This window comes from Panthera uncia, chromosome C2, assembly GCF_023721935.1.
Source record: "Panthera uncia isolate 11264 chromosome C2, Puncia_PCG_1.0, whole genome shotgun sequence".
NCBI lineage: Eukaryota > Metazoa > Chordata > Mammalia > Carnivora > Felidae > Panthera > Panthera uncia.
The window spans coordinates 73,010,009-73,154,187 of record NC_064810.1 but is presented as its reverse complement, the minus strand read 5'-3'; the positions used below and the strand labels follow the sequence as shown (position 1 = coordinate 73,154,187).

General features: G+C 46.5%; 2 long non-coding RNA genes across 2 annotated transcripts; both read right to left on the bottom strand.

Moving 5' to 3' along the window:
• Positions 1–57,513: 57,513 nt before the first annotated feature.
• LOC125921075 (uncharacterized) lies at positions 57,514–109,285 on the bottom strand. Its single transcript, XR_007457294.1, has 3 exons — positions 104,581–109,285; positions 104,074–104,148; positions 57,514–57,671 (listed from the first exon to the last, which is right to left on the bottom strand). It is a non-coding gene; the product is annotated as an uncharacterized LOC125921075 (long non-coding RNA).
• A 4,037-nt stretch (positions 109,286–113,322) lies between these two features.
• LOC125921074 (uncharacterized) lies at positions 113,323–127,431 on the bottom strand. Its single transcript, XR_007457293.1, has 3 exons — positions 123,039–127,431; positions 116,230–116,286; positions 113,323–115,205 (listed from the first exon to the last, which is right to left on the bottom strand). It is a non-coding gene; the product is annotated as an uncharacterized LOC125921074 (long non-coding RNA).
• Between the last annotated feature and the right edge of the window lie 16,748 nt (positions 127,432–144,179).

The following is a 144,179-nucleotide window of genomic DNA, read 5'->3' as shown; positions in this document are numbered from 1 at the left end:
ACCGTGAGTCACCCAGGGACTCTGCAGCCGCCTGGGCTGCAGGCCCACAACAGGACCTTTGTGCTGAGCTCCAGGAGGATGAGAAGGACAGGCTGCAAGGAGGCACACGTTTCAAGGCGCTGAGTAATGCTCGGGACAGGGGAGGACCCTCAGCTGGAAGCAGACCGACTTCCGGGCTCCCACCTCTCTCCAAAGGCACGGGTGGGGAGATATCTGTCACACCCCCGTGAGGGTGCATCCTGGTTTGTGGAAGTCTGTCTTCTTCACAGTGGTGTGAGGGGTTTGAGGCCCGGAGCATATCTGTTTAGCTCCCCAGGCCTACCATAGCCCCTAACACAGCCTTGAGTTTTTGCGATGGATGGATGGATGGATGGACAAATGAATGGAATCATTCATCCACACAAATATGTGTGAGGAGCTGTCCCAATGCCCTCATTTCACAAATGGGGAAATGGAAGCCCAGAGTTGGGAATGGACAGAAGCCATGTCCCACAGTGGATAAGTGAGCCCTAGAACGTGGGCACCATGCTGCCGGGCCTGCTTTCCTCCACTGGGTAGGGAACACCTGGAGGGGCATGACTGATGTATGGGCAGAGGTCAGGGTGAGAACCCAAAGCATGGATAAGACAGCCACAGAGGACAAGGTCAGGTGGTAGGAACTACCTGCGGGGTGAGAGAGAGAAACCAGAGAAATAGGAGGCAGGGTTCCAGGCCTTAAGGTGACCACAATGTCTTGGCCTAGGAAGTTCATAGGGCTTATACAATATGGGGAAAGAATCAGCATTTGTCTAGCACCTAGTGTATATCAGGCATGGTTATTTAATCTTTACACAGCCCTGAGGAAGGCATCATTATGGATGAAGAAGATGACCGGGGCCTCGTCTCTCTGGGACAGTCGTTGCCAGCTCCATGAAGATCTCAGGAGTGGCGGTCACCTGGTGGGCCCCTGTGTGACAGGACCGAGTTCTCAACCCGGCAGACCTAGCTATTCCGTAATGTCTGTGGCCTCGGAAGTGGTCGGCGTTTCAGGACTAACTCGCATCAAACTCACACTCCGAGTCCGACATGTTACAAAGAGACTAGGGTGCAACGATCTGAGCTTTTCTCCCTGTGAGAAGGTGAGCACCAGGAGGCAAGCAGGTTGCCTGGGGACACGGAAGCAGACCACAGGCTTAGAGCCCAAGCCCGGGAGCTCTGATCACCGAAGGCCCTTGTGTCCACGGTGGGGTGGCCAGCCACGGGCTGCACACCTGAACTCCTGAGGCTACGTGTGCCCTGGCCAATGTGTATAGATGTGGCCTCCCTCTGTGGCCTTTTCTTCCTTAACCACCATGCCAGCCACACTGGCCACACTCCTTACATACAACAATCTTCTTTCAGCAGATTTCACAATCCACCGAAACAACAGACTGGTGGAAAAGTTCAGACCAGCAGAAACAGCCACACTCTGGAGACCACACCCTGGATGCCCTGCTGAGATTCAGAGCGTCCACAAGTCTTTGGCCTCCTCTCGACAGACGGTGGCATAGGGCAGATGCTGTCCACACGTGGCAAGAATCATTCCCTTCCCCTGGCCTTTTCCAAATCCTTAACAAAAGCTAATTTTAATTGAAGGACGAGGGCACTGGACTCCCACCCTCTCCAAACTTCCTTAACTACCCAGTTTAAAGAGGAGGAGTTTAGAAGACGTTCAGTAACTTGCCCAAAGTCACAGAGCTGAGCATTGATGGCGTAAAGATTCAGACCCACTGTGTTAGGTACTCTTCCCCTTAAGACTATTAACCAGAAGGCTTGCTAGGCACCAGGCACATGTGCTCAGAACTTCACACGTTTCTTCACATAATCGTCACGGCAACACAAGGAGACTGCTCTTGTCTTCGTTTTATAGGTGAGGGTTGAAGGGCAGAGCGGTGAAGAAACGTGCCAGAGCCACAGGGTCACACAGCTACTAGATTCAAGAGCTGGGTTTCAAACCAGTCTGTCTACCTCTCCACCCAAGCCCTTGGCCACCCCACTCCACAGCAGAGCAAAGCCCAATTTCTGCAATAAGTCAGCCCCACGGTACCCCCCAGGTGCCGCCCTGGGGAGAAGCAGTCTGCCCTCTGAGTGAGGAGGAAAGGGAGCAGCAGACCGGTCCTGGGCTTACCAAAGTCCAGGGTCACACCCTCCACATTGTCAGTCTAGGGATTAGGCTTGTATCAGTTTCCCAGAGAGAAACAGGTTCGGGCGGCCTGACTTCGGATGACTCAACCCCCAGGGGTCTGAGCCAAACCCAACTAATTTGATTCACCTGTAAGATACCCGGGCCAGGAGGTTGTGGTCCAAAACCCTGGCTGTGCAGTGAGACGCAGCTGAGTCCGAAACTCTGTCCACCACATCTGAGCCCTGAGACTTTGGACATGTTACTCACCGCCTTTGAATCCTAGTTTCGGCCTCAGAAAATGGGGGAAATAATGCCAACCTTGCCCAAGGACCACAGCTTAAGCGGATGTTGTGTGTGAAATGCTCAGCATGGTGATTGACAGTAGGAGCTCAATAAGCGGTAATGCTTCTGATTTTCATTATTATTGTTTGAACACTGGGCTTGGCCTCCTGATAACCCCCACCCCCACTCAGTGGGAAGGTCACATTGTGGGAAACAGATCTGAGCCCAGAAGGTTGTTAGGTGAGCCCAAGTAAGAAGGTGGGGCCTGAGCTCTCAGCCCAATAGAGGGACGAGGTGCTCCCACCCTCTCCTCCCAGCGATAGGGCATTTCTGTTTGAACAGCCACCCAGTGCTGGTTTGTACTCGGAGCCCCCTCTACTCCCAGAGTTGCTCCTCATAACAGAGTCTTCTGTCTGGGTACTTCCTACCCACTGAAAAACAGCCTGATGCCACCTCATCTTCACAGCCCCTGGTCAACTCTTGTCCCCCCTCCAAGGCCCTGGCCAAATACACTTCCCAGCCTTCCCCCACTCCACCCTGCCAGGCAGAGGGAGAGCAGTCACATGCTGATCATGCCACACGCACAGTCCAGGCCCCGGGACCTAACAGTGGAGGGCACAGAGGCGGCTCTTCCCTCTCTGGAGCTTGCGGTCTAGTGGGACAATAATCAAAGCGAAGAAATAAACCAAATCATTCCAGCTTCTGGTAATTACTAAGAGGGAAATAGCCGGTGCGATTGATAGACACTAACTCTGTGGGCGACGGGGTGGTCAGGAAAGGGCTTTCTGGAGAGCTGTCATTTACCCTGAAGCTGGAAGGATGAGATGAAGCAAGCTTTGCCAAAAGCTAGGAACAGAGGGTTCCCGGCATAAGGAACAGTTCTTCCCTCCCAAGGAAGGAAAGAATTTGGTGTGTTTCTCAATGATCAGAAAATCAGGCTGGAGCAGATGGAAGGGGTGGGAGGAGGCATGGCAATCAGATACGGGCAGAGTCCTGACTCCTGTGTGCCTCCAGCCGGATGTGCGAGAGCGGCAGTAAGGCTTGCTATTTATTGAGCAGCTAGTATGTGCCAGGCAGTGTGTGGGCACTTTCCATACACTCTCTCACTGAATCTTCATTCTCCCTGCCGCCCCTCCCAGGACACGACATCCCTACTCGTGCTCTCACCCACGTCTTGCTGTACCGTCAGTATTTCTCTGCGGCTGTTTCCCTGCCCACTCTCCCAGCCTCCCCCCTCCCACCCCCCTGCCGCCCACCACTAGACTGCAAGCTCTTCTGTAAGCCAGCTCGGGACCCCAGCACACAGCACTGGAACAGGGCGCTCCCGTGTCTGTGGGGTTTTCAGCATAACTTGGCCAGTTGCGGTTTAAGGGGTCAGGAGCAGACATTGACGCGTTTCAGATGAAAGCCTATGATGATTTAAGAACACCTCAGCTGCCTCAGTAGCACGCTCAGCTCAGAGGTATTATTCAGGTCAGCTAGTTCCAGAATGCTTTACATAAGGGGCGGGTCTCACCTGCCTGCCCCCTGAGGGAGTGGGATGGTCTAGATAGGTCACGTGGACCATGCAGAGGGCGGCAACGAGTCTGTACCATTCAACTCATCATCACTGAGCCCCTGCTATGGCTAGTCCCTGTCGCAGATGCTCTGTTGGACATAAAAATGAGTGCAAGGTCCTGTGCCTCTAGTCACTACACTGCAGGGCTGACTGTGCGCAACACCTTCACGGAAGGACAAGCAGCACGGTCATGGGGAGGTGACCAACACAGCCAGGGCCGGATCACAGAGCGCCTCGAATGCCAGGACTTCTGCATGTAAGTAATGGAAGAGGAGGGAACCCAAAATGCAGCTTTCATTTTTAGTCTTTTTTGAAAGCAGGAAGTTGTAAATAGTTGTCTTAGAAGGGCCATTCTGGGAGAAAGTGAAGAAAACACCCAACAAAAGGGCTTGGAACAATGAGCAAGAATTGTGTCAAGAGGGAGGCACGTGTGGGGCACGGAGAAGTTCACTTCAGCCCTGGTGTGAGCAAGCCCCGGGGCTGCGAGAGAGGGAGGCATCTGAGCGAGGTGCTGAGGTACAGGTGGCAGGGGCGAGGGAGGGGTGTGGGGGGACGGGGGCCAGACTGTTGCTGCGGAGATGTCTGTCCGTTTCCCCAGACTCCAGAAACACCAGACAACTGAGATGTCACGAGGAATGGAAAAATACTGGCCTTGAGTTAGGATCCGGCTCCAATCCCATCTTTGGCACAGATTAGCTGTGCAACTTGGAGCAAGTATTTCGTTCTCTGAGCCTCTTTTATCAACTAAACAATGGGGATGCCAACCCACAAATCTTGGATTGCAAGAGAGAAAAAAGATGAGTGAAGACACTTTTTCTGGAATCTGAGAAGCCAGGACCCTTCTCCAGGTGGTCCGTCCGTTGGTCAGTTTACCGAACAGACACTTCTACCTGGAAAATCAGTCACGTGCTTTTCTGTCTGACTTGGAGGCAATTTTGGAATAGAACAGCCAACTGTATGACTGCCACCCTCACACTGAGCGGGGAGGACAGACAAGCATAAGGACCCAGAGGATAGAGACTACACCTCAGGAAGACAGAGAGAGAGAAGCTCCCCAGGGATAATTATTTCCTCTCCATCCACAGGTGTACAGAAGTCCACAGAAGATACCAGAAGTCCACAGAAACCATGAGCCTGGGCTCCCACAACACGAGCTGCTGGTTTATTTTGGGAAGTGACACCAAGAAACAGGAGTGAGAAGCTGGGGAGAGTAACCAGGGAAGGGGAGGAGCCAATGCCAGGGTCAGGTACTGGCTTGGTGGGTCTAGTGGAAAACCTGCAGTGGAAACCAGGGACCCCTAATGAGCTCCGAAGGAAGGGTACGTACTTCACCACTGGCTCTCACTGATCACAAAATGCCCCCTGGGTGGTTAACTCCCTCCGGCTTCCAGGGTTCCACAAATGTCAGAAGGGCAAAACAGCTTTTCTCAGGCACTCCACATGGGGGTGGCAAGAGGAGCCCTGGGCAGGAAGTGAGAAAAACAAGGTGCTGGAAGCAGTTGTAGCTGGAGGCCAAGGTCTGGCTGGAATGAAAGTTGGGCTGAGGGGCGCCTGGGTGGCTCAATCGGTTGAGCTTCTGACTCTTGATTTGGGCTCAGGTGATGATCTCACGGTTCATGAGTTCAAGCCTGCATCTCTCCCTCTCCCTCTCCCTCTCTCTCTCTCTCTCTCTCCCCTCTCCCTAAATAAATAAATAAATAACTTAAAAAAAAAAAAAAAAAAAAGATGCGCTGAAAGGTGTTCCATTCATCAAGTTAGAGAAGTCAACTCTTAGCAAACAATGGTGGACCCGCCCAGTCAAACCTGGACTCCCAACTCAGAGATGGGGAACTGGTCTAGTTTTATGTCTAATATTTTTAGAAGATTCTGGAAAGATAATTTAGAAGAAAAGGAAGGAAGGAACTAACGAATGAACGAACAAATGAACAAAGGAAGGAAAATCGCCAGAATTTCAGGCAGATGTAAATTTGTCATCTTCTTCCTTTGTAAAGAAACAAAAGAGGGGTGCCTGGGTGGCTCACTTGGTTGAGCTTCCGACTTCGGCTCAGGTCATGATCTTGCGGCTTGTGAGTTCGAGCCCCGCGTCGGGCTCTGTGCTGACAGCTCAGAGCCTGTGGCCTGCCTCAGATTCTGTGTCTCCCTCTCACTCTGCCTTAACCCACTTGCATTCTGTCTCTCTCTCAAAAATAAATAAACATTAAAAAAATTTTTTAAACAAAGTAAACAGAGTTTTCTTTTTGTATATTTAACTGCGGACTAATTCATGCCTATAATAAAATATTCAAGCACTTAAAACAGAATATACAAAAGTATGTTTTTCTCCCATCCCACATCTCAGTCTCTCACCCCAGGGGCAATTACTGTTAAAAGTTTCTTATGCATTCTTCCAGAAATATTTTATGCATAAGTGCGCATATCTGTATTTCCTGTTAAAAATCACAATTTAAAACACACGCACTGTGGACCTTGCTGTTTTCATTTTCTTCTACTTCAAGGGTGGCTTCCTATGAACATATGTAAATCTAGCTCATTTAAAAAAATTCTTCTGTAATTCTCCGTTAGAAAGCCTTTCATAATTTTTTGAACTGGTCTTCTTTTGATGGACAGGTAGTGGGCTATTATTATTATTATTATTTGTTTTTCTCATGGTTACGATGACCTGCTGAATATTCGGTGTGTGTCCTTCTCTGTCCACACCTGTCAGAATATTTGAAGGATACATTTTTACAAGTGAAATTAAAAAAAAAAAAAACACATTTAAACTTTTAGTAGAGATCACCAAGTTGTTCTTGAAGGGTTCTTGCAGATTTATACTCCTATCCCAGAGAGGAGACAGTCTGTTCCTGTCTCCACGTTCTCAATGCTTTGTGACATTTATACATCCAGTAGGTAGAAAAAGGAATCTCCTTGTTATTTTAATTTGCATCTGTTTAATTATGAGTGACAGTCAACGTTTTATCCAGTACTTATAAGCCATTTTTTTTCTCTCTCTCTGGCACCGTTTAAGAGCCAAAATAATGAACATATGCATGTTCTGTGTAGAAGCTATGCCTGAATGAATCACAATTAATCTAAAACCACTGGATCTGCAACAGACATGGTGCCAGATGTGGGATGACAACGGGGGGGGGGGGGGGGGGGGTGGACAAAGACGACACAGCCCCTGCCCACAGTACTTACAGCCCTGGTGAAAGGCATCCAAATAACCCAGCAATTGAAATAATGTGCTTAGTGTCACAAGGGGAACTAGAAAGTGCCACCCAGCAGAGGTGAGTCATCTGACCTGCACCTTTCGGAGGAATGAGGGGGATTTAAAAGTTAAAAAGACAAAGGGCAGCAGGACAGCAAGTGTGAAGGCCCAGGTGACAGCCGCTTTAGATGAAAGAAATTCCGAACAGGTGAAAATGGGGGGTGGGGCTGGGGGAAGAAGAACGACCAAGAACCAGCTCAGCTTGCCAGGGACTGAGGAGAAACACAGACTTCCTGTGCTACCTGCAAGGAAGTCCCTGGCTAATCCACACAGGTCGTGCACCCTAGGGGACTGAGGCCATGTTACAAGGGCTGCTTATTAACTGGGTTAAGGGTTCTGAATTTTACCTTCAGGGCAATAGTGAACAATCAGAGTTTTCCACAGGGAGGTGATACGTTCACATTTACTTGGCCCAAGGTTCTAGTGTTGTAGAGTCTGTATATAATTTGAAGGGGGTGAGTGGGGGCGGTGTGGCAAGGCTGGACCAGGCCATACAAGCTGGGGGACGGTTCTCAGTATTACCTGTAAGACAGGGTGGTGGTGCCTCACACCGGATCGAATCAGAATATTGACGGGGGAGGCAGAGCTGTGATGGACTTGAGGATTTAGGAAGTAAGATCAGCAGGATTTAGCAGCTGATATGCTGAGGGCCTTGGGCAGCGGTGCTCATGTTTTCTGGGCCCGGCAGGGGGCTGTAAGAGCAGCAGTCTGGGGGGGCCTAGGGAGGAGGCCAGGGGCCTGAGAGACATCCACGTGGTCACCTGCAGGAGGCAGTCTACTATCTGAATCTGCAGTTCAGGACAGAAGGTCAGGATGGAGATGAAATTTGCGACCATGTAATCTTAAAAACGCTAACTAAAGTAGGGCCCCTGGGTGGCTCAATCGGGTCCGACTTCAGCTCAGGTCATGATCTCACGGTTCGTGGGTTCGAGCCCTGCATTGGGCTCTGTACTGACAGCTCAGAGCCTAGAGCCTGCTTCCGATTCTGTGTCTCCCTCTCTCTCTGCCCCTCCTCTGCTCTCCCTCGCTCAGTCTCTTTCTCTTTCTCTCTCTCTCAAAATAAACATTAAAAACAAACAAAAAAAATTTTATATATCTATATTATAGGTAATATGTGTGTATATATATATATATATATATATATAAAACGTGCTGTGTTTTTTGTGAGAGGGGGAGAGCCACACTTAGGGCCACAGATCTGCAGGGACCAGTGAGCCCAAATAAGCTGATGGGGGCCCGGGGAGGGAGGCAGTCCTCTCACCACAGCTACCGGTTTGGTCCTGCTCTATCCCCACTGAGGCCAGAACATGGCTGACTTTGAGGAGTTCACGCATGTACTTTTCACTGCCTCCTAAGGAAGGCCTGGGACGTACCAGGAAGGCCTGCCCATCAGAGAAAGTCATTGCCCTCTTTCCTGTTAGGAAGAGCAAGATCCGATCCTTCAAACATGCACAGCACGGTAGCCGTTCACAGTGGCTGTCTATACAGCATTACCTTGTTGGGGACAAAGATACTTCGAAGAACCTGATCACCTGCTAATCACCTTACGTTCTGCGAGGCTCAGGAGGCAAAGAAGAGTGAGACTCCCAGCCACCCTCGAGGGCCCTACACAAACACCTTCCTCACTGTGCCAGGCCAGACACCCATGCCAGGCCTCAGTGAGGATGCCTGCCCTGGGTTGCCCTCCTACACAGACACCCTTCCCCTTCCACTTGGGCACCAACACCAAGCACTGGGACACCCTTTGCATAGACACCTCAGGTTCTGACACCTACATGAGGCCACCCTTGTATACAGAACTCCCCTCACTTCACTTAGGGTCCAAGCCTCTGTGCCAGGATGGCCCCCCTCAAGAGACCCCCCGCCTCGTGGCAGAAGCCTAACACCCCACACCGGGCCTCCCTTCTGCAAGGATACCTTCCTCACCACACTTGGGCTCTGACACACATGGGGCCACCCTCCCCTGTGGACACCCTCCCCACCCCACACGGGCCCCAGCCTCACAGTGACCTGCCACCCCCTGTGTGAACCTCCTCCTCCATCTTGCTCTGGGCCACCGGGGCCCCTCCCCATTTGGCTGCAGACGCCTACCTTACTCCATCTCACCTAATGGCTTCTGGACAGAATTTTCTGAAAAGGAAGGGAAAAGGAGTCCCAAATCCCCCAGGATTACTGAATTCGCCAGTTCAGCGAGGTCTTTGCTGGGTCCCACAGGGGCTCTGCTGCCTCCTATCTCATTTCTGTGCCATTTTTGGTGGCCTGGAGCTCTTCGAGGGCCGAAGCCTGGTGGGCCCTATTGGAAAATGCTCGCTGCTCACTGCTCTGTGTCCTCACTCTGTGCCCAGAGGTTCCAAACAGTGCTGCTTTGGCTCCGTGTTTTAGTTTGGAGTCCAACACTTTGGCGGGGAGTTCCTCGAGTGGCCCTGCTTGTGCCGTCCTCCCCCATCGAAGCTGGCGACAAATACCATGATGCAGGTACGACCTCTCCCCTCTTCCAGCTTAGAATTTATACCACCAGACCAAGCTGGCAAGGCCCTGATCCCTATCCTCTTAAAATAAGTAACCTCCCATGAGGCTCCTTAGGCCCTGGCAAGAACAGACTTGTTGCCCATTGCCACACACTCTAGACATTTCTAAACTCCAGCCATGGGCACAGCGTGGGCTCACACTGGACCCACTTTAATTATCTGAACATTCTGTTCTTAGACTGTGTCCCTCTGCCCTCAATGTGCTCCGTGGACAGTGGGTCCTTGTTTCGTGACGCAGCCATCGACTAAAACTCTTGCAACGTTGAGGGTTGAGGAGCTGGAAAGTCTCGTGGCCGAGACAGACAAGGGCCCAGCTGCTAAAATTCAAGTCCCACATGCAACCCCAAGGATAGCCTGGAGCTCGTTTCCCTCCCACTTACCTTAGCCTGTAGCCAGCCTGGAGGAAGTCAGAAGCTGTTTTTTCATTTTATGATGAGATAAGGAAGAGAGACAGGTTTGTCAGACTGTGGCTATGTCTGCAGGGAAGGCTGGGAGACCCCACTGCTGAAATGTACAAATGGGACCAGACTGAGTTTTGGAGAAGCTGCCTTTGGCCTGGATAACCCAACCATGCCTTGCTTTTCACCTTCTTTTTAAATTCCTGGATTCCATCGCAGAGAGGGCTGTTTGTAGAAGAAAAGAGGTGACAAGAGAAGGCGCTCTCCCAGTTTACGTGAGGGCAGAGAAGTGCCTGCTGCGGAGGAAGGAGGCGAGGTCCTTGCCGACACAGATGGTGTTGGAGAGCGTGGCCCAGCCTCATCCTAGCTCGTGGGCAGCGCCCCCCACCCCCACCCCGGGGAGGATTTACCCTGCTCAGGGACAGTCCTGCTCTCAGTCCCACCAGTGCCCTTCAGTCCCCCGAGTGACACTGCCACACCAGACACTACAGTCCTGGCCCAAGGAGTATAAGGAAGTGGGGAGAAGGAGGGGAGCCTCTGTTCTGGGGCATCCATCTGTGGGATTCTGCAAAGTGTGGGCCACCTTAGGCAGTAGTGGCCGGTAGGGCGAAGGACACAAACACATTCCATTGTGTTGCCCGAGTGCCGTCCTGCCTCCTACCACATCATCACCTAAGCCCGCACAGCACCAGCCCATAGAACTGTCTGCAGGGACGGACTTGTCCTCCGTGCGTGCTGTGCGGTAGGGTGGCCATTTAGCTGTCTGTGACAACTGAGCATTTGAATGGTGGCCACTGCGGCCCGGTGGAGTGAATTTCCATTTGAATTTAATTCTAATTAATTGATACTCACATTCACGTAGCCAACGTGCGGCTAACGGCTATGGTACTAGATAGTGAGCCCTGGACCATGCCCTGCTCTGCTGGGTGCCAGCATCTCACGCAGGCTTCGCTAGTGGCAGCCTGAATCCCTTGGGGGGCGCCCAAAGGGCAGTTTGTGGAGGAGTGGAGAACACCTCTCGCCTGTACCATGCTCTGTTACAGGGGTACCAGATAGTGCTGCTTCTGCCTCTTTGAAAACTTGGCTCTTTGTGTTTCATTACACCTCCTGACCTTCCTCTGGGGCTGTGTGTCCTGCAGGGTCTGGGATTGGGATGCAGTTTCCAGAGACCTGTGACTGGAGCTTCATTACTAGCTAGACCGCTTAACCCCGATCCTCTTTGCTCAGCAGACAAACCCCCTCCTCCTGCCCCAGGAGCCCCTCAGCTCCCTGCTACCACCCTGGCATTAACCGGCTTCTTCCTTCAGGAAGCACAAACTCCTGAGAAGACACAGAAATTGTCAGCTCGGCGGAAGTAGAAATAAAACCACTGAACAGATAAGGACAGCAATGGAGAAAGCAATTTCCTCTGGAGCCGTGGTCCTCAAAGTATAGTCGGCAAAGCAGCCCCATCAGCGTAGGCTGGAAACGTGGAAATACAAATCCTCGGTGCCCAGACAGTTGAATCAGAAATTCCAGGGGTGGAGCCTGGCAGTCTGTGTGTTAACAAGCCCTGGGGCACTCCAAAGCCCTCTCCAGTGTGAGAACTGCAGGGCTGTGGGTGGGGGCAGAGGGAATAGGGCTGACTTCTCGGAAGACTCTGGAAGAGCTTGCCCTGGGGCCTGCAGGGAGGGACAGGGTGGCATGCCGAGACCCAGGACCCACGCCGCATCCCGCAACCAGTGTCCAAGCCCAGCAGACCTTCTCATGTATGTTAATCACCTTGAAACCAGCATTTTAGATGATGTTAGATTGTTTAGGCTACAAGGCAAAGGATTCTTTAGAGTTAAAGAACTCTGCTCTCTGTTTTTAAAAATATTCTTGGGGCACCCAGGTGGCTCAGTCGGTTAAGTGTCCGACTTCGGCTCTGATCATGATCTCATGGTTCGTGGGTTCAAGCTCTGAGTCAGGCTCTGTGCTCACAGCTCAGAGCCTGGAGCCTGCTTCGGATTCTGTGTCTCTGATCTTTGTCTGCCCCTCCCCCGCTCACACTCTGTCTCTGTCTCTCTCTCTCTCAAGAATAAACATTAAAAAATACTTAAAAATATTCTTGGTTGGTCTTGATTTTGTGTTCTAAATTTAACTAAGGATCATCTTTAATACTAAGTCTTGAAAGCTTACAAAATTTACCTGACACACTCATCCAACCTCTTGTACTTTGACTCCTTCGAAGACAACACGTAGCTTTTAACACAAAACTTCTACTCAAAGATGGATAGCTGAGACACCACTTATTTAAAAACTCTCTCGTCTTGGACATTTATCACCCTATCAATGTTATTTCCCCTGTAGTTCATCTCCCTACCCTTTTCTTCTGAACCTCCACATATTTGCTGGCTTTGAACAAGGACACCAGGTAACCAACTTTTAAAAATTGTACACAGTTAAGGGTAAAGCGCTAAGCAAGAGACTTTCTGCCTTATGCACGCTTTCACACATGGACACTACTCTGAAATTTCACGGTTTAGTGGAAAAAAGCACAGGTTTATGGTCAGACAAATTAAGGTTCAATCGTAGCTCTACCTCTTACTAGCTTGCCATTAAACCCTAAGTCTGCCTTTCCCGGGCTATAACATGGAACTAAGGATGTGTTGCGGGGGGGCAGGGGGGAGGGGTTGAGTGAAATAATCATGTGTGAAGTAGCTGGCACTTAATAAACACTTACTATTTGTTCTACCTTCCTCTCCTTCTTTGTCGGAATGCAAAGCTCTCAGGATCTGAACCAGACTGACCTGAATCCAGCACAACCATTTATGGGGGGCGTGACCCTGGGTAAATTATTGAACTTCTCATGTCAGTTTCCTCATCCTTAGGAGGGAGGTGGTAAAGATAAGACCTCTCTCATAGAGTTGTGAGGATTACAAGTCTTGATACACCCTAAGTTCATGGAAGAGTGCCTGGAATACAGTGAGCACTCAACAGAGGGTAGCTGGTGCTACTATTTCTCACAGTTCCCAACTCTTGTGAACAAGTGACATTGTCAGAGGGGTGACCTACAGATAAGCCAGCCTTTCAGGGCAGCCGTCAGCTTCTGAGCACCGCATAACTGTTTCCATGAAATAAAGACTCATGTTCCTTCCAGAACATTCTTATCATTCCTTGATTTTTTTTTTTTCCGTTTTGTTCTGATGGGCTTTGATAGTTTGCTGGATCTATATCACATGACAGTCATTTTTGTTACCAAGTCTTCTAAATGGTTTGGAGAAAATATTTTTTTTAGGGAAAAGGAACCAGATCGGCCAACTGCTTGATTCTCTCACTTCGTTCCCTAAAAGATTCAGGATGACAAAGCCCAAGAGTCTAATTTTATGCTCATCCAGTATTTTCTTTTTAGATTTTTATCTAAAAAAAACAAAACTAATGGAGTCAAGTCACCGAACTAAATAAACCCAGCATTAGTTGAGTGGTTTTGTAGGTATCGATATTGTTCTTCTGAAGGAAATCCTGCTTTTACATTGCAGCATGGGCTATTTTGAGAGAAAATTGTAAGGGCATTGAACAGTTCCTGCCTACTATCTCTTCTCTACTACCCTACTTCTAGGATAGAAGTACTGTCCTACTTCTCTTACCTGAGGTTGAAATCCAAGAAGTTCTCCACGGAAGTGAATATTCTCCAATAATAAGATTGTGTTCCCAGGAAGGAAAAGAATTTCAACCCCTCATGTCAGAATTCTAGAGCCTCTTGTCTCTTGTTCTATTACTTAATCCTAACCTTATCTTTTTTCCCTCTACCAAAGCAAGTCCCCTAACTGTGGCCCGCTCGTCTCTCACCTCTTCCTGGGGTGAAGATGGTCACACTTCCAGATTCTTCCACTCCCTGCAAGACCGTTCTCAGGACAAACCCACCTGCCCAAAGCTGCTCAACACCACCTGATGGTCTTAGACTTATTCATAATACCCATACAATATCTTACTGATTTTTTCTAAATAGAATTCTCTGTTGGTGGTTCTCAACTCTGCCTGCGCATTGCTAAATGCACACACCAGGCTCCACCACCACATCAGTTGAGCCAGATTCTCCAAGGGTAAGGTCCAAGCATCAGTGTTTTTCAAAGCTTCCAAAGTTCAGCAGGGCCTGAGACTCACTCCTCCAAATGGATGAAGCCTCAGTGAGCCCTACTGGCTTAGAACTGGAAGTAGAATCCATGTCATTTGACTCCCTACCCTGAGGTGTAATTGACATGGGATAAATTGCATATATTTAAAGCATACAATTTGATGAGTTGGGACATATGTACGCACATGTGAAACCTTCTCCGGAATAAAGGTTATGAACACATCCATTGCTTCCACGAGTATCCATGTTCCCCTTTGTAGTCATTGCCTCCCCCTTCACCTCACCCCAGAGTCTCTGGGCAATCACTGACCCTGCTTTCTGTCACCATAGATTAGTTTGCATGTCCCAGCATTTTATATGAATGAAATCGTACAGTAGGTACTCTTTTTCTGGCTCCTTTACTCAGCATGATTATTTGAGGTTCATCCATGTTGTTAACGGGTATCAATAGTTCATGTTTTAAATTTCTATATATTATCCCGTTGTATACCTATGCCACAATTTTTTTACCTAATCATCCTGTTGATGGAAATCTGAGTTGTTTCCGGTTCTTGGCTGTTACAAATAGAGCTGCTATAAACATTCTTGTGCAAGTGTCTGTCTGAATGTGTACGTCCATTTCTCTTAGCTGGCAATGGGAATAACTGGGATCAAATGAAAGGTGTTGAATTTTTAAAAATAAGCTGCCAAACTACTTGTTTTTTATTTTTAAAATTTTTTTTTTCAACGTTTTTTATTTATTTTTGGGACAGAGAGAGACAGAGCATGAACGGGGGAGGGGCAGAGAGAGAGGGAGACACAGAATCAGAAACAGGCTCCAGGCTCCGAGCCATCAGTCCAGAGCCTTACGCGGAGCTCGAACTCACGGACCGCGAGATCGTGACCTGGCTGAAGTCGGACGCTTAACCGACTGCGCCACCCAGGCGCCCCAAACTACTTGTTTTTTAAAGCAAACTACCTTTTCCAAAATAGTTCCACCATTTTGCATTCCCACCAGCAGTATCGAGCATTCTAATTAATTGCTTCCCATCCTTGCCAATACTTGGTTTGGCCAATCTTTTTCATTCCAGCCGCCCTAGTGGAAGGAAGGCTCAGGGTATTTCACTATGATTTCATTTTGCATTTCTCCGACAACTAGTGATGTTGAGCATTTTCTCCGTGTGCTTACTTGACATCCATTTATTTTCTTTGGCAAAATATCTATTCAAATCTTTTGTCCATTTTTCATTGTCTTCTTATTGAGTTTATAAGAGTTCTTTACATATTCTGAATATAAGTCCTTAATCAGATATACATACTGTAAAAATATTCTTCCAGTCTGCAGCTTGCATTTGTGATTCTGTATTAGTGGCTTTTTTGAATAGCCAAAGTTTTGATTTTGATGAGATCCAAGCTATTATTTGTTTGTTTAATTTTTATGGTTCATGCTTTTTTGTATCATATTTAAAAAATCTTTGCCAAGTCTAAGATAGCTAAGATTTTCTTCTGTGTTTTCTTCTAAAAGTTTTGTAGCTTTACCTGTTACGTTTAGGTCTATGATTTAGCAGAAGTGAAAAAGCCGAGACTTGTGCGTTTGAGTGACTTGGCTAAGGTGACATGGTGAGTCGTACCCCAAACTGGCCCATGTCACATGACTTCTTGTCCTGAGTACTTACTTTGTATCTAGTTTTGGACTTAGTGATAGAATTGAGTTTATCATATTTTTTTTAAGTTTATTTATTTATTTTGAGAGAGAGAAAGTGTTAGTGGGGCAGGGGCAGAGAGAGAGAGACAGACAGACAGAGAGACAGAGAGAGACAGAGAGGGAGGGAGAGATAAACCCAAGCAGATCCTGAACTATCAGTACAGAGCCTGATGCTGGGCTCTAACCCATGAACTGTGAGATCATGATTTGAGCTGAAGTCGGATGCTTAACCGACCAAGACACCCAAACACCCCTGAGTTTATCATATTCTTAATTCATAGGTGCACCATCACCAGCAGTCCAAGACAAGGCTCCTAATTTTAATTAGATTCTTATTATTTTTATAGCATTGGCTATATTATCTTATAATCTATATTATCTCTTATATATCTATTTCTTATATTATATTATCTTATTATCACTGAGCCCAAGCTCATAATTTTACATTTTGCTTCATCATACTAGGGCTCAGTCTCTAAATTCATTTCCAAGACATCTTTGCCAATTGGATTCCTGGCAGGTTCTGCCAATGAGACACACTGGTTGGAGATAAGAAGGCAGGAGGAACAAAAGAGCTCCCTTCCAGTCTGGTCAGCCCCTCCTCCACCCCCACCCCACCCCACCCCCATCAGCAAAGGAGAACCACAGCTCTGGCTCCAGCTGCCCTCTGCACTCCCGACACTAGCCATCAGCAGGAGCTCTGCCCCTACTTCAGCGTTCTGAGCACTATACCCGCATGCCAGCCATGGGGTTCCTTCCTGTGAACTCTTGGGTCTAGTAACACCATCTCTTCCCTTTTGTTCTACCCGTCTTAGACGTAATAGGTTTTCTCGGCAGTTACGACATCTTGGGGCTTCCTGTCTCACTGGCCTTCCAATTCCTCTTGTGATCAGTCCCCTGTATTAAATCCTCTCCGTTTAAAATACCTAAAGTGGCTCCTGTTTTCGTGACTGGACATGATTGATACATCATCTCTACTTCTTGCTGCTACTTAGCCACCTCACCCAGGGTGCTTGGTATGTATCTTTGGACGTGAATGAACCCTTGTAAAATACAGAGTTGTTTTTCTGTTGTGATTTTAATTTATATGAAGGCTATTGTGCTATATATCTCATTCTGTTTCTTTTCTCTCACCCAAAACCATTTTGCTAAGACCGATTCATGTTGGTGTTTAACTTACAGTTCACTATTTCTAATTATTGCGTAATATTCCTTAGTGTGCACCCACCTCATTTCATTTATCTATTCCCCTGGAGATGGTTTCTGAGATCATGCCCAACCCCCTGCTGCTGCGTACAACTTGGACTTGTGTGAGCGTTTCTATGGCATTTAGCCCTGGGGTGAATGAGTTGGCCCTACATCACATGCTTTCTTCGGTTAAGGACATACTGTCCACAAAGGCCATTGTCATGGCTGTACATGTAATGCTGGTGAGTGCTTATTTCCTCCCAGCGTCACCAGTATTTACGACCTGATACTCTAGTTTTTGCAAATTGAGGGAGCATAAATACGATTTTGTGATTTTACTTTACATTTCTTTACCAGTGAGGCTGGGCATCTCTTTGTGTCCTTGTTAATCTTAAATTTTCCCTTGTGTGACTTGCCTATGCACAGCCTTTGGCCATTTTCCCACTGGATTCCCTATATTTTCCTTGCCGGTCTTCAGGAGTTACTTGTCTAGTCTATTTACTTACACGAACTTCAGGCATTGCAAATACATTCTCTTCACCTGCTGCCCATCTTTAATCTTTGTCTCCTGTATCCTTTGTTGAACACAAAATATTAATACTTTTGTAGCCAATCCATCAGTATTTTGCCCTAAGGTTTGTGCTTTTGTTTTCTTTTTTAAGAGTCCTTCTCCATCCCAAGTTCTCAAAAATATTAACTTTTCTTCTATAGCTTCTTTTATAGCTTTATATTTTACCTTTCCCATGTACGTCTTTAATCCACCTGAAATTCACCTTTTACGTAGTATAAGGTAAGGGATACTAACTTTATTTTCCTTCAAAGAGTGGCCCATATTCTCAATCCCATTGGATCTACAGATAAAATGGCCTTCTTCTTTATGATAGAATTAAATCTCTACAATAAACCACCCAAATTCATGATTTATCTCAATATTTTAAGTGAGGTGTGACCAAAGTAGAACCATAAAAATAGGAAAAGGAGATGACCGTGCGGTTCCAGATTCCAGCCCCAGCTTGTTCCTTCCATCCCATACAACCCCCGTCATCTCTCATTACCCTCCACTGAGGCTCTTGACTCTTGCCAAACATACCTCTGGTTGTCCCCTCAGGGCTCCTCCCTCCTGAAAACCTGCCTTCACACATGCCACCCCTGTGGAATGCCCATGCCAGACAACTTCCTTCTTCCCCTTGCCACACTCATCCTTCTGAAGACTACTCATGGGAATCTCTCCAGACCAAACCTTTCAATGCTTCATTAACACTGAAATCTGCACTTGGCCCTAAACATCTTGGGCTCATTAAGCTCAGGGTGTGTGTGTGTGTGTGTGTGCACGCGCATGCACGTGCATGTGCGTGTGGTCATAAATATCTCCTGCTTTTCATACTTTACAAAATTCTTTCACATGCTCGTTCATGAATCCTATACAGTAGGCAGAGCAGGAAATGTTTTTCCCATTTACAGATGAGGAAACTGAGGCTCAGAGAGATTAACTCTCTTAAAATTTAGGGCATTTACTTAAGCCATGCTTGCTGTAGAAATAAGGAATGGCTGGGACCCAGATACCAGCTCTTCTGGTTCTAAGTCCAGTAATCACCCAATTAACACACCCTTTCTTAGCATGGGCACAGAATCTATCTCTACAGTTAGATGGATTGGGGTTTGAATTTCCAGAAAGACCTTGTCTCATCTGGTTCCAATGAACTGCAGGCACAGAGGCTATTTTGCTTGGAGCCTGGTCTTAACTCCTGCCCTTTTGCTTGGGGCACTTACACTCTGCCTAGCCACAAAGCAGGGCCTCTCTTATACTCTACTCTTTTCATCCTTGTCATAGCATTGATCACAATTACAATCCAATTACTCCTGTGCCACTGTATTTAACACCTGCCTCCCCACAAATTCTATGTCTTGCTCAGAACTGTATTCTCAGTGCCAAGTTTTGTATTCAAACAAATATCTGTTGAATGTATGAATGAATGGGTGAATGAATGTTTCCTGTGCCTTCTCAGCCACTGCCAGGGCTCCTGTGCTGAGTGAACCAAACACCCGAATTAGCAATGCTGATACCCACCCGACTTCAAGCTCTCCTACCACCCAAGACCCTTATTACAATATACCCCTTCCAGGTGGGCACCTGTATTTGCCATACACCTTCAGGCTCAGCAAAAGTCCAGCCCAGGACCAATACTACAACCAAGACATTTCTCGCAGCCCAGGTTCTGCCTGATCCCAGCCTGCTCTCTCTTGCTGGTCCTCCCTCCCCCAACTCCACATCCCAGTATACCCCGTGTTCTGAGGCCTCCCAAACCAGAATCCTTTGTGGCTCCTTCTAGAACCCAGCCTCATGGTCTGCACAAAACAGACTCTCAATAGAGGACGACAAATAATGAGTTCTTTATTCATCTTGGCAGTCCGATTTCTAATCTGTCTCATAGATATGAATGGAAAACACAACTGATTGGTAAGTAGGAAAAAATGCTTCCTACTTCCAGTAATGTGCCTACCCCCACCGATGTTCAGAAATGTCAGCCATCAGAGAACAACACACCAGTGGTAAACAGTATCTCTTGAATGATTACTCTGGAAAGAAATGTGGCACCAAGCACCCCATAGGATGTGAGCCTGGTCAAGAGAACTCCTGGAATATTCTTCCAGAGCACCCAGGTCCTGCCCAGGTGAACTTTCTATTAGGGAAACCAGGGGCACCTGGGTGGCTCAGTTGGTGAAGCATCTGACTTCAGCTCAGGTCATGATCTCGCGGTTTGTGAGTTCAAGGCCCGCATCGGGCTCTGTGCTGCCAGCTCAGAGCCTGGAGCCTGCTTCGAATTCTGTGTCTCTGTCTCTCTCTGCCCCTCCCCTCTTCGTGCTCTGTCTCTCTCTGTCTCTGAATAATAAATAAACGTTAAAAAAACATTTAAAAAAAAAATACAGGGAAACCAAATACTGAGACCCTGAGACAGGTACTGGAAGACACACACACTCATACCACACACTCACATGTGCACACACATACTCACATGTACACACATACAGAATTAATGCAGAATGGCAAACTGGTCTGAGACGTACGATTTGGAGTCACACGGAACGGAGTTCAAATTCTGCGCCTAACATTTTCTAAGTAGTTTATCTAAGGTAAATTACTTTTCTGACTTTGTTTCCTCATCTATACACTGGGAGAATACTACTCACCTAAGGTTGTTGCAAGGATTCAATGAGATAGATAAGGCTCTAGGAATGCAGTACGAGGCATTATGGCTGTTATGAGCATCAGAGCTGGCTTTTGAACATTTCAAAGCTGAGCACGTAGATGTCGGGATGATGCAGCATAGAGATGACAGGGAAGGGACCTAGGGAAAGGTAAACTCAGAGCTAGGTTTGGGGAAATGGGAGGAGATCGGCTTGGAAGAGAGACGTGAAGAGGGTGTTGGAGGTGGGAATGGGGGCCCATGAAGACATAGTGAGGAGCGGGTTCAGCCACAGGGCCCAGCTCTTGCTGTGGTCACTGCTGAATAGTCCCAGGGGGCACTCTTGCATTGCTTCCGGCTCTTACGCAATTCCTTACTTGAAAAAAAAAAAAATAACAAAAGTCCTTTCCACTCAAGTAGCCTTGGATATCTTGCCCAGCTGCCTGTGAGGCTCTGTGGGGGGTGCCAGGCTGACTCATGAAGACACCCTGCCTTTGAACACACCCTCCAATCCAGCCATCATCTCATCCTGCTTAAGGCTCAATGACACAAAGCTCGATAGTGAGGTCAGTGAGTGGCAGATATCTCTAAAGTTCACAAGGAAAGGCGGTTCTCATCTTGTCTCTTCATTTTAATCAACTAGAGCAAATCTTTCTGGGTCCCAAAGTCGTGCTTGCTTGGGGAAAATATAGTATTTAAAGATTTGCTCTTCCAAATGTGGTCCATAGATCAGCAGTGTCAGCATCATCTGGGAGCTTGTTTGAAATTCTGATTCCAGGGTCCCACTCTAGATCTACTGAATAAGAATCTTGGGGTGGGGAGTTGTTTCTAAGACTTGGTGTTTTTTTCTTGTTTGTTTATTTATTTATTTATTTTGAGAGAGAGACACAGACAGAGTGTGAGTGGGGGAGGGGAAGAGACAGAGGGAGACACAGAATCTGAAGCAGGCTCCAGTCTCTGAGCTGTCAGCACAGAGCCCAATGCAGGGCTGGAATCCACGAACTGCAAGATCATGACCTGAGCCAAAGTCAGATGCTTAACCAACTGAGCCACCCAGGAGCCCCTAGATTAGGTGTTTTCAACAAACTCTCCAGGTGATTGTTATTCACACAGAGTTTAAGAAGCACGGATTCAGGCACAGTTTAGACACATCAGCCTCTCTTGAGCTCACTTGCATCACCTATAGCTACTCGTCCCCATGGGATTAGGAGAAAGTCTACTTCTATTCAAGGGAACGGGAAGTTCACTCTTAAACACAGTTGCCAAATCCTTCGTTCCAAAAGATAGAAGGTTTTTGGAGAATTCCACGTGGATCAGGCAAGAATCATCATAATATAAATTGGGCTTTAGAAATGTAGATATTTGGACTGACCTACTATCTCAGAATTCTCTAACTGAAAGCCAGAGAAATGCAATCTCACTATCTCAAACACAAAAAAAGTTAGTAGAAGACACAGGACTCCTTATAGAATCAGAATCAGAAGAATCAGTCTAGAATGGCCAAGCAAGACTAAGGCAGGCCCTAGGTAGCAGAAGGTAATGGACTGTCTGGATAGAGAGTTGCTGCAAGGATTAAGTGACTTCAGTGGCTTTCTTGAGCTGCCATCTGTCCTTCCAAGAGGCAAATTCCCAAGAAAGACTCTGATTGGTCAGGGCACAGTCGCACGCCAAGCCCTGGCTAGTGGAAGGCAGGGCGCCTGAACTGATGACTCCAACACTGCATACGATGGGTGCTGGATGGTTCCTCAAAGCTCAGTCAGGTCCAGCTCCCAGACACGAGTGGATGAAGCAGACAGGCAAAACAATGGATGCGTCCTGCCTCCCCAGGCAGGCTGGGTTTGACTGGACACCAGCAGGAGCCATCCAGATGTGTAAACCTTTATCAGAGAGATGAAAGAAAATGTGAAGCTTTTCTCAGGGAGTCTGGGGGAGTTCAAAAGCTAGGAAAACAAAGTGAGACAACAGCATGACTAGGTGTAGTTGTGAAGGCCAAAGAGAATGACCCTAGGTGATGGCTTCAAGAAGCCCAGCTCCTGGAAGCTGCAGAAACAGATGCACTGCACACTCCTGAGACAGAAGGAGGGAGGCACAAGTTCAAAGAGGTGTCTGCGGGTGCCTGGCACAGAGAGTGCCTGAGTCCCTGCCAGAGACCCTGCCGGGAGAGCAGGCCTCTCCAACACACGCCTGTAATCTGAGCATCCAGTAAGAGAGGACATCATTCCCCGCCCCCCCCCCCAACCAAATAAGGGTGTGGTAGTTCTGGGGTGGGGTGGACAGGAGCAGGGAAGGAGGCCTGTGGGCTACCTTTGGGCTATAGGTGTGTGCAACGTGAGAGCAAGGACCCAAAAGAGGCAACCTTACTTATCAGAATGTTCTAAAGACAACCCCCCACACTACCAGTGTGTAAGAGCTTACAGACCTTGATGTTTTAAATTTTTTTTAAGTTTATTTATTTGGAGAGAGAGAGAGAGAGAGAGAGAGAGCGCACACGTGGGGAAGGGACGTGACAGAAGGAGAGACAGAATCCCAAGCAGGCTCTGCACCATCAGCTCAGAGCCTAATGCAGGGCTCAAACTCACAAAGTGTGAGATCACCACCTGAGCCAAGATCAAGAATTGGATGCTTAACAGACTGCACCACCCAGGTGCCCCCAGACCTTGATATTTTTTAAAGAGAAATGTTGACAATATCCACTTCTATCATAAGATAAAAGGCAATCACAGCTATCGAAACCCAATTAAAGGCACTAGAAAAATATGTAAAATGTGGAAACATTGCTAGTATTTAATGAGCATCTACTCTGTAAACGCCTAACGTTATCTCATTTAATCCACAAAAACAACCTTAAGATCTCTGTTTTACAAATACGATTTTAGGTGACTTGTACATGGTTACGCAGATAATACGCGGCAAAGCCAATGTTTGAGTCAGGTATGTTTAACTACAAAGCCTATACCAAATATTACATTAGCAAAGTCTTTCTTATTATTCCATTTACTTGCAAATTGAATCATAAAAGCTTCTACAACACACCATCAGAAATAAAGCTTTATGACACTAACTGTATATATATCCTTGTACAAATAAATACAGGAGGAAAAACCTGTATTTCTCTGTGGTACTTAATTTTTATACATAGTACTTAAGGTACATGGTAGGCATTTTACATATAGTTGTTTAATGCCTAAGTATCCATAGACATATGTACGGTAGAGATAAGAAAATGAATATGGTTCTTTTATATTCTTTTCTTTTTAGCCAGCCAAATCTAAAGAGAATCCATCAAAAATTATACACCTAAAATACACTTGGCTCACAATGGCATCGAACACCATAAAAATCTGTGACTTCTCCAAGAGAAATCATGAACTGTTTCAATACCAAACAAGGCAGGGCCAATGGCTTTGTGTTTATTACAAAACTACCCCAGAGAAGTAAAGTGAGGATGGTCTGTGAAAACCAACCAACTGGCCCAGGCTGATTTAAATAGTGAGGCCAAAGCCCTGAAATTCACCTACTGTGACTATTTATTTCCTGAGGCCACCACACCCTGTCACAAAGTCAATGCCAGCCAACACTTGAGGTTCTGAAGTCATTCCAAGGGATGTGGGGTGTGGGGGGAGGGGGGAAGGGTGTGCAACCCAGAGCAACAACAGACACAAGGCTTTGGAAAGTCCTTTCGGGATGGGGTGGAAGGTTATTAATAACAGTTTTCCTCCAGCAGGGCCTTCATTTGGCAAAGAATTGAGGTAGTCCCTCTCTGAAGTCTTCAAGAACACTGTGACCCACAGCCCCAAGGCCTGCAGCCTAAGTTCTAGGCAAAATGTGCTCTCCGGAGTGTGTGCTCCCCTCTTGGCCGGGCCACGAAGGATCCCCCAACAACCATCACAGCGTCAGATGGCGTTTTTGAGTATTTTCTACCACACTAGAATGCTGATGTTCCAGGTGATATTTGGAAGCTGACAAGTCCCAGCCTCAGCCCATGTCCCCTACCCCCACCCCCTTCGCCCACACAGATTCGCTCCCTAGTGGTATTTCCGAGTGTCCCTCCCCACCCCCAAGCCATTTAGAAACCAGTCTTTGCACGTGACTTCATCTCCCTGCTTATGCCAGAGCTTAGCACTGGCCTTTATATCTGGCTGCTGGTGAATAAGTACCTAGGAAAATGCTAAATAAAACAAATTCTGAGAATAGCTGCATAGGCGAATTTTGCGTACCTAATTTAGGGACTCTTGCGGGCTTATGCCTTGAGGTGCAGATAAACATCTGTTTTCTACTGCCCACCACAGATTAGAAGCGTAGAAGCAAAGGGTCTGGCACATAGTAGGTTCAATAAATATTCACTGAATGAATGAATAAATTAACTGAAAGGAAGGCTCTAATAAGCATTTCAGCAGTCCTCAAATCAAGAGGAAAAGTCAACAGTGAGATCGTGGGCGAACTCCATTTCACGCTGAAATTCACCACAAATCCACCACCCATAAGCTGCATGAATAGATACAAACCTTCTATGTATCACTCCAGTGTTATTATACTATCTTATCAGAAAATCAGTTAGAAAACTTAACTTTTAAAACTATCGAATATTTTCAAAGAAGAGGCCCCATTCATGGGAAACTTTGGAATAGAACTTAACTATAAACAAATGTACTTTAATTCTGTCCTTCTAGATTGCCAAGGTCAGACTACTTTCTAAGGTCTGGCTTTTCTTTAGTGAGGAAGATGTGCAAATCAGGAATTAAAAGAGAAAGTCGGACCTCCTTGTCTGGAAGCACGGCCTCTCTGATTTTTAATAGGCCTCTTTTCCATTTGGTTTGAAATAAAGTGGCCCCAATTATTTTAGAATCCTTTAAAGGAAAAGATATCCATAAATTAAGCTCCAGACCTCTCCTTATTTCCCAGAGAAATTAAATTCTTACCTTAAATGACTTAAATCGCCTTGCGCACAACCAGACAAAACTGCCTTCTGCATGGTTACAAAAGACGGGCACAGCGGCACGGAATTTTGGAGCTAAAAAGATAAATAGAAATAGATATAAACACACACCCCACTAGCAAAATTCAATAGTAAGATCAAAGCCAAACTTTCTCCTTCACAGAGCTCCTGTTAAGATTTTTTTTCTCCTCCTCTACACCATAATCTGAGTCTCGGATACTTTCGTTCCTATTCAGTCTCAAGATCAAACAATTCACACACATCTGCTGGGGTAGGGTTTTTTTTTTTTTTTTTTTTTTTTTAAGGCATTCAATAATTGACGGGGGTGAGGGGAGAAGAGGAGTTTGAACATCGACATAAAGGCAACAGCAAAATACACTATCACACTCCTTCTGCCCATGGAAATGAGGGGCCCCGTGGGCAAAGAGTGCATGGGAGGGTATAAACGTCTGTACAAGGTAATACCCACATGCCCCAAAGAGAATTCTCTCAAAATACTCGCCCTACCATTTAAAATTACCTTTCATTTTGAGATAGAAAATATCATTTTATTTCATCTCTTTCCAGATGGAGTCCTGCCCTGGCCTGTTTTGAGCGCAGTGAGGTCAGAGGCTAGGCCTTGGGAAGCCTGCAAGCTTGTGCAGGCGCGAGGTATGTACATACATCCAAGTGGAGCAGAATATGGCCACGAGTCAACAGGGATCCTTTGTGAAAGTGAAGGGCAAGAAATGCTGGATGATGACTAGGGAGTAGAGGAGGCTTCGTGGAGGAGGTGGCTTTCAAACAGGGCTTTGGAAGATGCACAGGGTTTCCCTAAAGAAGCAGATGGGGAATGTCCCAGGCAGAGGGGCTGGTAGGATCAAAGTGGTGCTGGTAAAAATACACGCATGTCCAGGGGGCAGGGGAACTGGTGTGCTGTGGCTGGGACTGGGGAAGGCCACGGAGGCCACTGAAAATTCTGGAGGCAGGACAGAGGGTCAAGGATACCATATATGACAATGTAGTTTTATTTGTATTTGTTCCTCATTTCATCTTTCCTCCCTATCCCCACCCACACCCAAATATTACCCTTTTGTCCTTCAAATGACAAGATTCAGGTCCTCGGTTACAAATGATGCAACTTAAGAAGAGCATTGCCAGTGATGAGATATCAAAATAACCTGTGCAGAGGGCGCCTGGGTGGCTCAGTCAGTTAAGTGTCCGACTCTCGATCTCAGCTCAGGTCTTGATCTCAGGGTTGAGAGTTCAAGCCCCACATCGGGCTCCATGTTGGGCATGAAGCGTACTTCAAAAATCAATCAATAAGGGCACCTGGGAGGCTCAGTCGGTTGAGCGTCCGACTTCGGCTCAGATCGTGATCTCACGGTTCATGGTTCAAGCCCCTCGTCGGGCTCTGTGCTGACAGCTCAGAGCCTGGAGCCTGCTTCAGATTCTACGTCTCCCTCTCTCTCTCTGCCCCTCCCCCACTCACGCTCTATCTCTCTCTCAAAAATAAATAAACATGAAAAAAAACTTTTTAAATCAATCGATAAAAAATAACCTGCATGGTACCAAACCTAAACGAAGCCCGAGAGGCAAGACTTCATAGTCTGCTCCTCTACTACTTTCTCTGTAACACAGTTTCTACCCCCAAAGCCATGAGCCAAAGCCATGACCTCTACAGTCCTGGTTTCTCAGCCCTGCTTACAGCCCACAGTATTAGTCAAGTTCAATAAGGTTAGCTGTTGAAACAACCCCCAAATCTCTGTGGCTTAATACAATAAAAGTTTATTTCCTGCTCAGGCAAAGTACAATGCAGGTGAGCAGCTCTCCTGAGTGACTCTGCATCGGCCTTAGGGACTCAGGCTGCTTCTCTCTTGCCACTAAACTTTAAGGAGAACTTCGGCAAATCACTTCCCTTCTGTGGAGTTCAATTCATTTTACAAGATGGTGCTAAAAGTTCTTGCCCACCTGCCTTATAGGACTAGTGCGAGATTGTCAAATGCTCACTAAACAATAAAGATAATTATAAAGAAATTCACACTGATTAAATTCTTACTATACAAAGACACCGTGCTGTGTGTGAGAAGCATTATTTCATTTAATCCTCGTAATGACATTGTCACAAAAGTCCTACCACTATTATTAGAACGCTAAGTGGGTTGGTCTTTGCATTCATACAACATAATCGTAAAAGAATATTCTTTGAACATATCAAGCGTGCTCCCACGCCGGCACCTTGCACTTGCTAACCCCTCTTTCAGGAATGCTCTGACCCAGGTATGAGCATGGCTTATGCTCTCCCTTCACTCAGGTCTGTAGCTTTCAGTCATCTTATCAGAGAGGATCCAAGTATTCAAAGTATCACTCCTGTCCCATCATCCTTTTTTAGCCTCTCTCCCCATTTGATTGTTCTTTGTAGAATTTAAACCCCCTGACATCTGGGAAGTTTATGGTAGTATTTACTACCAGCCTCCCCCAACCAGACTGTAAACCCCATGATAGCATGGATTTTGCTTGAAGCATTCACTGCAGTATCTCCAGTGCCTGAAATAGGGCTCAACACATAGTAGGTGCTCAGTAAATACTTGTTGAGGCGATGTGAGCCAATCCTCATTTTGTGCTACAAATTAATGTGAGAAAATGGTCCTTTGTTACTTGACTTTTCTTCTTCTGCCAAGGAGCTCAATCAAAATACAGCCACAGTATTTAAAGAACTCTGAGTCTAAAACATTGACCCCCTTCAGGCTTAGGGGAAAGCAATCTACCAGCTTCGACCTGTCAGCTCTCTCCTGGTGAAAGATTAGAGGGAGAGCACGCCCTCTTCCAGCCGAGTCCCAGGCATCTGGGTCGCCTGTGCAAGCCTTAATCAAGTTATCATATCTAGCCCCTGTCTCCTGGATCCCGTCACTTCTGAATGAGAAAAAATTTGCAGACAAATTTCTAGCAGCAGGAAATTGGTGCTCTCCTGCAAGGCTGCCTCAAAGGCACCTGCAGCATCAGCAGATGCCCTCCCGCTCCTGCTGGGAGGCGGCTTCGAGCCTCTGGTTTCCGGCCTGGGGGGTTCTCTGCCCATTTACTTCCCATCTACCTGCCCCTTGGAAACACTGCTCTGGTACCAGTACATCTCTGGGCCGGGACCAGATGGGACTGAAGCCCACATCAAAGCCAGTGATGGCTCTTTAATGCATTTTCCTGAGTTGCTCTGGTCAAAGGAGAGGGTTCTGCCCAGAAATCAAGAAGGCCTACCACCACCAGCAAAACCTGCCCTCTTCATTGTTCCCATGCTGAGGGGCATTTGATTAAGTACCAGGAAAGTTCACTTTTACTTACAAAAAAAAAACCAAAACAAAACAAAACTCTGCTCTTCTAGGAAGGAAGGAAGGGTGGTGCTGGCCTCTGGACTTTATTTATATGTGCCCAGCCATTTTCACTTTTTAGTGAAAACTGCAAGAAAGAAACAAAAACACGCTTTCCCCCTTCATCAGAAAGGAGGTTTTTTTTTTTTTTTTCCCTACGAGAGAGAGAGAGAGAGAGAGTTTTGCTGGAGAAAAAGAGCCAGAGGATAAAGATATTGGCGGAGCTTAATGCCATAAATCTGATTAATTTACCTTGTGACACTCTCCACAAAAAAGTTAAGGGTCAGAGTCTTGCCTGTGAAGTGACCTTTCACCTGCAGCCAAGACGGTCACAATGGGGGCCTGAGCCGCCTTTCACAGCTACCTGCTGCTTCCTACAATGAGATTGGACACAGTTTTCAACATGATGGAGGACACCTCTCGAGCAAGCGGCCTTTGTTCTTTCTGCCTGTGGAGTGGGAGGCACCCAGGTCACCCTCACCTTCCAGCGCTCAAATAGGACCCGACAAGACCTTGTATCTCTGGGACAGAGAGGGAGGAAATCAAAAAAGAGAGCTTTCCCGATGACTCATGGCATGAACATATATTTAATAACTTACAGAATACACAAAGATGAAGAAGTTTGGTCTTTGCCCCGAGGGAGCACAGAGGACTGTGTCACTCTTTGCTGGGGGATACGGTCAAGGCCTCACAGATCGGAGGTACGCAATGCACGTTCACAGGATGAATGATTGAGCGGTCTATGAGAGCACGCTGTGCAACCGAAGACGCTCTAAGAGCCCGAGTCTGGAATCCGCCGACTGAGGAAACTCAGAGAATGATCTCCACATCTGTCTCCTCAGTTATGCCAATACACATAAAGGGAGGGAAAATCAGGTGGCCCTCTGTCTCCTCACACTTGGCGTTAAAACCATCTCAGCCCCGTCAAGATCTCATGAGGCATGAGCTGCAGCCCCCGGGCCGTGCGGAGGCAGCTCCTTCTGGGAACGCGCAGCCCCACAGAGAACACTTACAGAGAGATCTCTGTTCCAGCATGTCGCCACTGGGTGTTACCAGCCACGCTCACAGCTTGATAGTTTTACGTTTCATCTCAGCCTTAGCAGAATGTATTAATAGAGGGGAACATCTGGCAGAATGGCATAACGAAATGGGAACCAGACGCTCAGTCAAGCGCCACTGAGAGCTGTTTATCCGTGGAATTAACCTTTTGTTCAACATTTGTTTTGTGGTGGGGTTGTGCTGTGTTTTTCACTTCACATTTCTCCCAGTCTCTTCCAAAGACACCCAATTTTTGCTGATTCAGCCCTTCACGCGCCTGGCAGAAGGCTGTTTTGAACAGCTGACAGCCGTGGAGTTTTGAAAACCCTCCAGTGGGCAGTGGAATCTGGCTCCCTGTAGATTTATGAAGCCACAGATGGGCCCAGGTGGGCTCCTGTGAGAATCCCAGGCAGGCCCGACTCCATCTGCACACTGAAACTGTGTCTAGACAGCAGGCTAGGCACAACTCACCTTCCAAATTCATTCTGAAACAGCTTAAAGTGTAAAAGGAGTTTATTGCTGCGGAAAGGTCTCCGAGCATGCAGCCAAAACACCAGGAAGAGCTCAGGAAGAAAGAAGGAAAGGAAGGAGGGCAGGAAGGAGGAGGGAAGGAGGGGAGAAGGGAAGAAAGGAAGGCAGGGAGGAAGGGAGGAGGAAAAATCAGAAGGGGAGGGGGAAAGGAAAGAAGGGAAGGGGGGAGAGAGAGGAGCCCTCACCAGAGTGGACACGCCAAATTAGCCCAGAGCACGGGACCCCTCCACGCCTACCTGGCCTCCTGCTGGTATTCGTGATAGAAGGCAGAGCGGCTCTGACCATCAGGCAGCTTCTCCCCCAAGGCTCAGCTCCAAGAAGGAACAACCAAGCCTCACCTGTCAGACTAGAGGCGGCCCCTTAGCGATCATCTAACAGTAGACACAGCCCAAAAGGACGTTGTTGCTGTTTTTGCCTGGGTTCGTGTGGAAGCCCAAGGTGTAATACAGATGGACGCAAACCGGCTCTGAGTGAAGAAGTCGGAGGTGACCAGGAGGCCACTCCCTGACACGCGTCTTCCACCATCCCCACCAACACGCAGGCGACACGTGTGCCTGGGTATCCCCATTTCCTGACTCTACGGAAGAGGGATGGAAGTTTCTACAATGGCAGGAGGAGCAAAAGGAAACGTGCTTGGGGCTGTGGGTCCTCTCCGCCGCGGGCACATATTCCCAGCTGGCGGACACGCACTGCATGCGGCTGACACATTCTAAAACCACCGCTAGTCCCAGATTCAGACAACCAGACCTCATCTGGATGCCATATGTCTGGCATCTTAGAAACTTCATTTTACATTGAGAATATAAACATCATAATAAGGGCAAAACTGAATTCATTCAACGCCTCTTCAATGAAGGATTTATTTGTGATTTATTAATTTTTTTAAGAGGAAAGTAGAGAGGACAACAAAACAAAACAACAGATCACATATTCTCCAAGCAACATATGGCCCGATGCCAGTGTTAGGCCTATCTTAGATAGGATAGCCTTGACGTGTTGAAAGATATATTTCAGTAGAGAAATCAATGAAAGAACTTGATACAATTTGAACAGATGAATAATGTGGGCAAAAGAAGTTCCCTGGCTCTTAGAAAACATTGTTTTGGAAGGTTATCCAGACTTGCAATTTAATACCAGATGTTGGCATCTGGAGAGACCCTGATTTGACATTTTGGCAGGAGAAATGAAGAAAACAGAAATGGCAGTTAAAAAACAAGTTGAAGAAAGGATTGTTGCAACAGCCCAGGGGAACAGTCCTGGAATGCCAGAAAGCCCACGAGGCTCAAGTGATGGCAAGGGCAGCTTGGGCCCAGAAGGTTCCGGAAGAGTCTCTGAGGGTGAGGAAAAGGAAGACTCTTTGGTGGGCTCCATGAGGCAGTCAGGGGTGGGGGAAAGCAGGCCAGAGGGTATGCTTGGTCCCTGTGATGTGGCTGCAGGGCCGAGAGGAAATGGCTTTCCAAACCTGCTATTACAAGAGTGTGGTTGGGCCCAGCCTGACATCTTGGCTCTGGCAGAGAACACGGGAGGCTGGCTGACCCAGCCGTCAGCACAGACGGGAACAGGAAGCCATTCTCCCAAGCTCTGGATTCCAGAAGACACCACTGCAACCTCACTCTGGCAGAGGCCTGGGTGCACCCGTTCTCTTCACAACCCAGATAGGGTATTGATACTGTATGTTCCTGTCTGTGGCTAGAAAGTCATTCAGAAAAAATTTTTAGGTATAATTGACATGCGATGAAATGCTCAGATCTTAAGTGGTTGATCAGGTTTGACAAATGGATACCCTCATGCCCCATACCCTGAACAAGACACAGAGCACTTCTACCACCTCAGCCAATTTCCCTCCTGCCCCTTGCTGGTTATTGCCCTTCAGTATGCACACAACAGAAAGCAGCCACTGAGCCGATTTCCATCACACAGGTTAGAGTCGCTATTCTAGAACTGCGTGTAAATGAAACCATACCACGTGTCCTCTTCTGTGCCTGGCTTCCTTCACTCAGTATGTGCTTGAAATTCATGTATGTTGCTGCCTGTATCACTAGGTCACTCCTCTGCTTTCTTTCTGAGTGGCATTCCATTGTATGGACATACCACAAATATCCTCGTGTGTCGTCTGTCCTTTCACCCAGTTTTGGACACCTGGGAGGGACCCAGTTTGGGGCTATCATGAATAAAAACTGCCAGGAGCAGTTGTGTGGACATACGATTTCATCCTTCTAGAGTCAATAGCAGGGGGTGGAACTGGTGGGCTGTAGGGTCATGTATGTTTGATATATATATATATATATTTTTTTTTTTTTTTTAAGAAACTGACAAACACATTTCCAAGGTGGTTGCTTAGAAGTTCACGTTTCAAGTATGAATACCATGGTAATCGCAGGCTTCGGGCTGTGTGAATGACCGCGCTGTTCCAGTGTGCACTTGGACACCGGGAGCACGGTAGTGAGCACGCTAGCCTGGGAGTGGGGACATCCTATTCGCGTTTCTGCCAAAGTGTCTGGGTCTCAGTTTCCTCATCTGTTGAGTGAGGCTGTTCAACAGATGCCACCCCAGGGTATTTCCTAGTTCCATCTGACATAACAAATCTTCTGTTTCATCGCTTTCTAGGAAGCAAAACAAAAACATATTAGTAACTATTCTCTTTGAAAGCCAAGATCTGATTTGTAAACTTATAGAGTAGCTAGATTGTCATCTAAAATTTCGGGCCCTGGGTCAGTCACTGCTACTTTCAATTGCAAGAGCATAAAATCCCATTCAAACTGGCTTAACCGTTAGTGAAGAGTTACTGGCTCATGGACTCGAAACAAGCCCAGAGGGAGAGGCCAGGGATCAGATATGGAACCACCAGGATTTCTGTCCCCTTCTCTGCAGTTCTCTCAGCTTTGCTCTCCTTTCTATGATGGCATCACCCTCAGTTTGGTAACAAGATGGCAACAGCTCCAGGCCTTACTTCTACACTATCCTTCCAGTAGGAGAGTTTTTCTAGAAGTTCCTAGAAAATTTCCCACATGTCTTGTTGTCCTGCACGGGGTTACACGCCTTTTCCTCACCAAGCTCTGTGGGAAGGATAACGCCTGGAGATTATTGATGTAGGCCTAGATTTTGGGGCCAGTCCATGATCCATTAGACTTACCAGCCCTACTAACAAAGCTGGCATGAGGCTGATTTCCCCTAAAGCACAAGACTGTGGAGGTAGAATAGGCATGCCCAGGAAAAAAGTGTGTGTGTGTGTGTGTGTGTGTGTGTGAATATTTAGCAGACAACCAGCGTCCACATGGAGCCCTTCTTCACAGGTGTAGGAATGTACCACATGGCCCTTACCAAGGGCTAATGGAATCTCATGGGATCACATAGAAGCCGCGTAATCAGAGGCAATGTGGGAATTGTGGTAGATTAAATATGATCACAAACACCTTGCAGCCTCTCCTGTCAAATGGTGGAGTGTTTCCCCATCCCCCAAACCTGGGCAACAGAATAGGGCAGAAGCAAAATCATGCTTTATTGCCTGGGCTTGTTGCTTCTCTTGGTGTTTTGCAACCCTCCCAACCCCATACACGGAAACCTGGGCTGGATGCTGGATGATAAGAAACCACAGAGAGACGAATTCCAGCTCACAGCCAGCACCAAGGCCCCAGATATGTGAGCGGGCCATCACAGGGCCTCCTGTTCCAGTCAGGCTGTCAAATGGCTGCAGTGACATGAGTGACTCAGGGCCCAGTCGATAGAACCAGGAGAAAAGATACATCAATGTTGTTCGAAACCACTACCTGTGGAATGGTTGATTACATAACAGTAGGTACCTGAGTCAGGAAGAACCTTTAAAGCTTCCTGTTTAGGGGCACCTGGGTGGCTGAGTTGGTTAAGCGTCTGACTCTTGATCCCAGGGTCACGGGATCAAGCCCCGTATCGGGCTTTTTTGCTGACAGCGTGGTGCCTATTTGGGATTCTTTGTGCCCCTCCCCTGCTTTCTCTCTCTCTCTCTCAAAAAAAAAAAAAAAAAAGTAAACTTAAATAAATACAGATCTCAAAAAATAAATAAAACTTCCCATTTCTCCAGTGGGTGATCGTCTACTGAGCCTGTTAGGTGCATTCAGTGTCTGCTCAGGTACGAGGCCACCCTTTCCATATTTGGAGAGCTCTAGTAGGATGTTTTCACACAGTGGGGGTGGACTCAGCTCCCCAATGCTTTCATTCCTCAGCCCTAGCTCCTTGCTGTGCATTGGGGCCCGAGAAAACAAATTCAAGTCCTCCCGTATACAGAAGCACTTCAGCAATCCGGTCACCTTCGTCTAGCCACAAAATATCGTCCTTCTCAGGCTAAGCAATCCTAGCTGTCAGCTCATTTCTATTGCGATGGAATGGAGGACTGTGGGCCTAGAGGGCCGGGGGAGTTAGGAGGATGTTGCAGTGACGAGATGATGCCATGAGGATATCCTGAAACCCTGGAGCCATGGCCAGAACGTTCCCCAGGCAGGGACTGGCCAGACCTTTGGAAGTGCCAACCAACTTGATCATTATAAAGGTGGGCTTCTGGAGAAGACAGTTCATTGGACTGCTGGAAGCCAAATGGGGCCCAAAGGAGAGGGTGGCAAGGTATCTGAGGAGGAAGACTTGGGGCCAGGGACGGGTTCTCTGTAGGAGGATGGGAGTATAGGTTGGTGGGGAAAGGAGAGGAGATATTGGGCCCCAAACCAGATCAGCAGGGGGTGTGCAAAGCAGAACAAAAGGGCAAGCAAACATGTCCAGAGAAACGGGGCCCCCAAGAAGGGTGAGGCTGGTGCCTGCTGGCTGCTGCAGGAAGGTCTATGGTGCATCAGCCTGGCCCGACGGACAGGCACCACCTGTGTTCTGTGCTGGAGGGGGGCTGGTCCATGGACAGGACAGGAGAGGCCACCCCCTTTACAACATCCCAGAGCTGGCTCTGCCCTTCTTTCTCTCCCTGCAGCCTTGCTGTGGGAGTCCCGGGCTGCTGGCAAGCAAGCCTCAAGTGTCCCAGCAGAGAACATCCAGTGGCTATTGGCCCTAGGCGCTCAGGGTGCTAGGTGAGTACGTGAGCCTGCCCCAGTAGCCCTCAATCGCCCTAGGACCAAACCACATTTCTTTCTCCTCTGTATGCTGTGGAGCATACTTGAGCAGAGCTTTCAGGAGGCCTCAATAAATATTTGTCATGAGAACCTTGCTGCAGTCAAATAGAAACTGCACGTTGACGCTCTTGGAGGAGATTACTTCCAACTACTCAGCTGCCCCAGGTTCTTGGAGACCCTCTGGCAGTCAGCCTCCCACCCCCACCTCTGTGGGCCTCAGCAGCGGAGGCGAGGAGGTTCCCAGGGGCCTCCCCCTTGGACTGGCACATGGAGGGTGCTCTGTCGAGGACACAGTGTATCATAGGTGGAGGCAACGGAAGCTGTGTTCAGGACCTGACTCCTCTAGCGGACTCCCCTGCTCCCTGAGGCCCTGCTTCATGGTAGCGAAGGGAAGCTTTCTCCCAAAGCCCCAAGCCAGATCACAGACAGGCTCAGAAGCCCAGAAGGCCCACGGGTGTGGAGAAGGAAGGTAAATCCTTCTGTGGGGAGACCAAGGCCTTCCTCAGGGCACAGAATAGGGGGGATGGGCTCCACAAGGAGGCTTCCTGGGGAAACACAGCGGTATGAGGCATAATGGTGCCTGAGCTGGCAGCCGGGGAGGCAGGAGACCAGCCAGGCAGGAGGAATATGGCCCCTACAACTAACTGCCGTCCACTTTCCCTCTTTCAGCCTTTCTCCTAAGAATGCTCTGCCTTAACTTTTCTTGGTTAGTCCATCCTGATATCATAAGCTACTGCCCACAAACTCTCCCCCTCCGCCCCCCCCCCCCCCTCTCAGGGTATATGTTTTTCCTGAGGTTTTTACATTTCCCCCCCTCACAACTGATTGTCTATCTCCACACCCCTGGGTCTGAAATGAGAAAATAAATTACCAAGTGATTATAGAATAAATGCTACTCCCCCTCTTCCTTTAGAAACTGTATCAAGACACCATTGTGAATCTCTAATGGAAATTTCAGGAATGCACACAGTTTAAAATGTAATGGGCACCCCAAGGATAAAACACAAGAGTCCGGAGTCTTGGATCTCTCAGCTCTGCACGTGCGAAGCACTTGTGAATGACTGGGGACAGAGATTAGTGAGGTCATTACTACCACCATTTGCCTCGACATATAAAGATACCTTTAATAGAGATACGGTGAGTAGATAGGCAGCTTTTCACCTAGCATAAAACTATGATTTTATTGACTAATCCTAAAAAGTCAGGCCCTCCCACAATACGGTGAGGGAGAGAAAGGGGTTTTGCTTATGGCATCAGAACGTTGAGCAACCAAATCCAAATACAGCTTTTGATAGCAATTAAGGAAAAAAGTCTCCTCCAAGGAACCAAAACTCTCCCAGATGAAGAAACTGAGGCCTGAATTTCCTAAGGGATTTATCCAAAATCAAAGGCATCTATTGTCTCTGCTTTTCAGACCACAGAGTCACCAGGCTTCCAGTCAGAAGACATGAAAGCCCAATTCGTTTGTCTCGGGCAGAGAAAGGACTGAGCGCTACCCTGGTGCCAGGAAGTCAGAGTGTGGTCACTGCATCCAACTGTTTGCACGTCAACCCCGCCAAATGTTGCAGCGCAATAAGGGTTAAATCAGACAAGTCGCGGGGAGCTCAGATCCGTGCGTGCAGAGGTCCATGTGAACCTCCAGGGAGAAGGCCCTTCGGATGTGTTCCTGCTCTTATCTTGATGGCAGGGGTATTCAGTGCCCTTTGTGTAACCCCAAAAGCCTTGAGTCTGTCGGCAGTTTGCAAAGGCTGTCTCCGGGCTATAGCCGTTGCAAAGCAAGCGCCTTTGCAAAGATTAGGCTGTTTGATCAACAGATAAACTTGGAGCTTGAAGGGACTTGAGAATTTGCCTAACCTGGCCCTCTACAGTTGTATTCTTTTTTTTTTTTTTAAGTGTGTTTGTTTGTTTATATTATTTATTTAGTTTTGAGAGAGACAGAGACAGGGTGAATGGGGGAGGGGCAGGGAGAGAGAATCGCAAGCAGGCTCTGTACTGTCAGCGCAGAGCCCCACGTGGGACTCGAACTCACGAAACCAGGAGATCGTGACCCGAGCCGAAACGGAGTCTGGAGGCTTAGCCTACTAAGCCACCCAGGCACCCCTACACTTTTATTCTGAAACAGAGGAGGAAGTTACAGCTCAGAGAGGAGGCAGGAACCACCCAAGGACACAGGATGACCTACTGGGTGTAGGAGCCAGGATGAGGAGTCAGGCCCCGGCAAGTGTCTTGCTCAGCCTCTCCTGGAGGAAGGCTGGCCTCTCCAAAGGGCCCCAGAGCCCTCCTTCCATCCCGGCCCCACTCCTTCTCCCTCTACTCACTCTCAACCTGTGTCTTGCTTTGCCAGTCCTGATCGCGTGTGAACCGGGAGCCTTTGTCAGTAGCCGGCCACGTCCTCCGCAGTTGAAGACGTTCATATTCACACTTAGAAAGAAAGAAAAAAAAAGTTTCTTAAGCAGCACCAGTGAAGAGTCACCCGGGACTCTCACTAAAATCCAACTCCCTGGGCCCCATCCTCTCATTTTCCACGAGCACTCGTGGGGACTCTTAAATCAGGCAGGTCTGGGAGGCCTCCTGGAACAGACTGGGTAGTGGCCCTTCCACTTTGTCTCCTCATCACTGGCTCTCAAGTTCCGAAGTCAGGCCTCAACCAGCCTTTTCGGCCTGATCCCCTGGGTTTCTGCCCGTCACGTTCCTGTGCTTTAGCCTCACTGAACGTTGGGGCACTTGACAAAATGGCATGCATGGCAGTGAGAGCTACCGTTTCCTATGAGCCTCCAAAGCACCACACAGGGACCATCTTGTCGCAGCACCTCCCTGACGTAGATGACAACGCCGTCCTCACTTAACCGCCAAGACTCCGAGGGATGCGATGGTGGACAGCTCGCCCGAGGGCACAGAGCCCAAAGCCCTCATTCACAATCTCTCCACTGCACCTTGTCCATGAACACAGCCTTTGCTTTTTTTCTCACACCATTTCCTCTGCAGAACTGACATTCCCCTGCCTGCCATTTCTGCTGGATATTGTCCGTTCACTTTCCTCGGGGGCCCCAGGCTCAGGCCATGCCTGGTTGACTACAGGGGATTCTTATTTGGTCTCGATCCTTAACTCCATGTAGCAACAGCGATGAGAATTGCAAGTATCCGTCTGGTTCTGTCACGCCAACGTCCGTACGCCCCAGGGACTCCTCATCTCCCTCAGGGTCAACTCCCTCCCCATGGCCTCCGCTCAGTGTCCGTGTCTGACCTCATCCCTACTTCTCCCCACAGTTTGCTCACTCTGCCTGAGCGCACTGGCTGTCCCCTGCTCCTCCAACATGCCGTGCACACTCCTGCCTTGGGAGTTGGCTGTTCCTTCTTCACAGAAAGCCCCAGGGAGCCACATGACTCACTGCCTCACTGCCTGTAAGCCTCTGCTTAGATGTAACTTTATCACAGAGGCCTTCCCTAAATATTCAGTAGAGGAAGAGAACGCCTTCGGGCCTGCACAAGTGGGAAGGCCAAGGCTCAAAGAGGGAAGTTCACTATCCCCTGCCACACGTGAGCCAGAGGCAGTCCAGCCTGGAACCTGGATCCCTCAGCTGCTCATCAGTCCCTTTGCCACTGATCTCTGTGACCAGGAGGTCCCAGCACCCATTCTTCTTAACGAAATGGATTTGTCCAATTTCTGCACTCATGGCTCCATGATCACAGGCAGAGAGTTTCATGTCAAAGCCTTAATTTCTTTTTTTTTTTAATTAAAAAAAAATTTTTTTTTACTGTTTTATTTTTGAGAGACAGAGAGAGACAGAGCATGAGTCGGGGAGGAGCAGAGAGAGAGGGAGACACAGAATCCGAAGTAGGATCCAAGCTCCGAGCTATCAGCACAGAGCTGGACACAGGGCTCAAACCCACAAACTCTGAAATCACGACCCGAGCCGAAGTCGGAAGCCCAACCGACTGAGCCACCCAGGCGCCCCCAAAGCCTTAATTTCTTAAACATAGTGGGGAGCGAGCAGACAGAAACAAGGAGCGTAGATACGGTTGGCCTCCCAGGTCCCCCAGAGCTAAAGAATCAATCTTCGATGAAGGATTAAGCTTTGCTGCCAGACTCCCACCCCCTCAGACAGATCCACATTACATGGGGGCTAAAGGAAATAGAATTTTGAGGGCCTTCTATGAGAAAAGGAATACTAAAGATTACCAGTAAAAATTAGGTTACAAACATGGATACTTATTTAGAAAGCTGGTAAATACCATACACACTCAAAATCCTAAAGACGTCTTTGCATTTTTAGTAATGAACTGCATATAGTATATATAATTGCATACCTATATTTTTAACCTACATTGCTTTTTGATCGCATTTTAATTAATAATTATGTTCAATAGACATAATGGAAAGCGAATTCACTCTCCTCTAGCATGCTTGACTGGAGTTTGTTTCTTTATTATTATTGAGTGTTGCTGTGCATTGAAACTCCCGATTTCTCACCAGAAATACTTGCTTTTTATAGCACCTCTATAGGTCCATATTTATAGACACAGAATTGTGATGACTTCTATTTCACACAAGTCTCATTTAAAAAAATATATAGGGTGTATTTATAATGATAAATAATGTTTTATTAAGTAAAGTCCTGGCAGGAGAGAGTTTTGCTTTTACTAGACCTCTTCTAAATGGAATCCTCTGTTTCCATTGTATGTACGTGATAATTCGACACACTTTCCACAGGCTGGCCTGTAGGCCCATACCTGGCTAACCCTGCTTCTCCACCAGTCCCCACAGACCTCTAGGGTTTACTGATTAGACCTTTGGTCTGCAGCTCTGTGTCCTGACCTCTGTGTCTGTCACCTGAAGGTGAGTTGGCATAGTAGTGAAAGCCTTCCTGGATGTCATCTTTACATCAGAAAGGCTGGAAATAACTTCACTGCACACAGGAAGGACAGCACATCACAGATATATCCTGTGAAGCCCAAACTAAGGTCACCCCATCTCAAGGTCCTCTTACCTAAGTGCACAATTGCTCCGGGACCAACTTAAATGCCATTTGACAGCCCTGTAGGTGAGACGGAAGAGAAGTCAGAATGGTATTTCATAGTGTTCGCAACCATTTGTGGTTAGAATATCTGATTTTTGCAAATTTTATCAAGACAAATGGCAATGAGAACACCTTGGAAGGGCCTGTGCCCATGAGAAGCTTAAAATTCATTAGCCTCCTATGAATTCACCCCTGCCTGTAAAGCAAAGTACTGCCCACTCCACTTGTGTGAGAGGAATCTAGCCAGGTCGGCCAATGAGTTAAATCCAGGGAGAAGAAGCTTCCTTGGCCCCACAATAGTATATTTGCCTCCCTATAAAATAACCTCAATAAGTTCCAGGCAAGAAGTCAGTTATGGCAGAAAACCTTGATGAGCTCAAATACAAAGGACTACGCAGAGTCCTGCTTAAAATATTTTGCCCTTGTATTGTATTCTCAGTGTTCAAAGTACTCCACCATCATTTATAATCCTCATGACATTCCTGTAAAGCAGGTGGGTGGCAAGGATCATTCTTTGCAGTGTTGAGGCCATGGGTCAAACAGGGCCAAAATCTGGCTCATGAACTCTAATTGCCAAGTTATAAGGAAAAACACAAACATTGACATGGTCACCTTGGCAATGTTTTCTGCTCACCCTAAATACCATCTGATGCCTTGTCTAATTGGGGAGTAAAACCTAATAGCAATATTTTCACTGGAGGGGTGACAACTACTTTTAGAACTGGCAAAATTTTCAAGCAGTTACGTGTCATTGGCTACCTCCTCAATATATCTCTTTTTATCTTCTCAGAGAGATTACAGAGTGAAATAGCCTAAAGATGAAAGAGTGTGATTTTTCCATTTATGGAACAGCCTGCTGTTTCTTCTGGCCAAGAGATGGTTGATACACATCTGAAGATAAATAGTTAATAAAGGTGTTTGGATTGCAACATCTGTTGCCATTCTTGGAAGCAGGGACTTAATTGCAGACTAGAGCATCAAATCTTCAGAGGGTTCGTAAGACAGAGATTGATTGGGGTCACCAGGTTACCCAGAAGTAAAATCCCAATCCTTATCTTTAAAATGCAGTGTCCAATTGATTCTCTCTGGATCATTACACACAGCACATGGAGGTAAAGCCAGGAGAGGAGTGGTCAAACATTTCCATTTCAGAATACTTTCAAAAGAAACCAGAATGGTGTTTTATTTTGGTGAGGAGTCCTGAAGCGAAGGGCCAGTCAGGCTGAAAGTGGAAGCAGCAACATTACATTAAGGGACGCATGTCCTGCCTGGACACGCGATGGAGAGCAACTTCACTGAGAGGACACTGTATGCTTTCTGCCTGTGACACCAGACCACAGAGACCAAGGGCAGCAGGGTGTGAAGCCTCAGCCTGGAAATCATAGGGGCCCCCTGCCATTAGCAATCTATAATGTCAGAAGAATAAATGAGATGCTTCTATGACTAAGATGTGGTCACCATTGATAGTGAGAGGCAGCTCTTCAGCTGAGTCAGGAGAACTGAGTTCTAATCAGACCGCATCACTAAGTAACCATGTGACTTTGAACAGGTCGCCTTCCTTTCCAGGGCGCCATGACTCCATCTTTCAAATGATGGAGTGGACTAAATAATTGCCAACATTTTTCTCAGAATTTGAACTCGAAAGCCCGTTATCTTTATTTTAATTGGTATCTGTATTCTGAGTCTTAGTTGAATATCTGTCCTGGTACTGCGGTCCCTGAATTTGAGGACCCATCTCCCCAAAGGCAGAGACCACCAGCAGAAGAACCTAAGCCCTGGTCAGAGGTACCATGGACCAAAGGACCAAAGGATGTGTTCTCCTGCTCTGGGGCTTACACTGATGATCAGTAGCTTCTGAAGGAAACCGATAAACATCTCTCTAGAATTTCTTTTATAGATCTCAGAAAATCCTAGAGAGATGGTAGCATCAACAGAAGACAAAATACAACCTCATCCAAGAGAGCTTTAGGAATTGAACTTGTGGCTTCCTAGAGAACTTTAATTTCACCAGACTTTCCTTTTTGAACAGAAATGTGGATAAAAAGTCAAATGTGAAAGCTAATTCCTAAGACCCAGAACACCACAGAAGACAATTAGATTAAACTGCAATTCTACTAGTTGAAGAGGCCAACAGGACCCATGGCAGAGTCCTGTCAGAAAGAAAGGTGTGAGAAAACACTAGGGTAAGTTCAGGGTTATATTTTACATGCTCAGAAGAGACACTTGGTGTGTGTGTAGGTCTACAGTTTGCCTTCTCTTTGTGGCACATAAAAGGTCAGCACTTACTGGTTGGGATTCCAAAGGCCAAACAATATCAGAAAGGGCTTCCCTGAAGAATTCTGCCACCCTCAAGGTTAACTACCCTTTCTTATTAGAATAGTAAGAAGAACTAATAACCATTTATATATCACGAAGGTCAAGTCAGGAATTTCGTATCTTGTTTCAAGGATCACCAAATGCAGTGCTTTGTGTAAAAATAGTGAACAAAATGTTAAGCAGTTCTGTAGCAAAGTTTACTTATTTGTGATATAATTGTAATGTAGAGTATTATGCCACTTTTTAAAATTACTGATTTTTTTTTAATTTGGAAAATAACCATTTGAAATGATTACAAAATTCATTAATCCCATGCTTATCCAGCCTTAAAAAAACATTTGGAGAGAAGAAAAATGAAATGTATCCATAATAGAGCTCTTTGCTCCTTTACACACACACATACGCACACACATTCAGATGCCTCCATAACTATTCAAATTTCTCTGGTCTTCTCCAATCACCTCATGAGTGTGTTGCCTTAATTAGCTCCTACACATTCTCAGCAGTTTAGGAGAGCTAGAGATGGCTTGTTTCCATTGAAAGGCTAAGATGCTTTCTGCTATGTGATTGTCTAGTAATATACTGATGCCGAATTGCATTGTACCCCAAGAAAGAGGAGACTCATACCAACGAGGCGGCTTGACTTCAGCTTCCTTTTCCTTTCTTCCCAGCCAGGGTGCTCCAGGCTGGCCCCGAACGAAGTTCAGCATATTGTGCCAAACAGCCAGAGAATGGACTCTTCAGTGCTTGTACTAATCCTCCTCTTTACTAAATAAGCAAGCTTTGGGGTAAGAGTGGAAGGAAAATTATATAATTTGAGTTAATTGGTTTGGGGCTACCCAAAGCCTCAGCTGTCTTGAAGAGAATTGTTTGGTCTTCAAGACCCAATTAAAGACATTCAGCTGATGTAAAATAGATTTTATTCTTTTTTTCCAAGTCATTGTCAAGAGACTCAGACTCCATTCCATACCAAAAAAAATATCCTGTAATCACAGCCTCCCCAAATGCATCCTGAAAATGTCTGGGAATAGGTATATCTAAAGGCATGGGAGAATATAAAGACATGCTGATCAACTAGTTTATTTTACAAGTTCAAGAATGCAGTCTCCAGTGATAAGACAAGACCTCCCTTCAACAACCCTTCAGGTACTATAAAATGTGTGTTAGCTAATGAGATTGTTTGAACAGATGGCCCAGCCTCTATCGTTCTTCCTTCAGTAAGGATTGGTTGGACAAGTTTGAGAAACTCCCGTCTGGCCTTCCCAGATCTGAGACAATGAGTCTGCCTTCCCTTTTGAGTGACCCGTGTGTGAGGCACGGCCATGGCAACTTAACTGGCAAGAAATAGCACTTTGAGTTTCCAGGTGTTCAGACAGAGCAAGAATTGTTGCAGGTTGAGGCGACCTGCGATGTGCTGGCTTTTCATTTCAGCAGCTTAAGTAAATGGTGCTGAAATAAGATTCTGTCGACAGCAACTAAAATCGCTTCTTTGGTAAGGCCCACACCACCAGAAAGAAATTAGAAACAAGAATTATAAAGCGTGGAGGAAGTTTACACACTTGCTGCGTGAGCCCGTGGTTGTTCGATTCACATATGTCCTGTGAGCGCACCATGTACACAGCACTGGAAAGGAAACAGGAGTGAGACCAAGTCCTCATCCTCCAAGAACTTTGAGTCACACAGGGGTGGGAGCGGATGAGGGAGTCACAGAAACACATGGAAAAGTTGAGAAAAACAAAGGAAGGGCGCAGAGGCACATGCTAGGGGATAAAAGGAAGAAGGGACCTTATCTAATTAGAGATTTTATAAACAAAGTGAGGTTCAAGAGGGGTCTTGAAAGCTCAAGATGGATCTTAAAAGCTCTAAGTGATTCCAGCAGGCAGAGGAATCACAGTTTGCAAGTCTCCTTGAACATCATTTTGCAGGGGAGCTTGTCCCAAAAGGAGGGAAGACAGGGATGAAGACAGAAAGGTCTGAAGGGAAAGTCTGGAAAACATTGAGCAGTGCCAATGAAATCCACCCAAAGCACTTCTGGGGAACAAATGGAGCTTGAGTTCGAAGACCTAGCTCAAGTGCAGATCCAAGGCCTTGACTGCCCGGGGAAGAGATCTGTACTTCATTTCAAAAGTAGTGGGGAGCCATCTAAGGATCTGAACTGAAAAATGATGGACTCAGGGCAGTGCTTTTACGAAGAAGGCCTGAGATCAGTGGGTTGTGTGGGAAGAGACAATGAAGGCCTAAGCATGAAAAAAATCCCAGCTCTAAAGAACAAAGCCAGGGTGTGGAGAGTGTGAGCCTAATACAGGTAAAAATAATCTATTCAGTAGGAGACTGAGACAGGCTATCTTCTGCAGCCACCTGAAGAATTGATTCTTTTTTTTTTTTTGAAGTTTATTTACTTATTTTGAGAGACAGAGAGAGCATGAGAGTGGGGAAGGGCCAGAGAGAGAGAGAGGGAGAGAGGGAGAAAGAATCCCAAGCAGGCTCCATACCACCAGCACAGAGCCCGATGCGGGGCTGGTAACAGTGAGATCATGACCACAACTGAAGTCAGACACCTAGCTGACTGAGCCACCCAGATGCCCCAGAACTGCTTCTGAAATAAACAGGGTGCTTTCTTGAGAAGGAGCTTTTATGCATTTAAGAGAAATGATTGAGCACCTGCTGTATGCTGGGCACTGTCCTAGCATTTGGGATATATCAGTGAACGAAACAGACAAAGACCCTGCCTCCTGAATGAAGTAACGAACTCTCCCAGCCCCTCAGAGTGCCCTTCATAAAGAGCAAAGATGATGGGGAGTCTCTAAGAGCCTCCACAAGCACAGTCCTGCCTCTAGGAGCCCATAGCTGTCTAGCTGTCACATAGATTAAGAAGTACCAAGACTATAACACGTCTCCATGAAAGTAGGGACCTTGTAAGGAGGCCAGCTTCCCACAACTAACCAGCAGAGTCAGGACACAAAGGATGACATAAGATAGAGAGGCATACCTCAAAAGCCAGGGGATCTCATAGGCCAGGAGCAGAAAGAGCCAGAGTAGGGGCAAGGGAAATCAAGGGCCTGAACTTATATAAAGAAATAAGAGAGGGAACTCAGCAGAAAGCAGCACAGAAAAGGAAAGACAGAGAATTGTAATTTGTCAGTGTTTGCACTGCAAGAGAAGGGCTCTGGCTACAGACAGCTCTCCCAGACCCTGTGCAGGTGTCATATGAGATGGATACATCAGGCCATCAGACATTGTGCCCTCGAACCTAAGCAATCATCTCACTGCCCTCTCTTGCCACGAAACTCCGCTCAGCAGGCAAGAAGCTGGTTCTGATTGGCTTCCTTGGGGAGCTTGCCTACAAGGAAATGATGGATTGGACATGAGTTTCCAGTGCCCAGGAAAGATCACTTCCACCCAGTAAATGGATGAATTGAAATTCTCTTCTATGCATCAGCTGCCAGTAAGACAGTCTCTGTGAGCTGGATCCTCTCGGAAGAGCAACAATGACCAGACCCCGGAATGGGGTGACTTCCCCCAAAGCACAGCCAACCCTTATAGGGGTCACTATGTATGAGATACTGTTGCGAGCACTTCGTATGTATGACTTCATCTTCTCTAGCTAGGAGCTAGCAATCGTGATGAGCCATAGCTGATGCTGGGTAACCTGCCCCGGGTCACGTGGCTAGTAGGTGGTAGAGCTGAGATTCAAGCCCAGGTCCTTCTGGCTTCTGCCTACACTGCTTGGGGACCCAGCAAGCCTCCCCAGGGCTCTTCTCTGTTGCCAGCTCTCAGGACTATTAATGTGCAGTCCACATCAAGGTGAGTGCACTTGGGGTCCTTCAGTACCCCCATCCCTTCACCTTAGCAGAAGCGTTTCATTGTAGTCAAAGACCCTCTTCACGCACGTATGTCATTTGGTCCTTGTTAGAATCCTCAGGAAGGTAGGGTAAGGATCATCCTCTCCTTTTGACAGGGGATTCAGAGATTCAGGGAGACAAAACAGCTTGCTGCGATGGCATGGCTGGCATGAGAGAGACCTGCCTGGTCTGGAGACCTGCCTCCAGAATCATCCAGGGGCTCTTTCCAAGAGCTCTGAACCAACGGGCATCTTCCTCTCATTGGCACGTATATATTGACAACGCTGATGCACAGCAGAACACTTGGCATGTAGGAGGTGATCAGAATGACTTTATGGACTGAAACGAATGACATCAGACCCACATCTGCATTCTGAGTCTGATCCTAACCTCAAGGGACAGTGTCTAGGAGTGGGACCGTGGAAGGGGGTCTGCAAGAGCAGACCATGATGAGCATAAAATCTAGGGTTTGTTTAAGGGCGTCTTGACCCAGACTTTTCTCTAAGTGCACCATGTGTATGATTGCATTTAGATCGTACAGCAACCCTTAGGGCAGGCACTGCCCTTGCTCCCATTTTAAAGATAAGGAACAGTGAGAACGGGAAGCTTTGGTGGTGTGCCCAAGGCCTCTGGGTCAGCAAGCTGCAGAGCCAGACTCTGATTCCCGAGCCCTCTCATAATCACACTGCCCCTCAACTAGGTCGCTTCTTTCTGCCCCAAGAAACCACTTTCTTCCAAACGACCCTTTAGAGGCCCGCTGTGGGTCTCAGTTGCCCCATCTGAGGAGTGAGGGGTAGCAGCTCTGAAGGCTGAGTTAACTCCTCCTCGTGGACACAGGGCCCACAGTAAGTGAGCTTCCAACAGCCAGCCATGGGGACCACAGCCTGGGCTCAGCCCAGGCTCCCCTTCTCTTTCTTCTCTTCCCACCCTTTTTCTGTGTCTATTTACCTGGCTGAACAATTGTGAAGGCTAAATTCTAAGCAGCTTTTGTTATTTCTGCTCCTTCATCCCCTCGAAGTCAAAGAAGTGGAATTCAAAGCAAAGCCATGAGGCATCCATCTTCCGGAAAGTTAAACAAGGACAGCAGGTTATAGATGGCAGATAGCACTCATTTGTCAACACCCAATGTAGTAAGAACACACTTGGGTGACATGCCAGCACCGAAGACTCCCATTCAGTGGGTTTTACCTGGAGTAGGCCTGGGGAGGCCGTCTCGGAAGTCAGGTAGGACACTGCCCCCTTCTAGTAGGAGGCCATTTTATTAAGGCAGCCTCGCACCCCTCCACGTGGTTCTGGCCCATGGCCTGGAGCAGAAGAAGCTGGAGGGGCTACAGAACCCTGGAGAGAAAACAAGACCCTGGACTAAGCATGCCTACATTCAATCTTTGAACATTTATTTGAGCGCCTACCCCTGTCAAGTGCTGTCCCAGGTCCTGGACTGATAAAGGCAGAGAGAGATCTCTGCCCTTACGGAGCTTACAGATTAGTAGGTGAGTTAGACAATTAAAAAAAAAATGCACACTGGCAGGTAGCAAGAGGTGCTACCAAGGGAAATAAAATAACACAGACAGAGGAAGAGAGAAAGCAGGGTGATGTTTTAGATTGGGTGGTTGGGAGAGGTGACATTGAAATAGATTAAGGATGTGAGTGGTGGGAGGGTCTGGGATAGACTGTTCCAGGTGGAGAGAAGAGTGGGGAAAAGCTCTGAGACGGGAATGTGCTTGGCAGGATTGAGGAGGACCAGCAAGGAGTCAGCTGTTGATGGCTGGAACAAGTGGGGGAGAATTTAGGAGATGCCACCCCCAGACCTTCTGGTTCTGGACCCATCACTAGGAAGAGGTGAGAGCAAAGCATTTGATGTTAACATCCTGGGAGGCTGTTGCAGGCAGCAGTTGTTGCAAAATGTTTGAGCTCCTTGACCAATGAGCAAATTACTCTTCCTTCAACTACATATTTAGTGCCTTTCTCTTCATCAGCTCCCAGGAGACCGTCTACACCTAAACCGAGTCAGTCCTGTTCTTCAGAGACCATTTGATCTGTGTTATATGAGATAATTATTTGTTTTCCTCCTGGTCAGTCTGTAAGGAATAACTGTCTCAGCCATGGTGTGCTAGTAAAGATTTAACAACTGGATCCCTGGGGCAAATATACATAGATAGATGATGATAGATAGATAGACAGATGATCGATAGATAGAAATATTTATTATAAGTTTTACTGATATAAAGAACATGCAGGGGTACCTGAGTAGCTCAGTTGGTTAAGCATCCAACTCTTGGATTCGGCTCAGATCACGATCTCATGGTTTGTGAGTTCCAGTCCCATGTTGGGCTGCATGCTGATGGTGCAGGGTCTGCTTCAGGTTCTTTTTCTCTCCTTTCTCTGTGCTTCCCCTGCTCTCTCTCGAAGTAAATAAATAAACTTTAAGAACTTTTTTTTAAAAAAAGAACCTGCAGCACACAATTAAAAATAACAACATAGATAATACCATTTGTTGTAAATCTCATACAGCCAATGGAGTCTCACAAAATGCTTCCACTGATTGCTACTGAAATCTTGAATATATAACCAATCTATGACAGCAGTTGACAAAACAAGTGTGCTTCTGACAGGAGTTGATACTTTCATTTAAATTAATAGGTAAGACAAAAGTGAAAAATAAAGACATGCAGGGACTTGACTTTTTCTTTAGTGAGGCGAGAGTCTTCTTTGCTGAACTGAATAATAGTTCTGAATACCGGACTTACTGCGTTATTCACAATGTAATGGCTATGGATAGAACATACTTCTGAGTTTAATCTGAATTATTAATATTTCCTTATCACTATCTGCAGTCCAGATGTCAACAAATAATAAATTACTCCCTGATATCTAGTGTTTGCCCGTTTTCATGGTGCAAATATACCACGACTAACTTCCAGCTCCCGACGTGACGTCACAGAATGCGGAATGAGGAAAAGACACACAATAAGGCATCTTCATCGAACACGCAGATACGTAGACGCTAATGACTTCAGGAGCATGGGTAGTGGTACAATACAGTACAATGATTAGGAAATCAGGAGTTGTGAGTTTTTCTTTTTAAAATATAATTTGTTTAATCATAAATTCCTCTCATTTCATAACGGCTGTGTTTACCAAATGGCCAACAGCATTCCTAAAAAGGTAACGATTGACTCTGTGAGCTGGTTACGAGCCAGCCCAAGCACACACCTCAGTCTTAGTGGTCTTCCTAGCTGGCTTTGAAGTTGCAAGGTCTTTGCCCCTCTTCCATTCTTTCCACAGGAACTGGTGTGAAATAGACAACAATTCTAAAGGCCTTAGTACTGGGAGGGGCCCTAGCACCTCATGTAGATTCCCAAGCTTCACAGCTCATGGGATGCAGCTTGGACACACCTGTACGGAAGTTCTCACCTATCGCTGCTGGATTAGTCAACTCAGCATGTCGGGGCTGGAATGGAATTGATGAGTCACCTGAGTCCAGCCTCCCCAGTAGTGTCTGCTTTTTGTACGCCATTTGAATCTGTTGTTAAATCTGTTAAGAATAACAAAAAAAAGAATGCCATCGTCGCATTTTGACACAGATCACAGTAATTGGCGAACCATGCACTCTCTTCTATTTGCCAAGGATCCCAGTGCAGTGTCTTTTGTGCTATTGGTCTGGGTATAAAATATATCATGGAGTCTGTCCCACCCTGAACTCCTAGCTTGTGGAACTATACTAGCTACCCCTATAATGAGATCTACGTGCGTTTTTTCTAACCCTGGTATTCTCCCTCAACCTTCCATACCATGCCATGTGTCTGAGATTCTCCTGAGGCTGTTCCTTCCTCCTAGAGTTCCCTTCTCCTATTTGTACCTTTGAATCAAAACCCGGGTCCACCTAATTCTTCCTGTTCTTGCTCAGGAGGTACTAGCTGCTCTGAACTACCATGGCCCTCAATGCCTCCAGCATTCTGATGGGATAATGCTACATTTTGCTGTGAATTACAATTTATGAGTTCCTAGGAGACAGAGATCACACTGTCTTCATCTTTGGACCTCACTCTCAGGGTCTCCCACAGTGAGATAAATGACTCAGCCTCAGGAAAGCAGTCCCAGTGATGTGTTACTCGGATGCAGCCGTGACTCAGAGGATGTGCTGAGTTTTGGCATCAGCACGCAAGGAACACACCAGCTTAGCTCTTCTGCATTCTCAGCAGAGCCTGATTTTTAAAATCACTAGAAGGAAACCTGAATCACTTGAAGTTTCTAGAAGAAAATAATTCACACTCAGAAGACAGTTTTTGTCCACAGGGACAGACGCCACTGCCTGAATTTGCATACCATTGGCTTCAGGTGCACTCCCAGCTGCCTGCGCGAGGATACAGTAGGTCTCCCTGGGATGTGCACAGGACTTGGAACTAAGGTTTCTTGTGGACGCAGGTCAGTCACAGCAATAAGGAACAGCCCAGAGTTCTTGCAGGTCAGCAGGAAGAAGCAATCCCGTGAGTTCAGGATCATAAACTCTGCAGGAAGAGAGGCTGGCTGCATCATTTGCCAGCTGTGTGAACTTGGGCACATTACTTAACCTCTCCAGCCTCAGCTTCCTCACACAAATGGGGAGTAATAAGCACACCAATCTCATAAGGTTATTGTGAGAATTAAATGAGTTAATGTGTTTAAAGTGCTTCGTGCAACGCCTGGAATAAAGCCAGTATTCAGTAAATGGTAGCTCTTATTCATAGTAATAATAATAATAATAATAATAACAGCTATTATTAGAGGAGAAAATTTCTATTGGCCTCTCCCTTTGGGGAAGGAGAGAGCGGGCTGATGAAGGTGGGCCGGTGATGAGAGCCAGTGGGCGCGAGTTGAGTGTGGGGATACGGTTTCGAGACCTGGATCCATCACGGTTTCATTCTGCGACTTCCTCTCTCTGGGCTGCAGTGTCTTCCGTCTGTATGATGAGATCAGTCATTAGATCAGAGTTTCCTAAACTGAGTTAAGAACCCAAACCTTTGGGGAAGAATTTTTAAACAATCTGAGTTCCAGGGGCCCCAGTCTGAGGCTGCAAAGCCACGAATATGATTTGTTTTTTAAGCGTTCTTGATGAGTTTGATGCATCCAGTCAGTGGTTAGGAGCCATTGGATTCAATCAAAACCCCGATTTCGGGGCCTTTGCACTTGCTGTTTGCTCTGCTTGGAAAGCTCCTCCCCTAAAGTCTTCTTTGGCTCATGCTCTCGTCCATGTCACTGCATAAGTATTATTTCACCAAGATCTTCCCATTCACCCTATGTAACACCATTTCCTGTGAGCCACCTTCCAACCTCTGAACCTGGTTTCTTTTTCCCCATCATACTTCTCTCTCTGTGACTTGATCCTCACTAGAATGGAAACTCCATGAGGGCAGACTGGGTTTTGTCTATGACTATATCCTAGCACCTCTGGAATAGTCTGCTCTGTAATTGGCCCTCAGTAAATCAGTTTTGAATTAATAAACAGACGGATTAAATGAATAATCAACTTTGCCTCCGCCGGCAAGTCAGAATCTGGAACAAACAAAGAGCAATGAGGATGCCGACTAGTTTTCAAATCCTCTCTCTGGGGGATTGCCTTGGGTGGCCACAGTGAGAGGATTTGAAAACTAGTCGGCATCCTCATTGCTACGTTTTGGGGTTTCATTGCACTCACATTTTCCAGGTGCTTGCTTTTAGGAAGAACGATGACAAACTTTGCAACCATTGCTTTATGGAGACATGGAAAAGCATTTCCAACCTGCATTACAGAACAACGTACAACAACAGATATGATGTCATTTGATTTTAAAAAAGGTGTTTGAGCTGGAAAATGCTTCTAAAAGTGTTTGGAGGGAGTTCATAAATGACTAATAAAAGTTATCTATGGGGGTTATTATTTAAAAGATACAGTAACGTGTGGGACGCCTGGGTGACTCAGTCAGTTGAGCGTCCAACTTCAGCTCAGGTCATGATCTTGCAGTTGATGAGTTCGAGACCCGTGTCAGGCTCTGTGCTGACAGCTCAGAGCCTGGAGCCTGCTTCAGATTCTGTCTCCCTCTCTCTCTGCTCCTCCCCCACTCATGCCTTGTCTCTCTCTGTCTCAAAAATAAAATAAACATTAAAAAAAATTTTTTAATACAGTAATGTTTGAAATACTTTTGAAGGTAAGACTTTATGGGCTAACATTATACTTCCAAATTTCTAGGGCTTTAAAAAATAAATATGCTGATCTGAGTCCATCTGTTTTAAAAGAAAAAGTCTCTTTTCCTATAACACCTTGTTTGCACATTAAAGATGTGAGACCCAGACTCACAGTTTGGTGGAGAGCTTTAAATTATTTAATTGGCTCTACCAAAAATGTTCAGCCTAAATACCCATTTAGGAGCCTTGATTTTGACTGACTTGCCAAACTTAAAAGTTCTCTTTTTCCCTTCTGAATAATATTTTTCCAAAACTTTTAGAAGTAAATAGAAAGTCAGATTATCCACGAGCCGAAAGAGCACATGTTCCCAATACTAAGCAATATTTGATGAAGAAGTTCCACTAATCAATTAAGTTTGGAAACGTTAAGTTAATGAACATTTTCAACAGGTTGGTCAGAGTCTTTAATATGTTAATATGTGTGCGACCCTCCAGGAAGAAAAATCAGAGACAACTTTTCCCTCAAAGTATTTGATCAGAGAACTCTTTGTATACACCTTACCATTTAACTTCTCGTGGAGCTGGAACTTCTCAGAGCACAGTTTGGGAAATGCTGGCCTAGGAAGGACTAGTGAAGACTGGCTCAAAATTTTAGAAACTATGGTATGTTTTGTTTATTCTTTTTTTGAGGAAGTTGAAAGACAAGTATTGTAAGAATCACCTAGAGATTTTTCAGAACTCCTCAAAATAAGATTTTCACCCTGTGCTAAGCACATGAGAAATGAAGGAGATAACATAAGTATGTTCTTAGTTTGGAGGATGGCTTGACAAATGTATGTATGGGTACAATTCCATTGGAGGCCATGACGGAGCAAGCTGGTGATCGATGTGCCTTCTCACCATAAGTAATGTTTAAACAGGATGAATATACTGGGGAGAGCCTCTGGCTTCTTGGCTGAGAGCAAGGCTACAAATACACAAGACAAAACTCCACTAGGCCTATCAGGGAACACATTTGATGGGAATGAAATCGGAATAGAGACACCAGAGGTCCTTAATGTTGGGAGACTTGGGAGTTCCAAGCAGTCAAGCAGAGTGAAAAGACAGCTTGGTGAGCACCTTATGCATTTATGTGAGATTCCAGAAATTCCACACCTTCAGAGAAAGGACCATGCCATAGAATAAGGACCATACCCCAAACACAAAACTGAAATAGACCCACTCTAACAAATCCTTAAGGCAAGGCTCCTCAAGATTGAGGGTTTCATATGTATTTATATTAATGCAAAATTTGAATATAATAAATAAATATAAATATGCATATTTGCTTTGATAGATAGCCAGATACAGATTTCTTTTAAGAAATTGACTCTTGGACCATGGAAATGTGGAGGTTGGCAAGTCCAAAATGTTTAGGGAAAGCCAGCAGGCTGCCAACTGGAAGGAATTGATGCTGCCATCTTGAGGCAGAATTTCTTCTCTGGGTTTGCTCTTAAGGTCTTTGACTGATTGAATGAGGCCCATCCATGTTATCAAGGGTGATTTCCTTTAAAGTCAACTGACTGCAGATGCTAACTACATCCATAAAATACCTTCACAGCAACACCTAGACTAGTGTCTGCCCATATAACGGAGTCCTACAGCCCAGCCAAGGTGACTTAGACTATTATACCATCATAACACTGACAGAAATATTACAAGAAAATAAAACTACAGATCAATATCCCTTATAAACATAGATGCAGAACTGCCTAACAGGTATTATCAAGTCAATTGTAGCATTATAAGGGTGCGTGGGTGGCTCAGTCAATTGAGCATCTGACTCGATTTCCGCTCAGGTCGTGATCCCAGAGTCCTGGCCAGGTTTGAGCCCCGCATTGGGCTCTGTGCTGACAGTATGGAGCTGGCTTGGGATTCTCTCTCTCTCTCTCTCTCTCTCTCTCTCTCTCCCCCTTCCCCCCCCCACCAAAAAAATAAATAAATTTTTTTTTTTTTAAAAAGAACACCCTTGAGAAATCCACAGTCAATATACTGAATAGTGTATTATTTGAAAACCTTCTCTCTAGGATCAGGAACAAGGCAAGGATGTGAGCTCTCACCACTTCTATTCAGCACTGTACTGGAGATCCTGGCCAGTGCCTTAGGTGGAATAAAAAGTATAAAGATTGGAAAGAAAGAAGTAAAACTTTCTTTATTTGTAGATGATATGCATATGTATATAGAAAATTTTAAGGGCTCTATAAAGCCAAATTAGGGAATTTGGCAACTTAGCAAACTACAAGGTCAAATATAGAAATATCAGTGCTCTCTCTCTGTCTTCTGGTTCTCTTTTTATATACTAAAAACACACATTAGAAAATAAAAATTTTTAAACACCATTTACAATGGCATCAAAATACATGGAACATTTAGGAATAAGTGTGTCTAAAGATGTGCAAGATTTCCGTATTAAAAATTATACAACATTACTATAAAAAATGAAGCAAAACAAATGAATAGAAAGATATACCATGTTCATTAATTGAAAGACTTGATTTTGTTAAGATGTCAATTCTCCCTCTCCTAAGAGGGAGATCTATGGATTCAATCAAATCAATTCCCATTCAAAATTTCAATAAACCTTTTTGTGGAAATTGACAAGCTGATTCTAAAATTTACATAAAAATGCAAAGGACTAAAGAGGTCAAAATAGTCTTTAAAAAGAAGGGCAAGATTGGAGAATGCACCAGTATCTGATTTCAAGATGTATTAAAAATCTACAATTATCAAGGCAAATTGGTATTCGCATAAAGATAGGCAAAAACAAAGCAAAACAAAACAACAACAGCAACAACAAACACAGCGTTCAGAAATAGAGCCACACATATATCAGCAATTAATCTATGATGATGGCATCAGAGCAATCCATGTGGAAAGAAACGTTTTTTCTCAAATGGTGCTGGAATTACTGGATAAATGCTTGGAAAAAATAAACCTCAGTCCTTACCTTACAACACACAGAAAAAATTAATTGGGATGAATTATAGAGTTAATCACAAAGTTAAAATTATTCAGCTCTAGAAGGGTAGAGGAATGTCTTCACAGCCTTGGGTTAAGCAAAGATTTCATAGATGGGACAGAAAAAGCATGAATCATAAAAGAAAAAATTGAAAAATTGGGTTTCATGAAAATAATAAACTTTTGCTCACCAAAAAGATGCCGTTAAGGGAATGAAAATGATGGGGTGCCTGGGTGGCTCACTCAGTTAAGTGTCCAACTCTTGATTTTGGCTCAGGTCATGATCTCATTCATGATTTGTGAGATTAAGCCCCACATCGAGCTTTGTGCTGGCAGCATGGAGCCTGATTGGGACTCTCTTTATCCCTCTCTCTCTCTGCTCCTCCCCCTCTCAGTGCTCCTCCCCCACTCACTCTTGTGCACTCTCTCTCTCTCTCAAAATAAATAAATAAACATTTTAAAAATAAAGAAAATGAAAATGAAAGCCACAGACCAAGAGAAAATATTTGCTATACCTATTATTAGAAGTGAATTTTAGGGGCGCCTGGGTGGCTCAGTCAGTTAAGCTTCCTACTCATGATTTCGGTTCAGGTTAGGATCTCACGGTCATGAGATTGAGCCCCGAATTGGGCTCGGAGGGGAGCCTGCTTGGAATTCTCTCTCTCCTTCTCTCTCTCTGGCCCTCCCCTGCTCATGTTTGCAAGCTCTCTCTCTCAAAATAAATAAATAAACTTTTTTGTGAAAAAGTGAATTTTACCCGGAATGTAAAAAGAATAGCTACAATTAAGAAGACAAACCAATAAATAAAAAGCAAAAGACTCAAACAGAAACTTCATGAAAGAATATATGCAAATGGTAATAATCACATGAAAAAGTGTTTGCCATCACTAATCATCAGGGAAGTGCAAATTATAGCCAGAATGAGATTACCATACCTACTGGAACAGCTAATGTTACAAAGACTGACAACGCCAAATGTTGGTTAAGAACGTGGGACTACTGAAACCCTCTTACATTGCTTTTGGAAGCATAAGATAGTATAACCACTTTAGAAAACTGGCATTTGCTTATAAAGTTAAAAATACAGCTATCCTATGACTCAACAGTTCCACTCTTAGGTAATTGCCCAAGAGAAATAAAACACGTGCCCACCAAAAGTCTTAATCAAGTATGTTTACAGGAGCTTTATTCATAAGAGTCTAAAACTGAAAATAACCCCAAAGCGCATTAACACCAAAATAGGTATATTATGGTGTACTCAAAGGAAAACCCGTATAACTGAAAGACAGAGAATGTTACACTCCATCACAGATGCATCTCAAAAGATGCCAAACAAAAAGAATTCACACCATATGATATCATTTTTATGGAACGGCAGAATAGGCAAAATGAATCTACAGTAATAAAAATCAGAACAGTGATTGCCTGGAGGGTGGTTATTGACTAAACGGGGCAGAAGACTTCTGAGGTGATGGAAATATTGTATCCCTTGATCATTGTGTGGATTAACAGGCTGTGATACACCCGCCGGACACTTAAGATCTGTACATCTCACTGCATGTACATTTCACCTCAATAAAGTGCAAAGGGGAAGTGAAGGAGGAAGGAATGAGACAGTGGCGAAAAACAAACCCAAATCAAGTTATCCTTTATTCGCAAGCCTGCGCACAAGAACATGCACAGACAATATAAACGTGCATCCGTATGTTCATTTTCTTTTTTTTTTTTTTTTTTTAATTTTTTTTTTCAACATTTTTTAATTTATTTTTGGGACAGAGAGCGACAGAGCATGAACGGGGGAGGGGCAGAGAGAGAGGGAGACACAGAATCGGAAACAGGCTCCAGGCTCCGAGCCATCAGCCCAGAGCCTGACGCGGGGCTCGAACTCACGGACCGCGAGATCGTGACCTGGCTGAAGTCGGACGCTTAACCGACTGCGCCACCCAGGCGCCCCCCGTATGTTCATTTTCAAGTGAGCCCGTGCTGCACAGTGCACCATATACTTTAGATCCATTTCAATAGATGTCTTCTCACTTCTCATTATCAGAAAAGTCTTTCCTGTGTTCATTTTTTTTCTCTCTCTCTCTTGGGTTTTCTTACCAAAATAGCCACATGTGTCTGAAAAGAGAGGGAACAGAAACGCTAATTCTGAATTTCACACTTACTAGAATTTAAAACAAATTGTTCGTTGTTGACGTTTCGAGATTTCATTTCCTGCCACGATTCTCTTCAGGAAAAGAAACTAGAAAGGAAATGACTCAACTCCTCCCAGTCCTCCCAAATCTGGCCACCTGATTTGAATCTAATATTTGATTGATAGCAGGGGAAAAAAGTATTCCTCAAGAATAAAAACTGGTGATTATTTTTGTTCTTAGCTCTTGAATTGACTTGATGCCACCTTCCCATTAGGACTGACCAAGTGAGATTCCCCACAATAGCATCTCGCTTCATTACTGGACTGGACTGGTCACATTAAAATGTAACCACATGGAAACGAATTTCCCCCTTTTCACATTTCTATCCTTGGTTTCCATGGAAGAGGGCTAATTACCTTTTTAATAGCCCTAATTGATGGGCTTACAGATCATATCTTTCAGTCCCCACTTGTGTGTGTGCTGAGGGTGGGGGTGGCCAGGGTTCCTTTTCTCTTGACCTCTCAGCTCCGCTCTTCCTTATGGGCAGGAGGGTTGCTGGCTCATGAAAGGACCCTGCCTTGTGTTTCTCTGTTTGCAAGGCTACCTGCAGCCCATTGTGGGCTGACCAGGAAGCCTCTCTTTGTCTTGGCCAATTGACACAGCTGCACACTCAGTAAATAGACTCAGATGTTGAGCTTTTGTTTGAAGGATCTTTTCAGATTAATGCAGAGAGAATTAGTTTTTAAAACTTAAGCCGGAGCCAGGATGAGTAGAATGGAGCTGCGAGCCATTGAATTCACGTCCACAAAATGAGACCAACTGTCTTACAGGGTGTTTATCCCCTGTCCCTTTTGGAGGTAGCACTGAGGGGAGAGGCTCCCACTCAGACCATTGTAAGGAGAAGATCCGACCAGTGATTACACTGGCTTCAGCTTCGTTCTCCAAGGGGAGAGAGCCCCGCCCTGGCTAAGTAAATGCAATTACTGCAACATAGTGGTTGGCAAGTGATTTGGGGTTTCTTATTTCCAGACCACAAGAGGTTCTGCTAAACAGTATAAGAAGATCCGTGACCTATTGCAAAGACAATTAAGGCACCAGCCTGGACTCAGTGGTAAGCAGCATCTCAGATCCTTCAGATTTCATTATTTATACCACCCAATCTAGCCCTCATCCATGGGCTCATTCTGAACCATTCCCTCCTGGCCACAAGAATCAGACGTAGCTCCCAATGGATGGCTGGTCTCTTGAGGGCAGGTTGTGGCGCAGGTTGGAGTCGTAGTCACAATCCTGTGATTAGAACCTGTAGTATTCTTTGCCTCTTTGACACTTACAGACTCATTTTTCTCAAGCTCCATGTTGGGGATGATTGTTCCTCTCTGCTTACAGTTCTATGTACTTAGGGACGCAGTTTGATGTGAAAAGAAACTTGACTTTGAGTTATACAGATCCTAATTCAAGCCCCACCTCTGCTTCTTACGAGCTGCGAGATCTGGGCCAAGTCACTGATCTGAGCACAGATCTTGTCACCTTGATAACTGCGATATGATTACTTATCTCACAGTGTTGGTGGAGACTGAAAGATTTTTCTCATACCTGTGCGAAAGTGAGAAGCACACTTCCCCAGGTATCGTAGATCACCCCCAGGGTGTTAGCTCTGCCTTTCTAGAGCTCTGCTGTCCAAAGATTTTCTTTTTATGTAACTAAAAGAGCTTCAGCTCCAGTGTCTGAGTGACTGTCACTCACTACTTCATACGCACACGCATGCCACCACCTCCCCCGTTCCCCACAAGCTAAAAAAGAACTGCTGAGAAAGCAGGGGAGGTGAATCAGAAAGATGCAGAGAGCCATCCCAGAGGAGAAGAGACGTCAGCATTCCAAAAAGGGGGCAAGCTCATAAATGAAGGGTAAACAGGACGGTATGTAACATATTTCCCAAAGAAGAACGGCCTCTTTCTTGCTCCACACTAAGGGATCTAAAGAAACCTTTGCTTTGTGGAGACACTAACCCGTCTGGATTCCCTATCATGAGTTCTCCACACAGCACTGGACACCAGGCCAGCCCTGCCACCAGCCCACTAGGAGCTGACTCCCCCCCCCCCCCCCCCCCACCAAAGACAAGAGGATTCGACTATATGACTGTAAGGAGCCTTCTTGAGCCAAGCTTCCAGGATTCTGATTCCCCTGCAGCTTCCTGAAAGGAAGGATGTGAGGGCAGAAGCGTGGGTTTGAACTGGCTCTAACAATCTAGAAAAATGCTGACAGGGTGAAGCTGTGTAGTAGAGACCTGTACCAGCCCCTCAGTCAGGTTGGATGTCAAGTTCAGACCCAGCGTGACCCTTAGACGCTAAAAACTTAACCCTGGAAGAGAAGCCTATGCCTTGGAAAATAATGAGAGAAATGGTGGTTGACTGAGTTTTAAATTCCGAAATAGGTCCCCCAACTCTACTGTCACTTTCTCTGGTGACTTAGAGGAAAAAGAGAAACTTCTCACTCAGATGGGTGACTCTGCAGTGGGCAGAACTCAGGGTGGGAGGAACTAAAAGGACGGCATCACATCTCATAGAGCCGTGGGCTAATCACCAAACCTCTCTGAGCCTCGGTTCCCTCCTCTGTAAAACACGAACCGCACCACCGAGAATTAAGGAATGGTCTGGTGACGCTGCATTTTCTGCCTGCCCCACCCCCTCACCACAGAGCAAAGGAATTGGTCGATGTTCCTTGAATGGGCCACATGGACGTTGAACAGTTAACCCTGGAAATGTGGGTGCTTCCCAACATGCTCACGCTGGAAGCCAGCACCATGAACTTTGACACAGAGTGCTCAGGGAGGACGAGGGGGGCAGTAGAGTTTGAGAACCCCGAAACAGAGTGGACTAAGGACAAGCACACCTTGGTGAATTGAAAAGGATGAATAATTCCGAGCACACTTCCCAGGAGATGCAAAGGGCAACTCGACAAAAGCACCCATCAGCCGCCTTGCTTAAATAAGGCAATTAAGGAACACCGAGATGACAGTCCCGAGGCCGAGTACTGATGGGGTCTCTCCCACCTGGGGCCTCAGTCTCTCCTCATCTGTCAGGAAAAGGAGCAGGAGCGGGTGATTTCTTCAAGGCCCTATCTATCTCTGACATGGTGAGCTGCCTGTGAAATCAGCTTGGTACTTATTTTCCTCACCCAGGGCTCTTGAGCCTGATTTCAGAAACAAAGAATTATGAAATCGAAGTCTCCGAGGAGCCACCTTTGGCTTGGAGACTTTTGGCCTTCAAGCCATCTCTAAATCACACTCAGTTGGCCGTGTCCCAAATTCCTGATTGACTCCATCTGCCCAGAGGTAGGCAAAGGTGGCTTGCTAGGACCCCATGGATTAAGGACTGGACAAGGCTACATTTGTGTTTCCTCTGCCCGTGGGGAAGATTCCACAGACAGGCTAGAATCTGAGCTGAGTCTTACAAGATGAGTGGGAGAGGCGCCAGTGGACAAGCATTCGAGAAGTCAAAAAGGCCACAACTGTAGCGTTATACATGGCAGACTGTATGTAGCAAGGACGTTTATTTCATGCTCAGGCATAGGATGAGTACGACAGCTGTTGTCCACCCATCACTTCCATTTTTCAGCTGACTGAGGCATGGCCATTCTTAACATTTGGCTTCAAAAATTGCCTACCGGCTCACCTCCCCTCCAGGCAGCCAGACAGGGCAAAGTGCGTGGAGAACGCCCAGGTCACTGCCCCCTGATCCATGTCTAACTGCCAAGGGAACTGGAAAATGTAGTCGAGATGTGTGCCCAGGAAACACACACAGCACGGATTCTAGGGAATGGCCTGTTAGCTCTGCCACAGTCTGGTCCGTTCCTCAGGCCCTGCTCCTTCTGGATCCGTCGGAAAGCAAAGTAGCCATAAGCCCAGGCAAAAGAAGAGGGAGAGGAAGGAAGTTTCTGGCACCTGGGAGCAGCACTCTGGGGGCAGACAGGCAGCTTGACTGGAGCCCATGTCATTTTGGTAAACCCATTTCCTTCCCTTGGAGTAAAGAGACCTGGAACCCCATGGTGAAGAAGGCCTCCGCATCTCTCCCTGATGATTATGGGAAGGGGAGGGAGTGTCACAGGAAAGCCACTGGGCCTCCCAGAGTGAAGTCTGGAAACCCCCTGGCTTTCCCTGGCATTGCCCTTAGCCCTTGAGCCCTCCTCCTGCCCTGTTTTCAGCCCCTTTTTCTGGGCAGACTCCAGAGGCCAGGCTGTCGCATGGCCTGCCACCTCGGCTTGGTGCCCAGCCTGTGGGCCACTTGGGGCTCAAGTTACTGGTGTGAGCTGATTCAGGAGCACGGCCGGGCCCTGTGGCTTTGATGGGGTTTCATCATCCCGCCTGCGCTCCTTGGCTGGGTGCCTGGGAGAGCTGCAATGTTGCCCCAGGCTATCTGCTTTCACCAAGAAGAGGCCCTCCTCTCTGAATAGTGGAGAATCTAGAGGTGAGGAAGTAAGGTCTGGGGCTCCCCAGTCTATCCAGCCTGAAGACCTATCTCACACCACAGCCATCTGCCTTCGGCCAATTTTCCCAAGGAACAGAGACAAGATAAAGGGCAGACAGAATTAACACCAAACAACTTGTTAATGATTTTATTGCAGGTTAAATAAAATGTCTCACATAAAACTACAGGAGACCTTCTTTCACCTTCCTGGGCTGTAAATATGTATTAACTCAATTACTATCAGCAATTAAGGCCTAGTTTGGGAACAGTGACCTGAGACAAAAAAGACATTATCATCCTGGGAAATGAATCCAGAATAAAAGGAATTTATTCCACCTTAGCTAATGAGCAGCTGTATAGGGATGGAAATGAAGGCCTTTGCCTCGGAATTGCTTTTGACAGTTCATACAGGGAGAGGAGAAAAGGTTCGCCTTTATGTAAAGCTCTTGGAAGCACATTAGGGACATTGTTACAATGCAAATGAGGAAGACCGTTGTGTTTGGGTGGTTTAGGGGTTTAGTAAAAGGAGTAACATTTCAATTAGTGGGGAAGGAATGAGAAGCGGCCTCAAAGAGGCTTAATTGGCAACTTGGCTTTCCCAGGGGACTTTGAAGTAGCATCAGAGACGGAAGGTTTTCAGAGGTGGGTGGAGAACAGAGTAAAAGATAAGATCCTGGGCTGTCAGGGTAAGAGGGGCAGATGGGGTGCTCAGGAGGTAAAACCCACAGCTCCCCAAAGCCCATCCCCACCCGAGTAAGCGAGCCCGCGAGCGAGCGCGCGAGCGTGGCTCCAGCCTTCAGGGCTTCTGAGAGCCATCGGACCCTTCCCTTTCTAAAGTAGGCGGTCTCCAAGAAACCACCTCACTGTTAAGGACTGCAGCCCTAACCTCACCAGTGTGGAATTTCTTTTTCCTTCTCACGAGTCCCTTTTGCTAGGTCTCTAGGATCAGCCCGGAAAACTGGGGAATTCAATGCGTAATTGCCGTGAGTTATGGGGGAGGATGTGGTACTGCATACAAATGTGCGGGGTGTGTGCGAGGTTGTGTGTGGGTGTGTGGGGCCGTGTGTTTTCAAGGACTAAAGGGGCTGAGTATTCCTATGTGACCCCACCTGAAGGCAAGGCATTGAACAGGTGACTTCAAGGTCGACCCTCGCAGATGGTGCGAGCTGCATTGTCTAGGGTGCTGTCCCTCTTTACTGTCCCATGGGCATGAGGGCATCAGCGTCACTGACACTCAGGAATTGCTCAAATTTTCATACTTCCTGACCGACTTGAGGTTTTATTTCTCAATCTAGTCATTCGCAGGACCCAGTAAATTTTTTTTTTTTTTTAACATGGAAAAACCCTCCAAAGGAAATAGTAAGATAACATGCCAACATAATTGTTTGAAATGAAGTCTGGTAGCAAATTCAACGAACCCTATGTTTTAGTTAAAAGATAGCAATCTGACCAGGGGTTTGGAGAGCCGTCCAAACCAAGCCTCCTCAGTGGTGGGCTGGTCTTGTTGAGTTTGGGGGGGAAAAAAACCCAAGAACGAAGAACTTCCAAGGGTCCCCATGACTCCTTTGGTCATCTAGATGTTGACTTTGGAGAGGGCAAATCCAGCTCCCTGCCATATGAGCATCTGTGGATGTGGGCCGCGTTTCGCATGAGTCCTACCAATGCCCCCTGAAGTGGAGGGCACGTAACCCTCCATTTGAAACAATCAGGCCCAACACACAGGACCCAGGGCCAGGCTTTCTCCCTCTGTCCTCCCCTCTCCCGTGGGTGGCTTCTCCTGGAACACTGGCTCATATCTCTGGAGCCTGTGGTTTGAGAATTGCTATTAGCCAACTACAACAGGGCCTGGAGAATTTACTTCGGGTCTAAAATGGGAACCGGACCCACCCTCTGAGTAATGCTCATCCCCTTGGTAGGTTTTGGCTGTCAGCCGGCTACTTTATAAGTGAGAGTCTTCCCACCAGCCTGGCCTTGGTTGTCTGTGTAGAGCAACCGCTTGCCTCCTCAACCCCTCCCTTGCTGCTTCCTCAGAATTGGGACAAAAAGAAAATGTGGCATGTGTATGCACCTGCCACTTTTCTTGCACTGTGGGCAAGCAGGACCCCGAGCAGCCATTGCAGTATTTTCAATCCCCGTGCCACCGTGGGGAGCAAAAGCTGGAGACTTAGGGCGACTCCTGATTACTACCGTGAGTGGACAGGAGTTCCTACACCGGGAACCCAGTTCTTCACACTATAAGACATTTCAGGACCTAGAAGGCATCACTGACCACGTGTTTGGGGACAGTACAGAATCCATTTCAAGTGCTATAATATACCCTAACATACAATCAGAATATTGTCCTAACCAATATATGCATAACACTCATGCATGATCGAGGCCCAGACTGGTGAAAAGACCTCCCCAGTTACCTTCAAGGAGTGAAGGGCACCCCTGAGACTCCAACCTATGTGGTGCGACCAAGGTCAGTCCTTCCTCCAAATAAGGCCGAGTTTCCACTTTCCCATGGGTTTCTGCCTTGGCCGATGTGGAAATTAGTTTGTAAAACCTTGCAAAAGAAGAAAGCAAAGAGAAGCCAGGAAACATTTGCCACAAATCTTCCTGTGATGGATAATCACGACATCATTATATACTCTTGCATTATTGAGGGAGCATTTTGCATGCTTTCTGCTTCTTTCTTCAAACTCCTTTATTATAATCAAAGCTGCTCCAGTGGTGCTTTGGTTAATGTCCGGGAGGAAATTCTGATACCAGACCATTAATTTCAAAATGTGCTTTTCAGGGTCCGAAATGTTTCCACCCCCAACATTACACAACCTGTAAGAGCAAAATGGTAAGGTCTGCTACCCCATTTTTATGGAGAAAATGGGTCTTCCAGAAGTCAAATAACTGGCCCAAAGCCACAATCCTCAAAAGTGGCTCATACGGACCTAGAACCTGGACCTTCCAACACCACGCGGCACCCTAACTTCTAGTGGCAACAACCTGGCTCAGACGGTACGTCATTATTGATTCCTCCCCTTCGGAGAAGAGTTTCCCTTCAGGGAACAGTGTTCCTCTGAGACATGAGAGTTTGGGTAGATGACCTCATGTATAGCTATTCTCAGTTCACGGTTCCCATCCAGAGTCCAGGCCTCCGGTCAGCGCTTATCAGAGCCTGGCTTGTAGCACACACCAGCCACTGTTCTGGAACGGATGAGTGGAACCTTCAGCCTCCTCTTTTAAAGAAAAAGAATGTGAGAAAACCCATCAGTCAATCTGGGGTTATGGAAAGGAGATAAAATCCCTTCACCAATTTTGCTCGAAAGTTTCTTCTAGAACATATGAAAAAAGAAGTGGACTGCTAAAGGTGGAAAAGATGAGCTAATATGGGTGTTCACTCCCCAGACTAGTGTCTCGCCAGGGAAGTAGATAACAGAACATATTTCAGAGAAGAGACAGCCACGTATAAACCCCTAAAAAAAATAAGGAAGAATTACTTCCTCCCAAATGTCTCCCAAAACAAAGATACAAGAGGGATGTGGGGCGCCTGGGTGGCTCAGTCAGTTAGGCATCCGACTTCAGTTCAGGTCATGATCTCACAGTCTGTGAGTTCGAACCCCACATCAGGCTCTGTGCTGACAGCTCAGAGCCCGGAGCCTGCTTCGGATTCTGTGTCTCCCTCTCTCTCTGCCCCTCCCCTACTTGTGCTCTGTCTCTCTCTGTCTCAAAAATAAATAAGAACATTAAAAGAAAAGTTTTTTAATACAAGAGACATGAAACGTGTGTTGCCTATCTCTGACATTGGAGGCGTGCATAGCAGGAACTCCCCCTCAGAATCTCCTGATATTAAAAAGATTTTTTTTTTTATTTTTTTATTTTTTTTAAATTTTTTTTTTCAACTTTTTTAATTTATTTTTGGGACAGAGAGAGACAGAGCATGAACGGGGGAGGGGCAGAGAGAGAGGGAGACACAGAATCGGAAACAGGCTCCAGGCTCCGAGCCATCAGCCCAGAGCCTGACGTGGGGCTCGAACTCACAGACCGCGAGATCGTGACCTGGCTGAAGTCGGACGCCCAACCGACTGCGCCACCCAGGCGCCCCTAAAAAGATTTTTTAAGAGTGAGATGAGGTGTTCTTGTACAATTCTACCTTTGTGCCTACCAAACTCAAATAGACTTTTCTGTAAAAAAAAAAAAATACATGAAAACCTTCAATTTGATTGGAAAGGTATACGTACATGTGTGTGTGCTCAAGCACCTGTGTCCTCTGTAAAAACCTGTATCTGAGGGGGGCCTGTGTGGCTCACTCTGCTGAACATCAGTCTCTTGAATTTGGCTCAGGTCATGATCCCAGGATTGTGGGATCGGGTCCTGAGTTAGGCTCCTCATTGGGCATGGAGCCTGCTTGAGATCCTCTCTGTCTCTTTTTTTCTCTGCCCCTCCCCTGCTCTCTCTCTCTCTCTTAAATTAAATTAAATTAAATTAAATTAAATTAGGGGCACCTGGGTGGCTCAGTCGGTTAAGCATCCGACTTCAGCTCAGGTCACGATCCGCGAGTTCAAGCCCTGCGTCTGGCTCTGGGCTGATGGCTCAGAGCCTGGGGCCTGCTTCCGATTCTGTCTCCCTCTCTCTTTGCCCCTCCCCCGTTCATGCTCTGTCTCTCTCTGTCTCAAAAATAAATAAACGTTAAAAAAAATTTTTTTTAATAAATTAAATTAAATTAAATTAACAAACAAACACCTTGTATCTTAGTTTGAACTCTCACTCATCTCTCCTCTGGAAAAAGGCAATGGCCTCAAACCTGGCTTCCCTGTCCCTGGTGTTGAGCCATTTGCACACTGTTGTCTACGATGCAGATCTGACCCCCACCCCCTCGCCCCCTTGACTGGAGATGCCTCAAGGCCCTCCATCGCCCACAAGCTACAGCCCACTTCATAGACGCAAAGTCCTGCCTCCCTCTCCTATCCCAATGCCCATTATTTCCTGCCTCCTGTCCTCCTCCCCTTCCCCTCCCCCCAGTTTATGCTCCGACAACACGGGGCTCTTTATAGTTTCCTGCCCGTGACACGTGGTTTCTCACCTCCACAGCTTTGCTCACACTGAAACCTCCCCCAGGAGCCCAATCTGCGCCTCTAGGAAGGCTTTCCTGTCATGTAACACATCCTCCCTTCTTCTCGTTCCCCCACAAAGCCCAGGTACCTTTAGAATGTGTCTACTACTATTTTTTTTAACTTTCTATTGAGGAATAATATAGATCAAAAACTGACCTGATCTAAAACATGCAACCTGTTGAATGCTCACAAAACATTAACATTTCTGCTGTGGGCGGGAGCAGAAAGATGAGAAGTGGCTTGCCTGCCGGGTGTCGAACCCGGATTTGCAACTTGGCAGGATCCAAGGCCTGGCCATAAGAGATGGCAAAAGTCTCCTCTCTCCTTAGACTTGAAAATGATCGCAGCTGCCAAAGCAAGTAAGTCTAAGCACTCATATGGGCTAAGAACAAAAGAGGTCACTGGAGAATCACACATTTCAGCCTTTTTGCATCAGATCGGAGAAGAAGGAACAAACGGCATTCATTTCTTCCATATTCAGCTTCTAGAACCAGATATCACCTTAACTCAACGGCGGTCACCATACCTGAGTCTGCTCCCCCTACACCCATATAAGCAGTTGTAGGATGTGTCGGCGCTCCCTGAATATTATCTGCCCTTTTCGGTAAAGTCCACAGTAGGAAATAATAAACCTACCATTTATGTGGCACTTACTATGTGCCAGACACTGTGCTAAGTAACCACTTACAAATATTATCACATTTATTTTTCAAAGCCACTCTCCCAGGTAGATGATATTATCTGCATTTTACAAATGAGAAAACTGAGCAAACATAGCTGGGATTTGAACCCGTGTCTTTGATTCCAAAGCCAGTGATGATAACCACTGTTATACAGCACCAAGGCTCAGGTCCACATGCCCTATGTCCCTGCTACTGAGATCAACAGTGCCGAGTGACAACCCTGACCTAGAGGACTCTCTAAATGAAACCACGAACCCTGGGAACTCCAGACGGACCAGCTCTGTCTCCAGCTGGGCCTCATGAGCTGGGTGAGAGCAGGTCCATTTGATGGCATGCTCCATAGTCTCAGTCCTCCGGCTGGGATCTGGTTCAATGTTACCTAGAGCTGTAGCCTGAATTCTTATGGCGGATTTTTTTCCTGAGCTTCTCATTGCCTTATTTTGAAAGGAGTGTTTGGGGGAGGTTCACAGTAATCAAAGATGGAAACACTGACAATATGCACTGCTTCCCATGGCAGCCTAGGGAGACAGGTCCTTCCAAAATGGAGGAGAACCGCTCCCCAAAGGAGCATTTCGGAGAGCAGCCGGGATTTCCTCAGCAGAAAAGCACAAGATCAGAAAAAGTATCCTTCTGCTGGGACCGAATGAGTGCCTCTTGCAAAGGGGCATGTTATCTCAGGACCTATGCCATACCCGTGGACAGCCCCAGGAAGGGACATTCTTCTAACCCTCTTCAGACGAATGACTAAGCCAGGGAGCCTAGCAAATGCACACCAGCATGTGGGCCCACTCCCTGGCCTGGGGACAGACACAAAGCCACCCTGTTCCCCAGCCCAGACCTCTGAAGAGCCTCTCCTGCACCCCACCACTCAGACATCCCTTGTTTACATTCTACTCACCAGCCAGACCTAATCCCTGGGCTCCGGATCTGCACTTAATCCTGCTTCTACATATCCTCGAGATCAATACAGGTTAATAATAGTCATCATTGTGGGTAAGAACCACGTCTGAGGAGCTCTGAGCCCTTCAGATTTGGTGCCAACAGGAGAAAATATGGAAAACGAAACCCAAACATTTACAAACATTCCAGAATGTTTAGTTCAGGCTGCCCCCCGTAAATAAGAGACAGTCCAGGAGATACCAGTTTTCCTGAGACTCACTTATTTTGTCCTAAATAAAGTTTGGCTTAAAACACACACATGCATACACACACACACACACACACACACACAACCCAAGTCACCAGTCTCTGCTTCTCTCTTGCTTCTCAGGGCCATAAGATCTTTTTCATGTAGTTTGCTTCAACACTATTGTATTTCTTCTGTGCTTTGAAACTGAGCCCCTCTCTTTGATGGATATTAGCAAAACGTGCTTTCGTGTCTCCCTAATGAACTTTCACTTGGAAAATACCCCAAACTAGGAAGATGCTAGAAGTGTAACGATATTTTGTTTAAAGCAAAGAGAGACCCTCTCTTCTGGTCCCCTCCTCTTCGGTCCGCCCCAGAGGAATAATCAGCCAAGAATCACAGATGGGATCATTTACAGTGTTACTTTCAAGCTCCCCAGCCCTTGCAGACTGTGTTTGTTCGGTCAAAGTCTTCAGACCCACAGGGTGGGCCTCCTGACAGCCCCGTCTTGCCCGCTCCCAGATACTCTGGGATTTAATCCATGCCGATCTGTCAGAGAGTGACTGATGGAGAGGCTTCTTTGTGATGCTCATGGTAAACTTGAGAGGACTGAAGAGTCCAGACGTGGAGTCAGTATTCTTCAGGAGACCCATCGGCCCTTGCCCGGAGGGGCCCCGGAGAACAGGCCCGCGGTAATTACTGGCTAAACAAAGGGAAAATCCCCCCAAAATGGAAGACAGCTTGGCGCCACAGTGAGAGTGTTTTGGTGGGAGTGTTATTTATTTATTTATTTATTTATTTTAACAATTGAAAATATCATGTGGGGAAAAAATGGTTTTCTAAAATCCAATCACATTGATCTTCAAAGTAAAACTAAGAATAGAGGAAATAAGGAAGCAACAAAACTTAAAGCCGTTAGATGTGCCTAGGTTGTATGCTTTCTTAGGGAGAGATTAGCTATGACCATTAGTATTTTCGTGGACAAAATTGGGTGAAGCTGGACAGTCTGCCGTCGATCAATACAACTGTCAAGAGCACCAGCTTCTCAGTGTGGCCCAATTGGACAAGGAGTGGATTGGGCCTCAGGAAACCTGTGTTCTCCTTGCTTAGATACTTACCAGGCTTGGACAAGTCTTTGCCTTTTGACTCTCTGCTTTTCTGCTTCTTCGTCTATAAAATGGGGACATGCAGGTTCTGTCCTTCGCGGGTTTGTTCTAGGCATCAAGCAAGGCCATAAAGGTGACAGTAATGTAGGACTCCTAACGTGTGACTTCTTACCATCACCCTCCCGTGGTGAGTGGACTTTAGAAGCAGAAAGCCCCTCCTTCATCAATGTCACCCCAGGTCATCATTATAACTGCCCAGCCCAGGGGTTCAAGATGTGTCACTCACCCCTGTGCGCTTGCTCATATTTTTGGCTCAGCTTGGAATGCCTACCTCCTATTTCCCTCTTCTGTATTTCCAAAACCCACTCGTCTCTCGAGGCTTAATCCAAACACTATCTCCTCCTTACACCTTCTTTGATTTTCCTGCCCACCCCCCATAAAAAATGACCATGTTCCTTCTGAGCTCCTGCGGCACTGGCCTCTCGTGACTTTCGTCCTCCTTGCCTTCATTCAGTCATTCCTGTTCATAATCTGACCTTTCCTGCCATCATGCCCAAGTGTGGGGGCCGTGTCAGTTGCATTTCAGTACAGAGTCAGACATGGCGCCTTGAGCCCCGTGGGCACTCACCACTTGTTTAAGAAACGAAACCTGCGATAGTCACATTCCCGAGTCCAAATTTTATTTAAAGGCAGCGACAGAGTGTCCTTGCTTTGCACAGAACTGTGTTCCCTGAAACTCACACAGACCAGACCTGTGTTCTCACTTTGAAGTTACCAAGGCACCGTGCAGAGGGAGGATGCGGTGTGTTTCAGTTCATCCCCATGGTGCAGAGTGAGGATTGCCTGTCTACTAAACAATAAATATACAACATAAATGTAATCCATCTAATCATGTGTGTGTGGGGGGGGGGGTGGATACCAGCAAAGTGTGTGCCGTGAGGGCAGCCAGCCACATGTATTAAACACAGCACTCATATAGCATCTCATAAATCAGAGCCTTGGCAGAAAACAGCATTGCGTCTCCATACTCGGGACGGGGGAAGCTTTAGCGTTGAGTGTCCATGTTGTTCCCATTTCAGAACCTTTACAGTGGCTTATGGAAGGCTGTTTATGGAAGTCATTTCTGGGGACGAGAGGCAATCTGAAATATATAGCTTAGATGTTGAGACATGGTCATTTCTGGAGTACTTTAGCAGCTTTGGGGACAAGGAGACAGAATATTTATAATCTGCATGGTCTCAGGAATGCCTCGAAACCCCCTAAAATTGAGTAAACATCAGCCTCCCTGGTGCCCTGCTTTTTCCAACAGTGAGCACTGCGGCTGGCAGAGAGGCTCACATTTTAAGCCACTAAAGTACCACGAGACTGCACAGCAAATCTATTTCAAGAGCTAAACATGCTGAGTTTATGTACTCTGCAAAAGAAAGGGACACAAGGCAGTTAGAAATGATGGAAGATGATAATAAACACGAGTTTAAGCAACTTTAAAGGGAGCCAGGCTGTCTGAGACTTCTGAAGCATGACCAGAGGGCAGAGCACGAGACCCAGGGTGAGGGCCTCAAGGCTGTGCTTCTGATTCAGCTGCTGGGCTCCAGAAGGCTTCAGAGGAGCGTCTACGCTGGCCTTGCTTCCTGGCACCCCTGCCAAAGATCGGGTAAGGGCTATGTTTAAAGTCCACCAAAGACAAGATGGGATGGAACAAATGTGGGCTTTCGAGCCAGCCAACCAGCTGGGGTCTTCGGTGCATTGGTTAACTTGTCTGAGACCCCTCATGGGGGAAGTGCGGGCAGAGTCATGGAAGAGTCAGAGCGATGGTCCCAGAGCCACTCCTGTGAGGCTGGCCTCCTCTGATGGCCTCCCCTCTCCTCATTTCCATTTCTTCACCTATAACATGGGAATTAGGATTCTTTGTCATTTGCATGTTGCTCTGCCGATTGAATTACGATGTGTATGAAAGCATGTGTACAAATCTGAATAAGCAGAAGGGATTCTTTTTTTATCATTATTTTATTTAGTTTCCTTTATGTTTATAGAGAGAGAGCATGAATGGGGGAGAGGGGCAGAGGGAAAGAGAGAGAAAGAGAGAGGGAGAGAGAGAGAGACTCTTAAGCAGGCTCCACGCTCAACACGGAGCCTTATCCGGAGCTTGATCTCAGGACCCTGAGATCATGACCTGAGCTGAAAGCAAGAATCTGACACTCAATTGACTGAGCCACCGCAAGTGTAAGGGATTCTTAACACCTCTTATAAGTCCTTAGAAGAAGAGGAAAACACCATGTGAGGACAGAGACGGAGGCAGTGGTGGGAGTGATGTGGGGCCAGACCAAGGACTGCTGTCCACTGCCAGCAGCTAGGAAGAGGCAGGGAACAATTCCCCCCCTCCAAGTCAGAGGGGTGTGGCCCTGCTGACACCTTGATTCAAACTTCTAGCCTCTAGAACTGTGAGAGAACACATTTCTATTGTTTAAGCCACCCAGTCTGAGGTACTTTGTAGGATAGACACAGGAAACTAATACAGACCTCCATGCTTTTAAATTATACTTGCTAAATAAAACATTCACCTCGTATGACCTCTCCAAACTCCAGAGGGGAGTTCTGCCTATATGGCTCATACTTCTAAGTCTTATTTCTAAAGAGTTTTGCCATTGTTTTAGCAGCTTCCCCTGAAATCTCACTGGGGCACTGCTCACAACACGTCTTCAGAGTTGGTGCTTCCGAGACCACCATAAGCCAGAGGCATGTCTGGTCCCCCTGGGAAATACACATTCTTGGACCAGCTGAAGAGGAAGCAGCCTCCTGTGGAAGGGCGAGTCTGTGACAGATGAAGACCACCGAGATATACTTTTGAAGAGCCTCCAGTGGATTTGTCACTGTCCCTCTCCCTGAGCCCGAGAGAAAGTGGGTCCACAGGGCTTTCTTCCAGCTCAGTTCACCAATGGAAACTAAATCTACCTTGCCTGGTGCCTAACCCAGGGATATACACCCGGAGTCTCTGGAATGAGCCCTGGACTTGGTGTCAAGGACCCTGTGATCTGTTCTCGATTTTGCCACTCACTGGCTCTCCCGAACTTTCTTCGTCTATAAAATGGGTGTACCAGCTCCCTGCAGGGTGGTCCTGGGCCACTGTGACAAGGGCACGGATGTGCCTGTAAAATCATGAAGTGCTGTGCAAACGGTAAGTGGTGAAATCATTATCACGCTCATCCTCCACCAGTTGTCAGCGCCTGTGGGGTGGGGATCCTCCAAGAGGACCAGGAAAACTGGATAAAAGTGTCCAGCTGGTAAGAGAAGAGTCAGCTGTAGTGCCCGATTCTCTGGTATTGGCTGCCCAGGGGGAGAGCAGTTGAGATGAGCTCTCCCGGTGGGTAATAAAATGAGTCTACGTAGGGAGGAAGCAGGATGTATAAAGCCCAGGAGCCTGATCTGTTTCTGAGATCAAACAGAGCAGCATTGTACCGGGGTGTGGAGCTGATGTCAGCGTCTAGAATGCTGGTCGGAATCGCCCTGGTTACGCAGCTGGACCGGAATAAGGCAAGTCTGTATCTGAACTCATTAATTTTTACAACCAACTGAACTGTTCTGCTTTTTTTTTTTTTTTTTTTTTTGGATGGGAGGGGTGTTGGGGGAGGTGGTGCAGGGGGAGAACAAGGGAAGGAAGGGAAAAGGGAGGGGCTAGTATGTATGGAACAGGGGGCTTCCCACCAGCAGACACTATCTCATTATTCCCCAGCAAGCCCTAGCTTCAAACCTCCAGCCCCCTGGACAGTTAGGCAGAGCCGCCGTTGCAGGGAGAGAATCGAGAACCGGGCCAATGAAACGTAAGGATAATTAGAGTGGCACAAGCCGCTTCTAGGAGTTCAAGTTATGTCAATGTTTCCATTATATGCCTCACTTTTTGGGGTTTATAACGGAGCTATAAAAACTCACGCCAGCTGAGAATTTGGCAGGCCAGGTCGCAGCAAAGGAGGGACTGTTTTTTAATTCAATTCAGCTGCTCGTAACTTGGGGCGGGGAGCACGTTGTACGTTTGGATAAGTCCAAGGGGCTGGTTTCAAGCACTGAGAGCTATTGCTGTCTGCTCCCCGCCCCCTCCTCCTGTCTCCTTTGTACTCTCGCTAAAGAAACAGCGTTATATAAACACACCTCACCAGCATTCTGAGCAGGGAATATACGGGTACTCTCCAAGTGCCAGATAATTTGGCTTTTCTCCATCCCTCCGAAGGATATGGTTTAACCCCCTTCCAGCAAAGGTGCAAACCATTTCACCCAAACCTCCACACAAAAGATTGTCAAGCCCCTGCAAGTGAGCTGTTTGGTACGAGAGCTATTCCAGACAAATCCCAGCGCTGGGGGCAGCCCTTTCACATTGTTGTAACAGGATTTGACTTGGCTGAGAAGTATTATCCCCATCTCACAGGTAGGCTTGTTGACCTCTCAAGCACAGAGTTGAGAGTTTCTTCCATATTTCATCCCACGGTCTCCTATTGACTCAAAGTATCCAAATCTCACTGGATCTTTAACAACCCAGTGCACAGACCACCCCCACCATGAAGCCTTCTGTGGTTCTCCTGCTAGAGGTCCTCGCTCTCACCTTTGGCCTCCTATCTGCTCTTTTCCTATAACATTTATCCTTTGGTTGCTGTGCTATATGTCACTGATTTGTGTGCATTTTATTTCTGTATCATGAGTCCCTTCTGACAGCTTATTAAACTCTACCTACTCCGAAGGGCCAAACTTTGAATAGGTGCCAAACTAGATGAACTCTGCTCCATAAGTGTGGGCAGAATTCATCACTTAAATAATTAGTAATGACCATCCGGGGCTGGGTGGCTGACAGAAGAGGCACAAGGAAAGCTCAGATCAGACTGGGACCTACCAATCCCTTCTTCCATAATAGACGGGGAGACAGCACATCAAATTGATTCCTTACTTTGTTACTGATAGTAGCAACAAGAAAATGAGAAGATGTGGGGGTCGGGAGCCTCAACTAGAAAAGTAGTAGAAAGACACAAGCAACAGTATATATTATATATGAGCACAGTTGTTCCTATATTAACATATAATAGTAACAAAAACAAGCAAACCCACCTATACATATGCACACATAACTATTAACCTTATATGAACAGTGAGACTAGTATATTTTACCAATACGCACTGGTTTTGCTCTGCATTATAACCCAATTCTCAACCTTTAGTGCTATGAAAGTGACGTTATAAACCATGGATAAGTAACTGTATGAATAGATGGCACTGACATCATTCTAGCATATAGAACATTCAATAAAAATTTGCCAAGTAAATGAATAACTTAAGGTAATTTAATGGAGATAAATAATAATGTTTCTCCATACACTAAAGGAAATATTGTTAGTGATGGTAATTAATTTAGGTTCCCTCATAAATACCCAGTTCTGATCTAAGAGCTAGTAGTAAATGGGATTTCAGTCTTCCCTGGGGGTTCAGAGGGCCATATTGTACTAATAAGGCAATGAAAGAATAGACATGTGAATATAGAATAGAGTAAATATAGAATAGAATAAAGAATAGAGTGTGATTGGCAGACTGGTCCCTTCAACATATTGGCACTAAGCCTGACAGTCTGAGGTCACAGAGCTGGGAGGGCCCATGAATGAATAGGTGGGTAGGCTAAGAAAATGTATCTGAGTTGGAGGCTGGGACTGGTTTATAAAGAAGTCTGGCTTCCGCCGCATTTTCTGGAAGACCTCTAATATTGCTCTAGAATTTGTATTTGATTAGAATTTTAAGATCTTTCAAACTTTAGGAATATAACTGAAGCCCATGTCTGTAAGTTAGGACACAATGCTAATTTCAACTGCTTCTTTCTTTAAGGAACAAAATATGAACAAACGCAAGGTTGTCCATTACAAAAAAGGGTATCAAAAAGGGTATATCAAACTCCAAAGGTTTTATTTATATATACAGGTAAATGTGGGTAGAATTAACTACTTAATTAGGAAATGAAAGTCAGCTGGCTGACAACAGAGGTACAAGAAAATCTCAGAACAGATGGGACTTCTCAAGTCCTTCTTCCTTAATATAAGGGAAAACAGAATAATACATATTTTGGTAGGAAGGAATAATAAGAATGGTTAGGCTATAGGTCATTGGAGAATGCCAAGGGCTTACAATCAGGGAACTTGAGTTGGAATCTAAGCTCTACCACTATATGTCAACTTCTTTTTTCCGAGCCTTGCTGTCTTCATCTATGACATGGGGTCAACGTTACCAAAATCACAGAACTGCAATAGGTCGTATCAATCATGAGTGTGTTTGGCTGCAAGTAACAACAAATGGATTACAGGGGTTTCAAAAAAGAAGAGTGGATTTTTCTCACTTAAGAACAAGTCAAGGTAGGCAACTCAAAGGGCACACTCAGTGATGCCTTAGGAGATCTAGATTCTTTCTGCATTTCTGTCTTAATATCCCTGCGATCTTGGTCCTCCTCATGTTTGTCTTCTCTTGCTCACAAGATGACTACTGTAACTTCAGCTATATGTACACATTCAGGAAGAATGGGCAAGGGGCAGAAGCTCTTCTCCCTGTGAGTCTTTCTCAGCCAATCCATTCTCACATCTCTTTAGACACCGTGGGGCACTTGCCCATCTTCAGATTGATGAGTGGCGAAGGGAGCCGAGATGACCATGATTGCTTTTGACCCATCATCATACATCTTGACTGCTTTTGACCCATCATGATACATCTTCTGGCACTGAATTAGAGACAAATCAAAGAATCTTTCTGTGCTGGGTGCCCGGGTGGCTCAGTCAGTTAAGCATCCCACTCTTGATTTCAGCTCAGGTCATGATCTCACGGTTCGTGGGTTTGAGCCCCACACCGGGCTCCTCACTGACAGCTCACACAGATCAATTCAGGGCTATGTCAGCAGGGAAGAAGGGTGGCTGTTGGGTGAGTAACCAGTAGGGTCCGCCCTGTGGTAAAACATGATAAAGCTGAGCTCCCCAAAGTGCGGTCCCTACATCAACAGCATTAGCAGCATCTGGGAACTTGTTAGAAACGCAAAGTGTTTCATTCCATCCCAGAGCTACAGAATGCGAAACTCTGGGGTGAGCCCAACAATCTGTGTTTTAACAAGCCTTCCAGAGGATTCTGACACTCACTCAGGTTTGAGACCCACTGGGAAAAAGTTGAGAAAAAAACTTAGCAATGAAGCTGGAAACTCCATGAGGGTAATGACATGTGTTCTTTACCAAAGCCGTCCTATGGGAAGTGGGGAGGGGAAAAACCAACCTTTACTGAGTACATACCAAAGGTGGGCAACGTCCTTGACGCCTTCACCTGTCCCTTCTAACTTTATCTGAACAAATGCCATTTTCACAGATGAAAAAACTGAGTATGAGAAGGGTTAAATTGACTTCTGTGAAGTCATTCATCTGATGAATGACACAGCTCAAATTCAAAGCATGGTCTGATTCCAAGCCAGCAAACTTCCCACTGTTACACCTAAAAAACAAAACAAACAAACAAAAAACCAAAAAAAACCCAGTCCTGGTAAACTTTAAAATGACTCAATTTATAAAAATCTGATTTCCGTGGAAAACTCATTGTTCCTTTCCTGGGCGTTCAGAGCCCTGTGCAGTTTTGCTCTGATTTATCTTCCAGCCTTGCCTTCACTACAGCCCCACCCTCGCCCACTCCCATCCACTCAGCCTGGCACAGAGCCACCCCGACACCTCCCCATTTCTTGGGCATGCCATGCAACTTCAACGCCTCAACTCAATTCCTGCCCTCTGTAATGCCCTCCCTTCCCTTTTCCGCCCATTGAACTTTATTCTTTGTAAATGATTAAACAACTAACACTGGCCCTCCGTGTCTTCATGGTATGGTGCAGGAAAGTAACGTGGCATTCACTAAGCGTCTGTGTAATAAATGAATGCAAGATGCCTTGTTTGAATTCTTCTTCTACCAAGAGGCACCTCCAAGGTTTTCTTTCTAACCCACCAGCATTTTGCTCACATTGCTGATTTCTCAGCCTGTCCTGTGATAAGATGGTATATGTGCCTCTGTCTCCCAACCGACGTGTGGACTCCGAAAACCAAGGTGTGGTCTTACTCATCTCCTTATCCTCCATAGCACCCAGCACAGGGCCTTACACTTAGTAAGTGCTCAAAAACCACATATGCAGGACGGAACTACATAACATGAAATGTACATGTGTACATTTCAAAGAACTTCAAGCAACTGTATTTTTCAATTAGCTGATGAATCCTACCGTTTTTAATGAACAAAAGCCTATTTCATACTAATGCTGTTGATGTGGGAGCAAACCTTTCCTTTGGAGCACTCAAGTAGATGTTACTTGCCCAGTGCTTAGCTAATCCAATTCTGAGAATACAGCGTCACTGCTGGATGTTGAAATGGAGCCATTTTGGGAAGCTGAGCGGAAAACCTCCCAGTAGGAGTTATTTACGCACCTGCTGGATTACCTATAATAAATGATACTGGCCAACTCACGGTGCGATCCCCTAGCACACTGTACCCTGGCCACTCCCTCACTCCCTCCCTGCCTGCATTTACTGGATGACTTCCAAGAATGTTTGGAAATTAAATGTAGTTTGCAGCCTCCGGAAAGTATCAAGGGACAACTTTAAAAGTGATACTGAGCTGTAGATAATTACATTTATTTTAAAGAGTCTTTAAAAGAACACCTTTTTACAATAAATTTTGAGTGTTGGGGAAATGGTTAATGAAGCTTCGAAGGAGGGACCAGAGAGAAAATGAGAATGTGGTGCTAAAATCTGGCACTTTCTAGGCAGAAAATGCCACGGGTTCAAGGAAAGCTTATCAACATAAATAGGAAAGAAGGCGGAATAGTATATTCAGTTACTCTGTCACTCTTGTTTGTCTCCTTAGGCATTCGTCAGCATTTTCTGGACATTCATTCCAAATAACTAACTAACAAGGATTTATTGAATACCTTCCATACCATGGGCCCAGCCTATGGGAAGCAAAAAGAGAAGGAACCCCAGAAGAATGACTGCCATTCCTTACAATTTTTTTTTTTTTTTTTTAGCTTTTAAGAACTTAAAAATGCTTCAAATACTTGATCCCATCCAATCCAATCTCCTCGTACAGATGAGTAAACTGAAGAGCCTACGAGCAGGACTATATGGTTTATAGGTGACTGGGTTGGGATCCATGCGTATGTCTTCTGACAAGTCCTGTGCTCCTCCCTCTCTCCCTTGCCCAACCACAAAGACAAAGGCTGTTTTTAATAATGTTATAGCGTACAATATACAATCCCGCGACGTGATCAATTTTAAAGGATGTCTTTTACAGACTTGTGGATAAAAAAGCATTGAAATTAAGTGTTTTAACCTCTTCTACACTAGATCTTCACTGCAACAACCCAGAGAAGAATAAAAAAGAGAAAGCTTCAGGGCACCTGGGTGGCTCAGTCACTTAAGCGTCCGAGCTCAGGTCATGATCTCACGGTTTGTGAGTTCAAGCCCCAGATCGGGCTCTGTGCCGACAGCTCGGAACCTGGAGCCTGAAGCCTGCTTCATACTCTGTGTTTCCCTCTCTCTCTCTCTGCCCCTCCCCAGCTTGTGCTCTGTCTCTCTCTCTCTCTCAAAAATAAATAAACATTAAAAAAAGAAAGAAAGAAAGAAAGAAAGAAAGAAAGAAAGAAAAGAAAGAAAGAAACAAAGAAAGAAAGAAAGAAAAAAAGAAAAGAAAAAGAAAAAGAAAAAGAAAAAGCTTTGGGGAAAGGGAGGACAAGTACAGGACAGTATGCCTTCCATGTGGCAGAAAGTGTGGAACCATCTTGTCCAGCATGGTGCAGATGGGACAGGGCAAAGGAAGACACTGAAGGCCATGTCACAACTCCACTTCCTGAGAGACAGCAGTCAGCAGTGCTGACTGGAAGTAAATGGCAGAGGGACTGTGTAATCCCCACCAAACATGACTGGCCCCCTTTCGATTGTGAAGTTTTGTTTTTTTTTTTTTATTTTTTTTTTTTAACGTTTATTTATTTTTGAGACAGAGAGAGACAGAGCATGAACAGGGGAGGGGCAGAGAGAGAGGGAGACACAGAATCCGAAATAGGCTCCAGGCTCTGAGCTGTCAGCACAGAGCCCGACGCGGGGCTCAAACTCACAGACTGTGAGATTATGACCTGAGCTGAAGTCGGACGCTTAACCAACCAAGCCACCCAGGCGCCCCTCGATTGTGAAGTCTTAATGACAAGGGTGCTGGCTCAGAGGAGGCAAAATTTTCAAAACTGACAAGTCTCCATTTATAATGGACCCTTAAAAAGCAATACCTAATTAAAATTTTCATTGAAAGCAATAGAGAGTAGAATGGACACTGTAATAAAGGTCAAAAGCTGTGGTACAGAAGAGAAACTTGAAAACCTGCCATGGAATGAGGAGGAAAAAGACAAGGTGATTGAAATAATGAGAGAAAAATTGTTGTACTTAAAGGACATATAATACAGAAAGCATAGATCAGAGATGTTCCTAGAAAAAAAACAAATGAAACAAAACAGAAAAACAAAAAAGAGAACAGAATAAATAAAAGAAGCAAAATAACCAAAAATATAAAAGAAGAAAACTTTCCTAAGCTGATATAGCCATAAGGATCATCAGTCAGTCTCCTGAGACAGAAATGCAACACCAAACTTAACAGTCTGGGGAATATAGTTTTTATTCCAAGCAGCCATGTGCCCATATGAAAATCAAGAATTATGTTAGTAAGAAGGAAAACATGGATTGGGGGAACCATTATCAACCTCTGCCATAATTGAATAAAAGATTCATACTTGTAGATCAAATACTCTCATTGAGTACCCAGCAAAATTACTTCAAAGACTTCAACTATTAGATACATTCAAATTCAAGACTAATAGAAGAATTTCATAATTATCCAGGCAGGGAAAAAAAAAAGCAGACTAGCCTTAGCCCTATAACAAACATCAGATGACAATAGAGACACAGCTATAGTTTTGAGTATAAGTTGCCAGTCAAGAATTCTAAACTCATCCAAGTTGTCATTCACGTCTAAAGAAAATGGAGGAATGTTCAGCTACTCAGAGACTCCTAAAAAAGTACATCACTCAAATCCTTTTTGAAACAAATTACTTATTTTATACTGTAGCCAATTGAGAGATGAATCAAAATAAAGAATGGGGAAGTTCTGAGGCACCTGGGTGACTAAGTGTCCAACTCTTAATCTCACCTCAGTTTTTATTTCAGGGTTGTGAGTTCAAACCCTGCACTGGGCTTCACACTGGGCATGAAGCCTACTTAAAAAAAAAAAAAAAAGAAAAGAAAAGAAAAGAAAGAAGAAGGAGGAGGAGGAGGGGGAGGAGGAGAAGGGGAAGGGGAATGGAGAAGTTCTGATGAAGTAGATCCCAAGGTGATTACTGAAATCAATCAATATATCATCTAATTTTTTTAAGTATTATTGTAAATGAGTTTTTAAACACAGGCATTGATTATTGAAAGAGAAAATAATGTTAAAAAATAACACCTGGGGCGCCTGGGTGGCTCAGTAGGTTAAGCATCCGACTTTGGCTCCAGTCATGATCTCGCGGTCCGTGAATTCGAGCCCCACGTCGGGCTCTGTGCTGACAGCTCAGAGCCTGGAGCCTGTTTCAGATTCTGTGTCTCCCTCTCTCTCTGCCCCTCCCCTGCTCACGCTCTGTCTCTCTCTGTCTCAAAAATAAATAAAAACAAACAAAAAAACCCCACCAGGTATACATTCATCAAAATTCAATGAATATACACTTAAGATTTGTGCTTTTTATCGTCTATAAATTTTACCTCAAAGGGGGAAAAATTGCAAGCAATCATTAAACTCTGGTTCATGATATTTGTGCTGAAGTATTTAGGGGGAAGTATACTGACATCTTCAATTTCCTTCAAAATGTATTTTTTTTAAGATGGGTTGAATGGGTAGATACATGATAAAGCAAGAAAAGTAAAATGGCAATAGTAGACACTAGATGGTGGGTATATGAGTGTTCACTGTAAATTCTGTCAACTTTTCTATAGTTTGAAAATTTTTATAAAACAATACGTTGGGAGGAAAAAAGTAACGCCTGAGTCTAAAATCCCACGTTAAATAAATAAAATAGGGAACTGAGCGAAATAGGATAGAAGGGGGGGAAATCACCTTGCATTTGATAGGTAACACTTTTTAAAATCAATAATTAGAAAAATATAAGTTCCTATACATATGTTTTAAATTATCAAGGCAATTCCAATAGAATTTAAAAATAGAAACCATACATTCCACATCATTAGCAGGAAAAAGAAAAAAGAAAATACAAACAACGTAGCAAAAAACACAATTTTAAGTAAAGAGCACGCAGAAAGCATAAGCAACTTGACTAAAGTAAAAACTAACATAGTAACTATGACAATAAATATAAATGGCTTAAACTCCTATATTTGAAAAACTAAACCTGTCAATACGTTCTCCCAAGGGATACATCTAGAACAAAGAAAGAAAAGTATCAGAATAAGGAAAGATAAGCTAGCAAATACACTACACATGTAAATACACAATCTATAAAGAAACCAGGATCGCAATGTTTTCCATCCAAGTAGAATTTAAAGACACAAGCTTAAGTGAAATTTAGATAAATACTGACAAAGTCTGCAACTCATAAGTAAAACATAACTGTCATGAACCTTTATATGCCACATAATATAGAATAAAAATAAATAAAGCAAGAATTCTTAGACATTCAGAAGAAAATTGATAGAAACGTAATAGTAATGGGAGACTTTAAGATAATGTCTTTGACAACTCAGAAAGGTAATGTGCATACAATAACATAATAGTACGTTAGGAAGCATCCAGGTGTGTTTCAATCGGAGTAGAGTTTATCAGGACAATGACTTTGTTCATTCCAGAAGCTGTATTTTTCTTAATGAAGGCTTACCACATGTGAGATTCTTTGGCAACACATATGCACATTTATACTTGACCTATGTTGCCTACCAACCCCATCTGCATATGTGCTGCTAACAAACCATTCTCTACACGGGAGATCTAGCAAGATTCATGAACTATACAATCTAGAGAGGTTTCCACTGTTGATGTAGTAGAAGAAGAAATGGTAAGGATTATATGAACTGGAAAACATTTCTTGTATCTGTTAAACTCTGAGATATTTTAAAGCAATGGGTCCTAGTGAAAGATCAGATGATAGAACGAGAAAGTTCAGGATCTTCCAAGACAGTTTTGGTTCCCTAGGGCTAGATCCTGCTTCCATAAACAGAAATAAGAGAGATGGGAAGGGCAGCATCGTTAAGGGAAAGTTCATAGATGGGCATGAGGATATTTTGAATTTGTAGTAACGACAAGATAACCCATTGGAGGTGCTTTGGAGGCTGCTGGAAATGTAGAACAGGATCTGGGTTAGAAATGTGGAGTGGAGAGTAACCATCACAAAAGTAAGTGAAAGCCACATGACTCAAGTTACTGGTGGAGAGGATATCAAATTAGCAAAGCCCTCGAAAGCCTGATGATCGAAACATGGAAAGCCAGGCAGAGAATTCTGTGCACAACATGGTCGGCAATGTAAAGCCAACAAAGGTTTGGGATCAGGAAAGTGGTTTTCATTATTAGGAAATTTCCATTTTGAAGCCCAGTTTTGCTTTCCAACATATCTGTCAGCAGCTGGTGCTTCCTCTGTTACCTGTTGGGTAACAAAATGCATCTGCTCCCTCTTTTACATGTCAGTAGAGGGAAAAGCAGAAACAGCATCTCGCCTTCATGCAGTCCGCAGGACTAGAAGAAGACACGATGCACTCTGAGAAAACCACATTAATCATCGACCCAGGAAACTGGAAAACTCCCCAAAACCATTGCTATAAATTCTACATTTACACAAAAATCTGGAGGTTCAAGTTCTTGTTACCACAGGGGAAGGAAAACATGTAAAGCTGCCAGAAAGAGAAGCCCACTTGCTACCTAGACTCACCAAATTCACATCTATGCGCCCCATTCTCATTCCACGGAAAAGAAAACTAAGTTGCCAAAAGACAATTGATGTCTTGATCAATGACATGTCCGTGCCATTTACAATTCCCACTTGACCAGTCCCATTTCGGAGCCGAAGAAACTATAGCCCCAAGACCACAATGACCTGCCCAATGTCACCCAGCAAGTAAGCATCCAAACTGATAGGCAAACCCAGTTCGCCCTGCTACTCAGCCACACAAACCAACCAAAGCATGCCAGACAGAAAGAAAAAACCTGGCTCTGTCGTGTCTGAAGAAGCAAACCCATGCAAATCTTCTCTATTCTTGGGAAAGATGGAAGTCCCAGGTGCTGGAGGAACCAGCATACTCTCAGCTGGGTTTTGGGTGAAGTCACGGGGACCCTGTCTACAACGTCTACCAAAGAAATAGCGTCTGCCAGCTTCCCGCAGAGTTGCTGCCCAGGGACCTTATTACAATTATGGTTTGGCTGGAGCCCAGCTAGCCTTCCTGGGTCAGAATCTCAGGGTGGGGCCCTGGAACCTGAGTTCCTAACAAGCCTCCCCAGTGACTCGCACACACACCCAAGTACAGGAGCCTCTGGGGTTTATGTTCTTGACCAAGGAACACGTGAAGAGTGAATCCAAATCTTGTCCCCAAGCCTGGGGTCAGAAGGGACAGGCATCCTCACCCTGCCGTCAGCCCCCAGGCCCTCGTGTGCCTTTCTGGCTCATTGCTCAGCTCAGCCCAGCCCAGCCCAGAATTAGTCCTCCTGAAGGACGTCCCTCTACCGTTTTAATTTCTAAAACCTGTCATAAAAGCAGCTCTTCTCTCCTAATGAGGTAATTGGTGCCATAATGCCATTAGGAAGGTGCCCCTGGCGTGCGGCTCAATTAAGAAAGGTGTATTAAATGATTTACATTTCTTTATTTAGCTGAAACACTAGCTCTAGACTTGCTAAGTAATACAATGTTAATGAGCCGGAGGATGGGGCTCATTTAATTCTATACTGTAGCTTTCTAATTGATGCATTGTTCTTCCTCACCCCTCTATCCAATTTTTCTTCTCCCAATGCTGGAAACAGAGACACACACACACACACACAGAGAGAGAGAGAGAGAGAGAGAGAGAGAAACTACTCAAGTGTCAGAAGGCAAAAGGGAAAATCTACATAAAGACAGATTCTCAGCCCTCAGGCAGATCCACCTTTCAGAGGGACAGGACTCTCTATGTTAATTATTGACCTTGCAAGTTTATTCAGGGCTCATGCTGGGCCCAGAGGCCTAAAGAGCCCCAATCTGGAGGGCCAGTGTTTCCATCCTGTGAGACCTGTCACTCTCTGGAGGGGCCTAGGGAAGGTCTAACGTGTAATCCATGGGCCAAAAGCATCAGTGCTCGGGAGTTCATTGGAAAGGAAGAAATCCATGCTCTCTACCCCACAATTATTAAATCAGAATCTAGATTTAACAAGACCCTCAAGTGGTCCTTACGCACTTGGAAAGTTGTGAAGCACTGGTCGGGATCCTTCCAGAATAAATCAGAACTTCCCTCAGAGAGATTTACCCACCAGAAACCAACCCATGCCTACCCAGGGGCAGAATTTCCCTTTTCTTAAATGTGACTGTGCTCGGAGGAAGAAAACAAAAACAAAAACAAAAACAAAAACAAAACACCTTTTTGTTTGTTTTTTGTTTTTTGTTGTTGTTTGTTTTTTGTTTTTTTGTTTTTAAGGGAAAAAAAGTCCCCAAGTAACAGAAAAGACCAAGAAAGAGTTTCTGGACTTAAGAAATTCAAAAGCCCATATTTCATTTTACTCACATAACCACCAATCTCTCCTGCATCACACCCAAGGGCTGTGGCTCCGTCTCTGCCAAGCCACAATTACATGAAAAGCCAGAAGAAAAACACTCTTTCTGACACAGAAGAGCCAGGAACACCAATAGAGAGCAACCTTCGAAGCTCATGGAATCACAGTATGTGGGAGCAGGAAGGAGCCTTAGAAGTCACTTCCCGGGGCACCTGGGTGGCTCAGTCGGTTGGGCGTCCGACTTCGGCTCAGGTCATGATCTCACGGTTTGTAAGTTTGAGCCCCGCATCAGGCTCTGTGCTGACAGCTCAGAGCCTGGAGCCTGCTTCAGATTCTGTGTCTCCCTCTCTCTTTGCCCCTCTCCCACATGCACTCGGTCTCTCTCTCTCTCTCTCTCTCTCTCTCTCCCTCTCTCAAAAATAAATAAAAATGTTTAAAAAAGTCACTTAGCACCCCTTCACCCTCCAAACAAAGCACTGAGGCCCACAGGGGGCAAGTGATTTGTTCAAGCAACCCACGCCTATTAGTGGCAGAGCCCGAGCAGGCTGGGACTGGGCCCAGGTCCCCTTTCTCCATCCAGCCCTGTTTCCATCACACCAGGAGCCTTCGGGAAATTTGTACGAGGACCACCTTCAGGCCCATGTGCAAAAAGCCATTTCACAAATCTGCACACCATGAACCTGTTCTTCTAAAGCGTATGTGACACCACACAGTTGCAACCACTGCCGGGCAGAGGTGATCCCGAGGAACCGCTTGGCTGCTGGTCTCCAGATCACCGATCAGCCGGAACATTACGCAGTGAGAACCAACCCAAGCCGTTCGCAAAAACTGGAACTGAACTCGACACGAGATTCAAAAATGGAACCAACTCTTTCTTTTCATGATCTTTTTCTTTTCTTTTTTCACTCATTTTTCCCCTGGCAACCACCAATCTGTTTTTCGTTGCTAGGAGTTCAGTTTTTTCAGATTCCACATACAAGTGAGATCAGACGGAATTTATCTTTCTCTGTCTGCCTTATCTCACGCTACTCTCTTCTCTTCACAGGTTGCTCCCTTCCAACGTTTGTACTCGAGCATTATCTGGGTGAGAAGACCCTGGTACCACCAGCTCAGAGGAATATCTCCACACCTGACAGATGGCTTGCTTGTCCAAACTCATCGTTTTTTTATCTTCAGATACACACAGCCCAACTTGGGAATGAAGACAGAATAACATAAATGTCCCTCAAGACCAAAAGTCTCAACCAACAGCCCCATAACCTAGCAGACCCCAAGAAACTCAGATCCAAAATGACCAAGTAATGGCAGTGGAAAAACCCGTGTGAGAAAATCTGCCATGAGGAGGGTATCCAGCTGGATAAACCCCAATTCCCCAACCCCCCTTTCTCTGCTACCTCCAGCAGCCAAATCATCTCCCAGTGTCACTGTGCCCCTCCGAGGTGACCACCACGGCCTGTCCCTCTAATGGCTAAAATGACAAACATCAGCCTAATGCTCATTCTGTCCATGCAACTGAGGTTTCTATATCCGGGTTCCTGGAATGGACTTCCTTTTTCCTTTTTCCGCTTTCTTCCTACCTTCCTTCCTTCCTTCTTTCCTTCCTTTTTTTCTCTCTTCCTCTCTTCCCTTTCTTTCTTTCTTTCTTTCTTTCTTTCTTTCTTTCTTGTCTTTTTTTTGGTCCCAGGCACCCTGTCATTTTTCTAAAATGGAGAAAAGGGGGGAAAAAAGAGAAGCAAACGAACCTTCCCCGCGGCGATGTGAGTGACTGCTATGTTTCCATGGCTCGCTTTCCACTGTTCTCTGTGACCCCTGCAGACTCCCCTTATGAGTGAGTGTCCCGGAATGTCTCTTTATTAGGTGTCTGGAGAAGTAAAGCTGTCCTGATGCCAGTGCCCCCACACTGAGGACTTTATTAGTTTTTTAATTTTCTGTCTGGGTGCTCCTGCTGCATCAAACTTTCCACAGCTGTTAGGAGCCATTAAGTAAGTAGCTTCATCGGCCCTTTCCCCACCCTACCCCCTCCTTAATAGCAGGAGAAATTTCTGGACATGCTACGTGGAGCCTTTAAAATAAAGATGCTTTGTCTCTCTGGTGAGAAATTGCTGGGGGTCTGGGTGGGGAGAGGATGTCCTGCCATCAGAAAAGCGCCTTGCCTCGTGGGTGCCTTGGCTTAGAGCAGGGCCGTGCAGACGACATGGGGGACCACGCAGACGTGAGGAGCCACTCTCTCAGCCTTTCCGCCCGGCAAGTAGAGGACCCGGGGTAGCTCCGACTGTTTTTAGAGCTGACTTGGAATCGGGCCCAGAGCTTGATGCCCAGTTCAAAGCGTTCCCTCCTCAGTGGACATTCTGAGACCTGCAGCGAAGAATAAAACAGAACGCCTTGCAAACGTTCCCTGTGTAGGCACACAGCTGTGGTTCTGCACAACAGGCCAGGCTATTATTGCTCCTGTCACCCCCCAGAAGGGACTCCAGAGCCCCCTCTCTGCCGGTGTCCTTGATGCCCCAACCCCACCATCCAAAGGACTCCTTGTGTGAGAATCCAAAGATGGACACACACACACACACACACACACAAGCTCACTCAGACACTCACAGGGCCAAGTATTGTTGGACCACGCAGCCAGTTCCTGACTCATAGCACCCATGGATCTAGAAGGTTATGACCACTGGGCGGACAGAGGAGCACAGACTAGGTGCTTGAGAGCCCGGAGCTTTCCAAGCATCTCTCTCGGCTCCAGCCTGCCTGGCAATTTGCTTTGAGCGGCTGCCTCTAAGCCTCCCTTTGAGAAGACCTTATTTGCAGGGTGAATGTGAAAGACCAGAGAGAAGAAAACCCTTTGGTGATGCCCGCCTAGGGAACAATTTTGCCTCAGAGAGCAAGTTGGTATTTGGGGTTAATCCCTCTGTGGAAACACTGGGTTGAAAGCCCAGGGGAGGTCAGGGGTCTGATTACGGCTTCTGTTGACATATAAACTTCCTGGTCCTAGGAGACAATCGCAGGGGTGGGGGCAGGGAGCCGGGAAGAAAAGAAAGCAGAGAAGAATTTTTTTAATTAAATGGCCTTCTCTCCTAAAAGTAAAATCAAGGAAATAGGGTAGAGCTTGCAGAATTAAGATTTGATTTGAATGTCTAGGCACAAATTTTTAAACATTTTTCAGTCAAGATTTATAGGATAGGGTTGAAGAATCTTCTGAAATAAAATTTGAAATGAAATGCTGATATATATACACTCATATATGTATTCATTATATATATATATATATACATATGAATAGATATATTTAATAAAAAAAAAAAAAACAGGAAGAAATAACTCCCCTCCTGAGCACCAGAGGAATGGTTTTGTTGTATTGTTTTGAGTAGCTCTGATGTGAATTTTGTTTAGTTTGGGTTGGGTTCGATCAGAGAAAATCATCATGAAGACACTACAACCAATTTCAGGCAGATATGCTGAAAACTATGGTATTTAGGCCATTCGAAAATTGCTATAAACACATACATCTAAGAAAAGCCTAGATGAGAGTATTAAAGACAGAAGCAATACTTTCAAAAGAATTAAGAGAAAAAAAATACTCCTTCCATACGTTCAAAAAAAGGCAAAGCAAAACTAGGCAGTTGAGTTGGGGAAGATGGGGAGGGGGGGCAGGGGGGTGGGGATGCCAAAATGGTTACCAAAAAAAGGAGCAGTTAATTTTTAAGATCTATAATTCAAGCAATTTTTAAAATTTTTTTCTTAATGTTTATTTTTGAGAGAGACAGCACGAGCGGGGGAGGGGCAGAGAGAGAGAGGGAGACAAAGAATCTGAAGCAGGCTCCAGGCTCTGAGCTGTCAGCACAGAGCCTGATGCGGGGCTCAAACTTACGAAGTTGGATGCCCAACCGACTGAGCCACCCAAGCGCCCCTCAAGCAATTTTTTAAATTAAATTAATTTTTTTCAACTCAAGTATAATTAAAATAAGTTTCAGGTAACTTGAGCAATTTTTTAAGGGATTAAATTTAAAGACAAAAATAGTTACTTTTTTTTTTTATTACAAAAGGCAGGGTGTCACAAGTCTGTCCCAGACATCTGTAAGAACATTAAACAAAACATCCATGAAGAAACTGTGGAAACCCTGTTGCTTGGGACATTTGCAACCAGATAAAATTCAGGTATGTAGGATTTGAATCCCAAAACATCCCCTCATAGAAGAGAGATCCCCAAACCTGATTACTAATTTCCTTTTGTGTCTCTAACTGATGAGATTTTTTTTCTTGAGGTTTTTGCAAATATTAAGGATGCTTCTCACTGTTTACTTTGGTAAATAAAAAGGAAAGCATTTCTTTGAGAAATCTTCAGCTTTCCACTTTAAGACCCTAGCTAAAGAATTTTGGAAAGCCAATCATCTAACATTTCGAAAATGAATTTGTCAACAAAAGTAATGAACAAATGAACGAAAGAAAGAGAGAGAGAGAGAGAAGTGAATAAAAGTTGAAATCAAACCCCATGGGTCATTAACTGCCCCTTCGAAAGAATCAAGAACATTCTAATTCTTTCATTTTTCACCATAAATCCTATAATCTTCCTAATTCATCAGCTACTTGGTTCCTGCTTTGCCCACTTGGCCTTTTTCCTTTTATGTCTTTCATCCCCTAAATGAGAATGGTTTCCTGATATTTTCCTCCACAAATTCCTTCAGAGCATCTGACAGCAGGAAGGTGGCTGTTTCAGCAGCAGGATAAGAAGGAGAGGAGGAGAAAGAATGACACAGAAAAGCAAGAGTGTGATGCAGAGGCCAAACGTTCACCAGGTCATGCACTGTGAAGGGACACCTAACACAGAGGTCTGCATTTCTGAGGGGCACTGATTTTCTGTCAGCCCCTCTTGCAGAACCACTTCTGAGAAGGTGAGGCATTTCACCAGGCTGAATTTGGGACCCGCTGGCAAACATCAGAGGTTGTTCGAGAGCAAGTGGTGAGTCAGAGGTGACATCAGACTATATCATATGGGCAGAAGCAAACCGAGCAATGAGCTCCCCTTTGGGCTCCAAAATGCCACGTAGCTGGGCTCGGGGGTCTGCGGTGGGGCATACATAATTAAGTCCCCAAATCGGGACACTTCTGAGAGTAAAAGTGGGGGTGTCTATTGGAATTGCACCGCGGCAGTCCATACAAGCCAGGGCCGCCCTAGGCAAACAGGGACGTTGCTCACCCTAATTATGATGAATCTCTGCAAAGTCTAGGAGATAAAGTTTAGCTGCCCTCGGAATCGACTTTCGACAAGGCTGGGCCTCCGGTTGAGCTCTTTTTCCCCAGGGGAAGAGCCTCTCCAATGGCAAGGAGTGGGCCATGAGGAAGTGCGTTGGGCAACTAAGTGTGGGAAATGGACTGTTCTTACTCCCACCCTTTCTGGGAGACTCACGGTATGCATATTAGCAAATTGGTTTGAGAAGTCCCGCAGTAAATTAAGCTACTTAGCCATTGTTCAACCTGGGGTTTTCCCAAAGGTTTTTGAGCGCCAAGAGATCGTTTGTGTGCGGAACTACCTAGAATATTCATGCAAATGCTGTTCTAAGCCTTTGGAAGCCAAGTGTAGAGGGAAGGGCTGGAATTACAGGCCTTCTCCGGGAGATGGAAGCTGGCAGAATATCCAGGGGCTTGCAGTGTTCCTGAGGATGACACTAGCAGATGTTCAGCTGGGTGAGGTAATCCAAGAGCCTACCCTGGCACAGCCAAAAGGCCTGCAGAAACATGTCTGAAGCCATCCCACACCGTGAGCAGGAAGCCTTTGGGTTCACATCAACGTAGGCAGGTCTCCCCAGCCCACATTAATCCATTTCCTCAAACAAGAAGGGCAACAGAGCCTGCATTTGATATTAAGGGAGTGGTGAGCCTGACCCGAACTCAGCTGCGACACACAGAACCTCTGTTTCCCTGTAGGCATTTCCTCCACAGGGACCTGAGGCTACGCCTCATCCATCCTGCCGCATCTCTGGCACACGTGCCCTGTGGGGTGTGCCCCAGAGAGTGCGGGTGTGACGGGTGACCATAGGGGCCTAGGAGTCAAGACAGAGGTGGCCTGGGTACCGGGCGAGGTGCTTGTCGCTGAGTGTGGCAGAGCAGTGCTGACGTGCAGCCCATGAGGCAGAGGCTGCTGGTTTCTGGGACACGCAAACCGTTCTCCCCTGGGTTGTCTCCAAATCTTCTGGGGGCAGGTCCCTCGCTATTCCCGTCTGCCCTTCATTTCGCAGCCAGAAACATATAAACTCCCTCAGGTCTTGCAGAGCATCTCACAGTGAGTTGGTGGGCAGGAGAGCCCTAGAGAAAGGTCATGGTGATGGGACTAGAGGCAAACATCAATACTTGTCAGCATCACTGTCCAAGCTTCACATGGCGCCTGTCAGGAGAACTGACGCCCTGATCTCTCCTCCTCCCCTCCACTCACTTTTACCCCCTCCACTGAATCCACTTACGCCCAGCTGCTCTTTGACCCCCAAACATACCATTCTTGTCACGACCCCTGCTCTTCCTAGTGCTGTCCCTTGTCTCCCTAGCCAAGTTTGACTCATGTACTTTAAAACCCACCTGAGATTTCACCTTTTTAGCTGAACAGCCTTCCCCACTGCCCCTGCGCTGTCTCTACTCGAGCAGAATTTGGGCCTTCCTCCTCAGTGTGCCTTGTCTGGCCCTTACCACGCCAAAGGTAGTCTCCTTGGCGAGACTCTGAGTACCTGATGACAGGAAGCTGTCACACCAGTCCCCTGGTCCTCCATGCCTACTCCAACGCCCACTGCAGAGTCAATGCCTGGTTACTGCGGGGTCACAGAGCAACAAACACAACTCTGCGGGATCAATTCAAGATTCAAACAGTTTTCCTCAGGCTTTAGCATTTTAAATTTGACAGTGAAAGGCATCAGAAACATGTCTCTGTGTCGGAGCCTGAAAAGAATGGCTAAAATGTGAAGGCAGACCAGGATTTTACAACCATGGCTGAAAAAAAGGATGTTCGCTGGAGTGTCTCATCCTGTCGGTTCATTTCTCAAGACAAATGGGGAGATGAATGGCTAACACCGTTTCAAAAGAAACAAAAGCCCACTCGCCCCAAGCCCACCCAGTATTCATCATCTCCATGAGTCCTTACAGGAAGCAGGTGTAAACATGGGTGGTCAGGTACCATCAGCTTGAAGAGTAAGGATTTCTAAGATGGAAGAAATATGGAGTATGGGGAGGAAGCAAGGACCCAAGGGAGAAAAAAAAAGAAATCAAAGAGAATGACTATATCTGGGAGGTGAGAAAAGGACCAGAAGACTTGACCATGAAAACAGAGCCGCAAGAAACTTCAAAGTCCAGAGAAGAAGTAGCTGGTCCGAGGATTACATATGGCACAAAGATCTAGAAGACAGAGGTAGGAGGCAGGAAGAACTCATCCTCAGGACGTAAAGCTGAGTAAGCAAGCCTGTATTTTTGCAGTTCTCTGGTTAATTTCCAACCATAAAAAATATGGCCCAAGACTTCGTAAAAATATCCCTAAAGCATTCCACATGCTTCTCAAGGCAGAGGGTAATTGTTATGAACAAATCCACACTAATTCTTGTGCCAAGAGCAACAAATTGAGAATAAAAAGGGAATAAGAAACATGGAAAAGGGGGCTAGTCAGAAACCAGAATGACAAATGTGGGCCATCCTCCCCTCCCAGCAAAACCAGAGGGAAGTGGAACTTTACAGCACCTCAAAGGCTTATCGTTATTGAGAAAGATCCAGCAACAGTCCTAAAGGATACTGTCATCCTGAAGAAAGATCCAGAAGCACTGCTGAATGGTTGTCATGTAGATCAGGGACATAACTCTGCATACTCAGTGCTTGGGATCACAGCCTTTAGGACCCAGAGGAAGAGCATTGAGATCAACCCCCATTCTGTCTCTGCATTGCCCCCACCAGCTCCTTCATGTGATGGGCCAGTTTCTGCTTCCCCACTCTCAGATATCTTGACTTACAGAAAGTTCTTTCTTATAACTAGCCAAACCTTTCCCTCAGAGAGTAGGGGAGGGGAGGAAAGTTGAGACTAACAGAGTTGGCTGCCTTTCTCTATGTCAGGTCCTCAAGTATATGAAGACAGGTCTCATGCTCCAAACTAAACATCCCTTTACTTTCTGTGACATGAGCTCCAGTCTGTCACTCTCTTGGCCAATGTCCTGGGGATATGCTCTGGTTGGAACTGAGTGCAGTACTCCCAGCGCCTGGTCTCACTCCTGTCTGCCGTTGTGCAGCCATACGTAGACCATTCTGGTGCAATAGCAGCTACATCTAGATGCACAAAGAATGAGAGGGCACTCCCTCAAAATCAGCCAAAGAGTTTGCGTTGTTCCTGCAAAAAAATCTATGGTAAGGAGACTGGGCCCAGTGTAGCTGCCATTGGGCTGGTGTCATTCTTCTCTCCTTTTCCCTTACCACCTTGGTCCTCATTGTGCTGAGATTTAACCTAAGCGGGGCCTCGGTCTCCTCCTCCATTCTCTATGGGGACAACTGTTCACTGTCCTAAGGAAATCTTCACTCTGGGGGTACCTCTCACCAACATGTGCCCCCATAATAGAAGAGCTCATTAAAAGTACATTAGCAGACTGAGAGGCATCGAGTATGGAAACCTTCATTTCCCCCCTCAGTAAAATGAGAGCCTAACCTACCAAAATTGGAAATGGAGGGAGGTTCCCAGGCTGGGCAGGGGTGAGCGGACTCCAGCTCGGGCTCCCCGAGTCTCCCCTTCCTTTTGGACATCCCCACTGGCATCTTGGGTCAGAAATCTAGCCATCTCTCTTTTTTTTTATGTTTATTTATTTTAGAGAGAGAAAGAGAATGTGAGCAGGCGAGGCACACAGAGAGAGGGAGAGAGAGGATCCAAAGCAGGGACTCTGAGCCGTCAGCACAGAGCCTGACGCGGGGCTCCAACTCATGAACTGTGAGATCGTGACCTGAGCTGAAGTCGGACCCTTAACCAATTGAGCCACCCAGGTGCCCCCAGCCATCTCTTTCAATACAGTCAAACCCCAGCTCTCTGAGGTTGGCCCTGGTCAGAGACTCTTCAAACAGAAGAACAATGGGAAGGAGCCAGGGCATGACAGAACTGGCTCCTTGCTTTGGGGCCACACCTTGCCATTTATTGACCACTTTTACATTTATCATCTCATTGGGTTCTCAGAACAGTCCAGTGATACAGGTAGGGCAGGAGTTATTTTAACTTTCCAGATGAGGAAAGTAGGGCCTCGAGGAGAAAAAGTGATCTTCCCAATTTCTACAACAAATCAGAGTTGATTCTAGAACCAGGGTCCCTAGTCTCTTTCTGATGGTCGTGCACAGATCCACTGACAGTCTTCAGACGTCCCCATCTTAAACACTTCACACATACAGTGGCAGCCCCGTGGAAAGTCCTAAAAGTTGACTCTTTCTGGGGACCTAATCGGGCTCAAAACAAGCAGCTTGTGGCCGGCAGCTCCAGCCCTCAAGCCATGATGGCGTGGTGACATCTCCTGTGATAAAAGGCATCTGTGAGGGGCCCGAAGAAACACACAGCCACACCCTAGGGCGCTGCAGGCCCCGCTGACTCAGGAGGAGCATTCCCACGGGTGACCGCAGTCTGCTCCAGCCCGTTGCCCTGGGAGACGAGAGAATCAGCAAGCAAAGAGCTGCCTGCCCTGCCCAGCCTCTCAGGGGCAATAGCTTAGCCCTAAAGCTGGCAAGCGCCCACCGCTTGGGTGTGATTCGGCTGGGTGCCCAGCCCTGCAAGCCTGTCCAGGTCTCAGTTCCTGGTAACACCCTCATGCTTCACCCTCTTGCATGTGGGAGAAGAGTCATCGGTCTGGCAGCAGCCCAGGTCAGCAGCTGATTGGGAGGGAGGATGGCAGAGATCGCCACCAGATCAACCCTTCTCCGGCGACGTTATTCAAACGGGAGTTTTGATCATCCTGTTTCAAAAGCTTGAACGTCAGCCTCACATAATGTGTCTCTCTTCTAAACACGTGCATTTTCTCTGCCACAAGGGGAGTGCCGTCAGCGCTCTTCAAACCAGCAACCTGGAAAGGCATTCCCGTGGACGTTATTCCGCGAGCGGCTACGAGGGTGTCGACACACACGGGTAATGAAGGGAGGACACGGGTAAGGCGCTATGCAAAGTGGGACGTAAAGATGCCAGAGAGAGCACGAAGCTTCCTCGGCTCCAATCCCCGTTCACTCAACAGCTCTGTGATTTTAGGCACGTTACCCAGCTTCTCTGAGCCTGTTTTCTTTTTTTTTTTATATAATTTTTTTTAACGTTTTATTTATTTTTGAGACAGAGAGAGACAGAGCATGAACGGGGGAGGGGCAGAGAGAGAGGGAGACACAGAATCGGAAGCAGGCTCCAGGCTCTGAGCCATCAGCCCAGAGCCTGATGCGGGGCTCGAACTCACGGACAGCGAGATCGTGACCTGAGCTGAAGTCGGACGCCCAACCGACTGAGCCACCCAGGCGCCCCTCTGAGCCTGTTTTCTTATCTGCAAAACAGGGGTGCCAGTACCGTCCGCAGAGTTACAGGAACTAAATAAGACGATCATCCTAGAGCACTTGAAATGATGCTCTGAATATAAGCCCTTGATTAACGTTAGCCATTCTTACAGGCATATGTTGACTTAAGCCTTTCAATATCCCAGTGAGATGGGAACTAGTATACAAGCGACAAAGTGACTTCAGAGGCATTGAGCGAGTTTCCCAAGGTCATAGTGCTGCTAACGAGAGGCAAACCCAAGACCCTCAACAGGTTTGTCTGGATCCAAGCACCGTGCTCCTACTTATTGCATGGAACGATGCAAATGTCTCCCGAGAATTCATTGGCTTAGAAGACAGGAGGGAATTAGTATTTGTTTTGTGCCGTTATATTCACTAACTGCAAGACACTTTGCTGGGGCTTTGCGTATATTAACATAAGCAAACACATAACTCTGGTTCAAATCAAAGGGTGATGAGGGCCTCACTAAGGGCCACTGAAAGTCAGAAGAGAGCAAGGTCACACTGCGGATCCCTCCAGGCCCCAACAAATGGGTTTGCACTTCCCGGGCTCCCGCTTCCCTCCGTGGCTCCTGAGAGGTGTCTGTGGAGAAGGTCAGACATGCTCCTGGCCCCTCTGACTCCTGCAGGCAGCCCCAGCACGTCTCCCGTGCACTATTTTGATTTCACCAAATATCAAACCTGGAAGAGCAGGCTACACACAAATAAGAGTTTCTACTCAAGGTTCCCTATCCCCAACCCCAACCACCCAGATTCCCAACAATTTGGGGTGATCTGTGTCCTGGTTCCATCCTTAATAACCGGTATGGGTGGGCTTAAATCTTTTTTCTTTTTTCTTACCCATCTCAGTAGGGCGATTCAATGGAGCAAAAGAAATTTAACCCTAGCACTTAACATAAATGGTATTACTAAGGGCACTAAGTACTCCAAAGAGAGAAGAGGTTTCAAGGGAAAGTTGTCTTCACTAAAATCTAAAGTGTGGATTTGAACAACCATATTTAATAATACAAAAGACTGGAAAAACCCATTCAAATGCTTCTTTATAAAAACTGAGGACGCATTAAAATGTAAAGAAGTTTGAAATGTTCTTTTTTGCATAATATAAGCCTGCACATCCAGGCTCATACAATTTTGTTTCACATAAACACACAGAGGTGCATACATACAAAAAGCATGAAATACATCAAAACATTAATAGCGGTTGCCTCTACAGCATGAGTTAATGGTAATTTTATTTTCTTCTTTATACATTTCTGTATTTTATGAGTTGTAATTAGTCAGTCTATGTTATTTTTATAATGTAGAAAGATGCGAAATTTGTTTTACTTTTAAATTACTGCAAGGGAAAACAGATTTGTCCATGTTAGCAACCAATATTTTAAACTTGTGACAAAGACAAAGAATTCAACACTGATAGGAAAAGAACTAATTAAGAAAAATCAAGAGGAAGTTTGTGGGAGGGGGGGAAACAGGTGAGAGGATTTAAAAGGTACAAACTTCCAGTTGTACATAAATAAGTCACAGGGATAAAAGCACAGCATAGGGGAATATAGTCAATAATATTACAATAACTTGTACTATGACAGATGGTAATTACCCTTACCATAGTGTTTCATAATGTATATGATTGTTGATCACGATGTTATACACCTGAAACTAATATAATATTGTATGTCAACTATAATAAAACAAAAAAATCTCACCTTAAAGAGTATGAAGCGAGCGTAGTATATAATTTATATTTATAACAACCCAAATTTGCCAAAAGTGCTAAGGATACATCTGTAACAGACTCTGGCTGTTTGTATCCATTTACAAAAGGTATAATGCATCCAAATGTATCTCTAGGGTTTTGTTTTTGTTTTGTTTTTTTTGGAGAGAGAGAGAGACAGACAGACAGACAGAAAGAGCGTGTGAGCAAGGGAGAGGCAGAGAAAGAGGGAGACAGAATCCCAAGCAGGATGAACATTATCAGTGCAGAGCCCGACTTGGGGGTCAACCTCACGAACCATGAGATCATGACCTGAGCCAGTGTCAAGAGTCAGGTGCTTAACTGACTGAGCCACCCAGGCATGACAATTTATCCCTAGTTTTAAGCAGTGTGTTTCACTTTGGGGAAGAGGAGTCATAGACTCGTTTGAGAATCGGGGAAGAACCACAACCAATAAACCTTTCCCCACAGTGAGGACAGAAATACGCACACACCACCACCACCAAAGTTTACATATAAATTTAGAAGCTTCCCGATCCCCGACACTCATTTGCCAATCACCTCTTCCCTGAAATCCATGAAACACAGGTCAAGAAACTCTGCATGGAGGGGCGTCTGGGTGGCTCAGTCGGTTAAGCAACCGACCTCAGCTCAGGTCACGATCTCACGGGCTTGTGATGTTCGAGCCCCGCATCCGGCTCTGTGCTGACAGCTCGGAGCCTGGAGCCTGCTTCGGATTTGGTGTCTCCCTCTCTCTCTGCCCCTCCCCAACTCATACTCTGTCTCTCTCCCTCTCTCTCTCAAAAATAAGTAAAGGTTAAAAAAAATAAAGAAACTCTGCGTCGAGAATTCTCTTCTCTCAATCTTCCCCAAGTTTTTAATTATGATCACTTCCAAGCATAGAGAAAAACTGAGAGAACAGAACAATGAACATCCATATACCTTCCACTTAGTCTTAAGAGTTCTTAACATTTTTGTGATCTTAGGCTTGTTATCTATCTACATTTTCATCAAAGCAACTGAGAACTGTAAACATTGTAACACATCACCCATAAATACTTCAGCGTGTCCTCCTTAAGAATAAAGATGTCTTCTTTATAACAACAAACACATTACATTCCAGAATATTTTTTCAATTTTTTAATGTTTCTTTATTTTTGAGAGAGACAGAGCACAAGGTGGGGGGGGGGGCAGAGAGAGAGGGAGACACAGCATCCGAAGCAGGCTCCAGGCTCCGAGCTGGCAGCACAGAGCCCGACATGGGACTTGAACTCACAAACTAAGAGATCATGACCTGAGCTGAAGTCGGACGCCCACCCAACTGAGCCATGCAGGCACTCCGAGGATATTTTTTGTAGTTTTTTTTATTTATTTTGAGACAGAGAGAGAGAAAGAGAGAGAGAGGGGAAGGGCAGAGAGAAAGGGCGAGAGAGAATCCCAAGCAGGACCTGCGTTGTCAGCGCTGAGCCAGACACAGGACTCGATCTCACAAACCATAGGATACGACCTGAGCCGAAATCAAGAGCTGAACGTTTAACCGACTGAGCCACCCAGGCGCCCCTGCGTCCAAGATCCACATCACATCAATTCCTGATGCAAACTCTCTTCGGACCCCCAGTACCTGCAACACAGCTCTGCCTGGGCTTGTTCTTTGGACATTGTTCTTCAGTTATTTGCCTCCCCTGCTGGACAACAACCTTGTCCTTTCCAACTTTGTACCCCACCACGGGCCAAATGGTGATCCCCAAAAGATACGCCCAAGTCCTAACCCCCAGTACCTATGAATGTGATCTTACTTGGAAAAAAGGATTGTCACCAGTGCAATTAAATTAAGGACCTCCAGATGAGATTAGCCTGGATAAAGCAGGTGGGCCCTAAATCCAATGTCAACTATCCTCATAAGAGACACATAGGAGAGACGCTCGGGAAGGAGGGAGTCCACAGGAAGCTGGAGGCACAGAGTGCAGGGATGCGCCCAGAAGCCAAGGGACGCCTGGAGCCACCAGAGGCTGGAGGAGACAAGGAAAGATTCTCCTCTGGAGCCTTCAGAGAGGGTGCAGCCCTCCCAACACCTTGCTCTCAGACTTCTGGCCTCCAGAACTGGGAGGGAAGACAGCTCTGTTGTTTTAAACCACCCAGTTTGTGGTGATTTGTTATAACAGCCTCAGAGAACCAATATCCCCAGAAGCACTGTCCCTGACGGAGAGTTTAAGAAAAGCACATTCGCTGAAGAATCGAAAAGGCTGAGGGTGTGATTTTATAGCCTTCTCCTACCCCACGGACGAGGAAGCATCTCTGAGGGCCCCTGGACGCTGGCTGACAACTGCATCAACTCGTGTCAACTGAACAATTTGTTTCTTTAATGAGGTGTTTTAATCTCACTTCATATTCATTGTTCGGCCCTCCTTGATTTTACTGTAAGTGACTGGATCGCCTTTTGATGTATTGCCAGTGCACCCTAAGTTATGAGCCTCTTTCTTTAAGGTTGGAGCAGGGAGGAACTCAACTTCCCTCTTCAGTTATTTCAGGCAAGGGTGGGAGCAGGCTTTCTGTGCCAGCAGCAGCATCCTGATTATGATTCAGGATGTGCGGCCAACAGCAAACAGTTCCTCTTCGAATTCAATAAAATAGGAAGGAGCAAAGGCCCAAACAAGCAAAGCCGGGTTCTCTTTGTGTGCGTGGCCAACGGGTCCTGGGAAGCTTGGGAAGGATGACACCCTATCTCGGGCTGAGCACCACCGGACTTAAACGGTGCTCGGGAAACTTCTGCACACGCTCAGAGCCGGATTCCAATTCTGGCCTTCCAGACTCCCATTCTGGACAATCCCAAATCCATCGCAGTGGGAGTTACTTGCAGGCTATAAGGACAGGAGTGACCCAGAATGAAAACATCTATTATTATTCTTTTTTTTAATGTTTTTATTTATTTTTGAGACAGAGAGAGACAGAGCATGAGTGGGGGAGGGGCAGAGAGAGAGGGAGACAGAGAATCCGAAGCAGGCTCCAGGCTCTGAGCTGTGAGCACAGAGCCCGACGCGGGGCTTGAACTCACAGACCGTGAGATCATGACCTGAGCCGAAGTTGGACACTTAACCACCCGGGTGCCCCGAAAACATCTATTTTTAATCTCTTCTCCTTGGAAAAACATTCTACGTGCAACTTCCATGCTTTGGATTATGGCTACTAAGGGCCCCCGATGACAGCTTCTGTGAACATGCTGTTCTGTGCAACTCAGCACACGGGCTTCTCACTCAATAAGTCATGACCCTTTAATGGATTGCGAAATCAATTTAGTGTGAGGTGTCGGCATTTTTGCTTAATGGAAATAAAAGAGAAAACAAAATATCCGAGAGTCTCTTGCACAGTAAGTGTGGTACCACGAAACGTTGCTTCTGTATTGTGTCACTGGCTTGTGATAGAAAAGGTACTCCTCACCGAGTGTCCGAACCCAAAAAATGTATGAAAGCCACTGTCTTAGAGAATCTATTGCCCCAAACCGGAGAGCACTCCTTTCCTCTTGTCCACGTCCCAGATTTTGAGAGCATGTTTGCAGTTACGTTGGGGAACTCGATTAATGGGAATAAACCGTTACATCCCTCCTAAGAGAGGTTGCCGTCTACAAGCAGGTGCAGATTCCCATCAGTCCATCGGAGTGCCTTCCTCCTGTTCAAGCCCTACTGTGCCTGAAGCTTGCCCCCACCCCCCCCGCCCATTCTTATTCCTACACTTTGATAGAGCCTCACATGATTCAATTCCATCTTCCGGGGACGCACCGTCATTCCTCTGTAGTCCTGGAAACTCCATAGCCTTTCACAATTACTGTGCCACAGACTTACACACCTGGAGCTCCTGAAGTCTTTGTGGAGGGAAAGGAACCGCCTTACCCTCTCTCACTACCCACTCCCTTTGTCCTTCCATACCTAAGTGTCCAATTTCCCCTTTCGCCCATTTGCCAGGAAAGATGGCCACTCTGGCTTCCATCAAGCACTCTCTCTCATCCACGACTTGCCGACTCTCCTAGCCCCAGGGTCCAATACTCTGGCCACAGTATCCCACCACTGTGCCTTGTCCCCTGCCGGGTCTGCCTCATAGACCCGCTACCAGTGTTCTGATCACACATGAAGACTGTAGCTAGAGCTTTCTGATCACACATAGTTAAGAACTGTGACCAAGCAGGCTAGCCGAGGGGTGTAGGCTGGAGCGTGCACTTTGGCATCAGCAGAACCGGGTCCAAGTTTCGGTGCTATTGCTTTCCCGGCTGTTGACCTTGAGCAAACTCTTAACTTCTCCAAGCCTCATCTGTAAAGTCAAGATAATGCTAACGCCCACCTCAAGGGAGTTGTTAAAGCCCATTTTTTTAAAGATTGGTTGAAGTTTCTGTGATGAATCCTCCTTGTGTATCTTATGAATGGACTTCACCAAAAAAGTCTTTATTCTCTCAATGCTTTCAGGAATCCATACTACCTCGGGAAGATATAAAAAACAGAGACTTTCTGAAAAATATGTATGTCTAACAAGTCAAGCCATTCCCAATACCTTAGATGTATAAAAAGTAAAAAGCGAGAAACAAGGAGGGGAGGAAGGAAGAGAAGGAACTTTCTACATGTGGTCTGACCTCCCGAAACGTGCCACAGGGGTCTTGTTATCCTTCCTGCTGTGACCACGTCCCTTGGTCATGGTGGAATCTGAGTGCTGCTGGTGGTGGATCTTGAGGAAGCAGTCTTACTCCTTATCTGCACCACACTCCACAGTGTAGCCAACTCTTCCGATCTAGGGTCTCCCCCTTAATCTCCCACTGTCCTATGGAGCGTGCTCAGTTTCCAGCTAAGGAGCCGGAAGCTCACTGAAGTGATCGGATATGTTCAAGACAGAACCGGCTCGGGATAAAACCCAGACTCCAGTTCGGACTAGCCCTTTTCCCCTAGACTACAGGACTCAGTGGTGATCCATTCCTGGAGAGATACTCTCCCTCAGCGAGTGCTGACCATCTCCTCCCCTTTGCGAAACCCTTCCGACGCTCGTCAGCATCTCCCCCATGTCTTGGAGTCCTTGTATACATCAGCATTTGGGACGCCAAAAGGCAACACAACTACAACATAAAATACGGCGGTTGAAGATTTCCACAAGGAGTGATCAGAATGTATTCTATTCTGTGCTTGTGTGTTGTGGTCATATATAAATGCTTCCATCGAATTCCCATAGAAATCTGTCAGCCAGGAAAGCTGAGGACGGTTGCTGAAGAGGGTTGCTGCATAACCGGGTGGGCTTGTCTGGACACTAAATTCGGCCCTGAGCTTCCTGGTCATCGAGGGGAAATGAACAAAGTAATGATAAAGCAAGGACTTTCTATTAGAAAGTAACTCTCCCACCACCCAAAATAAACACACACACACACACACACACACACACACACACACACATTCTAAGACAACTGGAAGCCAAAATAGAATTGGCCTCTCATATCCCCATCCTTGTGGAGTTACAAGGCAAGGAGTGGTCAGGAGGCAAGGTATGTCTTTTAGTAGGGGGCTTACCTGGGCTAGTAAAACGTAGGAATCTATCCCATGCATAGTCGCAAAAATTCATATGGCTGTCCAAGAAGTCAAAAATACTCATTTAAGTTGAAAAACTTGAAGGCAGTAGAAGAGAGATTTGCCCCAAATATCTTTGGAAAACTATGGTCTAGAATAATCCACACTAGCATGCTGGAGGTATTCATCAAATGCTGCCCAACAAAATTTTTAAAAAAGACCCACATTATCCATTTTCATATATAGAAAACCTGTGCATTTCATATTAACATTCAAATGACTCAGTTGCTAGAATGCCAAATAAAAGTTTAATTTCTGAGCCAGTTAAAAGTTCTGGCTTTCTAATCTGGTTTACTCTGTTAATCTACTTACTATACCTTTTTTCAGAGATGGTGAGTGAGTGCCCACCTCCTTCCTAGGTCTGTCTTTTCAAATCCAGAATGAACAGGATCCTAATAAATAAAAGGACTTGTTAGTAGAGTTAGATTTTGGGGTTTCGAGGGGTTTTTGTGGGTTAAAAAAAATCCAGAGGTTCTCTTTTCCTCACTCTATTTAAGCCTGGAGAAAAAGAAATTAAAAAAGCATTCTTGGTAAGGTTACTTTCACAAAGCCAGTGGGAACCACAAAACCTCCCCCAAGGCTAAATCCTTCCTCAGGGCTGGTTGGTGCGAAAGTCCAGAGCTAAGGGGTTCTTTCCTCTGGCCCTTAGAAATAGGCATAATTAGGGCTTACATGGAAGTTATGATACAGTGGTATCATATATAGCAAGAGTCAGCAAACTATGTCCAGTGAAGCATTCCTAGCTGCAACACAGACCATATGCCCTGCAAAGCCAACACTGGTCCCTTCCAGAAAATGTTGGCCACCCCCTCCAAGCATCTCACCTTGATTCTCAGAACTGCCCACAGAGAAACAGCCTCCTGATTTGATGGTCACGTGGACTTCACAAAGAATGAGGGTTTGAGATTCCTCCTGGAATACTACCTGCAAAGAATACCAATTTACTGGGGTGAATGAAGGGACAGGGGGAAGGGACTGGAGAGAGGAGGGTTAGAAAGGTGACCCCAAAAGAAGAAAATGAGTCCAAAGGAGGGACCCCTGCCAGGGCCAGTGCACTAGCACTGCACAGGACGCCCCGCAGCCCCACCTGCTGCTCCTCCTGTTGTCCCCTGCTCCGCGTACCCCCTAAGGTCCTTGGTGCACACAGTGGGGGATGGGAGCCAGCTGGCACCAGCCCCTGGGAGGCAGCTGCCTGCACCTTCTCCCACCTCTGTGGGCAGCGATATCACTTTGGTAGGTTGATATCAGCCATGATTGAGTATTTAGACCACAAAAATAGGCAGAAGCCACAAATCAGAGCTCTGCACCCCCCAAACTGATTGGTAAGCATCTCCCAGCACAGCCCCGGCACAACCACCCAGATAGTGGAGGACGTGGTGTCCCTCCCTCCCAGCGGAAGGAGCGTTGGCTGCTGTCGGCTCCCCAGCTACATCTCTCTCCCTCAGACAACTGCCTGGAGCTGAAGGGAACTGCCACACCCCAGGTCTGCTTCCTTCCCTGGGGCACCCTCACTGCTGGTTCCTGCCTGGTGAACAGGCCAGACCCATCCGGGCTCAGAGGGGCTCCACGCCAAAGTTCCCCCTTGGGTTCAGCTGAGGCCTTGGCTGCGACAGCCTCAGAGAGACAGAGAGGGACAGAGAGACATACAGACAGAGTGATCCAGGGGCCCAAATGCTCCCCACCAACTTCTTCATCTTCCCCTGTCTTGACTTGTCTGTGTTGCTGACGGTTCTTTCTAGAGGTTTTTTTCTCAAAAGGCCTGGGCACCCAGGTAAGGCTTGTTTTGTTTTATCCTGACCAGCAAGACAGCTCTAGTATTTTTCAGCCATCTTCGAGTCCCCGTTATTAGAGGTGTGAAATGTGACCCCCATCTCCTTTCCATTCCTTTGTAACTAATGTTTCCCTCTTTGTACTGAAGAGGGAAAGAGGTTCTCTTTACACGTGCCTTTCAAGAATTTTATCTGGACGGGCTTAGGTATGTGGCTTTCAGTGCTAGTGACCCCCAACCCCCCCGGTGTTGTTTGTAAACCTTAGACCCCGGTCTTTCCCACTCAGGGCAGTTATCTTCTATCATTTGTCTAATTATTCCCTCTCCTTCAGCTATTTCTTTTTCTCCTCCTGGAACTCCGGGGATTGATATCTTAGGTCTGCTGACATTAGCTACCTTCTCTCTTATTGTCCCTGCATGATTTCCATCTCTTTGTATTCTTGTTCTATGTTTAGGATTTTTTTTATAAAGTATTTTCAATATATTATTATTTTTAATGTTTATTCATTTTCGAGAGAGACAGCAGGGGAGGGGCAGAGAGAGAGGGGGAGAGAGAGAATCCCAAGCAGGTTCCATGCTGTCAACACAGAACCTGACCCAGGGCTTGAACTCACAAACCATTTGAGATCATGACCGAAATCAAGAGTCGGACGCTCAAACGGCACCCAGGCGCCCCTGTTTGGGATATTTTTGCACTTGATCTTCTAAGTCTATATTCTGCCTTCATTCATTCAATGATTATTTTCATTAAAAATATGATTTAGTTCCTGGAAGTCCTTTTTTGGGACTGTGTTTGAAGGTCCTTGTTACTTCTGCACAGGCTGTCAGTGTTATTTCCTTGAGGAGCTGTTCGGTGGGTTCTTCTTCCCCCTCTCTCTGCCTGCTGAGCCCTCTTATGTGCACAGGTTTCTTTTATCTGTCCTTTGAAGCTCAGGGCCAGCTTCTAGGGGTTCCTTAAGTGGCAGCAGTCCTGGGAGTAGCTGTATATAGGGAGTCAGTTCTGATCAAGGCACCAGGAAGAAAGAAGGGTCTCAGCTCTGCTGTCTTCCCAGGTTCAGCTTCTCCTCAACAGCCTGGGACCAGGGAGGTCGCCCATGAATGCTGATGGAGCCCAGGACACACACACACACAGACAGCCTCATCTCTGTGCTCTCCGTCTGTTGGCTCAGAGGGGAGCTCAAAGCTCAAAGCTGTCCAGCTGCCGCTCCCTTCCCTGGGTCTGTTTGTCCTCACTCCTCCACCACCATCATTCCCAGTGGTTGCCTCATGGAGAGAAGTACCAGATTGGAGTTGGAAGTCAAGGGCAGCCAATGTACCATCTTATAAAAATCTCCATCCCACCCTCAGCCTCTTCACATAAATGAAGGACAAACTTGATCTGCGGTCTCTGGCAGATGCCCAATCTGCTTAGAAGACCATTAAACTCTTTGTTCTCCACTGGTTTCTTTGGGGGAAGCCCTTCAAAGTTATGCACAATAATGTGATTTTTTTTTTAATAATTGGATTTACTTTAAAGCTGTGGTCACTGGGAAAATAACTGGGCAAAAAAGATAGAGTCCAAAATGCACGTGTGTGTGTGTGTGTGTGTGTGTGTGTATGTGTGTGTTCTCCCACATCTGCAGATCTACAATACACCAAGAAAAAAAAGTTTGCACGCACAACACCAAATTGTTTTCTGTAGATGATGAATCTATGAATAATTTTTACTGTCTTCTTTTTTTCTTATCCAGATTGTCCAATATTTCTGGTTTATGGAGGACAAAAGAATTATTCTCTTCAATTGTTCATTCAGCAAAACACGTTATATAATGTTGGCTGATGCTCACGAGCACTTTTCCAAGAGTGTGAGGAGGATGGTGGCGAAAGTCCTTGGCCTCTCCATCTCCATGTCTGTACAACGAGGGCCCATCTCGAGGACTCGATGCTTTCAGTGGACTCACCAGGCTGTTAGCAACCGGTGAGGGCAAAGGAAAACCATAGACAGAAGCTTCTTACCCACAGTCACTCAGGACAGCCCCACCCACGTGGAATGGGGTTCAGAGGCAAAGCTCAACCACCCCAGCTTCCTCTGGTCTCTCCAGATGTCTATTACTGGCCCCAGTGGACTGGACAGTCTCCCAGAGCAGAACCATTTCCAGTTTACTGCTGAATCTCCAGCACCAGGGACATGGTCTGGCACTTTGTGTCCACTCAGTAAACATAGGTTGAATGAATGAATGAATGAATGAACAAATGATTGCATGACCTCTCACCTCACTTGATACTATAGGACAGGTTAGTAGATGGCATTGCTTGCTTTGAGGCTCTCTTTGAACTTGCAATCCCATCAAGGTGAGGAACAAAAAGTTGAGATGTATAGAAAGATTTCAGCTCAACAAAGGGGGCTCATACTTCTCATTTGTTAGGAAAACTTCAGTTCCTGTTGGTTCATACAGGAGGCTTCTTTCAGAGAGCTGAGTTCCCTGGCAAGGGGCATGACCTAGAAGGGGCTGACTATCTCCTGGGAAGGTTGCTATAGAAGGGGCCACACTGGCTATAAAGAGAGACCAGATGTCTAAGTTTCCTTCTAATTCAAACTCTATGGCAAATGCAATTCCTGCTTGGGAAATATTATGCAAATTTGTCTCTTTCTCCCAAAAATATTCTTCAACCCTGAAGTCATTCCTCTGCTTATTAACACTCTCCTTTGAGGCAGTCAAATATGATTCAAGGGAACAGTTGGGTGTGTCCTTGAAGCAACCAGGGGAATGAGAGTCACCTCTTAAGAAAGCCTCCTTTGGGCACCCTGGACTGGTCTGGAATCCAAGAAGGGGAGTCCGATGGAACTGTCCCTGGTCTGCTCCACAGGTATCTGCCAGGCCTCACCCCCAGGAAGATATGCTGTAGAACGGGTGACTATTTTTTTTTTAATTTTTTTTTAACGTTTATTTATTTTTGAGACAGAGAGGGACAGAGCATGAACGGCGGAAGGTCAGAGAGAGGGAGACACAGAATCCAAAGCGTGCTCCAGGCTCTGAGGTGTTAGCACAAAGCCCGACGCGGGGCTCGAACTCACGGATCACGAGATCATGACCTGAGCCGAAGTCCGACACTCAACCGACTGAGCCACGCAGGCGCCCCGAACGGGTGACATTTTAAATGCGCACCAACTGATAACTGCGTGGGCACCGGCCACTCCAAACCGATGTGGCACTGGAGACACAGAGTGGGGTCTGCAAGCAGCCCGTATTCGGTTGCTGGGTCCTGGGGAGGTCCTGGATGGGGGCTGGGCAGTCAGTGCAGCAGCAGGGAGGCACTTAGGAGCCTAAGAGTAGCAGCTCTGTAATAACGGGCACAGAAGTCTCTGAATGGTCTACGAACCGGAATGGCCATACCCAGTGCATACCAGCTAGACACTGGCCCTGCTCTGAAACCACTTCTGAGCAGGGTGACCCTCTAGCAGAGGCTGCAGCCCGGTGCCTCCAAGCCGCATTTTATGGAGTTCTTTTATTAGTCTCTCATGGAACCCGTAGCCACATCATAAAATTAAACACCCCACTCTGTACACCAAGTCCACTGACTTCTTGAGCCCCGATTAGCACTGGGCTTTTCCCTCCGGGTGTTGTGTTACAGTAACATTATAACTGTCAGAAAAGGAACCTTTGCTGGGAGCGGTCAAATCCTTCAGACCACCTCGGCCGCGGCCACAGTGTCACCCTTTTTCTGAAGTCCCTTTGCCAGCTTCCTGTCAGCCTCTCTCTGCATCTTTCATCCCTACCCCCCCCCCCACGTCTCTCCCTCTGGGTCCCTTCCCCTTCCCAAGGCCCTCCAGTGCTATAGAGCCCCGGGGTGCTCAGATGCTTGCCTGGAGACACCCGTCAGGGTAGCCCCAACTCACCCCTGAGGATAAATTTAGCGGGTGGGTGACATCCCAGATGGAGAGGTTATCTTTAGCCTGGCGGAGGTAAGGAGTCAGTCTGGGCCATGCGGGACCCAGCAGAGGGAGCGGGGAAGGAGGAAAGGAAACACATACTAGAGAATCTACAATATAGCCGGGCTCAAGTGTACTCAGGTGGTAGAGAACTCAGGGTGATGGCTGCTTCCTGAAACATGAGGCTGTTCCGGGAACACCCTGGAATAATGGCCTGTTTCATTCCGTCCATGAACGAGGAACAATTTTAATAGCAGAAAATATGGCTACATTATGGGCAGGCAGTATAAAACCACAAGCACACATGTTCTTTTAAAAAAAAAAAAAAAGCAACACACTCAGCAAGATCGGTGGTTTTCAAGCTTTCCCATTCATATGTTTACTACTTGTTCATTAGTTTGGTTGCCTGCAGGTGCTAAAGGTTTAAGAGTTAAGAAGAATGTACGGAAAAAAAATTTACGTGGAAAACTTGCATTACCTGAATTAGGGAAAAGGCCACTGCCATTCGGTTTTCAAGGTAGGACATGTCAGTTCGCCTCAGGAATACCAAGGCATCAGGTTAGAAAGAAGCGGGATGCCTTCTTCTGAACTGTTCAAGAAAGATTCTAGACTCTTCCTTACGGAGATCCAAATAATGTTCCTTGTTATCATCCCAATATAAGAAATCCTTCCTTTTCACTCACAAAAACTTTTCCTGCTGTCATTTATACCCATAACCTCTAGTTTGGCCTTCTTTGGTGAACAGTTGATCAGAATCGTAGTGACTGTGAGGGGAAACCAAGGTCTCAGTTCGAACCTGAGCTGGAATTCTGACGTGTCTGGGCTTGTCTGACACAACTGCGGAGAGGCCCAGGGGCCGCCTGGGAGCTTGTTCTGTGGGAAAGGTGACCTGAGAGACGGTGGTTAACCGGAACATAGTCCTCACCACTGGAGGGGAAGAGCAATTAATTCTGAGTATCCCTTGGCCAAACATGCAGTGGACTCCTATCTGAGCCTTACAAAAGCAGCAGGACCATACAGAAAAACTGAGAAGACCATCGTGTTAGAGTTTTGGGAGAATTCAGAGAGCAGGTAGTGGAGCTTTGGGACTGCACTACCAGACTTCACACACAGGGAAGGGAGACAGGCAAGGAACCTTCTTCCTCTTTCCCCAGAGCTTTGACTCCAGAATGCCTAGGGGTGCCCAAGTGTAACTTGAGTGGCCGGCAGGAACAGGTCCCAGGGGCTCCTAGGACAACTCAGAGGGGTTGTGCAGGGGGCTGGAAATGCTTTGTGGTGTACAACCACAGGGTACAAGAAGACATCTGTCCTCAGACAGTGCGACCCGGGGGCACCCAGCTTACTGTGCCATGTTCTTACATAATTCACATTTCGTCCTTTTCTTTTTTAGATGAAATGATGCCAGTTTGGTCAACCAGGCTGTTGTGGGCACCCTTTATTTTAACATTACATGAGTGCATTTAATTGAACGTTATATGAGTGCATTCAAGAAATGGGGGGTTGGGAAAGCCTCTGATCTCACAGATGCCCTGCTTATGCCTTGATAGATTTCCTCCTTATTCAGCTAGAAGTTACTTTATTCATCTCTGTGACTCTCCCTCCTAGCAGTATACAGCAGAGTAACCAACAAATGACAGGACATTTATCAATACTTTAAGGGGAGTCTACCCAATAAATACTTTGCTGATCTCCATCGGGTCTACTTATGATCCCCCTAGAGCACAGTGGTACTTGCTAATATGGCCTAACATTTCCTACCCATATCCAATCTGTGGCCAACCACAACTCCTTGGATCCTTTCTCCACTACCCTTGGACCAGACCTGCCTTTTTCAAGATAGCATCTGAGGTATCCAGATTTTATTGTTACACCATTATTGCTATGCATCATCATAATGTACAAGACAAGTTCTCCAGTTCTCAAGGTCAGTGGAACCCTAAAACCTCTTTTCCAGATCACCAACAACCCTAACACCATCACCATCGCCTGCAAAGGCATTGAGGGTGCTCACAACAACCTTATTAGTTCCTCACAGAAAATACAAAAATATTGTATAATACATGGCACCTCGGGGAAAAGAAACTCTGAATGATGGCTGCCTCTGGGCTGGGCGATGATGAGCTAAGGAGTCTACTTGGACCCCGGGGAATCATTTTAATATGTAAATCATGTGCACGTTTCCCATTTCCAATTAAAATGCTTTTAAAGCAAGTTCTAAACAAACGGAAATACAACGAAGAATAAGACACAGTCCCGACCCTCTGAGCAGTGACGCTGACAGGTGTCCATAGTTGACACCATACCCTTTGGAGTCAAATGTCCACACCGTGTCATTGGCCCTATGGAAAGCTGAACTGAAATCAAGAAGGATTATGCAATGATCTGCCTGGCTCTGGGCCCTCACAGTTCTTTCCTCATAGCTGGGGTGACAAGACTTCCTGCTATGCCCAGTCCCCGAGACTAATCCTGTTCCTAGGCTGGAGGGATTTTAAGGGACTTTGGGCTTAGGTGACGGACTCTGCCTTCGTATTCTCTAGGCCGAGGGTGGTCCAGACCTTCTCTGGTGGGGACACCCGTCGTCTCCATTTTTAGTTTGCTTGATCATGAAATCTATCAAGGTGTAAGCAGGGCATCCGTGAGATCAGAGACTTTCCCAACCCCCCATTTCTTGACCAAATGCAGTTACTAAGAACCTCTTATGGGCAGGATATTCAGCCAGGCCTGAGGCGAAGTGAGTAAAGAGGGGAAGGAATAGACCAGCGCTCTCCAGAAGTTCACAGTCCAGTAATAAAGATGGATGGAGTCCAGAGCTGAGAGCTTTACTGCACATAGGCAAGTGTGACAGAAGAGAGAGGGAAAGATTGCTTTCGGTGACTAGCACGCTGGAGCTGGTGGGGTTTCAGTTAGCAGTAGATGGAGACCACCGGATCCAGGCTGAGGCCTGGAAAGGTGATCCCATTTCACACAATATAAAGGCTCTGCACTTCCTTGGGGAGAACACAAAATGGAAGGTGAAAGGAGTCGCATCCTAGGAGCCTTTCTGTGGAAACTGCCTTCCTCTCATTTTCGCATCTGTCTGGTGAACACCTAGGCTTCAAGTTCCATCCCTAATAATACCCCTGCCCCCAGAAAGCCCACTTGGGTTCCCCCAGGCAGGATTACTTGTCCCAGCTGCTGCACTCACCAGGCTCGCTGTCTGTTCTAGAAAGTCAGGGACATTTAGAGGTTGTGCACAGGCTGTGGTGGTGCCATGCTGCCAGGGTTCAAATCCTGGCTCAGCCATGGACTTCATGAGTCATCTTAAGCAAGTTGCTTACCCTCTCTGGGCCCCAGCTTCACCTTCTGTCAAATGGTGTAATAATGGCACCTCCCCCCTAAAGTCACCATGAGGATGGCGTAAGTTAGTGCTCCCAGAGCATCAGAACAGGGCCTGCCTTGGTGTCTGCTCTGGGCTACTTAGAGCCCCAGGCTGCAGTGACCCTTCCCTGGACTGTCCTCGGGACCTCCAGGACCTGAGGTCCAGCGTCACGGCTCTTAATCTAGAAATCTCTAATGAACCTGCCGGCTTGGAGGGGCAGCTATGCAATTACTATCTTCCGAAAGGAGGAACAATACAGGGCCATGAAAGGGGGGAAAATGAGTCAAGTCCAAATGCAAACACAAAGCAACACCCACGAAATGATGGGGAAGGAACTTGCAAGGGTCAGTGTAGGGGCTGAGAATTTGCCAGCCTTAGGAAGAGAAATACTCCCGTCAGCCCGTTCCCTCTCGCAACAGGGCACCAAGCATTTGGGAGTGAAGGATTCTGCCCTTTCCCTCCAGGCTACGCAGGCCGCGCCGCTCCCTCCCCCGCGGGCGTTCCCCCTCCCGCCCCCCTCCGTCCCGCCCCGCCCCGCCCCCGCCTGGCCGCGGCCCTGACCTCCGCTCCCACGCGGGCCCGCAGCCGACGGGCTGGCGGGCGGGGCAGGAAGGGGGAGACGCGGCTCCCGGCACCCGAGATCCTTAACTGCAGCTTCCAAAGCCCTGGCTGATCCTAATCAGTGTGGGAAAGGAGCGCGGGCCGGCCCGCCTGCCGCAGACGCCGCCTCTTTTCGTAAACTTTATCGCCGCGCACAGCCGCTGATAAAGCACCGTAAATAAGCAGGCGGCCGGAGTGTGCCGGGGCCGGGGCTGCCGGCGCACGCCCGCCTCGGCCCTGCGGCTCCCGGGGGAGATGAATCACGCGCAGAGTTGGAAGGAGTTCCGAGTTTTCCTCCTCTACAGATCAGCGGCCATAAATAACCACGCATTCCTTCCCTGCCCAGAAACCCCCTCACCTTTTGTTTTATGGATTCAATAAAAAAGCCCAGGAGTTTTCCTTCTGGCTGCCGGGCCACCCTCCCCATCTCCGGGGAGGTGAGTGTGCTGGCCTGAGTTACCCTCCCGCCTCCGGTTCAGCTCCTTGGGCCTGGGCTGGGCCTGTTACCTGCGTCTCCTTTATCTCAAATCCCCTTTGGCTTCTGCACAACCCAGAGGGGCTGGAGCAGGGCAGGGAGGGGCGACCTGCCGCCTCTAGGGGGTAGGTGATGAGAACCTGTTCCCCGGAAACTCACCTTGGACTTGAGTGCATGGTGAACTCGCTGAGGCCAAGTCATAGCAGGAGCCCTGGCCTCCGTGCTTGGCCTGCACCCCAGGATTTAAGGCAGAGAGAGTGCAATACCCTGGCTGCAAAGGACCCGAGGGACCCCCACCACTTACACTATAGTGTATTCCAAAGTGGAAGTGTCTTAGATGCTATTTGGCAGATCTCATGATCTGTATTCTTAAGTTCTTGAAATTTTGACTCGAGGGGGCCCCCCAATTTGACCTGTGGCACAATTTGGAGACTGAAGTTTGAGGAAGACTGCAGGAACAGGGATGAATATAGAAAGAGGGATGTGTAGAGCGCCCAGCTCACCAGCTCCCGTCACAAGACCCTGGGCCCTTGCCGGGCTCTGCTACCACCTGGCTCAGGGGCCTCCTGCAGCCACTGACCCTGTGTGGGCCTCAGGTTCCTCATCTGTCCCCTGAGTGGATAGTACAAAAAGGATCCTCCAGGGGCGCCTGGGTGGTTCAGTCAGTTGAGCATCCGACTCTTGGTTTCAGCTCAGGTCATGATCTCAGGGTTCGTGAGTTTGAGCCCCACGTGGGGCTCTGTGCTGACAGCTCAGAGCCCGATTGGGTTTCTCTCTTTCCCTCTCTTTCTGCCCCTCCCCCACTCGCACGCACACCGGGGTGCTCTTTCTCCCTCAAAATAAATAAACTTTATAAAAATAAATAAAGCGGGCGCCTGGGTGGCTCAGTCCGTTGAGCGTCCGACTTTGGTTCAGGTCATGATCTCATAGCTTGTGAGTTCGAGCCCCGCATAGGGCTCTGTGCCAACAGCTCAGAGCCTGGAGCCTGCTTCAGATTCTGGGTCTCCCTCTCTCTCTACCCCTCCTCCGCTCATGCTGTGTCTCTCTCTGTCTCAAAAATAAACATTAAAAAAAATTTTTTTAAGATTTTTTTTAAAAAAATAAAGGGATCCTCCAGCTTTCCTACTGTGTAAGAAATAACATCCTGCTTATAAATCACTACATTTCTGAGGTGCCTTCTCACAGGCCCCTCTGAGAAACACTGTTTTGTCTCCTTGGAAGAAACCAGGGCATGGCCAGCTTCTGAAACTGACTTCTCGTTGGTGAGGTTAACATTGAACTTTACCCCTCATGGAAGTCACAGAGGTCCAGAGTCCCTCAGGCCAGAAGGGAATCCACCTGTGAAGCAAAAAGCCATTTAAAAATAAAATCCTGCACACCCTAACAACATTAGCTCGGTGCTTCTTGGGGCCCTCAGTGTAAGGGGCCCAATGACTGTGGTTCTGCTTCAGGTGGGAGGGAGGCACTGGTTGGCTCGGAACATCTAATCTGGCAAAGACAACGTTTTCCCCCAGAAAAAATAGAGGCTAGGAGGAAAGGGGCCTCTGATGGCAGATCTAGAGACAGCAATCCCTGATGGCAGTCCTAACGAGGTTGCCTGGTGTAAGTCTCCCTCAGAGTATGTGTGGGTGCGGAACCACCCCTCCAGCCACCACGGCTGAGAGGAGCTCACTCACCAAACAGAATCGGACAAAGGCCCGCTTCTTCCAGGACCCATTTCTGACACTACGACATGTCCCAAGGGAACGTGTGGCCCCAGACAGACTTCATATCCTGATCTCTGGACAGAAAGCCACTCAGTGTTGTTTCCCTCATTTGCATGATGTCAAAAAAAAAAATGAGTCACACTGAATTGTCATTTGTTAAGAAATTTTGGCAAGAGCCTCCCTACTGAGATTGGAGCTGATTTCTCAAAAAGGAATGCACAGGAACTCGAACCCTGATTTGTTATGTGAATGTGATCAATGTTTTAGGCCTCAGTTTTTCCATCTGTGAATCCTGACGTGTTTTAGGGTTTCTTTCCACTCTAACCTACTGGGACTCTACCGTAGTCAGGACTATCATAAGTAGAAGGAAGATTTTAAACTTTCCAGGACAGAGATGAGTTAGGGAAACTTATCTAACGTGACTCTTCCACAATTGTTCTTGCTTTCGATTTTGTCTGCTGTTGTGGAGGTCAGCAACCAAGGCCAAAAGGGAGGGAAATCAAAAAGATCGGGTTCCATGTCAAGATTGGGCTATTCTGCCAATTAGTATACAATAAAAGCGGCTCTGAACCTTTCACAACCACAGAACTTGGTAGAATTTAATGAAAATCACGTGCTCCTCTCTCCTTCCCCCAAATGCACATACAAATACATACTTGTCTTTGCAGCTCATGTCAGGGGTTCACAGACCCCTGAAGCCCCAGCCACGGACCCTGTTAGGAAATATTAAATAATTCGTATTTAATAAATCATTGATCCTCTGTTTCTGTATCTGTAAAAAGGAAACACCATTCACCCCCAACCAGTGTCCTGGAAACAGAGGAGGATAAATAGAGCTGTGCTATTAAACCTATGGGTTCTCTGCCTAGTAGCCATGTAATATTGATGCAATCCTATTACCATCATCTGCCATCGTCATTCTCTCTTCTGCTTCATGGGATGTAAATTTCCGTGCAAGACAGCAGCAGTCCTGTCTTGTGAAATTCCCGAAGCAAACCCTTCTGGTAAGCCAGCACTATAAGTCTTCATACTTGCTTGTTAGAGACGTAACGGGTCCCCATGGAGACCAAAGAGAAGGCTAGAGGTAGCTCTGCGGGGTAATAACCGCCGAGGTAGGAATGTCCCAAATGATCCCCTTGTGGCTTTAAAAGTCAATGTAACTTTCCAAAGAGTCTTCCTTTCTCTCAGAATATGTTGTAACATTAGAGAAATGAACTCACAGAAACAAAACCAAGGTTTAGGGGAAAAGCTCTTGATGAAGTTATCAGTCATATATTAAATAGAGTCAGTCCATTTGGTCCAAGGAGCCAAACCTCAATTTCCATATCAGCCACATAATGAAGGAATTAGATTAGGTTCTGTGGCTCTTCCTCTTTCTGGGTCTGCATATTCTTTGAGAATGGGATGTAAGCTGTGGCTCCCGGCAGAAAATATACACACGATGGACACCTACTCTCATGCGCTTTGACTTAAAATTTTGGGGACTTGCAGAGCCCTGGCGGCCCGATTATGGAACACGAGATTCCTACCAGCTACACTCCCCCTCCCTCAGGCCTCTTCTGCCTCAGCTGTTGAAGGCTCTTGGGATCCACTGCTAAGTCCATCTGTGGCTTCGGGGCCAAGTCCTTGACCATTTCTCAGAGCCTCTGCAAACAGAGGAAGGAGCGAAGTTCTCTTCTGGTGGCTGCTGTGAAAATAGCCGTGCTTTAAACGCTCGGCGTGGGGTCTATTTAGGAAGCAAAGCTCCGACAGCAGTCTCGCAGGCAAGAGCATAAAACTCTTAAGTCAACATGTTTTGTTTTGTTTCTTTCTTGGAAATGAGGAACGAGGAGGGCTGGGGGATGAGCGCAGGATGAAGTGGAGGGTGTGGTCAGAACATGCAGACAGCACAGGGCTTGCAGAAGGGGTGCTAAGGATTTGGAGGAAGCCTGGATGAGCAGCGATCTTCCCTGGGTGGGAAGTTCTGCAGCTTCTAAACAGACAGAGGGGCTCCTCCTACAGCACCTATGGCCTGCCTTACTGTGGTTCAGAAATAGTCCCTGCCCCTCCCTGGGGAAAGATGATATTTCTCCTCCTCACTGACATCAACCTTGGTCACAGGGCTTGCCCTGGCTGGTGAAATGAGCAGAAGTGACAGCCATCACTTCCAGGCAGAAGATTCAAGAGCCACCTTGAGGTGTCCCACACGCTCTTCTCCCTCTGCCACAAGACCACCCTATTCCAAATCCACCACCCCATCAGCCTGGTCCCAGAGTGAAGGTGACCCGGAGCAGACCTGCTGTGAGCCTGTCAGAAACCGCAGGAAGTGCGAGAAAAAAGGCACCTATAGTGGGTTGAATGGTAGCCCCCCAAAAGATATGTCTATATCCTAACGCCCCAAACCTATGAATGTGACCTGATTTGGAAAAAGGGTCTTTGCAGATGCAGTTAAATAAGGATCTTTAGATAACGTCACCCTGCTTTACCCGCACGCGCTCTACAACCAATGACAAGCGCCCTCATACAGATGAGGAGAAGCCAGAGGCAGAAATTGAATGATGCAGCCATAAACCAAAGAACCCCGGGAGTTACCAGAAGCTGAAAGAAGCAAGGGAGGATCCTCCCCTAGAGCTCTTGGAGGGAGGCTGAGACCCTGCTGACATCACGACTTCAGAATCGTGGCCTCCAGAATTGTAAGAAGATAAATTTCTGTTGTTTCAAGCCACCCCGTTTGTAGTCATTTGTTACAGCCACCATAGAAAACGAATGCCCCACCTTGGCAAAATATCTTTTCTTCCTGAGTCCCTCCCTCTAATGTAATTCGCAACGGCAAGAACTACAAACCAGTATACTAATGGATTAGGAAGAAAGCTTCTCTTTCTCTCTATCCAGTCCCTAGGGCAGGGCCGCGATTACGTTTGAAGGGGAGAATGCCAGCTCACAAAACCCGACTGGTTCACTTCCTCTCCAGAGGGGACACCCGCAGTGAGAGAGGTTGAATCCTTGATTATGGGCTGTGCACAAACTGATGCTCAAAATAAACAGCCCCTGGAATCAAAGCTCAGGGGACGGGGCAGAGAATTTTAGAGTCTCAAGGGTGGAGAGAGATCACATCCGACATCTTCAGATAGAAGTTTTAGCGGTACTTTAGAGAGTTTAAAGGACTTTTGCACCCTTGTTTATTTTTTGGCTTTGTTGGCGACAATGAGGCCCGGGGAGGGGTGCAGCCCGCCCAGGGTCACGAATGAATTAGGGGCTGATGCCTGCTTCACCATTCAGCACAGAAAGGTGTTTCCTTCTCCACAAAAGTCTGGCTGTGGGCCTCTGTGCTTCCCACCAGGAACAGGGCTCTTACCACCTAACTGGTCTGGAGGGCGTAGGTCTCTCATAAGGTTTCACCTCGCCTAGTCTGGGGCTTTGCTCCATATCATTTAAGCATCTTAAAATGCATGTTCATCCCACACTGACCACTGTTTTCATCTAGAAACATTTCCATAACTCTTTTAGAATTTTTGCTTTTGAAAGTAGTTGCTTAAACTAACTTGTTTGGTTTTAGTTTCTTAAAAAAATTTTTTTTAATGTTAATTTATTTTAGAGAGAGAGGGAGCAGGGGAGGGGCAGAGAGAGAGAGAATCTGAAGTAGGTTCCAGGTTCTGAGCTGTCATCACAGAGCCCACCGTGGGACCTGAACTCACAAGCCATGAGATCATGACCTGAGCTGAAGTTGGACGCTTAACCGGCAGAGCCACCCAGACATCCCTAACTTGTTTGATTTTAGATGTTCTACAATGGTCTCAGCAATCCTCATTCAGACTCAGGAAAATCTAACCATAGATTGTTTTCAAATGCAACGGCATGTTGATGGATGCTGAATTTCATGATTAATCAGATTGAAATTATGCTTCCTTTTGTACAGATTTAATTCAATCAATGCCAATATTACAGATAATGCAGATATTGGTTATCCCCATTTTATGCTTTCAAGCGGAAGGACCACTCTCCCGAGGATACCCAACTATGAACGAAAGAAGCCAAGAGGACTGCAGCCCAGGCACCCAGACTCCAAGAAGAGCCCCCCTTTCTGTTGAGCACAGCAGAGTTTCTGTTCAAAAGATTCACAGCCTCTCAAAGAATGACTAATATGTCAACAAGGCACAGAAGTCAGCTTGAAAGCACTCCCACTGGTCAAATCTGGGGCAGTTTATTTCTCAAAATAAATAATGGTAGTAATACATTGTAATTATTGAGGAAAATAGGAATCCCTAAGTCCATGCTAACACAAAAAAATAGAGAAGAAAGAAAGTTTTTCCTTACAGTAAAATACCAACTAATAGATGAAGAAATGATGGAATTTTAAAAATCACTATTCAGCAACCATCTTAGCAATAATTAATTCATCCAAGAGATACCAGTGGATGTTGAAACCTGGGCGGTGGGGGAGGAGTTGAATAAGAAATGGGAAATTTGCATAGTTTCAGAGTACCACTACACAAAATTCTCATTCGTGACAAAGAGAGAGTAATTTTTTTTTTTGTATCTTAGAGAGAGAGAGAGAGAGAGAGAGAACAGGGGAGGGGCAGAGGCAGAGGGAAAGAGAGAGAATCTTAAGCGGGTTCCACACCCAGTGCAGAGCCCAACGTGGGGCTGGGTCCCACAACCCTGGGATCATGATCTGCGCAGAAATCACGAGTCAGACGCTCAACCAACTGAGCCACCCACGCACCCCAAGAGAGACTAATTTTATAATGAAAACTCAGGGGGAAATATCAGACAAATGCAAATGGAGGGACGCTCTACAAAATAATCAGAATGTGACATTCAGAAGTATCAGAGATGTAAAAGTCAAGGAAAGACTGAGGAGGCACTCTGAGTGAAAGAAGTGGGAGACAGGACAATGAAATACAACAGGTGATCCTGAACTGGGTTTCTGTTGTAGGGACCATGATCTGTCAAAACCTGAACAACACCTGAAGCTGGATGGTAGGAAGGCATCAGTGTTAATTTCCTTATTTTGATGATTGCATTCCAGTTATGTAGGAGAATTTCCTTATTTGTAGGAATTCTACATTACAGTATTCAGGCTCAGGAAAGAAGTTCTTTGTTTCATTTTTGCCAACTTTGTGTAAGTATGAAATTATTTCAAAATAAAAAACTTTTAAAAAAGTAAAAATAAAAAAATAAAAATAAAAAACTTTAAAGAAGAAATGTAGACACAAACAAGTCAAAGTAGTGAATGTTAAGCATATTTTTGTCACTGTTTCCAAGAAATAGGCTGCCTCCCTCAAGGACAGGGCAGTAACCTGTCAGCTGAGGCAGACTGGTGCAGCGCTAAAAAGACATGCGCTCAATGAATGTCTGAAAACGAGTCCTATATCTTTGCTAGTTTAAACTGATGATGCCTGAATGTCATTCGCCATCAACCTTTAGTTAGCAGTGGCTCTTCCATTTGACCTTTAAATCTGACCCATTCAATGAAAAAAAGTTCTGAAAAACAAAACACTAAAGGGTATTGACATGGTTCCCATGTAAAATGAACATTTCAATAAATGTTTTTTAAGAAACCAGAATCTAATTTTGTAACACGAATGCTGAATTTTCTTCAGGGGGGGGGCGGGGGCGCCAGAAATGAATGTGCTATCATCACAGTGTAAGAGGAACAGAGGCAACACCAACTTACCACCGCACAGAACAATGCACCTTCCTGTGCTGGATTCTCCTGTGCGTTCTACTGCCATTACTCCTGAGTGACGAATTTCCAAAGAAACATTTTACAGTGTGTATGTCGTCTTGTCTGCCGACGATTGGCTTGCCCGCCCTCCCTCCTTCCCTTCCTTCCTTCCTTCCTTCCTTCCTTCCTCAGTGCATTCCTTAATGCACTCAGCATTGTCTGGGTCAGTCGGAAAGTCTATTTTTCTTGCAGACTTTAGGAAATCTACAACACCTAGTGAACCTATAATTAAGCTTAATATAACCTGGAGAAGGCAGAAGAGGAAGAAAATGAAGGCTGTGAATAACTGGCAGCGTGTAGTTAGCACATACCCATTTCCTTTGCGGAAAGGTGACGAAAGCCTGCAAACATCTAGAGTGTCCTCTGTGTGCTGGGTCTCAGATCTCTAGCTGTTTCAGCTTTTCTTTTTTTGAAGAAATGATGCTCCTGGGGACTGTTTGGAATATTGCCAGGGAGTCCCATAGGAAGCCGCGCAGACCCTCCTTTCTCTCCAAGTAGAATAGGCTGTCCCTGACTCACAACCCTGCTGTGATCCAAAAGTTTTTTAATTATTATTTAGAGCATGGAAATATTGTGAATTATGGTTTGGCTTCCAGTTTAGCTGCAAAAGCCCCCCATAATTAGTGTATAAAGTAACCAATACGCATACATACACGCACTCCAATGTCATCATTAGAACCGCTAAGGTGGCATTTTCGGTAACGGTCCGAGTCTAGTGTTCATAGTTCTGACACTACCTTGATGAAAATGATACATGTTGACAGATGGCTCCTTCACTTGGAATTCTGATGTGAACAAGAATGTGGTGAGGGCTCACAGTAGGCCATTCTCTCACTCTCCCTGACAGGCATAGATCCCCTTCCCAAAGCCTACACTGAGTTTTATTGTGCTCTCATCATTGTCTTTTTATTCCACTGCACACACCTCTTGTTTGTTCTCTCTCTCTCTCTCTCTCTCTCTCCCCCTCCCCCAACCCCGGCATAATCCGTTTCACTGAGCCCAGAAAATCCGACATTTGGGCAGAAAATAAGGACTGAAAGGAAACTGAAGAAAGTAGATATCGCTTTTTTTTAAGATTTTATTTTTAAGTCATCTCTACACCCAACATGGGGCTCAAATTTACAATCCCAAGGTCAAGAGTTCCATGCTCTACTGACAGAGCCAGTCAGGTGGCCCTGAAGAAAGTAGGTATCATTGATCATTTCACCACTAAATACATTTTTCATTTAGAATGCTTCAACTGATACTTGGTGAAACAAAATATCTTTAGAATATTCTACTTATCATGATAATAAAGAAAAGGAAAAGGAGGAGGGAGACCTAAATAGCTATATTGGGATCAACTCACTGCTGTAACCACACTTGGCTATAAATTTACTAGATGTGACATGATTTAAGTTTCAAAAAATAAGACCATCACCAGGATGATCTCATTGAAAGTACAAATGTCCTTGAAATTCTTATTCTGTGATGGGGGGAGGGGGGTAGAAGGAGCAAATCCGTCTGGTATTCTCCCTACGTGTTCTTCTCCAAGACAAAGTTTCTAAAATAATCTCAGACGTGGTGTAACATTTGCCAGACAGCTGTTCTAGAGAAGCCAAGACAATAATCCTTGGGTCTATCATAGTCTTTTGTACTTTTTCTCCCTTCAGTGAAATCTGTGTCCAAGCCATTTTATAGACGCATGTTCTGCAAGTTCAAAAATCATCTCTAAGGAGACTTGATGTGACTTAAGGCCTTTTATGCTATTCTACTGACCTGGTTAAGAAAACAGTTTCTTGACTCATTGGCAAAGCAATGGACCACAACTCTGTTTTCTAGAAGGCAGATGTCTGTGAAGATGAAGCTTCCACTGACGTTCACCAGCTCCAAGATGCACCTGGTCTGAACGGTCCTCTCTCCATCCCTAAGACTGCTCCCATCCAGAGTAGATGAAACCCTAGGACAGAAAGTTACAGACCTGTTGATCTTAGAGTTAGCAGAAAACTCTAGAAGTCATATGGCCTGGCATCCTCCCTTCGAATCTTTTGGTTACCCCTATTGTCCAATAGATATAAAATTTTCTAGAACACTAAATTCTTCCTACCAATAAACGTGTTCAGAATCCTGTGACTATTTTAATACATCTGGCTTTATCTTTCCTTCAGATTAATGTCTTGAAAGAACTTTAGAAGAAAAAGGGTTTGTGTGTTTCCATAGACCTAGATATAAAACCTTGAGGTCAGCCAGTTCTCTTCAAAACGCCAGTTTTCTGACGCTAGTGCTCTTAAATCTTCATCATCTGTCAAGGAACAAAGAGGACTGTTAGTAGAAGAGGAGACAGAGAAGCACACAATATGGGCATGGGGACTGGAGAGCAGACGCTGCTCTCAGACAGAAGCAATAAGAGAGAGAAGTGTTCCCAGCTCTCTTTGAGGCCCCAACAGATTGTTGCAGGAAGCAGATTTCTGGCCTTGGAGAAATTGTTTTCTCTTGTCACTAAGCTTTCTCCAGGTCTACTAAGAAAAAGGTTAGTGTATACATTTCCAAGGGCTGCCACGAAAACAGACCACAGACCAGGCGGCTTAAACAACAGAACTTAATTTTCTCACACTTCGGGGGGCTAGAAGTCCAAGATCAAGGCGTTCACAGGGATGGTTTCTCCTGAGGCTTTCTTCTTGGCTTGCAGACATCTGCCTTCTTGCTGTGTCCTCACATAGTTTTTCCTTTGTGCCTGGGTATCCCTCGTGCCTCTTTCTATGTCCAGCTTTCCTCATCTGCTAAGGACACCAGCCAGATTGGATTAAGACCCAGCTTAAAAGCCTCATTTTAACTTAACCATCTCTTCAAAGGCCTGGTCTTCGTATACAGTCAGTCACATTCTGCGGCCATGTTGAAGGGACATAATTCAGCCCATAACAGAGAGAGTACTTTTCAAGTTAGGATGCTAAAATCCAAATAATTAGTAAATGTCAGTGTTTTTAAAATAAGCGAAATAAGAAGTGTGATTGAAAGTATAACTGGAGCGCCAAGGCTAAGAGATGAAATACCACGGGGACCAGTCAAATGAGAAGCCTAAAAATCGTGTACCGTAGATTCAGGCACGGATTCTGTGAAGGAACGATACCTAAACCCAAGAGGGCGGCTGTTGCTGCATCCAGTTCATCTGCAGGAGTTCAACGACTGGTCACAAGATAAAAGTTTGGGGTTTTAATAAATAAATAAATAAATAAATAAATTGAAACTATTATCATTTCACTATGTAATCAATATTGAAAACTCGCTCATGATATCACTGGCATTCCTCCTTGGGTCTTCGGTCTTCGGGCTCTGGTGACTACCTTGCACTTACAGCAAATGTCCATGGTGCCTAGCACATTTCTAGTGCTCATTACCCGCATGTGGCTGTCATACTAGACAACGCAGATCTAAAGAGTGGTCAAGTCCACGGTGGCCCAGGACACTGCCCTGTCTTATGCTCCAAAAGGAAGTCTGAGGATTTAATGAATGAAGAGGAGGGGTTTGAAATTAAAGACATTTTCTTAAGGTTCTCGAGAGCGGTCAGTGCTTTCTGGAACTCCTAGAGACGCCTAGAGACTTGTGAATGCAGCCCCATCAGATGGTGCCTTTCCAGATTCAAAGGCTGTAGGCTTACCAAGGACATGACTCAGGAGCAGAGCAGCCAGAGAGGGACACTCACCCTCCTCTCATCACTTGGCTCTGTCTTGGTAAATAGAACCAAGACAGGGTGCTTAACTCAGCCTTCTCTTCTCCACCACCTGGCTAGAATTTTGGTCAAATCATCCAAGCCCCTGCCTAGTAGGAATCAAATAGACCCAATAAGAACAATTTTGTTACCTGCCCTTGCCTCTCTTTCCATGCAGGCTACCTTTTCCAGGGTCCATCGCCATGGAGGTGGGAAGGAGGATATTTCCTGCACACTAGCAGGTGTATTATGAAGAAGCATTGAACAGGAAAACAGGGATCAGTGAATGGTTGGTGAAAAACTCTGGAAGTCAAGTAGCCTTGTAGGATTACTGACTTTGGAAAGCGGGGCATCCCCTACTCCTTAAAGGGTTTTAAAAGCTTAATTCATGCCCAGAGATAAAGCAAGTAGCCTAGAGCTTGTTTCTCTCCTGTTAGTTCTCCTGAGAGAAGTCACCTAAGAGTGTTCTTCTATATTTTTATTTTAGAGAGAGACCTTATGCACTAGTGGGGCGGGGCGAGGTAGGACGGGAGGTGAGGGGGGAGGAAGGGAGGGGCAGAGGGAGAGAGACAGAATCTTAGGCAAGCTCCATGCTCAGCGCTGAGCCCGGCACAGGGCTCGATCCCACGACCCTGGGATCATGCCTTGAGCCAAAATCAGGAGTCAGATGCTTACCCAACTGAGCCACTCAGGCGCCCCCACCTAAGTGCATTCTTAATCAGAATTCCATTGTTACCTACACAGTTAAGGCTTGCCCTAGCAACACTCCTCGTATCCCTAACGTTGGCACCTCCCATTGACATATGACATCCATTATGCATATGAAATCATTCAACTCCAACAAGGTCCCTGTGAGAATAGAAAACTGAGGCTCACAGAGTTGGCAAAGTTAGTGGGAGGATTTAAAAACGGGTCTTCTGACCTCAAATGTACATAAATAGTACACAAGGTCATTGATATGTAATCTATGCCTGGAACGTGGGGTCGATAAACACCAAATAAAAGTTGGTTGAATGAATGAACAAATGAATAAAAAGAGACCGAATTTCTCGAAATTCCTCAAAAGACACCATTTCTACATTCAAGTGTGAGATCACACTTCCTCAGGAAATGTCCTGAGGAAAGGGTCTTCACCTGATGAATATTGCATAGGAACAGCAGACAGCATTTCCTTTAGTCTAGATTTCTTTCTAAAATTAGCCATAGAAGTCCTTTGAGAACAGCCATCTCTGTTTCTCCAGGCTTCTTGCAACAATGTACAGACATCTCAGCAGCTAGTGCATACCATCAGGCAAAGCAGCCTTCACTGGAAAAATGCCTTGTCCACAGATGACTTTGCTCAGCTATAGAGACAAAGGCAGCCAGCTGGCGAAGGTTCTGGTCTAGTCAGCCTCTGTCCAGGTCTGTGCTTTCCTCACTTACCTGGAGGTGGACATTGCCAGGAAAGAAGTTGCCAGCAAGGGATTCAAATGAATTCGACAGAGGTAACTAGGTGGGAGGAACAAACCAGTTACAGAGAGAAAATTGCCTATAGACTATTTTTGGTCTTCAAGTTCAAACCCACTTTCTTTATTTCTCGGGCAGGGCATGGGGGCAGGAATCATTCAAGTGTTTTCAGACACCCAATGTTCAAGCTGGAAGAAATTTATAGATGATAACAATAATAATAATTAGTAATAATAATAACAATAATTGCAGCTCCTACTTGGGTATCCCCAGAATGATACCCCAGAGGGTATTGAATGGCACCCTCTAGAGCTCTGCAACCCTGAAGCCTTGCTCATTTCACAGGAGGAAGCAACATGTATGTATGCTTTCACTTCTCTGATCAAGAAACTGATGTTTACTAACTCTACCACACAGCAAGTTATCGACAGAGATGATTCTAAGATCTTGACTTCCTCGTTTTGAGTCTGGTGCCTGTGCAAGCTGACATGGGCTACTTACCTTTTGGAAGCCGTGGGTGATTTCAGGATACCCGCCTTTAAAGACCTCACAACTAATAAGGGGGGAGTTAGCAGCAGAAGAACGTAGAAACGAGCACATCTGCACATTCAGGTTCAGGGTAACGTTCCCATCATCCTCTTGGTTGTCCTTGATTTCTCCTTCCTCTAGGCGCTTGTCCAATAGGTGGCCACGCCCTTCCATCTCAGCAGAGCCTAGTAGTTGAGGACGGGTGCTCACACCACTGTCTGATCTCGGGCCAGTGTCTGTGCCTCAGTTTCCTCCTCCAGAACGTGGAGACAATAACAGAACTCGATCCTGGGGTTGTTAGGAGAATTAAATGAGTTGCTGTTTCTAAATCATCTCAAACAGTGCACAGCACAAGAAAGCATAGGATGCAGGTGTTTCATAAAAGTCCGGATTATGAACCAGCCACCTAGCTGCAGTCACTTCCTACGGTATCAAAGTACTCTTGCTGAACCCCACGTCTGCTTCCTGCCTGCCAGGCTCCAAGTGACCTACAGCAATAGCTCTCAAACTTCAGTTTGCACAAGAATCCCCTGGGGTGCTTGCAAAAAATGCAAACTTCTGAGCCACTCCCTGGACTCTGGTTTAAAAGGTCTGGGTGGAGCCCAGGAATTTACATTTTTAACGAGTACCCACAAGAGATTCTCATGTAGGTGGTCTGACAGCAGAATTTGAGAAAGGGTAGCTTCCTGGATGAAGTCTACTTTTAGCAAGGCTTTCAGTGACCCTGGTCAACTGGCCCTTGTCCACCATTCCAGCCTCGCCGCTCAAAACTCCACCCCCGGTCCTGCCAGCCAGACCTGCGTCAGGAAAAATAAAAAGCCATGTTAAAGTCAAGCCCAATTGCATTTCTCTATATGACTGCTGTGTTATAGGAGATTAGGAAAAAACAGCTGAGTTGACACCCAGCAAAGTCTCTGTGGCCGTGCCGTTGGGTCACCATGGGAACGACATCTCTGTGACTTAGTTCTGAGTGTGCATACAAGCCAAGAGGGACAGAATGCTTCATGTCTCTGAGTTTCTGTTCTCTTTCTGCATCTCCCTGAGAGACCTGAACCGTTGTTTTCTTCCCTCCACGTAACTCAAGGGATTGTCAGTTCTAAATTTGGGGAGAGAAAGGTGAGAGGGGTAGAACAGAGACGTAAGTAGGCCTAAAGCCAAGGGGACAACACGCTGAGATAAACGGAAACATTAAGGTCTAGGAATGCCCCTGTTCCAAACCACGAACTCATCCACAGAAGAAAAAGAAAATTATTTTCTCTCACGGCAAAGCAACTTAAGCCTACTTGATGTGAGACTCCCTAAAAACCAAGTTTTCACAAACCAGTCCCAGAAATGTATAATACCTCTTTTTCCTCGTTACAGAGTCCAAGCACTTTTAAAAGGGGTTTTAGTCAGAAAACAAAAGTGTCCATTAAATTCCACTATGGGAAGCGTCCCTCTCAATGAATTCCAGGTTAAACCCATTTGTTTTTGTATCTAAAGTTGACTCCATCCGGGGCGCCTCGGTGGGTCAGTCGGTTAAGTGTCCAGCTCTTGACTTCGGCTCAGGTCATGATCTCGCGGTTCGTGGATTTGAGCCCCATATCAGGCTCTGTGCCAGCAGTGTGGAGTCTACTTGGGATTCTCTCTCTCTCTCTCTCTCTCTCTCTCTCTCTCTCCCCCCCTGTCTGCCCCTCCCCCGCTTACATGCTCTGTCTGTCTCTCTCTCTCTCAAAATAAAGAAATAAACTTTTAAAAAATAAATAAATAAATAGGGGCACCTGGGTGACTCAGTCGGTTGAACGTCAGACTTCAGCTCAGGTCATGATCTCACGGTTCGCGAGTTCAAGCCCCACGTCAGGCTCTGTACTGACAGCTCAGAGCCTGGAGCCTGCTTCAGATTCTGTGTCTCCCTCGCTCTCTGCCCCTCCCCCCGCTCATGCTCTGTCTCTGTCTCTGTCTCTCTCAAAAATAAACATCAAAAAAAAAATTAAATACATAAATACATAAAGAAATAAATAAAGTTGACTTCATCAACCAACCGGGGGAGTCTACTTCACCCTCTGCCTGTCCTGGGTTGAATCGTATATCCCTTCCCCAAAACGCACGTCCATCTGAAATCTGTGAATATGACCTTAGTTAGAAATAGGAACCGTGAAGATGTAATTAAAATGTAAGGGAAGAGGAGGTCAAACTGGTTTTCTGTCTCAGTCTGTTGGGGCTGCTATAACAAAAATTCCACAGACTGGGCGGCTTCTAAACCATGGAAGTTTCTGTCTCTGCCCTGGAGGTCGGAAGTGAGGGTGCCAACATGGCCAGGTTAAGAGCCCTTTCCCGGTTCGTAGCCAATGCCTGTTAGGCTGGGCTGGGGCCCCTCCTAGGCTGGTAGGAGGGGCGAAGGAGGGGGCGAAGGAGGGGGCGAAGGAGCTCTCTGGGGTCTCTGTTTACCAAGGGCACTAATCCCCTACCTGGGGCTCCATCGTCCTGACCGAATCACCTCCCAAAGGCCCCACCTCCTGACACCATCGCATTTGGGTGACGATTTCAACCTATGCTTCTGGGGGGACACAAACCTTCAGACCATGAAGTCACACTGGATTAGAGCGGGCCCTCAATCCAACTACTGATGTCTTTGAAGAAGAGGAGACCCAGAGAGGAAAACACCATGTGAGGAGAGACACATAGGAAAGAAGACGAGGAATGACACAGAGGCAGAGAATGGAGGAGGCCGGCGGCCACCCCCAGGAGCTGCAAAAGGCAGGGAAGGATTCTCCTCCAGAGCCTTCAGAGGGAGCGGGCCCTACCAACACCTTGCGCTCAGACTTCTTTCCGGCCTCCAGAACTGGGAAAGAATAGATCCCTGTTGTTTGAAGCCACCCAGATTGTGGCTATGTGGTGTGGCAGCCCTAGGAAATTGCTCAGCAGGCCCCTTTCTTGGTGATAGAAAATTCATACTCTCTTTAGCCTTCAGATTGATCCGTTCAGCGTGAGAACCCCGGGGGGATGAGCTCAGATCTTAGAAAACAGTAACAAACAGCTTTAGTTTTGAATCAGATTTCCCTTGGTAGAGCCCATGAGGGGTGCAGTGACAGTGCCCTGCAGGAAGGAAGCCCTTCCCCTGACAGGCGTCCAGTTTCCCAGAGGGGTCTGTCCTCTTCCCACCTTGCATACAGTTCTGCCGAGGCTGACGGAATCCTTGAAGCGGTCTACTAAGGAGGTGCCACATGACCCACGCGGTGCCACCCGGACTGTCTTCTAGGAGTTTTGTCCCAAGCATGGCGATGCTGGAAGGAAGAGTGGCGTCGTTCATCCACTGCTGAGCCCCAAAGGGACTGTCCACCAGGACCTGTGCCTGGACGCCAGGAAGTAATGCAGAGGGGCTCTATTACTCTGTCCTCCGAAAAGCTGGCTCTTCTGTTGAGTTGGCCGGAAGCCAGCTTTTATTGCATGCTCCCCAAAACTGCAGTGGAGACGCTAACCTGCATCCAGCCACCCTAAGCCCCCTGTCCTCAAAGGGAGAGAGGGGACAGAAAGGAATTCCTGGGAGCGGCTAAGGAAAGGTCACAATTGCCCCCACACACATGCACACACTGCTGCAGCTCTTGCAAAAAAGCAGCTAAAAATACAGTCATCATGTTTTTCAAAATGCCTTGGGTACAGATTTTTGACACAAATTTATTTCAGAAATCAATACAGTGCTAGATAGAGGTCTTCTCATCTGAACGACTGCCATGTCTTTCTACCAGATAAAGCACATCACACAACTTGCTGTGTTTCCCTTCTGTCTCCCTGTGCCTTTTGCATCAGAGTTAAAGCTACTACCCCCATCATAAACACTATGCTAGTTTGTGACTTGATGCATATCCCTTCCCCTTGTCCTTTGTTTTTGATCTTCAAAGACTTGTTATAATATCCCTAAACTCTCTCATGGAAATAGGTGATACGGATAAATAAACAAGCACATAGACAAATCAAATGATCTCCACAAATCTCATCAAGTGAGATTCATAAATTTAAATTTATGAATTTAGCTTCCAGACTTTCAAACACCTGCCTTAGACCCCCGAAATACGTCCTGCCAAGTGTTCAACAGCATTCGCGAGATAAACCAGACAAATTCCTGAACCACCGGTCAGAGATCCCAGAGGCAAAGGACCATGCCACACCCTCACCTTTCACAGAAACCTGTGGAAAGTATAGGCCATACTGGTCTGTTTTGTTTTGTTTCCATATTTTTTGACTGCATTGGCTGTGCTCACCTGAAAGAGCTCGCCCATCAGGAAGGGATTTCACAGGGTGACCATTTGGCCAGAGAAAAGCCATCTTTGTTTTCCAATCCCCTCTCCTGTCCCCAGGGCCTGAAAATAACACCAACACCAACTTCTCTCAAATCTGAGGAGCTATTGTGGGAACCTGAATAAGTCAATTACTCTTTCTTTGCCTGGGGGAGGAGGAAACAAAACAAAACAAAACAAAACAAAACAAAACAAAACACAGACGGGACTCCTCGCATAAACCAGACCTTCTCACTGAAGAGATTAATATTTTCCACAGTCAGATGAAAGATGGTATGTAAATGCAAAAGGGGTCACTGTACATTATTACATTTCTATTACACTTGAATTAGTTATAAAGTGACATTTTGACTGTTTCCTCCATGTAATTCTCATAACTCCACCTGTCTGACATTTCCTTCCCCTCCGGGGCCCATGTAGAACAGGTCCCACTTTGTGGGAGCGAGGCCACCCTGCAGAATTTCAAGAACACATTCCAGGGAAGTCTGTTGCCGAGGCACACACAGGAAATTTCAAACACTCACAGACATCAAGAGGTTAATCGCCCCAGGACTTGATCATTCAAGAACTACCCAAGGAGGAACAGAGAAAGTTCTTCATAAAAAAGAAAAAAAACTCCCAAATCCTTTCACCTCCTTCTAGCCCTCAGGGACAAAAACTCATTGAGTAACCAAATAGACACTTCCCCTCCCCCCACCTGAGTGGGCACTCAGAGAAAAATCGCGAAGATTAAAGGTTTAGCACCCATTGTCCAGAAGAAATGCAGAGAGCAGTGAGAGTACTGGGAGAGGGGAAATAGCATGCCAAGAACTGAGATTTATGAACAAGAAAAGAGAGAGAAAGAAAAGACAAAGGTAATGACCTCAAACAAACATAACCTTTACTGCACTGAGGCGAATGGCAGGCAGAATGTTTATGAGGTGGCTGTGCCCGATCCCCACCCCTGCTTTTTCCATGGGTCACAGCCAGGAGTTCAAATGGCATCGCATATGAGATCGGACGTATTCTAGCACCTACCTCACTTTAAGATAACTAGTTCAAGCACAGATTTCACTCTATTGCATATTCTTTTGTCTTGGATAAACCCAAGGGGCATTGCCTGACCAAAGTCCCGGAAGGCTCCTGCTATAATACAGTGGGGAGAGGTGGGGCCTTGCCCCCTCACCTGGCTCCATGGTATGATGGTTTCATAACAGTGGTGTTAGCGCCCAGCCCTGAAGACAGGCATTAATGGCCTGCCATTTGAAGCCACCGCCTCTCATTTCTCCCTGAAGTATTTCAAATACGAGAGGAAAATGAAAGCATACTCTCAGAGGCTTGCCGCCAAGGCCCTGCGTGTTTTGTACACTTACCCCCAACCTCCCTCCCACTTACATTCAAGCCCAAACTTTCCCTAAAGCCCTGTGGTTAAGCTTAGAAAGCCATGCAGGATTTGTATCCTACTATTTTATGATATGTCTTTTGTTTTACTCTAAAAACATTTCAAATTTCTTACCACTCAGTGAATTTATATCCCATGAAGATGTACCAGGTCTATTCTTTGGATTAATATATTTCTCTGGATCATCACCCCAAAATGAGAGTGTGTACCCCAGTTGGAGGGGCATGGTCTTAAACAATTGCTTCTCTTAGAGAAGCAAAGGTCCGGACAGTCGTTCTGGAGACACATTTGGGCCAGCTGCCCTATTTTATTTTCAGTTGCCAAGAAAGGTCTCTGGTAGATGAGCAATATTCCTCTAACTCAGTGCAAAGGGGGAAGCTTCTCCACTGTGGTGTGCCTGGCTCTCTCTCTCTGAGTCTCGTGATCCTCCCTGGGGATGCTGGGGAAACATGGTCTGCCTTTGCTCCATCTCTCACACTTTTAAATAAGATAAAAACAGAGAGGGAGACAAACCATAAGAGACTCGTAACTATGGAGAACAAACGGAGGGTTGCTGGAGGGGAGGTGGGTGGAAGGATGGGCTAAAAGAGGGCACTTGTTGGGATGAGCACCGGGTATTATATGTGAGTGACGAATCACTAAATTCTACTCCTGAAACCATTATTACCCTATACGTTAACTAACTTGAATTTAAATTTTTTTTTTTTTTAATGGACTTCAAGGTTCCGCATGGTCTGGTCTCTCCCCAACTCTCAATGCTATCTTCCTCTCGATCGATCGCTACATTCTCTCTTATGTCCTAATGGGCCTGCATTCTAAAAGTAGTACCTGCCATGTTGCCAATTCCCCTACTTCGGTAAGAAGGAAATGGTTCCCTTCTTGTCCATGTGAGTCTGAGGCTCTTCTCTAATAATTTGTCCAGGATCCCAACTCATCTAGGACTTGCTGTCCCCGGGGGCCTTCCTGCCACCAGTCCTTACTCTCCTGAGCGGTATGGTGGACATCCCCAACACCCACTCGACCCTTCCCCCACTTGATAACAGACATTCAGTCTTGTACAATTCCACTCGTCTCAACCTAACTCTAAGATCTAAATCAATACTGGTAATTGTCTTCCTCTTGAAACAGTTCAGGAGTGGGCGTATGACTTTGGATCATCCAGTCAGACAAAAGCCCAGGACTTTGTCTGATGGTTCGAGGAGAAATAGTCCGCGCTTCCTTTCTTTCTCTGTGGATGGACAAGAAAGCAGGTATCCTGGGGGCTCGTAACAGACACTGTGTAACCAAAAGAGGAGCCCATTTTAGGACGAAGGCACAAAAAGAGAAAGCAAAAGGAACTGGGCTCTTGGTTCTATCCCTGAGCCACTGAATTAAAGCAATGCTGAGGCTTACCCTCTAGAATGTTTATCTCCAAGAGCCAATACTAATCTTCATTATTTAAGGCAGTTTGATTTGGGATACAATATATGAGTTTCCTACCCTCAGGGAGTTTACAGTCGAGTCAAGGAAAGAGAAAATACATCACACAGTGAATACTAATGATGGAGGAAGTAGAGTGTTCTGAGAGGCATAGATCTGGGCCACCTAATCCCAACTTGGAATCCACACTTGGCAGAAGTGACCATGATCTGATGGGGGCGATACACATTAGGCAGCCAGTGTGAGGGGGGAGAAGAAAGAGAAGATGAAGAATGTGGAGCTCCACACAGAGAGAACCACCTACACAGAGACTCAACGTCAGAAAAACATGGTATTTCCATGCAACCAAAAATGGCCCCATGGTTTGGTCCTGTCTTCAAATCAGCCACCAAGAGAGAGAAAGTAGATGCTTGGAGTAGATCCTGCCATCCCTTTTATTTATTTATTTTTTTTTTTAACGTTTATTTATTTTTGAGACAGAGAGAGACAGAGCATGAACGGGGGAGGGTCAGAGAGAGGGAGACACAGAATCCGAAACAGGCTCCAGGCTCTGAGCGGTCAGCACAGAGCCCAACGCGGGGCTCAAACTCACGGACCGTGAGATTGTGACCTGAGCCCAAGTCGGCCGCTTAACCGACTGAGCCACCCAGGGGCCCCCCGCCATCCCTTTTAAATGGCGGGGCCTGATGGCCAGACCCCGGTGCCATCTTCAGCCCAAAGGCATTCTTGCACTAGCGGTTGCAAGTGGGGGCAGCAGGTACCGACCCACAGGGTCTTTGGGAGCCACACACATGGTCTCTCCACAGACACTGCCAGCATCAGCCTGAAACTTCCCACTGTCACCCTTGTCGTCTACCACCAGCCAGGACCTGCTCATCAAGATACCAGATCAGAAGAAGACTCTGCTGGTATCTGGGAATAGTATATCCTTGTCCTTTGTGGATTCACCTATTTTTAACCCCCGAGTCAGTACTTGTGGTGCTCTGGCAGTCATTTGTGGACACTTGCAGATGGATGAAAAATCTGAGTCCCTTGACACACGTTTCCAGCTTCAGTCCATGCTGGGCCTTCTTGTTTCAGCTCTCATACTGTAAAATGTCCTTTTCACAATCTATTTTAGTGCCAGGGTGTGGGTTTTGGGGGGGGGGGGGGTGGGTTTTTTTGTTTTTTTTTTTTGTTTTTGCATTTTTGTGCCTTTTTTTCTTCTTCAGTAATTTCACTGTTTAAAATGAACCCTAAGGATAGTCCTTATGTGCTGTCTAGTGCTCCTTCGTGAAAGAAGGCTGTGATGTACCTTGTGGAGCAAACAGTATGCAAAATGTTGGAGAGGTTTCACTCAGGCATGAGTTATAGTGCTGTTGGCCATGAGTTCATTGTTAATCAATCAATAATATATTTAAATAAGCTTTATATTTAAATAATATTTTTTATTTTGAATATTTTTAAATATTTTAACTAATATATTTAAATAAGCTTTAAACAGAAACACACATAAAACAAGATTATGTATTGATCAAAATGTCGTGACCAGTGGCTCACAGAAGGCTAACCCTGAATTTCTCCTAGGAGCAGTGGCTCAGTATTTGCTAATTCAGTGTTCACGGCAACTTTTTAGAACATAATTACCACAAATAATGAAAAGAGACTGTATAGGTTTATAGATTGCAAGGACTAGTGGATGTTTCTCTAGCTCAAGCGTTTGTTCCTATAGCAGTTAGGATAAGTGCCCTGCTCTAGCAAATAGACTTCAAATTCCATTAGGGTTCAAATACAATAGGAGTTTGTTTCTTGTTCATGTATCAGTTTTGAGCTGATGAATGAGTCAATCCAGTGACCCTCCTCCACTTGAGTCTGCAGAAATCCAGGCTGGATGGACACCACCATTATAATACGTGGCACTCAAGGGGACCTGAGCATTATCCTCATTTGGCCCAAAGGGGAAAAGAACATGTAGGAGGGCTCCTGTAGTGTTTTGATGGGCAGGACCTAAGTGGCACACATCGTTCCTGCTCACATTCCATTGGCTAGACATCAGTCACATGACCATGCTTGGCTGCAAGGGAGGCTGGGAAATGTAGTCTGGCTGATGACCAGGAAGAAGAAAGCAAAATTTCCTTGACTGCAAGCCAGCTCTGCCAGTTTGTTTTAAGGATCCGTATGAAGTCATGTTCATACCAAGACTTGTGACTGCCCCAGGAAGATTAATAATTTGCTCTCTCCCCTATAATTCTTCTTTAAATATTTGCTCAAAGTTTATTTTGAGGTGAAGCTACAATCTGTGTGAAGGGAGGGAGGCAGAGAGCTGCACCTTGACCTGAGGAAATCTTGCCCAAATCCTTGTTCTGGTTCCCAAGCCGCCTCCAGATGTGTGGAAGATTCCCGGCCCCTCCTTAGGGCTTCGTGAAAGTGCAGCATTTTCCTAATCCTTGTGGCAGACAGAGCCCTTGGGTGTAATGCAGCCCAAAGGCTGAGGGAAGGCCCTCAGGCCTCTGTGAACAGACACCTCTGGGACGAGCAAACCCATGCCCTCAGACAGAGGGAGGCCACAGAAGTGCCGGGCTTCCGCTGGGGAGTGCCCAGCCTGGCAGCTCCCAGAGGCAAGTGGTAGGTGAGGCCTGAGCCAGACCCGACTCTACTGTCTGAACCCCTTCCCACCCTGTGAGACCAACTGTGAGGACCCCGAACAAAATGTATGAGAGGGGCTTTTCGGTAAAGGTGGCCTGGCGAGATCAGGGAATAGAGGGACCTCACCTCCAGCCCATGTCCTAACAAGGAGGCAGCCTCTCTTCGTGCCTTGGAAGCATTTGTAAGAGATCATGTAGCCACAGGCCACCTATAAGGCCTCCTCACCTTACAGCTCCATACTCTAGCTGAAATAAAAAGCAACACAGACAGGTGATGGCCCACGAAAAAGCACTACAGACATTGTTTTCCCTCTATTGTATCTCTTCCTGGTTGCCAAAAGAAAGACTCCTGTCCTGTAACAAGCAGCTTCATGGGGTCTGGAAAGAATCCCTAAAAGAAAAACATAACAACAACAACAACAACAACAATAATGGTATATTGAATGCCAGACCCTGGTAAACATTTGACATGTGTTGCTGTACTGAATTCTCACAAGGACCTGAGAGGCAGGTGTTCTAATCCACATCCTAATAATGAGGAAACTAAGGCTCTAACGAGCTGAGTAAGTTGCCCATGCATGTGCAGCTTGAGAAAGGTTGAGTCAGGACCTTTTGTCTGATTGCTAAGCCTGTATTCTCTTTTTTTTATATATAATTTATTTATTTTTTTAATTTACATCCAAATTAGTTAGCATCTAGTGCAACAATGATTTCAGGAGTAGATTCCTTAGTGCCCCTTACCCATTTAGCCCATCCCCCCTCCCATAAGCCCTCTAGTAACCCTCTGTTTGTTCTCCATATTTAAGAGTCTCTTATGTTTCTCCCCCTCCTTATTTTTATATTATTTTTGCTTCCCTTCCCTTATGTTCATCTGTTTTGTATCGTAAAATCCTCATATGAGTGAAGTCATTTGATATTTGTCTTTCTCCAACTGACTAGTTTCGACTAGGCCTGTATTCTTAACCTCCAAGCTCCATGGATGACAACATTAGTTAGATGGTGGGTGGGGCCAGGAGAATCCTTACCTGCCTACCTTCTTGCACCTGCACCCTTCTCCTCCACAGCTGAGGCCTGTCTCCCTAGAATCAGCCCCATGGTGTCCCCCCTCCCTCCCGTAGAGTTTCCCCATCACCTCTACACATTTAGGCCCCGCCCCCAGCATGAATCCCATCCTGGGGCACCTGGCAGTTCCTGGGCACCCTGTTGGAGTCCACTCACCAGGTGCCTGACCTCCATTGTTGAAAGGGGGTGTCTCCGGAATGCTAGAGGGAGCCTCGGGTGGCAGAGCTGACCATACGAACGTTCTCTTCTCCTTGCTCACTTCCCTTCAGGTGGCTTTTGGAGAGTCTTGGAATTGCACCCATATCTCAGGAAGTACGCCTTCCTCTAACCTCCCAACAGGAGCTCAAGAGGTAGTGTGATCCATCAAATAAACAAAGAAGTTTGTTATTAGGCCAGTGTCAGGCCAGGAGTCTGGCCCATGCTTTTGTCTGGCAGGCTGCCATGAGTGGCTGCTTGAGCAACACAGAGATGTGGCCTTGGTCTTCACCTGTACAAACAGCCCATGTGATAGAGTTGAGCTCTAGACAGGCAGGAAAGAGCTGGGGTTTCTCTTGACCCTGCCGTGATCACCCTGCTGTTTGACTTTGGACAACATCCCTCCCTTCTCTGAACCTAGGCTGTCCCCTTTTGCGGGTGGGATAGACCCGAGGGGTCTCCCAGTTTGTAAATTCTCTAAAAGAGCATTTTAATCTGTGGGTCCCTCAGTGACTTTCCGTGGGCAGCCATAAATGATGCAGTTGGTAGTTGTCTTGGCCTGTTCTCTCTTTGGGGTAGCCACCGTGTGGCCTCATTTCAACTTTTTCCTCCTGTTTGTTTTTTCCGAAAGAAATCCTGTAGATTAGAATGGGCAGGAAGCTAGGAAGATCTTGTCAAGGCTCATCATTTAGAACATGTCCTCTTTGACATTCTTTCTAGGTTTTGGGGAGGGGGTGGTTTGCATTGGCCAAGCCTTTTTCGAGGTGTTGCTAAGCCAAGTAAACACTCCTCAGCCTTTCTCCTCAACCAGTTCTTCTTCCAAAGCCGTGGTGGATTTGGCAGAGAAGGGTCAACTGGGTGCCACAGCTGGTTTTCCAGGAGTCTGGGTCATGCCTGGCTTCCCACCTGGGTTGGACTGAGTGACAACGTGGTCAAGATATTTGCCAAAGATCACAGAGCTGGGAGGGATGGCCCTCCCAGAGTGCAGGGATACTAAGAGCAGGACAAAGGGTACTGAGGGGAGTCCTGAGGCAGAAAGCATCCACAAAACTAAGGAGAGTGCTTGGGGCTGAGCTTATAGAGTTTGCTCTGAGCCTGACTCTGCCAACAGCTCCCTGGAGAACCTGTCACCACACATCCCACAGTCTCAGTCTCCTCGTCTGGGAAACCAGTAGCTCTGGCCATCTGAGGTGGATGTGGTCCACTTAGGTCAACTAAATTGACCTAAGTTCCTTTCCAACTGTGGGATTCTCTGCCTACTTTACAATTTAAGGGTCCAAAAATACCTCCATGTCTTTTCCCATTTGCATGCAGTATGGGGGGCACACCGAACCTCAAATGCAGCACCCAGAAATCCCTCCCCTCCCATCCTCACCCCAGCCATGCCTTGAAAAGGAGATAAGGACCTTATGATCCATTTACCTCAAAGGCAACCAAACAATGGCTTCGCAAAGGGAATCCAATGCCTCTAAAGCCACGATATGAGCCTCGCATGGGTGACTTTTATGACTTCTCTCCCTCCTTGGGACCAGAAATCTTTATCTGACCAACATTCAAGCGCCCAAATTTCCAATCTGCCTGGAACAACCCCAGGGAGTCTTAACCTTGGAGAACTACACCCCCCACACACACACACTCCAGCCTTTACCAGACGCTTCACGGGGAAGGCGGTGGGGTGCAGACATGTTACAGCCTCTGCCCTGTGACTTCCTCATCCCCTCTACAGGGAAAGTCATCCCTGCCAGTGTCTAGAAGTCAAAACAAAGCTCCTTTCCATGCGTATTTTCTTCTCAATGGCTTAGACTGTAAAGTCATCAGGAAGCATGGTCTGGTGCTCCAAGCTCCAGACAGACAGCCTGACCTCTGTCCTGGCTCCCTGGTCTGGCCTGGGCCAGACACCGCACCCCCACCACTGTTTTCTCATCTGCAAAACAACCCGGGCCTCCCTAAGCCGGCAATGTCTGTCACTGCAAAACACCGCCCCTCCCTCCTCCAGCAGCAGCCTGTCTCCAGGAGAGGGAATCCATCATTTCAGAGAAAGGTGTGGAAGAAGAACACAGCAGAGACTAAGAAAAGGGTTCGTTGGGGCGCCTGGGTGGCGCAGTCGGTTAAGCGTCCGACTTCAGCCAGGTCACGATCTCGCGGTCCGTGAGTTCGAGCCCCGCGTCAGGCTCTGGGCTGATGGCTCGGAGCCTGGAGCCTGTTTCCGATTCTGTGTCTCCCTCTCTCTCTGCCCCTCCCCCGTTCATGCTCTGTCTCTCTCTGTCCCAAAAATAAATTAAAAAACGTTGAAAAAAAAAATTAAAAAGAAAAGGGTTCGTTGCACGTCGGGGGCGGGGGGACGGGGAGAAGATTTCAGGGACTATCTCTCTATCTTAATCTTCTCCACTCTGCTGGCCCTGGGGTGGAGGGTCTCCCCTCTGGGCTACCCTGCTCTTGGTCTGGTTCCCTTCCTAAAGGAACACCCTGATGTGCAGATAAACAGAGGGGCCCATTGTAGATGGCTGCTGGGTGTCTCTAGGGATCAGTAACACCTTCCTCAGAAAGGTGCTTATGTAGCATTGGCTTCCCTTCCTGCCCCCACCCCTTACCTAAGCAGGCTGTTTCCTCTGCCCCCACCCCCACCCTCTCACTGCTGGGTCATTCTGCCTCCCTCTCTACTGCTGTCGTGCAGCCTGTCTTCTGCTACTTAGGAGTTCTCTTCTTACACCTGCCTTTAAATAAAACCCTGACCTGACCGTGAAGGAAAACCTGTCTCCCCATCTGTGGCTGGTATGACAAGTTTTTTGGAGCTGAGAAGCTTGAGGTCGGGCCTCGGGGTTGCTGAATAATGGACCCCTTCAGTGACCCTCTGCCAGGCCTCTGGTGAGGATTTTCATCGGGCCCTTAATCCACCTCCTGCTGAGACAGCCACACCCCCAACAAGGATGCCTGTGGTAGGTTCAGAATACCTCTGGCTCTCCTACTATCAGATAAGGAAATTTCCCCTGCCCTTCATCACTGAAGCCAGGCAAGGGAGTTCATCCTTAGGGGGAGGAAAGGTGAATAGGAGCCAGGGCAGAGAAGTCCAAGTTTTTGAAAGGGCAGACATCTTTTCTCCCCAAAGTAAACCACTGGACACAGTTTCTATGGGTCCTTGGGTAAAGTCTATGAGAGTGGATCTCAACACTGACTGCACATTAGGGTCCAGATGATTAAAGGGGAATCTGTAGGGGTGGGAACCAGACATCGGCTAACTTTGAGAGCCACTGATCTAAAACAGTGCCTCATCTGGTAGCTTGGGAAACACAAGTCAAGAAAGGGGAAGTGACTCGCCCAAAGTTAAATGGCCAGTTTGGACAGAGCCCTGACCTGAGTCAACCTGGGGCTCTTAACTTTAAATTCATATGTCTTCCCAGCATGGTTTTCCCTCCGGTTGCTTTATGAGAAAGGAAATTAATTTCAGGTACACATTAAAATTATCTGGGGAACTTTAAAAATAGATGATAGTAGGCCTCCTCCTGAAGTTCTGCTTTAATTGCTCTGGAGTATGGCCTGCGTATACATATTTTTTGAGGTTCCTTGAATGGATTTGAATATGTAGTCATGATTAAGAGAAGTTCTGCGTTAAAGGCAAAACTCAGAAAAAGAAAAAGAAAAGAGGAGGGAGAGAGAGAAGGGAAGAAAGTAATGCCACAGAGGTCAAAGAAGGCAAAATGTTCCTCTAGGACAAATCTTGCAATCTGTCAACATAAACGAGGGCTCTCGAAGGAGAAATAGATGTAGATACTTACAAGTGGTACAAATGTTTTCCAAGGGAGGGAACAGTATGAGCAGGGCTGGGACCGGAGACCTCGCTTTTCTAGCAAGTTCCCAAGTGCTGCTGCTGCTGGTCCCTGGGAGACACTTTAAGAACCACTGTGCTAGGGCAAGGCCCAGAGCTAATGCAGGGGCTTCCAGCAAAAGTAGGATGAGATTGTGGGGAGTCCTTGGGCAGTGGGACTGGGGAGGAAAGGGCAGTTTAGGGAATGATCCGGCAGATGAGTGCACTGAAGGGGGTGACCAACTGAATGTGGAAAAAGTAGAAGCAGAGACCAGGGCGAGTGGATTTTGGAGTCTAAACAACCAAGACAATGATGGTACGATCCCTGGAGCAGAGGAGACAGGAGGAGGGGGCAGGTGTATGGTGGCTGAGGGGGTGCAGCTGGAAACTCGAACACCGAACCCCTGATTCGAGCGCCCTGCAAGTCCATGACCTCTGATTCAGGGCTAGGGCTTGCCCTGCTCCCCTAAAAGTTAGGGGAGCTTCTGCCCTAAAACTAAAACTCTTCTCCTCCTAGAGGGTGGGGGTTGGGCTGAGCCAGAGACACCCTCACCCACAACCCAGAGTTTTGGGCTCACCTCCCCTTTGGGGGGCTGGAGGAAGGGAAGGCAGGGTTGTATCTCCTCAGGTCAAATCTGGGAGGCAGAGTCATCAAGCTTGTTATGTTACTCACACTAAAACTCATTTTGCTCCAACCCTCACTCTTCGTTTTCCTCTGCCTTCGCCTTCCACAGAATGCGTTCCCTGAAGCTGGGGTCCTAGGTCTTGGCCACACATTAGATTCATCTGGGGAGCTGTAAAATGTCCTTACACCAAGGCTACCTCCCACACCAACTGAAACCGAATCTCTCTCGGGACGCCTGGGTGGCTCAGTCGGTTGAGCATCCGACTTCGGCTCAGGTCATGATCTCATGGTTCATGAGTTCAAGCCCCGCGTTGGGCTCTGTGCTGACAGCTCAGAGCTCAGAGCCGGAAGCCTGCTTCAGATTCTGTCTCTGTCTCTGTCTGCCCCTCCCTTGCTCACGCTCTGTCTCTCTCCCACTCTCGGAAATAAATAAAACGTTAAAAAAAAATTAAAATTAAAAAAAAAAAAAATCCCTGGAGTGGGCCCCAGGCATCAGCTCCCTGAGTGATTGAGAAGGGCAACCAGGACTGAGAACTGGGCCCAGCAGGGTGTGCATAGGTAGCCTTCAAATAGCCTATTTATGTAAATGGCATTTCCTCCCTAAGGAAATGGTTTGAATGTGTTGAATATCACCCCTCTTCTCACACATGGAAACTGGTCAAAGGACCGGCTGGCCTTTCTGACCCACGGGCCTACAGTGCAAGTTCGGGGCAGAAGCTGTTTACCATAGCCGTGGTTTACGGAGCTGGAGGCCATGCCCTTGGAAGGGAGAGGCTCGAACGCCCAAAGTCCAAGCAGGCCTTCACGCGAGGAGGCTGGCCCAAAGCAGAGTGTGGTAGGGAGATGCGTGGGGAGGGATGTGGCAGGGTTCAGAGCCACACCAACAGCGTGGCTCTAAGGACCTGACAAACCCCTGGGAAGGAAGAGTGGGTGAGGGTGATGGGAGGTGTTCTGTATGGATCTGGGTGACCCCCTACAGCTGCCCTCCAGGCACAGGTGATGGTGGGGAAGCCAGGAGGGGGCAGTGTGACAGAGTCGTCCTTCCTGACTCAGAGTCCCAGAGGCAGACAAGACAAGGAAGCTTACTGGGGAAGGATTAAGGCTAGGAGCCACTGGGATTTGGGAGTCCTTGAAGCTTGTGCAATTTGGGGTGGGGGAGTGGGGGGAGACATCTTTAAGAAAAAGAATACCAAATGGAAGGAGCTGGGGCACATGAAGGCCCTGTCAGGGAGCTCTCTAAGGTCCCTGTATGTCCACTCTGGTTCAAATGCTGACATTTTGTGATAGGACATTAACTAAGGGTTTCCTTTCCAAATCTTGTCAGGCCTCCCCGAGTTGTGCCTGTGTGGTTGTCGGTACTGCGATCTTTGGGACTCCCTAAGACCAGGGAGGCCAGTCATCCATTCTATTTCTCAGGAAACAAAGACATAGAGAGGTATCGGAGGTCACTCACACAACACTTCCATGACTGTGCCCCCTACAAGCCAGCTCTGCATGCCATTAACTCCTTCCACAGACTCATACTAAGACCATGACAGGGCATGGTGCTGGGCATGGTAGGCACCACAGTGACTCAGACATGGCCCTGGCTCTAGAAAATGACAAAACCTTGCCCTCGAGCAGCTCGGTGAGGAGGCCTACTGAGGCAGATCATTGCAGTGTGAGGAGCACAGGAGAGAGGGCAAGAGGCACTCGCCTCAGGCAATGAGGGTAGGCTTTCCAGAAGGACCACAGAAGGGAACTGAGAGAACATGCCAGGGAAATTTCCAGTCAGGGAGAGTCGTTCCTGCACTGAGAACAGTAACAACATTGACTAAGCACCTACCGTGTCCCAGCACTTGGGCTCATCATTACATGT